This window comes from Nesoenas mayeri, assembly GCF_963082525.1.
Source record: "Nesoenas mayeri genome assembly, chromosome: 1".
NCBI classification, from domain to species: Eukaryota; Metazoa; Chordata; class Aves; order Columbiformes; family Columbidae; genus Nesoenas; species Nesoenas mayeri.
Window position 1 is genome coordinate 106,947,185 of NC_137541.1, and position 108,806 is coordinate 107,055,990.

At 39.9% G+C, this 108,806-nt stretch overlaps 2 protein-coding genes across 3 annotated transcripts; both read right to left on the reverse strand.

The window, feature by feature from the left end:
• Positions 1-2,115: 2,115 nt before the first annotated feature.
• Positions 2,116-48,716, reverse strand: PHKA2 (phosphorylase kinase regulatory subunit alpha 2; the record flags this gene model as incomplete). Of its 2 annotated transcripts, XM_080363334.1 has the most annotated exons (32): positions 48,631-48,716; positions 43,309-43,467; positions 41,903-41,950; positions 41,267-41,435; positions 40,352-40,434; positions 39,662-39,742; positions 36,486-36,584; positions 36,021-36,167; positions 35,735-35,788; positions 35,062-35,184; positions 32,958-33,053; positions 31,424-31,531; positions 30,672-30,750; positions 29,109-29,243; positions 27,652-27,761; positions 23,880-24,024; positions 23,309-23,387; positions 22,287-22,450; positions 21,462-21,635; positions 20,214-20,302; positions 18,958-19,091; positions 17,287-17,443; positions 15,764-15,843; positions 15,437-15,515; positions 15,182-15,311; positions 13,414-13,515; positions 12,660-12,778; positions 9,684-9,731; positions 7,640-7,807; positions 5,019-5,072; positions 2,811-3,011; positions 2,116-2,289 (listed from the first exon to the last, which is right to left on the reverse strand). In XM_080363334.1, the coding sequence occupies exons 1-32, from the start codon at positions 48,706-48,708 to the stop codon at positions 2,116-2,118; spliced, it is 3,666 nt and encodes a 1,221-aa protein (XP_080219460.1). In that variant the 5' UTR covers positions 48,709-48,716. The 2 variants fall into 2 exon arrangements, with proteins under 2 accessions (XP_080219460.1, XP_080219461.1); XM_080363335.1 differs by lacking the exon at positions 9,684-9,731.
• Positions 48,717-52,704: 3,988 nt separating this feature from the next.
• ADGRG2 (adhesion G protein-coupled receptor G2) lies at positions 52,705-107,448 on the reverse strand (the record flags this gene model as incomplete). Its single annotated transcript, XM_080354319.1, has 29 exons — positions 107,346-107,448; positions 94,099-94,217; positions 88,239-88,856; positions 78,291-78,332; positions 76,884-76,922; positions 75,122-75,166; positions 74,981-75,013; positions 74,004-74,045; positions 72,488-72,535; positions 71,266-71,333; positions 69,578-69,651; positions 68,473-68,512; positions 68,310-68,344; positions 66,826-66,908; positions 66,099-66,159; positions 64,849-65,576; positions 64,098-64,287; positions 63,613-63,769; positions 61,387-61,536; positions 61,039-61,161; positions 60,629-60,674; positions 60,422-60,525; positions 59,718-59,842; positions 58,616-58,884; positions 57,691-57,790; positions 57,120-57,394; positions 55,071-55,172; positions 54,186-54,338; positions 52,705-52,889 (listed from the first exon to the last, which is right to left on the reverse strand). The coding sequence occupies exons 1-29, from the start codon at positions 107,375-107,377 to the stop codon at positions 52,705-52,707; spliced, it is 4,086 nt and encodes a 1,361-aa protein (XP_080210445.1). The 5' UTR covers positions 107,378-107,448.
• Between the last annotated feature and the right edge of the window lie 1,358 nt (positions 107,449-108,806).

The following is a 108,806-nucleotide window of genomic DNA, read 5'->3' on the forward strand; positions in this document are numbered from 1 at the left end:
CTACTGCCTTTCTGTTCGATGCTGAGTAGAACCAGAAACTATTAACACAGGCTCTTGTATGCTCACACTCTGCACTGGAACATTTATCTGCTTATACTAGACAAAGGATTTTCCTTTTATTTGCTGGGAAACAAGTTAAGTGATCTTTCACAATACAGACAAAAAGAAAAAACGGAACAAAACATAATGACAGCAAAATCCTACAAAACAGGCACCATGCCGATCAAATTACTTCTACATCCAAGGGCTAACTGTACCTGAACCACACCTTTAGACAGGCCCCTCAGCAGGCCCACAGTTTTCACAGTGGTGAACACAGTACATGCCTCTCCCAGGCTCTGCAAAAACATGAAATCATCTCCTCAGGCTTCCCGCACCTTTGGTCTCTTCAGCCAGTGTCCAGACGCTGTTACAACAGCAGCAGCAGCTTCGTGGAGGGACAGCAGGAAGGGTGGCACTGCCATTGGGAGCTTTGCCTCCCCAGGACCATGGATGCTGGCCACTGGCAAGCGAGACAGGGGTTCACTTCCCTCCTTTCATCAAGGTATTTCAGATACCTGAATGAAACTGGAACCAAAAACCTTCTTCTCAAAAGCACCAGGTACTATTTTTCCAAAAAAAAAATAAAAAATAAAAAATAAAAAAAAATCTTCAAATCCTGTAAAAATGGCCCAGTTGTTTTGAAAGAGTAGAGAATGGTCTCACAGAAATATGCTTATCAGGCTTATTAGCACAGAATACACGTACTTTTTACAGGCCATATCTGCTAGTTTCCCCTCCACCTGGCAAGGCAGAATTGCTCTGACCCTCTTTGCTCAGCCGGCAGTGGTGCTGGCACATCCCAGTGCTGCTGAGCAGCCCGCGGCTAAAGCCACAGCCACTTCTCTGAGCCGTCAGCCAGGTGCCTGCTGGCTGGTGGCAAAACCAGCAGCGCTGGCAGCACAAGGAAAATCGCAGCCAAGGCCTGAGGGAAAGCAGGGGTTTCCCCTCCAGAGGCGAGCTACCTCTGCTTTCAGTTTACATAGCTACGGAGCGAATATCCCGCAGGACACAGCTGCTCTCCTTGCAGCAGCTCAGAGCAGCCACAGAAATTGGTTTGCAGTGGACAGGCTCGAGGTGCAGGCACTAACCTGGGAGCTGTCTGAAGGGAGATTTCCAGGCAGCTCATCCCTAACTGCATGTGGTAAGTGCAATTTTAAACTGAAAAAAAAGAAAAACAAAAAGGAGAAACATCAAAGCCTTCCATAAACTCATGCTGTGCTGGAAAGGCGGCAATTATGCCATTCTTAACTCTGAGGCTATTTGCAAGGGAAAGGATCAGGAGATTTGGAAAGGGTGTCCGAGTGGGAGAGGTTTATTTTGTTCCATTCAGAGGAATGGATTACAGGCATAGAACTGTCTGTCACCTTGGAGAAGCTGGAGTCTTGAAATTTTGCCTCAAAAGCCTTGGGGATGCAGGGAAGGAAGCGATTTTGTTCCGATTAAAGAGAGTTGCAGCTTCCCGAGAGAGGCCGTCTTCTCAAATTAGTGGGTACTGTATGACACTTGTCTCTACTGGTGTTAGCCCTGCACTGACTAGGTGCAAATGAGATGAGAATCAGGATAAACGTGTATTAGAAATATCACCTGGTTATTTCAAGTTATTCCTGCTCCTCTAATTTGCATTTCCCTGGACGGTTCACACTGTGCATTAGTGATTCACAATGATGTACATTTGCACAAAGCAGGAGAAAAATTAATGAATTCCATCACTTCCCTTATATGGGAGACTTTATAGCTGAGCTACAGCTCCCTTGTTTTATTATGCCTTTTGATCTCCACAGAGTAATCTCTTTTCCCCTTGGCAGAACTGTGTAATTCTTGCTAATTTAATATGAATTACATTTACGCACTTTGGGCAGAATAAGCCTCATTATTCGTTATTTCTTGTGCACGCTCTTAAAACCAGGCCAAATTCCTGGCCCCCCACAGGTAGGCGTGCACGTAACATAACAACTAGTGTAACAGGCTGAGGTAGTGTACGGCACAAACACATGCAGCAACTAAACAAGTGGTTCATGGCAGGGAAATGGGTAGAAAGGGCTTCTGAGCCTTCCCTCCCGCACAAGGCATCGCTTATTGCATCGCACAGCCTGTGCTAGGCAGGAAATCATGTAAATAAATAATTATGGCTTTTGTTAGGTATGTCATGGTGCCATAAGCCCCACTGGGAGCACTGTCATAAAAAAAGTGGCAAATTCCTGTAGCTACATCTTTCTCCAAGATGCTACCAGTAGCTCCAAATGATTTCTGAAAAGACACAAGCAAAGAAGTAGGGAAAGTCAGGCGTGAATGCTTATTTATTGGAAAAAACCCACCACATAATGATTTTGCATTTGTGCTGAATACTGAAAGCAATTCTCCCTTCCCTCATGAAAACCTTAATCAGGATTATTATAGGACCCAAACGACTTACTTGGATCAGTGTAAGTAAATGAGGAACATATAACTTCACAGATTTTTGTCCTTTGGGGGAGGTGGGTAGAATTACTCAAATACTGGTAATTGTAATTCCTTGGTAAAGCAAAACTTCACTTCAATCTACCCACTTAGTTCAGAGCTTGTTAGCTGCTACAATTTTATTCCTTTTAAATCTTGCACAATTCTTAAATTAGTTTTCCAAATATATTTCCAGAAGACACTTAAGCAATTTGGTCTGTCTTTGTAGCGGAAAGAACAAGGACAAGATCGAGCTCATTGCACGCACTAAAAAAGGAGCAGGGGACAATTTTCAAACACGGAGGCTTCCCACCGCTGCCCTTTGAACTCACCAGCTCCTGCAGAAACAGGTCGTTGGCCATGTGCACGATCCGATCCACGTGGATGATGCCCCCGATGCTGTTCACCTCGATGTCAGAGAGGAAGGTGAGAACGAGAATCGCTTCCACCAAGAGCTGCCTGTACTCGGGCTGGGGTACGTGGTTCAGCACTGACTCCACGTGCACAGCAAACTTGATTTCGCACGGGGTCATCTGGCAAGTCGGAGTGGAAATGGAAAGAAAAAAACTGACGAATCCAAAAGACTAGCTCCCCGCATTCTGCAAGTACTTAAGCATATGCTCCTCTCTGCACGTGGGGGGAGACTGACTGAAGCGAACAAAATGTTTGCGCGGCTTTAGCACTTCCAGAAACTTTTTGTGTTGCTAGGCCCTGATCCTGCAAACAGTTACGCAACTTGCAGAAGGCTGCTCCAGCCCTGCAACCCGTCACACACACGGTTTAGCTGCACACAGGACTGCTGGTGCCGGGCTGGCAAATTAACTCTTCGCTCCTCGTGCCGCAGTCTTGCGCGCTCTGCCTTGTGAGTATCTTTCTGGCATCGCAGGTTAGTTGCAAAGCCAAAATTGCTGTCGAGTCTTAAAAATAACCACATCCTTAGAGGGAATGCTGTTCCACACAGAGATATAGCCATATTGTTTGTAGAGCAGCCTAATTTGCACCGGCATAGCTCTGCGGGTGCTACATGAAAGAAAGGCTGCTGCCTTAGGAGGTTTGTGCTTATTTCATTTGATTCCTTTAAACAGCAAAATTAGATACTGTCTAGGTCTGACAGGCTAAAAATATAAGCCTATTTATCTACACAATAGGAATAAATAAAGCTCCTCATTCTGAAAAAAAGGTTTAAATTTGGCAGAAAATTCCAGCTCCTCTCTTCAGCTGTTACCACCGTCCCTCAAAAGAGAAGGAACCCAGAGACAAATCTGAGGGAATCAGACAGGAAAACAGCCTCAGGCACACAAGCACCTCTCTTGTGCTGATGGATTACTGTTCACAAGAGTTTGTTTTATAGATATGAATTCGAAACCTGACAGTGCACCTAAAGACAGAGCAGAAATCCAACTAAGGGGAAAAAAAAAAACAAAGGAAAGGTTATGGATTTAAAATCAAAGCTTTGGTTAGAAACAATCATCCTTAATTGGTATTTACTTTTGAGACTGAGATGCCAAAATACACTGGCTGCTGGTAGAATCATAGAATCGTTTTGGTTGGAAGAGACCATCAAGATCGAGTCCAACCATAACCTAAGTCTAGCACTAACCACGTCCCTAAGAACCTCGTCTAAACACCTTTTAAAAACCTCCAGGGATGGTGACTGCACCACTTCCCTGGGCAGCCTGTTATAATGCTTGACAACCCTTTCTGTGAAGAAATTTTTCCTCACATCCAATCTAAACCTCCCCTGGCACAACTTGAGGCCATTTCCTGTCACTTGTTACCTGAGAGAAGAGACCAACCCCCTCCATGCTACAACCTCCTTTCAGGTAGTTGCAGAGAGCGATCAGGTCTCCCCTCAGCCTCCTTTTCTCCAGGCTAAACAGCCCCAGTTCCCTCAGCTGCTCCTCATCAGACTTGTGCTCCAGACCCCTCACCAGCTTCGCTGCCCTTCTCTGAACTCTCTCCAGCACCTCAATGTCTTTCCTGTAGTGAGGGGCCCAAAACTGAACACAGGATTCAAGGTGCAGCCTCTCCAGGGCTGAGTACAGGGGCACAATCACTTCCCTACTCCTGCTGGCCACACTCTTCCTGACACAAGCCAGGATGCTGTTGGCTTTTTTGGCCACCAGGGCACACTGCTGGCTCATGTTCAGCACATTCAGCTCATATTCAGCAGCATATTAAAAAAAAAAAAAGCGGCAAGCAATGTGTCTGCTTCATTCCAATGTGGCTGCGCGGTCACCTCCCCCTGCCCCAGGGGCGGCCATCAGGCACCCTCTGCCAAACGCTGCCCATGGGGTCAGTGCAGGCGTGCGGAGGGCGGCCTCAGTAAAGGGAAAACCTGCAGAAAGCTGCTCCCAGGCCTGTCTGGCAGGCACTCATCCACACAGCCCTGGGGACACTGGCAGAAGTGCTGGAGGGAAGGTCCAGATCTTCTAACCTTCTTAAAACCGATGATCTGTAACAGCAGCCCCGCTACGTCTTACACTGTCAAACCAAACATTCAGTCATGGGGCTATGAAACCGTTGGCATTTTACTGTACCTCTCTGGTGGTTGAAGAAGGAAGGACATACCCGTCAATGGACAGACCATGGCACTGAAACAACAACATTTAGACAATGAACAGAAATTCAGTTCTTCCAAGCGAATCTGAGTGTTCTCTGTTACCAGTCAGTGCGTAGCAATCCTCAGTTAAAAACAAACAAACAAAACCACCAAATACAAAAATCCGTAAATAACCCAAACAATGACAGTAAAACCTATTAAAAATATCATGTCACCTTTGCTGAAGAAGTTATTACATAACCTGGCAAATGTTAGAATAGCCTGACACGACACTCGGAGAGTGTCCTGGGCTCCAGCTCACCTACTGATAGGAAGGAAAGTGCTTAGAAAGCCACTACAGCAAGAGGCACACAAAGGAGGAAAACAAATCAATGAGAACATTCTGTAGGAAAGGATGTAGAAATAAAAGAAAATGCAAAAGCGTGACAACAGACTACAAAAGTGAGAACATTCAGTTTTCATTTTCGCTAAAACAACATTGACTTAAGTGTTTCAGATCCAGGGCACCACAACTCAAGGATGTCAACATGTTGTGGTGCCTGGACATGGGCCACCAACAGTGGGGGAGAGGTGGTGTTAGAAATATCAAGTGGTATACAAGAAAAGAGTGACAAAACCTAAATGGTGAAAAGACAGGGAAGGAATGACACTTCTGGGTACCCAAGATACAAAAACACACAAAGAAGGAGAGTGACCTTTTTTATGAATAGTCCAAAGAGAGTTTAAGAATGAAATATTAAAGACAACTTAGATAAGCACAATTGATTTTAATAGCCAGAAAACCATTCTAATAGTCCCAGCTATGACGTTAGGTGAGGACAGAAGTGACGCTCACTCTATTGAAAGGTCCTGTTAGTAAATAGCCACGAGGTCGTATGTGACTCATCTTGGCCGACGTCAACACTAAGTGATTTTAGAAGGACAATCAACCTCAACCTGATGCACATTTTTCCCAACTGTGCAGGCATGAACAGCTCAGTGCTGCAAGGTGCTGTGTGCTGGCTTCCATCCAGCAAAGCAGAAGAACAGGTGCATAATCATTTTGAAATTAGTAAAAATTCATAATTCCCCTGTCCTCCTTCCTGGAGAGCTGCTTCAACACATTTCCAGACCCCTGATCCCCAAGGTGCCGCCACAGACTTAGTTTTCACTTTAAAAAAAAACAAAGCAAAACCGAACAACAAAATGTTCAGAATGCAATACAGCTCAGAAGAGCTAGCAACAGATCTCAAGACATTTTGGAAGAGTCAGTGCAGTTTCCTACTTAATTCCTCACAGCCTTTCTGACCTGGAGCACACGAACTGCACCACATCTCAGTGCTCCTCAGCAGCACTGACCACAACTTGCATTAGGCTGTGGGTGAGGCAAAATAGACAGTGATGGAACAGAACCATTCAGACAAAATTCAACACCGGCAGTTTCAGAGCAAAATACTCTTTCAAACAAATGCATGAACTTGTGTTAACCATAGAATCATGGGATTATTTTGGTTAGAAAAGACCTTTAAGATCATTCAGTCCAATCACTAACCTCGCACTGCCAAGTCCACTACTAAACCACGTCCTGAAGAGCCTCATTGATATGTCTTTCAAACACCTCCAAGGATGGTGACTCCACCACTTCCCTGGGCAGCCTGTTCCAATGCCTGACAACCCTTTCCATGAATAAATTTTTCCTAATATCCAATCTAAACCTCCCTTGGCGCAACCTGAGGCCATTTCCTCTTGTCCTATCACTGGCTACTTGGGAGAAGAGACCAACCCCCTCCATGCTACAATCTCCTTTCAGGTAGTTGCAGAGAGTGATCAGGTCTCCCCTCAGCCTCCTTTTCTCCAGGCTGAACAGCCCCAGTTTCCTCAGCTGCTCCTCATCAGACTTGTGCTCCAGGCCCCTCACCAGCTTCATTGCCCTTCTCTGAACTCTCTCCAGCACCTCAATGTGTTTCCTGTAGTGAGGGACCCAAAACTGAACAGAGGATTCAGATGCGGCATCACTAGAGCCAACTACGGGGGCACAATCACTTCTCTAGTCCTGCTGGCCATACTCTTCCTGATACAAGCCAGGATGCTGTTGGCCTTTCTGGCTACCTGGGCACACTGCTGCCTCATGTTCAGCCGGCTGTCAATCAACATCCCCAGGTCCTTTTCCTCCAGGCAGGTTTTGCAGCCACCTTCCCTCAACCCTGTAGCACTGCCTGGGTTTGTTGTGAGGACCCAAGCACAGGACCCGGCACTTGGCCTTGTTGAACCTCATACAATTGGCCTCAGTCCATTGATTCAACTGGTCCAGTTCCCTCTGTAGAGTCTTCCTATCCTCCAGCAGATCAACATTGCCACCCAACTTGGTGTTGTCTGCAGACTTACTGAGGGTGCACTCGATTCCCTTGTCCAAAACATTAATAAAAATATTAAGAAGAACTGGCCTTTTTTTTTTATTTTTTTCCCAAGAGACACACTGCTACTAATGACTCCAGTTTCTACCAGCCTTCCAACTGAAGAGCAACTTCACCTCCCAGCAACATGCCACCTCCGGACCTCCACGTCCCCAAGTTACCATACAGCTTGCTTGCTTCCTGCCCTCCGCAGCTGCCAACCTACCTTCTGAAGGATTTTCCACACTTTCTCATAAAAGCCAACAGGAACTCTGTTAATAGCACCATCAAGCCTCCTTCTGCGCAGCCACTGTCCCTTTCGGTCACCCCAGCTTGTGTTTCCACTGGAGCCAGCAGGAGAGGTACTAGTGGGAGATGACGGAGTACTGCCCCTCTGAAAGAAACATCAAAGCCTTGGTTAGTTGCTTTCTACCACCCTTAGTGCTACTCCTGGTGAATACATCATTCTGTTACAAAGCTACCTCAGAACCAGGGAAAAAATACAGGCCATGATGTCATACAAGATGACTGAGCAAGACTGATGCCTTTCTCTTCCATTCACAACAAGGTTCGCTTGACCAGTACTTCAACTACTTCTCAACAAAACAGACAAGCAGTTCAACAGGCCTAACCCAATAAACTTCCCTGCTTGGTTCAACACAGGGCATGACAATTTTAACAACTATGAGTTGGGTGACAGGTCAGTGCCACTGGTGTGCAAGATTTGCAGGATAGGTCTGACTCAAACTTCGGGCTCCATGTTGTAAGAGAACCCAACGGTCCACGAATCCAGTAAGACAAGACATCTAAATTAAGTAGATTAAAAATTGACTTCATGGGACCATGTAATCATCATGCTTGCCTCTCTGTAAGTATGAGTCTTGTTTCCTTTGTTGTCACAATTGCTCTATTTTTTTACTCTACCAGACTTGGAGACTAAATTAGACGGCAAATCATCTTCAAAGCTGTGGCACTACCACCAAATTCTTGTTCCCATTTCCACACATGCAGTCTGCCTACTCTTTGCATTCCCTGAGACAGTGCTGTTCCGTTTCCTCCTTCCTTTTTGCACACCTATTACTTTCATCCCAGAAAGGACTTCACTGACAGCTCCAACACAAATCCCACCATCTCTGAGTAAGGAACTGCCTGAGCAAAGTTCTGGGTAGGGTGAGAAATAAGAACGAAAGCTGTACATTTGCAAAAGATAGGCTCACTGACTCTACACAGCCAAGCTCTGCAAAAAGACTGACAAATGCAACCAAAGTCCATATTGACTCTTGTTGGTGTCAGTGAGGCATAGGTGGTGTTCCCTGGATGACGTGATGGATGCCGTTCCTGAGATAGACAGAAGCTTCTGCACCCTGTTGGGTAGAGGAAGGGGATGCAGGAGGTCAGGTCAGCGGGAGGGTGGGTGCCAAAGCAAAGAAATCCATCTGCACATGATAATTAATCTGGCTACTCAGGTGGTTCAGGAAAGCAAAGATCTCACTGAACAATTCTGTGCATTTGGATCGAACACCCAGTTGAACCCTGCCTTTCTGCACGGGTGTGTGGGAAGAGAGATGTAAAAGGAAGCTGGCAGCTGTCAAGCCAGGCCACAGGGTCAGTGGCACTCTGCAGTTGTGTATTTAGGACATGGGGGAGGTGTGCCATCGACAGCGAGTCTGTGACCACAAATCACAATCGCCATTTCAAAGTGCACGCATAGCTGCAAACCTTCCATCTCTTCATGACAGATTTGCAGCCTCAGACTTACTTTAAATTGTTCATGTTTCTGTTGGTAAAATATTTAAACAATTATCTTAACAGTGAGAGCTTAAAATAGCTACAGTTTTTGCCCTGAATGAAGATGACTGCGTGAGGAGACACCCTGTCCCATAAACCCGCTGTCTCAAGAACCTGAAGCTATTCTGGGTTCATTCCTGTCCAGAAACTGCCAGCATTTATCAACACTATATTACTTTTAAGTACTGATGACACCTGCAACATAATCCACCATCAAGTAGCTAAATCTGCTGTGGTGTTTTATCTGCTAGAAATGCTTAAGCTTCAGGAGAACTAAGTGGATCTAAAGGTGAGACTCCACTACTATTAAAAGATTACCAATGAGAATTGGTTCCCAATGAAGATGAACAAGACAAAGAGGTAGGGCTTGAAAACAAGTTTTTACACGGGAGAAGCCACAAGAGGCGTCTAGAGCTAAGACCTTGCACACACACACAGATACAGGGTGAAGGGCAGGTGCAGAGCTGCAGACGGTGTTTTACCATGGAAGCGAACATGCTGCTGGACATGGAGTGGCCCTCACGAAAGAACTACAAAACAAAAACAGACACCAACACATCAGACAGACAGCCATGACAGAACAGGACGCAAACAAGGTTAAGTAACCCATCCGTGCGAAGACAAGAAACATGGAATAAGCTCAGGTACCCCAGCAAAAAGCATGGCAGGCCCTGGCTTCCTGCAGTGCTGCACCTCAGCTGATGTTGGGGCAGCTGCTGCTGATGCCCAGTGTCACCAACAGGCATATCTCACCGTGCCAGAAGCCTGCTTGTGGAGCCACAAGCTGCCCACACCATTCACTGAGCTCCAAGCATGGCCAACACAAACTGCGACAGTTTTAAGTCGCATGCAAAACCTTCCCCGTGACTCAAGGGTGGGAAAAAAAACCCCAAGCTTCCCACTTCCATTCCCCATTCATTGCAATGTAAGCAGCTTCTCTTTGCAGGAGTAGGCCATCTTGCTGCAGAAGGTCTGAGGGCTGCCAACTGGGTAGGCAGCACTAAACAAAGAGCTGCAAGGCAAAATTTTAGCTGAAATGTGGATGCAGCACCTCAGGCTTGCAGTACTTTTCTGTAACTGTCTACCTTAAGCCATACCGCCTATTTAAGTATTAATGGTTCAGACCCAAGCAAAGGCTTGATGTTCAGACTCCAGAAACAATTGCAGAAAAGGAGAGAGCTACACCCACTCAACACCTGAGATCTGGTGCAAGGACATATTAGCACAAGTACTTGAAGTGTTCCTTGTAACACAAAACTGATTCGCCCCCACTAAAATGACATAAAATTAGTGAATTTTTTCAGAGAATGCAGTGAGACACGGCAGGAAGCAGCATGAGTGGAAAGATGGGGGGAACAAAAATAAAACCAGTCAAATCTTCCTCTGTGCTGAAACATCAGGTTTCCATCTAATGCAAAAACAATGCAGGAAACACCTTTCCCACCTCAATAAACCTCCAAGTGTTTCAGCTCAGGTCGACCTCTGTATTTAAAACAAAATCGTGCTGCCACCTAGTGTCTAGTCCCTATTCCTTCCTAGAAAGGTCCACAAGTCAGACACACACCAGATGACTGCAAGCCCTGCTCAGGCTGAACCCCCAAATCATAGAATCATTACAGTTGGAAGAGACCCTCAAGATCGAGTCCAACCATAATCTAACTCTAGCACTAAACCATGTTCCTAAGTACCTCATCTAAATACATTTTAAACACCTCCAGGGATGGTGACTCCACCACTTCCCTGGGCAGCCTGTTCCAATGCCTGACAAACCTTACTGTGAAGAAATGTTTCCTCATATCCAATCTAAACCTGCCCTGGTGCAACTCGAGGCCATTTCCTCCTGTCCTGTCACTTGTTACTTGGGAGAAGAGACCAACCCCCTCCATGCTACAACCTCCTTTCAGGTAGTTGCAGAGAGCGATCAGGTCTCCCCTCAGCCTCCTTTTCTCCAGGCTGAACAGCCCCAGTTCCCTCAGCTGCTCCTCATCAGACTTGTGCTCAAGGCCCCTCACCAGCTTCATTGCCCTTCTCTGAACTCTCTCCAGCACCTCAGTGTCTTTCCTGTAGTGAGGGGTCTAAACGCTTCAGAACTGTTGGGAAGCAGCTGGCAGCACCTTCACAGCAACTGCTGTCCCACAAGGCTTGGCCACAATCATGCTCAGACAGCGGCACAGCTCCAACGTGGTGACCAGGTCTCGTGAGACAAGACTCCACATTTCACTGGCGCCTTTGCTTCCTTGCCTTATTGTGTCCCATGAAGGATCATTAACTGATCTTTATTGTCACCATCGAACGATCCACATTAAGACCATGCAGAAATGCCACTCCTTTCTAAAGGCTTATTGAGCAAATATGTTTCAGTCAAAGGAAAACATCACATACTTCCTCAGAAACTTGTTAAGCTTGCTTGTTAAGAGGGTCTTTAATAAACAGGTTCTAATATAAAATCATAGAATGGTTTGCATTGGAAGGAACCTTTAAGGACCATGCCACGGGCAGGGACACCTTCCACTAGACCAGGTTGCTCATAGCCCCATCGAGCCTGGCCTTGAATGCTTCCAGGGATGAGGCATCTACCACCTCTCTGGGCAACCCGTGCCAGTGCCTCACTTCCCTCATGGTGAAGAATTTCTCCCTTATGTCTAACCTAAATCTATGCTCTTCCAGTTGAAAACAGTTGTCCCTTGTCCTCTCACTACAGGCCTTGGCAAAAAGCATGTCTTCATCTTTCTTTGTAAATCCCCTTTATATACTGAAAAGCTGCAATAAGGTCCCCCTGGAGCCTTCTCCAGGCTAAATAATCCAGGCTGAAAAATACAGAACCTTTCTTATACAGGTATTTAGTTGACCACTACCTTCCCATTTATCTAACCACTCATCACATGCATTCAGAATATTTCGGTTGTGTTTTCTGTAATATCTCTCCATATACTCAGTTGCTGTGTAATTTAAAGTATTGAACTTACACATATACACATATATATATACACATGTATATATACATACACACACATTCTAGCAGCAATCATTCTCCATTCCTGAAGAAACAAAACAAGGAGATTAGAAACCAAGATTTCTTTTCCAAGTGTATCTTTTCCAAAAGGCATGTGGAACACTTCAGCAACTTGGGCAGAGTACAAGAATGAAAACTGTTTGCATGAAAGCTTCACTTTGTACATCTGACTTTTCCTTAGCTAAAGACCATGTAAGAGCTGTTTTAAAGTTGATGCCATGAATGCATTAGTTTGTTCAAGTTCTTCTATAGTCAGCATGTGAAGCAAGAACAAAAAAGGAGGTATATTTTTGGATGAAACATCCCCTTAGTGCCTTCTATTTAGTGATCAGCTTTAAACCAAAGGATCTTTGGAAACTTCCATCATTTACCAAGAATAAAACCTCACATAACAGAGTTCCAGAAAAGCTGCACTTTCTGATGAGCATTGTCAGAAAACCCTTACCTGCTTCATCTCACTCTTCAGTTTAGTAATACCACTTCTTTCTGTTTTCGTTGCTCCAGAATGCCCCATTTCATGAATAGAAATCGCAGGGCTAGATGAAGAGGAATCTACAGGTCGCACTGAAGGAAGCAAATGGACATTTTTACAATTCTAGAGGTAGAAAAACAAATGAAATTGTACCCAGAAGTTAAACACATATCCCTTTGGAAGTGTAAAATGCTCTTGGTGACAGCATCCTTTCAAATCATATCAATAGTTCAAACCTGATTGCATCAAGTAAGGAGCCTAGATCCATGCTTGGATATCAGGGGCTGACTTTCCAAGGCACTGAGCAATTGTAGCTTTAAAAGATGTAAGAGTTGCAATGAGTCTGTGAGGACCTAAGAATGAACCCAGGAGACAGCCAATGTGCCAGTTGGGAATATCTGGGCATCACAGACCTGGTCCCTGAAGGCAGGTTAGGTGTGACCTTTTTATGGTTTACATTCTGATCACATAAAATGTCTTAATTTCAAAAGTTTTCCTTCATGTAATTGAAAACTTGATACAATCTTATTTCGGTGTAGGACAGCTTCCATTATATTTGTTTTGTTTATTCCACAGCAGACACACACATGTACTGGCTACCCATGATTAACAGATTACCTATACCTCTATTTTACATGCCAAGAGTCGATTCGTATTTATAAGACAATCTAACTTTACATTTGTAGTTCTTCCTTAACATATACAAGTATCCAAATGGACAACTTACAGCTTCTTTCCACTCCAAACTCTTTTCCACTGAGAATATGGTGTAGGAGATTTTTCATATCAAAGGGGCTTAGATTCATCAAACTCTCTGAAGCTTCTTCACCTAGTTAAAAAAAAATAAAAAAAAGACAAACTCATTATAGGCGGCTTTATAGCTAGTTTTCCTAAGTAAACTGTTGATGAATGAAGTTCAGACACATTGAAGTTTGTGGCTAACCCTTCCTTTAAAAAAAATTAACATGTAGAGTCACATTTCAAAGAAAAGACATTGCAGGACTAAACAACAAACGCTGCATGGAAATAACACCATATGCATTAGTGATTACTATGCTGCAACTTGTGCGAAATCTCACCGAAGCTGACGATGAGAAAGCAGTTGCTCCTTTGTAGAGCAAGATGACTAGGAAAGGCATTACAGCCATCTCTCAACAGCAGATGACATGTAGATCCAAATTACGGAGCCAGAGTTATTCCTTAAAGAAACGCATGCATATGGAAGGCTTGTGTTTTATTTGATTAAAGATCGTGCTAGTTAAGTGAGAGAGAGGAAAAGCACATACATACATGTGAGCACACGTGAGCACAGACAGCTCTCCCATCAGAGAACACGGACAAGGCAGCAGCAAAGCGGAGGACAGTGTATAAAGCAGCTGGCGTTTAAAGCTAAGGAATAGCAAGAGGGACCCCAGGAATGAACAGGCTTTGCACTGTGAACAAAGCTGCTTCTGCTACTCAGCTACAGGCTTGGGGGAAACTGGGCTTTCTGTACTCTGTTCATACAGAAACAGAATTATCCCACAAAATTACTTGGCTGCTTTTGTCACCTTCTCCGAAGGGAGAAACCTGCTACCCCCCAGTGGCAGTCGGCCACTCAAGTCAGCGAGCAGCAGCCTCCAAAGTGAGTTCCATCTGACCAGCTACCAGGGACCCCCTCTTCCCTCCACCAGGGTGTGCCAGGGCATTAGAAATGGTAACAAGAGCTGAGCCACAAAAATATGGCCCAGATCATGCTCCTAAGTGACAGCATTTAGCTATATATTTGTCACATTAACTTGATTACTTTTCATGATGACTCCTTCTTAGACTTCCGACTCCTTTCAAGGGGTAAAATTCTTCAGTGATTTTTCAGATCTCTCTTCAGTCATGATTTCTCTCTAGCTTCACTTTTCCAAAATGAGTTTTAAGATATTTTTGCCTTGCACCACTTGTTTTTTCCTTACTTCTTGGGTGTTTGTAGGGCTTATGCAACATCTTGGGGGCCTGTAAGGATTTGTTTTTACTGTTGTCCTGGCAAAATAACATATCACTAGCTGAAACCTAAACGACAAATATTTTTCAACTAAGCACATTCAAGGGGAGAAGGCTCACACATAAAAGGAAGAAGATCAGAAATTATTTGAATCAAAACTACCAGAACTATGAATTAAGGCTTAATTATTCCAAAGACATCTAGGGTCCTAATTCTCATTGGCATTAGTAGCATTGGGTCTTTAAATACACACATTTGCAATTTGATGACCTGGACCTCAACCATTTACTGAAAGTCAGGGACTTAAGTATTAAATATGCACTTCCATTTGAATAACAGGGGGATGAGGCGACAGGAATCTTTCATTAAGCCGAAAAGAGAAGTTATTTTCAAAGTTCGTAAGTGCCAATGCTGCATGAAGAAGTTAATAAAAGGATTTAACACATATAAACGAAAAATCAACCACTGAGGTAAAGCAGAAAAAATGCCATAAGTACCCTTATGATAAAATTGCTCTTACCTGAGCATTTCAGACTTCGAGCCAGTTCAGTGGCCATCACCTGAATTATCAGACCAATGCGGAGCCTGAGCATTTCCACAAAAAGACTGGGCTGTGACCGGACGTACATTGCCAAGTACATAATTATTTCCTGTAAGGACAAATCCATAAGGGCAGCCATTCAGAGAAGGTCCTCTTGGCCTTCCCAGTCACAGAGCAAACACTGGTGCTGCACCGGGCACAGCTGGAAGAACCCTTCTTACACATGCTGCTTACCTGTGTCAGGACTGCAATACTGATGTCTTGGCCACTGGCTTCATAAATCAGATCCGTCAGCTCCTCAGGTGGCAGTGGGCTGCAAGAAGGCAAAGCACAGTGAGCAGTGACTCAGGCAGCTGCTGTTAATCTCATGAACAAGCACTGGAACCGAGTCACCCAGAAACATCTTTGCACCACAAAGGTGCCTACAATTCTGACTGGGTGGCTGCAATTCCTTCTGAAGGCAAGGAATAAGTTTTAAAATGAGGTAACAACAGCAGAATGGTACTGGCAGGAAGAAGAAGAGCAGGCTGCTTCTGTAACTGAGGCAGAGCTCCAACTTACGCGGTGATTATTTTCTCACGGGGTTCTGGTGGCAGGCCCACTGTAAGTTGCTTGTGGTGCGACAGAAGGTCTGTGCATGCCTATCACAATGGGACGGAAAACAAGAGACCTTGCTTTGAGACATGTGGAAGTGATACGGCTCCTAATTCTCCAAAATGAAGCATTTATTTAGCAATTTTTAAGTGCATTTCTGTTAATTGTCAGACATGTAGATCCAGCAGAATACTGTTAACTAGTTGCCAAAGATGCCCTGAGGTCAACAGGGCTACAAGAGTCTGCCCAGGTTGAAAGCCTGCTTCCCTGCGCAGTGAAATCAGCAGCATCATGGTTAGGGACTCCCGTGGGGCTGGCACATCAATAAAGGACTTTATCCTTAATCATAAGATAAACATTTGTTGTTTATTTAAGACAGAAAAGAATGTTTTAATCAATGAAAAGCCTGGCAGTATTAGCTAAAAAAAGTCCTGTGTACTAATTTATCTCTTAAAGCAAACAAACACCACACCACATTCCTGAATTAGACACCCTGACACATTGTGAAATAGGTGCTCCCCCCAGTACCACAGTGTTTACTGTTCTCTGTCAACCTCCTTTAAAAGTGGGTGTTCAGTTTACCTGTTTTAGGAGCCTGAATCAAATTCCTCTGATTTTGAAGAGTCTATTTTCTCCCCCTCAATGTGGAACACATCAGTTCACCTCTACTCTTTTCCTCCCAAATTCTTTGTATCTTTTCAACTTAACATACATGGCTTTCTCTGAACACGTCCGTACTGCTGTCCATCATGTCTTGAGGATGGAAAATGTTATATGCTTAATGAAGTACCATGCAGGGCTATTATCACAAATTCCTCCCCACAGATACAACTGTGACTAAAATAGGGCACCATAGATGTGACAGTCAAAGCTTTGAAAATGGCCAGAAATTAAAGAAAGAGCTCTTCAGAAATATGCAGGAATAAGTACAAAATTAAACAAATATTTTATAGTACTTGAAACACTTTTGTAATGTCCAAAATCAAATCTGTGCCCTTACAGTGGATCTTTCTTGTTACCATTTAATAGCCCCAAATATTTTAAAGCTTCTGAACAACCACATCCATGCACAAGGCAGACTGTCTGCCCAGTGGGATAGAAATCAGCAGAACATGTTTTTGCATCATGGCTGGCACCTTGACATACTGGTGCTCCAAAAGCATTCACAATAGCAACAGACAATTATCAATGACAACTACAACTTTCAAAGCACATAATTAAGCTTCTCTGTTTAACAGAGATGAAATGAAGCCTTCACAATCACTTACAGTGTGACATTCTCAGTCCATGCCAACATTAACACAGTTTGCAGTACAGATGAAAGGTAAAGATACGATTTTAGATCAGAAAAGCAACCAGTGTTTACTGAAAGATGCTGCCCTATGTGTGTTGTGAAGACTAGAAGAAGGGCAAGCACAAGCCCCACTAAACTGGTAGTCTCACCTGTTTCCCCTCAGGAAACTGAGCCAGTTATTATTTCTATTTCATACCTCAGCCAGGACTTCCACTCTCTTTTTGAGTATACCAGAAATATAACGGATTAAGCCCCACTCCTGATTGAGGCCTGCCTCTCTGTAGAGCTCGTTGAGCAGGCAATGAACAGTGACGCCGCGCTGTCCATCCAGCTCTGTGTCCCAGTCAGCGCCTCTGCCGGAAAAGACACTGAAGGTTAGTTGTCATCAGATAAAATGCTACACTGCTTAACCTTACCACACAACATTTTGGTCGCATTGCTCATTTTGGCGACAGAATTAAGTAGTACACGGGACGCGTGGGCCTTCACCAGGTTATATGGGGACAAAACCCTCTTGGTACCAGGAACGTTTATATTTACTTGAGCGTTCACTTAGACATGAGACTGTGACTTCAAAGCAACTACCTAAATGATTTCCCACCAGACATTAAACTGAGCATGCATGCAGACAGTCTGCTGAAGGAACACTCCACATGGTGCTTTTTCAGAGCAGAATTCAGCAATGTCTCCAGAACTGCTGAAGACTGCACCCATTTTTCAGATGCCTCAGGGGACTCAAAAGTTTTTTTGCCATGCCTCTTTCTTAGCTATTAACTACACTTTCACGCTGCTTATGCCGCTACTGAAAAAGCAAAAGAGATTTCTGTTCCTCTCCTGGTTTTGAAATACACTGCATTGTGGCTCTTGTTAAAGTTTTGAAGGGTCACAGAATGACCTTGCAACTCCTGCTGGAGGCACAGAAGTCTACCTGCCTGCCCAACAGAGACTCCTACAGTGAAACAAGTCCAGAATGGAAAATTGTTACATGCAGTTAAACAACAAAATGATTTTTTTTTTTTCAGGATTTCCTTTGCTCTTTAAGAGAGGCTGCTAAATATTTTGCTTGGGAAATCAAGATGACCAAAGAAGAGGTCCTCATGGGAGAAAGACTTAACAAAGAGACAATCTTCGTAGCAGTACGGAAGACCATCTGTGATTAACACATGGTTGTCTTTGCACCCAAAGCTAACTTCCTGACAGGTTCCAGCAGTATTCTCCTGCACAGGAAGAAAAAAAAAGGACCAATAAATGCAATAAAGACGATGATTTTGTTGGTTTGTATTTGCGTTTTATTCCCATCAAACCTTTTTAAACAGCAGCTGTTTACTAATGCCAGCAGCTGGGGTTACACAGTTAAGACTGTTTCAAATAATGTTTTGAAGAGCACTGAGTTTCAGGTGGTAGTGCACTTAAACATGTAGAGGGATTAGAGGAAAAACAGCAACTATAGAGGAAAAATAGCAACTACTCATTAAAACCACATTTTGCTTCTAATCAGAAAATGACAAGATGAAGTTTCCCTCCACCTCCCTTCTGTGTATAAAATTCACACCAAATCTTTGTGAACTTAATATGGGTGCAGTGAGTTCTCATTCATGGAAAGAATTTGTGCATTTCATTTGTGAGCCTTAGAGCCTGTACGTAGTCATGACTGTGTGCCAATCAACTCTAAAATCTGCACAAGCATTTTTTTGCAGCCAAATTATTCATGTAATCAAGCTAACTGCAAAGATGGTTGCTAAAGCCTAAATATTTTAACCTCTCACCTCAAAACACAACCCTGAACAGCAGACAGCTTTTGTACAAGCATAATAAGATAGTTGCAACCATACTTAAAGATGCTGAAGTTTGTACTCAGACAACTCACTTCATTATATGCAAGATATATAAGATATCTGCTTGATCATGGAGCGTTGGACATTCCTTCAGCTGCTCAACAAGTTTCCTGCAGTCCAAATCACCATGAGCATCTTTAGGCAAGTGCAAAACATTTTCACGGTCCTGAAAACAAAGATGAATGAAAAATCAAATAAATGATCTTGAAAAAAGTAGCAGATCAAATTCAAACTGTAACCTCCCACTGCACAATACAACAGACTCGCACCGTAACTCTGAACTTGAAATGCAGACACATCATATAGTTCTTGGTAAACTACTACAGACATGACAAGGAGACTAATCCCAGGAAACATAATATCCAGCATAGAACCTTGTCTCTAGTTTTGGTTCAGTCAACAACAAAAGCTTTTTTTTGGACAAAACAAATATTTTGTAATGAAGGAAACTGAACTATTTGCATGCTTTTCCTGTCATTTGCTGCTACTTGTAAAGAGAAAAGCAGAAGGATACTACCTTTTTTTTTTTTGTTGTTGAAATAATGTAGAGCTTTTTGAGTTCCATCTCTAATCTACATATATGTGGTGCTTCATGAATTGCTTTATGTTGCCATCATACATCTTCCAAGTTTATGAAACTAACATGTTAACTAATCAGATGTTGCAATACTGTGGTGAGTTCTTGGATGAAGAGATTTGTTTAATTAGCTATTCAGCAATTTATATTGTCCTAAAATATCACTTCTGCAAACACAGCCTGTAGAGCAGAATCCTTCGGGAGGCTGGATACAACCTCCTGTAACCATTCTCAGCAGCTGGTCACAGGCAAGACAAAACAAGCGCCCAGTGCAAACCACCATTCATACCTTGTCGTGGGGTTTGGCTGGTGCCTTAACGACGCCTGTCCTTTCACACACTCCCCTCCTGCCCAGACATTACTGCATATCCCATTTCTTGGAGAACATCTCTAAAGACTGTGAACATCCTGTCCTTCCCTTTGTGTGTTCAGTTAGAACTGAAGATGATGACCTAACAACTATCATATTATTTTCCGGTTTGCATGCATTATTAAAAATTTTCCCCTTGATAATGTCTATTTAACCAAAAAAACGTCACCCAGCCAAAAAATAAGTTCCAAAACAAGCAAGTAGCTACCTGGTACCTTGGGCAGAATGGCTTGTCTGTGAAGGAAAATGAGAAATAACACAGGATTTGGCTGGGAAGCACAGGAAAGGTCACAATATTGTGCCCTAAAACCACAAACAGCATAGAACTTCCCACAGCTTACCTTTGTGTCGAAGAAATGAGGATTATCAACAAGATTCAGAGACTTCCGGTGCGTGTTCAGAACTTTAGTGGGAAGAGACATAGACACAGCTGGAAAGCAAAGCCACCAGAAAAAAAAAAGAGTCAATTTCAAGTAACATCAAAATTGAAAACACATAGGTGAAGAAATAATACTAGGTAAAAACACCAGAAATACCTCCAAGAGTTCAAATATAGAGGTGTTGCTCCTGAGGTGCTGTGGAACTTGGAGACAAGGTCACGTTCTAAACCTTACCTCCTTGAAGGCTTGCTCCAAGAGCTCCTGAGAGCAGCCTGTCAACACTCAGGTGCTACAGGCTCAACTGACACCTCCTATGAGGGTTCATGCCTCAGAAATCCTACAGCCCAATGACCCGATCACAGAATCACAGAATGTTAGGGATTGGAAGGATCCTGCTCAGTGTTTTAAACATTTTAGTGGGAAGTATGTGGAGAAAATGGTCTAACTGGTAAGATATTGTCATTAAATTGATAATGCTAAATGGAAGCTAATGCTTTGTTAATGTCATTTGTTGAATTCAATAGAGGATAGGATGATATGGCACATGAAAGATGAGAGAAAAGAATGACAAAAAAGGTTGAAAGTTATTTACATTGAAGTTAAGGGAAGCCTTCCCTTAACCAGGCTATTGAGTACTATATACCTACATATAAAAAAATGTTGGAATTTAATTACAAATTCAGTCAAAGCTTTTTGTTTTGGTATAAATCCTCAAATCAGTCTATTAGTAATGTAGCATAATTAGGAATACTGTCCCATCTCTCTACTCCATTTGTTCTTACAAATTTAGAAAGTACATGCACACAGTTGTGCTTTTCTGACATTGAAACATTTCATTTCACCATAACTTCATTAAAATAAGAAAGTACATTTTCTCTGCCTTTGTATAAACAAAGAAAAAAGAAGAATTAACTGACTCAGGTTCTAAAATTCTATCCAACTGAGAAGCTGCAGCAGTTTCCATAACATTAACTTGGATTACATGATACATTTCATAGCAGCTTATCCATGTGTACACCAAGACAGGAGATACTGTGGGAACATGGCAGTAACTGCTTCCAACTCATTCTTATTTCTTGATAACTACAAGATATTTGTACCACTAGTTATTTTAAAATGGCAGAATTTTGAAATACTTGAACTTATACCTTGTAGCACCCAAACCACATTTTCAATTATTATCAGTAAATAAATAATAGGCAGAAATACCTGGAACCTCTAAGCCCTTTGTCTTGGCCATTATCGACAGTATGTCTGTTGTGGAATGGTTTGCACTGAACACAGGTGGTTGATTCGCAGTCTTTGAGGTTGGAGGTAGGTACGACTTCAGTGCTGTACTCTGCAGGACATCATTTATATACTGATCCAGCTCATCCTGGCTTTCTAGTATGACATACATAAAAGGTTTATTAAATGTAAAATCATAATTTGTCAGTGCTTTCTTTTTCAAATACACCGCTTTATTCTTGCTTATATAGAAGAGCACACACAAAAAAAGCAATATCATAAGCATGAGATTTTTAAGCTGATCAAACTAGAAAGAAAAAAAATTAATCTGTTTTTGACACTTTGAAAACAGATACATTAAGAAATTACTTTTCTCTTCGAAAGGAAGCAAAGGAGTTTATATCTTGCTGGTAGTTCACAGGTCATGGTTGGGCTCAATGATCTTAAAGGGCTTTTCCAACCTAAATGATTCTATGATTCTAAAATCTCTTCCACACAAGCTCTTGTCTATAACTTCTCGCAATCTCTTCCACCCTCTAATCTCTTCCACACCTGCCCTCATCTGCTGACTCTCAGACCCAGCTTTACTGCAGCAATTACTGGTCAATGCCATACTATGAATGTAGGAAGAGTATGCACAAATTTCTTCTCCAAATTACATCATGCAGGTCCTGTCCCCACACTGACGCATGAGAAACCTGAATGACTATCAACTGCACACAAAATAGACTCTGCATTGTAGGTAAACCCAGGCTCTGCTTGATAGAACTTGACATAGAAAAAAAAACTGAAGTGAGAACACATTACCTTTTTCACAGAAATCTGATGGATAGCCTCCATATTCACTGTCAGGACTACTACAGCCTTCATTAGGGTTCTCAAACAGTTTTACGTCGCAGTCTGGATCCAGGAAGCTCAGATACGTATGAAAAGAGGTGGTAAGAAATTCTGAGAGCTTACCTATCTTCACCCTGCAAACAGGAACACAGGCCAAAGGGCATTGAATCCACCGTTCTGATACTCATTAATACTCCCTGAGCTTTCAAAAACTCCTCCAAAATTTATGAGACGTACTCTTAAATCCAGCCTTGGTAACTGCAAAGCAGGAGATACTGACACTGAGGAAAACAAATGCAAAACACTAATCGAACTTATAAATAACTTTGTTATGGTAACACCTACAGCCCTAACTCAAAGCCTAATTTTTCAGGGTGCTGTATGTTTATATGAAGAGAGACTCTGAACAAACACCTAAGCTCCAAGGATGATGCATGAGACACTGAGGCTGAGAAGTTCCCATGAACAGCAGCATCTTCTCACAGAACTGCAGTACTGCCAAAAACCAGAAAACACATCTGACTGTCAGAGGAAGACACTGATCGAATGAGGGCAAGCAGAAAGGGAACAGAGAGATACTGTGGCATCATATTAAATTGCTTTTACATGTAGATGAATGCAACACATAAGCTTACAAGTACTACATGAAATTCGTGTTTCGAAGACGTCCAATAACTGTGAAAGATAATTACTTTTTAAAAAGAAGAAACCCAGCCAAGGCCAAGCTTTTGTATCTCCAAAGGTCTGACATTCATTTTTCCTGATCCACTAATGGCAGCCAGAGATGGTACACCTTTTGGGAGACAGATCTTTTCCATTGCATCTGAGGTACAGCTACCATGTGGTTGCTACAAAATAACTAAAGCTGAAACTTCTCTCTCTGCAGAGTTCTGCTACAAGGTCTCTGCACCATCACAAATTGAAAACTGAGGCTTGTATAGAATTTAACTAAAAACATCATGGAGACAACCATTTGGGGTTTATAACATTACCTTGCACCTCCAAAATAACCATCCTCTAATTTTCTTATGGTGGCAAGAACTGCTGGATGAATGTCGGTACCATCATCAACTAAAAAAGAATAATGGAAGAGCTGAAGCTTACCAACACTTCTTAAATCATCATGTTCAAATAAAATGGATTACTGAGTGTTTTCTACGAAGTAAATCAGAGGTATTTAAAACAGAACTCATAACTGCTATCAATACTAGCTTATTAAAAAAAATCCAAACAAGCAAATAAAAAACAACCCTGAGACAAGTTCTAAACGGATTTCTCCAGACAAAAATGAACCCACGCAAGACAAGGTCCAAAGTGATTTTTATCAAATTTATTTGGATAGAAATAGTATGGAAATGATCGGGAGATGCAAGGATATAAAGAGGGAAATGAAATATTAACATGTCATCCAAATTCAGCGTACACTTGAGAAAGTAAAACTGTGCTTTTGATGTTAGAACTCAGATATTGAAACACTCATGCCACCTGCCTCTCTCAGACCAATTTCTATCCTACTCCCCTCCAGTAATCTACTCTGCTTGAAATAGAGAAAATTAAATTTACCAAGCATTGTGTGGGTGATGGGAAATGTCAGGGTTGGTCTCCCTGTCATCCTCCAACAAGAAGTGAGGTAAGCCAGCTCTATCTTGAGCATCTCCACAATCATCTGATTGTCTAGAGCCAGATAGAAGTGATGCTGGTCAGTAAACTAGAGAACAGAGAAATATGGCATATGAGTAGTTGTCAGTACTGCCCTTACTTTTTCCGTTTACTCCCCTAAATAATTCACAAGAGCCATATGTGCCATTCTAGACCACAACACAGACTGCAAAAAAAGAAAAAGAAATCCATGCTTGTGCAGAGTCCAGTTTCTTACACTTGTAGGCTGCCTGCGAAAGAAATATCACAGTATCACAGTATATTTGGGATTGGAAGGGACCTCAAAAGATCATCTAGCCCAATCCCCCTGCTGGAGCAGGAATGCCTAGGTGAGGTCGCACAGGAACATGTCCAGGTGGGTTTTGAATGTCTCCGAAGAGAGACACTTGAATGTCTCCAGAGAGACTCCACAACCTCCCTGGGCAGCCTGTTCCAGTGCTCTGTCACCCCCACTGAGAAGAAGTTTTTTCTCAAATTTAAGTGGAACCTCTTGTGTTCCAGCTTGATCGCATTACCCCTTGTCCTATCATTGTTTGCCAATGAGAAGAGCCTGGCTCCATCCTCATGGCACTCACCCTTTATATATTTATAAACATTAATAAGGTCACCCCTCAGTCTCCTCTTCTCCAAACTAAAGAGACACAGCTCCCTCAGCCTTTCTTCATAAGGGAGGTGCTCCACTCCCTTAATCATCTTTGTTGCCCTATGCTGGACCCTCTCCAGCAGTTCCCTGTCCTTCTGGAACTGAGAGGCCCAGAACTGGACACAATATTTCAGATGGGGTCTCACCAGGGCAGAGTAGAGGGGAAGGAGGACCTCTCTCGATCTACTAACCACCCCCTTCTAATACACCCCAGGATGCCATTGGCCTTCCTGGCCACAAGGGCACAGTGCTGGCTCATGGTCATCCTGTTGTCCACCAGGACCCTCAGGTCCCTTTCCCCTACACTGCTCTCTAATAGGTCATTCCCCATCCTATACTGGAACCTGGGGTTGTTCCTGCCCAGATGCAGGACTCTACACTTTCCCTTGTTAAATTTCATCAGGTTATTCCCCGCCCAACTCTCCAGCCTGTCCAGATCTCGCTGGATGGCAGCACAGCCTTCTGGCATGTCAGCCACTCCTCCCAGCTTGGTGTCATCAGCAAACTTGCTGATAGTGCACTCTATTCCCTCGTCTAAATCGTTAATGAATATACTGAATAATACTGGCCCCAGTGCTGACCCCTGAGGCACTCCACTAGATACTGGCCTCCAACTAGACTCCGCACCATTGACTACCACTCTCTGGCTTCCCTCCTTAAGCCAGTTTGCAACCCACCTCACTACTCTATTGTCTAGACCACACCTCCTCAACTTAGCTGTGAGGATGCTGTGGGAGACTGTGTCAAAGGCTTTACTGAAGTCAAGGTAGACCACATCCACCGCTCTGCCATCATCCATCCACCTTGTTACATTCTCACAAAAGGCTATGAGGTTGTAAGTAAGCCTTACAAATAAAAAGCAGACAATCACACCCATGAAGCAGCATCTTCCCAATTATGAATTTCAGTAACCTATGATCTGGAAGACGGAAGCACTCTAAATGTGGAAGAAAAAGCTAACAATAGCAACAAAACAAATAACAGGCTTAAGTGCACGCAAGGGACTGGGAACTAGTAACTGTATGTCTCTTGGGAACAATCTCAAAGTCAAGCAGAATACAGAAATGCCGGCAGTTACTGTGGAAAAAAGTTACATTAAATGTACAATGGTAAAGTGTCGTTTTCCCACTACAGAGGGAAGCCAAGAACCAAAACCAAGGACTATTACAGCTACTTCAGGAGCTGTAAACGAAAAAAGCGGGACAAACTATGGAAGAGCAGAGCAGAGCAGCCATAACAAAAGTTAAGGAAGCACATAACCCTTTGGGAGGGGTTAGCATGTATTGTAAATTCAAGCTGTCAAAGTCCCAATAAATTACTTCACAGAACTTAAGGAAATGGCCAAAGCAATCCCTGAGCCACTTGCAATTTAGTTTTGATAGCTCAGGAAAAACAGGTCCCAGAAATCCAGGGAGAAGCAAAGACACTGCCTGCTTTTAAAAAGGAAGAGCCAAGATAACATAGAGCAGTCAAGCCCATTTCAGTGCCTGAAAGCACAGGAAAACAAATCCAATTTGAGACTGCCAAGTTATTACAAAATGATCAAGCAAAAGGGCCAAACAGTCATATCGAAAAATCAATCTCAGCAAACGAGTCCAATTTCCTTCTTTGAGAGCAACTAGATGGTGGGTACAAGAAAGTGGCTGGCAACTTTTGCAAATTTTCACACTTGTGAGCTGAAATAAAAAACATCTGAGGAGGCAGAACTGCTTGAAAAATTGTTCTCAAAACGTAGTTATTAAACATTTTTTCAGAATGAGAGGGTATCTAAATGGGCTCAGTCTCTGCCCCACACCTAATCAATGTTTTCATTAGAGGACAGGACTAAATACAAACTGCAAAACAAAATTTGTGGACATTAGCCAAGATCAGCACAGATGAGTTAACTGCTAGCCTTAGGAAGGTGAAATTAAACATTAATTCCACCCCTCTCAAAAAAAGTCAGGGGCAGTGTCTGGCTACAAAGTATGATGGGAAATGTTATGGAGGTTTTAGTCAAACACTGAATAAGCAGAAACTGTCAGCATGTTGCTAATGCAAAGATAAGTGCCTTTTTGGAATATTTTAATAAGTATGTCCATACCGGATATGTGGCAATGTTTCAGCTGGAATATTGGGTCCTACTGACATAGTAAGATGTGGACAAAGAGATACTTTGAAAAAACCTCACAACTCTAAGGAATTTTTCCCTAATTAGCAAACATGAAAATTGGTGTGGGGGAGCACCACAACAAATAACCTGTCACAAAGCTGCTTGTGATCAACTGACATGGGGAAGAACAGGAAGGGCTCCACATTCTTAGCGGTAAATCTGGCATTGTTTGGACATCATGAAGCAACGCAGAAGCCACCTATGGAGTCCACTGAATGTCTGCCGTGGAATTTAAAGACTACATCAGTAAAACATCTATTTAGGAGGGTATGATCCCCATTTGCACATTTGGAGTGGGTAACTCCTTGGCCTTCTAGCACAAACTGCTAGAATAAGTCTACAGGAATAAGCATGTCGTATTTCATTAAACGTATAAACAAGAGCCATTAATTCTGGGAGGATACAAACTTCCACCTACATTGAAAAAGGCACTAAACAGAAAACAGAGAACATCCCTTTATCAGCACTATTGACCCTTTCAACAATATAATTAAAAGATTACATCTTAGTCTCTTGGGGGTAACAGTACTTGGCATGCTTATGTGAAACTAAATTGTGCATCAAAGCAACCACTAGAAAGATACATTAAGTGACCTATTTCTGGAGAAACTATTTTTCATTAGCTAGAATGTTGGTTTGGGCAAAGATCAGTAACAACTTTGTACTACTGATTTGCTGTGCTCTCCTAAGCCAAACTCTGTATGAGAGATGAGAGATTCATCAGCACTCCTACCATGTTAGTCACCCAATGTTCTGAAAAACCCCACAAAGCAAAGCACATCTGCTTTATCAGCCCTGCTCCACCTAAGTGACAGCACGTAAAAGCAACGTGATTAGCCATCAAGTAAGCAGTGATTTCCCTGCCAGCTTTACATGCTCACCTGAGGGGTAAAAGCAAATATTTGATTTCTTATCACATACAGCTTGGAGGTGCCTAACACTCCAATATGTCGGTGTGGCCGTCCGCTTAATTTCATGTTCTTGTTCCGGCCTGTAATGAAAAGCAAAAGAAGAAAAATGTCTCGCCTAACAGTCTCTGTGTGGTTGGTTTTCCACAACAACTATTTTAGACAAGGAGATCTACTTCATTGGTATCAGCAAGGCAGAAGACAGATAACAGAGCGAGATGCTACAAACTGGTCTGTTTTGTAGCAACCACCAGTATAATAGTTGGAGTTCTTCAAAGGCCTGATCAAAAGTTTCGGTTTCACTGACCATGGGATTGAGTCTTTTAATTACAGCCATTGCTCAGCACCCAAAGCTTCCCCACCAAGAAGGAGAGGAGGTATGTCTTTTCAAAAACAAGGTCCACACCATACAACAGAAACTGTAATGATTTCACTGAAGAACCTTAAAAATTCTTGACCACAGAAGGCTAAATCCAAAGTACATCCAAATACAAGACAGATTTTCATTCTTTTCATCAAATAAGCTCCAGTTTTCTCAGTAGAACTTATTAGCAAATGACCTGCACTGCACCCTTTGCTGCAGCAGCCAGGAGCTGACTTGAATCTGTCTGACAAGGAATATGAGCCAAATGACCATGTGCCTGAAAAAATACCACTGTGAGCATTCCCAAAAAAGTCACTGTTAAGAACAATACACCAACATATCAAATAATCCAAGTCATCCCCCCACTAGTGAAAGAAAGCTATTATGAATTATTATTAAATAAATGTATGCTTCAAAGCCCTGAAAATGTTTTCTTTGTTAAAAGTTCTTCGTGATAAAGACACAGATTCTTCCCAGAAAGCAGCACATGTAATTTCCCTACTCCATGAAAAGGCAAACTTCCTAAGGCATATTCGAAGGTCCTATTATGTTGGATGCTTTCAAAAAACTTCATTTTAAAACAACAACAAAAAACAACAAAAAACACATGACAACAAAAACCTCATTAGAATGGCAGCCACACTGCTCAGTTTCCTGACTTAAACTGGAAGCACTCTGACTTCTGAAAGAAAAAACACTTTATTTTTTTCTGTGTTTTCCCAGACATTTTTTCTAAAGCCAGTTTCTCTGTAGAAGTAGTTCCTGCAGGACAAAAAAGAGTCAGTTCTTGCCTAACTCCAAGGGTACAGGGAAACATGTATTTGGGCCACCCTTTCTAACAAGGCAATTTTTTTCTCCCCTGTTGGAGCCCGTTACTTAAGACAGAAGTTCTAACTATATTGAGCTTCTTTGCACAAATGCATTTTTTTTAATAAATAAAATGTATTTCAAGAAAATAAATTAAATCAAAGAAACGGAGACAGTGTGAAGGAAGAAAAACAAAACACCACCCTTAAAAAGTACCATGCACAGCAGCAGAGAGAGGCTTCCATGTTGAAATACCTACCCAGCATGGTGTAGAGGTTACTCAGGATGCGAGCTGGCTGCACTCTGAGCGGGTAGATATCAGCAATGCTCTGAACACTGATTCCATGGTCTTGCAAGAGATTCTTAATTTCGTTAGTTTCAGCCAAAACAGTTACTGCATAACAGAATAACAGAAAACAAAAGCACTAGTAAGAAACAACTTTCTACTCTTTTTAACTGACTGTCTCTACTGTCACCTCTCAGCTAATCCATTTAGTTGACTTAAAAAGGCACAGAGGCCTCACTTCTTTCTTAATTTGTGAGTCTGTGAGACCAAAACAGATTGCCAGAGGGCATCAGGCAGATTTTGGCTCTCTGCTTCTCAACATGTCTTGCCATTCCTGTCTTCTTTGGACTATAGGGTAATTCAAGTTGGCAGGGTACTTACAAGGTTTCTATTCCAACCTCCTGCTCAAAGCAGGGTCAGGTCTGAGGTTAGATCAGGTTCTTAGGGGCTTTATCTGTCTTTTCTCATTTATTTCAGTGCCTTTATTTTGGATCATGCCATCTCTTTTAGCAGACAGGGCTTTTGCCCCATGAAACAATGGGAAACAAGACTTGAAAAATCTTTGTTGTTCTAATACAGCACACTATAACAACACAGCCTTATCAATGGGGAACAGGTGCTGTTACATGTATAGCAATAACTGTTAAGAGAGTCCATAAAATGGAAGAGATAGGGGAAAAAAGTCCCAACATCTGAGGTATTTACAAACCAGGCCCTGATCCCACCTCTTGTCCTGCTTGAGGTTTTGTTCATGTTAGGTGGCTTCTTGGTTTGTGACTAATAATTCATTTCTCTTCTTTGCATTATAAATACTTGTCAAAGAATGCTAAAAATAAGCAAGCACTTCTATTTCTACTAGAAATTAAGTACTTCAAGAATAACAAAATGCCACCCCCACATCAACAGGGGGTAAACAAGAACCTGTCCAGGTCACAGTAAAATTGACAAAGGCAGCTCCTTATAACGAGCTGGTTGCTTTTCCAGAGCAGCACAGACCCTTGAAAAACCTTTAAGCCTCGATCAGCTGGTGTTTGCCTTCTACTTAATTTTCTGGTTTTGGCTGTTCCTGCACTGACTACAGAAGCCACCCCATGCAGCAGCTAAAAGGTGGCCCTAAGTCTGGCTGCCTCACCTCTGTGTGCAGAGATCCTCCCCACTCATTGCTCTCTGGTTCCTCCAAAAAGGGGCTGCACAGATACCAAACTAAACTGACCTCTCTCCTGTCACTCCTATCTTTCTCGCTAGAATCCACTAAGATTTTCCTTTTCCCTACAAGATTAAGTTTGCCACTCTCCTGTCCCTGACAAGTCTTAACATTTTAACAAATATAGTTTTTTAAAAAGTTTGTTAAACCTGGTCTTCCCTCCTGGAAAAAAAAAAAAGCTGCTGGGCAAACAACCACTTTCTCCTTCTCAAAGTATCACATCAAAGAAAAATCCACGTTTATTTTAAATATGTCTTTCTTCTCTCCTGTACACCGGGACTTTGCCATCACATGATCCAATTCACCCAGAATATTCAGAAAACCTTCCTCACCTTGTACCACAACATCAGGTTTAAATCCAGTGGAAAATCTCCTGTTTAAGGGATCAATTTCACCTGCAGCAAGAAATCCCTACAATAAATGCAAAAGAAAGAAAAAAGAAAGGAAATAAAAAAATAAGTAAAAGGCTTCTGATGACATCTAGAAGAAATCTTAACCAAATTTCATGTTTTGTCAGGAGAGCGGGACTTAAAGCCTGGTTTATCTACCCCATCCTCTGAGTAGTACATTCAGTAAAAACAGTATTCTTTCAGAACAAAAAGAAAATGTTTATGACTGACACAATCTGCATGTTCAGATTTCCTATTTTAGAGTTGCAGCAACTGTCACAATTTCACCAGACCAGTGATTTTTTTTGTAGCTCCACAAAGATATGCAGTGGTTCCTTTAACAAGCCCATGGCTAATATGGGACAACTCCGCAGGCATCCTAGTGGAGCCGAAACAGTGCAAAATCCCAGCACTGGGACAGACAAGTCAGACCAGGCATTTTCCTCTAGCCTAAGCATATATTCAGGCCATGTGACAACTTATTTGGCTCAATTAGAAACAGACAATTGCATATCAATATACAAAAACATAAAAAAGTGCTCCTGAAAGCTCAGAGTCAGCTCTCCATAGTTCATGTACATGTTTCTACTGGAAAACACATTATTCCCTACCTGTCAATCAAATTGTCCTTAAAGCCCAAGCCATCTCAAAACAAAATGAAATTCAAGGTCACCTACTATACAAGAAACAATTACCTCTGCTAATAGGCAGCTAAGGACATACAACGATTGGCCCCAAAGATGAGGCAACTTTCCCACTGGGACACGATCCACTGAGTGAGGATTTTCATACTCCTCATCCACCTGAAAACCAACACATAAGCAAGAAAAATTACTCTAAAGTTGTGAAGAACAATCTGTAACATGGAAGTATTTAAAAAAAAATATGGTTTATCATCTACCCTTTCTAACCTGGCATCATTACCGACATCAAGATCTCTTGGTTTTATTTTTATGGCTGCATGTTTTCTGGGATAAGAACTATGCTTCCCTTTCATACACCACCCCAACCTTCAAAGCTGGAGGTTAAATGGATACTCTGCATATAGTTATAGCTTTGGTGTTGGTGCTTCCCTTTCTTCTCGCCATGTCTTGCTGCCTTCCCTCTGGGCAGCTTGTAGGCAATTGTGTGTCTGCTTTCCAACTCCTGGCAACATGACACTTGAACTTCACTGATGTCTACCTAGTTCCCAAATTAAAGGTGCTTTCCAAAAATGAAGGCTTTTCCAACTTTCCCATGTTAGCAAGAATGACCAATGGGAGAATTAAGAGTAGACTCATTAATTTAGAAAAAATGTCTTGGTTTTGCAGTATGCAGAGATCTACTGAGCACAGGGGGAAAACCCTCCTAGAAAATATCTCTACCATAGCCATTCTAAAATTTATAAATGACAGCCAAAATCTACCCCATTTGTTTGGCATATTCATCAGATCATGGTATCAGAATTCACAAGAAGGCTCTGAACTCTCACACACTTGTTTCCCACTAGGTTCCCACCCCTGATCTGCGACCAACATATCAGCTGTCAACGCTCCCTGCCCATACTCAGACCAGCCCAGGAGGCTCCGCACCCCTAGTGAATGAGGGCTGGCAAGTCTGGAGTGGAAGAGGAAGTTGGCAGGGAAGGATGCAAAGGCAAAGAGCATGGAAGAACACATAAGCTCATCTGAATTTCTCTATCACAATGGAAGAATCAGGTAAGAAGTAACAGCAAAGATGAGGGAAACCAAACCGAACCAAAACAAAACAAAACACCCAAGCAAAAAACACACCACAACAAACAAAACAAACAAAAAACCCAGCCCAAACCTTAATCCATCTGAAACCTGATTCCCTCCTACATACAAACTCTAGAAAAGAGAGCACAACCAATCAATAGACTAGGCAGGCAGGACAGTCTATGCTTTATTTTGTCATCGAGTTTCAGTTCCTAAGTCAGCATTAGCACTTCTTAAATATATGTCTTACTATGAGCACTTAAAGCTTTAGACCTTCTCTCATATTTCTGTAGGCACTCAGATTCCTAAGTTAAAAATGTCACCATTTGGAAGCCTGAAGTTTACCATTTCTCAGTGGGAGCTGTGACATGTCTCTTAGTTTTTAAACAACGTGAATCAGTCTTTTTTACTGCTGCTTTAGATTTATCAGCTATAGGAAAACTATAAAACCAACATTCATCTTGATATCTGTACTTTGCATACTGAAGTGGATGCTACATTTTCACAATACCTTTTCTGGAGGGACTGCATATAGTTCAGGCATTAGCACTATTCCGTTCTTCTCTCTAATAAGTATTCCTTCCAGTGCCTCTCTGTATTCTTGTACCTGGAAATATTTTTAAAAGGAAGTGAGAATTCACATTTCAGTCAGCAAAACTGATGCAGTAAAGTTATAACACTTTCCCACAGTACGTTTTAGCTGAAAGTTCATAAAAAAAAAGGCGGGGGGGGGGGGGGGGGCTGAAATCGTGACTTGCTATTGCAAGATCAGGATCCAAATCCTCAGCATCTCTCTTTCAGCATCTCCATATTACCAGCCTCAGAAACATGAACATACATCTTTAATCTATACCACACCACTGCAGTACAAAGCTTCTAACATTTTCCTATCAAGAAGCCACAAGAACAAATCCTACATGAAATTTGCAACAGATGATAATGCAGTGACATGGATGTCAGGACTACCAATATCCATAAAAGTGTAAGGTGTGTAATAATTATTAGTTTTCTACTGTGCACATTTGTCTATGATTTTCTGAATTCTGCACTGCAGAATTGGGAAATCAGTTTCACTTAACAGATTAACTTTAAAAATTGCCCCCTGGAAAACTTTTAAACTGTTTAAAAGTATCTAAGTTAACCGAATAGAAAATAGACAACATATCATGAACAGAAATACTAGACCGATACAAAATGAAGAACATTTAACATTCTTTTTACCAGATCCCTTATTTTGTTCCATTTTTTAACTCTTCCATTCCAAGTTTTTACATACAAGAAAGCTGTTTTCAAGCTTCCCCAGTACCTGCCTCTGAAATCCTATTTCTGCAATCCCTGAGTGCAGTGGAAAATGCAAGGTAAGGTACTCACAGGTTCGTTTTACGGTGCACTGACATTTTCAGTATCCCATCCTTCCCTACTTATTTGAGTCCCTCATATGCTTATTTTTCTAACAATTGCTGCCATTGCAACCACTTGTTTGCAGCAGTTACTGGGGAAGACGAGACACTCACCTGAGTGTCCTAGTGTGTCACTCAGCTGTGCTTAAATGGTGGGAACTGGGAGCAATTGGCTGGTCTGACCATGCCCTAGCACAGCCTGTCTACACGCCATAAGGGCAACCAGGTACAAACGATCTCAGATAATCCAACGGAATTCTAGAGGCTGCTTTCTGAAGTGGTATTTTATTGACATGACTGAAGTTTCGGTAAACTTTCCGATTTTTTTCCCCTCATGAAATAACGCCTTTTCTCTCTCCACCAGACTATTTTTACTGTGTTCAGGAAAGCAACCTACATTTCTAGTGTCAGTATTTCACTTGATATACAGCATCTGGTACAAAAAGAGGTCTTTTTTGGTCTGAAATTCCCTGCTTTGTTTCTGATGTCATTTTACTTTTTAAGAGATTATGTTTAGTAATCTCCTGTCCCCCTACACACTAGGTAACTAAATCACATGTATTTTTTACTTCCTTCAAGCCATCAAGCTACAGAAGTCTTGGTATGAATACATTTAGTCCTGGATACTTGTCACTCTAATTCATCAGTACTCTCCAGGTGCCACAATAACCTTTGGAGGGCTACAATCGATTTAGCTCCCATGACCACTGAATACTTGACACAGTAAAGACATGAAGTAACTTAGGGAGTCATTAATTAACTTAGGAAATTAGTGAAAATTAAATAGTTCCTCATAGTCCAATGCCAAATCTCCCTGAATGTACATAAGGACTGAAGGTGCTGTGAATCCTGTTCTCAGAGCCAAGCCACAGAGATTGGATGGAAAAAGAAGCTGGTCTCATCCTGCAGTAATTGGGAAAGAGGCACAAAAGTTGGCAATCAGACACAATCAGGCAAATTAACCCCGTTCGGCTCAGTTTGACCACACCAGCTAACAGGCTGGCAGAGAGAGGGCAATGAGGCCTCAGTGTGCACAACACTGCAGCCTCTACCACGTCACAAACTCCCCAAAAGGAAGAGATTGCCTGAAGACTGCTCTCATCCTACTGATAGGGTGTTCAACTGATACCCAAAAAAAAACATGGAGCAAAGCTACAAAACACTGTGGGCAAATGGCTTCGAGTTTCCATTGAAAGAAATGTCTTCTTTCCTCACCTGAATTTTGTCCTCATTAAAGACTCCATCAATTAGGAAGTATGTCCAGAATACCGGCCACTCACATTCAATATTTTCAAAAAGCTTGAGCTCAGCAGGATCATAGTGCAGCCTGCTTGGATCCTGGAAATACAATCATACTTGTTCAGTCACAGTGCTCAATTAGTCATTCATATTCCAGTCATAATGGCAACCTATTTTATACAAGAATTAAAACCAAGAAACAAATAAAAACACCATAAATAGTTTCCACACAGTCTCTTCTTTTTCACACTCAGTCTCAAACTCATTTAATCATTCCACAGACAAATTGACCCTTCCCTGTCACAGAATCTAGGTGTCACCCGAACAATCTTGGCTCTACCTCAGTTCAGATATATTTTGGGAAGCCTCAGAGACAATGGTTCCACTTAGGCACCATAAGCATATCTAAGGGCTCATTTCCTACAGAATTATTAATTAAGTTCTGTCCTTAATAACTGGTTTTCAAACCCTTAGCCTCCTGCAGATATGTGTCGTTTCCAGGGCGGATACATAGACTACCTCCAAATCCACTCAGATGTCTTAACAGCGATACAGAACTTCACTCCTTCAAGTAAATGTAACAAAACATGTCTATAAACAAGAGATAAAATTCTTTCTAATGTCTACTGAAAATATACATCAGAAGTACCTCTCTGGGTGTCTTGTAACCATCTCGGAGAAAGCGACAACAGCCATAGCGGCCCTGTAAAAACAGACAGAATTACAGAAAACTTCACATACTGTTCTTCCTCACAGACTAACATCAGCATAAAAGTGTGTGCTGAGTTTTAAGTGCCACTTAGGGACTTTCCTCCCTCTCTTCCACAACAGATGAACCTAGTCTGGCAACCCATCTTTAATCAAGATTTTTTGTTCAGAAAGGGGGGTTCTGCTTCTCTTTCCTTCCAGAAAATAAAAATAAAAGAACTCCTTACCTGCAATTTGGATATGATTTCACTCTTGGTTACATTAACAAGGTTTAGATCCTCCACTGCAAAAGCCGGGTAAGAAATAATAGAGAGAAGGCCAGCATCTATCTCCTTTGAGGTGGATGCCCTTGGCAACATGGAGTACAGAATAGACTGAGCAAAACAGGAACAGAAGAGAGGGATGTAAAACAATTTACCTGCTTCAGAAGATTACATCAAGTGCAAAATGAATAGACTCTGTTATTTGCAAACTGACAGATAACTCAATGCATAATTATTTTTAACTGAGTTAGAACGAGAATGCTTTACATCACTCACTTTCACATGATCTACTAGAAATAGGGTGAGCAGCATAGTCTGAAGCCATCCTATTACATTAAGTTCTTAGCTCTGTTAATCAACATTTCATTTAAAAACAAAAGGGACAGGGTGTTGTTCCCCTAGGAAAGGAAACAGAAGACTCATTTTTACCTGACAATGTTCTACTTCATCAGGAAGAACATGAATCACTGATTTGTGTCCTCCATGAGCTCCAAAAAGATCTAGTTCATCAATTGCTTCCAAAGCAGCCTTCAAAAAAACCCAAACAACAACCCAAATCATTAAATACCTTTGAAGCCAAGTATAAACTCCAGCACCTGCACTTATCCGCTGAAGGAAATTACGTAAGACAGAAGTTTGCTTCACATTTTTTCATCTTTAAAGCTTGGCAATATTTTAGAAAAAGTGAATATTTCTCTCTTTCTGCTAGTAGAATACCGGACTGATGTGCTGATGATCCTTCTTATAATTTAAAGGCAATGCAAAACAATGAGGAGCTGGGCTTCCACCAAGACAGTATCTAAACATGAAAGTATTTAGTAATGAACACATCTTCCAAAATCACCCCTATTCAGTGGCTTTTCACTCCTCCTGCCTGAAGGGCTCTTCAAAGAAGGCTTGTTTCGGTCATCCCAGAATTGGCAGACGGTGGTGCCTCAAGAGCATCGCCATCTCTCTAATGCTATCACTTCCCAAGGGGAAGAGAAACGAGATGTCTGCTCTTTGCACAGCCAACCCAGGCACACCATGCTCATGTCAACAGATGAACCACCACATCCCACACCTCTTAGCCACAGCACGTTTCCCTAGTGAAGGCAGAAGTGAAGCTGCTCTGGGGAGCAGCTCCGCAGAGAGGGATCTGGGAGTTTTGGTTGACGGCAAGTTGAACATGAGTCAACAGTGAGCCCTGGCAGCCAAGAGTGCCAACCGTGTCCTGGGTGCATCCAGCACAGCATTGCCAGCCAGGTGAGGGAGGTGATTGTCCCACTCTGCTCTGCACTGGTGCGGCCTCACCTGGAGCACTGCGTGCAGTTCTGGGCAACACAGGATTAAAAAAAAAAGATATTAAGCTACTGGAGAGTATCCATAAGAGGGCTACTAAATTGGTGAAGAGTTTGGAGGGGAAGCTGTATGAGGAGTGGCTAAGGTCACTGGGTTTGTTCAGCCTGGAGGAGACTGAGGGGAGACCCCATGGCGGCTACAGCTTCCTCACAAGGGGAGGAGGAGGGGCAGGTGCTACCTCTTCTCTCTGGTGACCAATGACAGGATGCAAGGGAATGTCAGGAAGATGTGCCAGGGCAGGTTTAGGTTGGACATGAGGAAAAGGTTCTTCCCCCAGAGGGTGGTGGAGCACTGGAACAGGCTCCCCAGGGAGGTGTCACGGCCCCAAGCCTGGCAGTGTTCAAGAAGAGACTGGACAACGCCCCCAGACACATGGTGTGAACTGTGGGGTTGTCACATGCAGGGACAGGAGTTGGACTCAATGATCCTTGTGGGTCCCTTCCAACTCAGGACATTCTATGATTCTAAGACATCAGCCACCTGCTTTGTACTCCTGCTTTCACCTTTCAGGCTACAAAACCCAGCTTTGCAGACGCAGGGTGTGCAGCACCACACAGGCAATGCGGCAGGGAAGAGAGCAAGGACTGGACAGTCAGAGCCAGCCCAGCAGAGCTTTCCTCTGAAATGCATATTAACAGGGTGGTGGTAACACTCAATGTTGCTTCATGCCCATTTTTGTCCTGCAGGTTCATGGTAATGTCAACCTCTGACAAAGGAAGCAGCTTGCCTTATTCTCTCTGCAGAGAAGCAAGGGTATTTTTCTTCTTCCAACACAAACACGGGCTTACTGCCTCTGTAGAGCCTCTCCCTAGCCCAGCACTAGCGCAGCACATGTTCCTGGTGGCAGCAGAAAGCCTCACTGAGGAACCGATAGCCGGGACCATGGACAGTCTTAGTGGTGAACAAAAGGCACTGAGATTAACCCAGAGACATACGCTCCCTGCTGTACTGCTGCTTCAGGTGGCCACAGAAAGCAGACGGGGGGAGAGAAATTTTAAAAGGGAGAATTCCTGAGGCAGGTTACAAAAAACCAGCATCTACGGTGCCCTCTGCAGCACGGCCTCCAGCATGGCCCCTTGTCTCCACCTTGAAGAGCACTTTTATTGAACTCAGAGCCACCAGGATGGAAAGCTGTGCAGCAAGTCCCACAGGTCATCCTGACATCAATGTAGAAGTCATATAGAGGCCACAGCGACCTGAGTCAGGCGGATCAGTGAAAATAAAATCGTGCTGGACAGCTAAGGAATAACCTCCCCCACAAACACTGCCCCATCACTATTCAACTGAACTGTGGCCAAGACCAGCAGCTTCTCTCTCTTGCAGCCACACAAGATCTTGGTAACTAATAAATCCTGCTGAAGTACAACTACACCTTTGACCTTAACAATATTTGGCTTCTATCAGTCCACCAGACACCATGTAAAAAGGTAGCTGTCAGTTGCACATTTACATTTAGGGCCTTCTGAGCTTCATTTAGTATCTCTGTGACCTTGTGCTATGAGGGAAGCAGAAATAGCTTTCTTTTAGAATCATAGAATCATTTTGGTTGGAAGAGAACCTCAAGATCATCAAGTCCCTAAGAGCCTCATGTATGCATCTTTTAAACACCTCCAGTGACGGGGGCTCCATCACTTCCCTGGGCAACCTGTTCCAATGGCTGACAACCCTTTCTGTGAAGAAACTTTTCTTAATATAAAATCTAAACCTCCCCTGAGGTTCACAACTTGAGGCCATTTCATCCTGTCCAATCACTTGTTCCCTGGGAGAAGAGACCAACCCCCTCCATGCTACAGCCCCCTTTCAGGTAGTTGTAGAGAGCAATACAAGTACATCTTTACTCTTTTTTCTCGCTAAATTACTTGTGAATAATTTATTAGACTGATATTCTGTTGTTTTCCAGAATTTACATCTGACTTAATCTTACCATGAAAACATCACATATAATACTGGGGTTGGAGAATTAAGATAGAGGGACAGAAAACCAGAAGACACTTTATGAGACTGCACCTCAGTGAATCAGATTCATGCCACAATGAATCTGGTACCTTTCTTGCAATTCCTGGAACAACTGTGCTGAGGTCTTTCAATGAAAGCCATTATTACAAGAATTTTACACTGAAAAATAGCACTCAAACAAAAATTCTTATACAATCAGCTAATTATCGCTATGGCCAAGAAGACTATGCAAAGGAAGCCATCAGGTTTGTCAGAATCTTCAGCGTGACAGAACAGCCATGAAGGAAATGTTAGGAAGACATCCTCACTTTGGCCATTCCTACGGAGCTTGCGTTCAGTTCAGGGATGCCCTGGTTTGTCTTGTCACCACGTTCCCAAATTCCATAGTCCTGGAACAACATCATCAAGAAAACATCTGCATGATCATATACAAAAACAATGTTTTCCCCTTTTATCCCACAACAAAACCAGAGCCCTACATGAAATTAGTTTACTTGCCTTCGGGAAAAAACACAAAAAAGAAAGAAAAAAGGAAAAGTAAAGACTCCAAGTCTACAAAGAGCCATCCTCATGTTCAAAGGGCAGCACATAAAAATATACCCCAACAGGATCAGGTCTACACTCATGAATCACTGTCTTCACAGAACACACCAAGTTCTTTATCCTTCTCCCTGTGCCCATTCAACTCATCACTTTCCAGAAAGTCTTTTAACAGTTTACTCTTTTTAGAAATGTCCATAAGATTTTAGTGAGATATCAGAAAATAATTATTAATAAACTATCATTACCATAAAACAAGTATACTTCATCCAGGTAGCCATAAATCCTCCACAGCCCTCCTACCACCTTGAAAGATGCTCCTTACAATGTAAAGTACTGACGGGTTCTAATATATTCTTATGGAAGAAGAAGTCTGTATTTTCCTTCTCCATCAGTAAATAATTTTCCACCCACATCTGAGCAGTGTTCAGGTGTTTTACATATAAATAACTACTTACAGCAACTTTGTAGGCAGCTTCTATGTAAAAAACAAGATTCTGAATAAAGGTAACTTCATCAAGGGTAAAGATAATACGTAACCCTGATTGAAAGAAGGGAAGAGAGTAATTATACTGTATCAGAATTAAAGTATTTACTCCTCAGTGAGCTTCACAATTTTGTTTATTTGCTACTAACTCCTGCCCACTGAAATCAATGGAAAAATGCTGATTTTGAAAGATCAGGCAGCAAGCCTCAATACTTACTGCTGATAAAATACTTTGAATGTCACCAAGACATCCTGCTTTAAAGACCAACCAAAAACCACTCCTGGGAGGGTGGCACTGAGAGATGGTGGGTACAGAGCAGATCAATCTGAGTCACCTCTGGTTCCCAAGAGCAGTTCACCCCAGTTCCCGCAGCTTCCCAGCCCCCCGCCCACTCAGTGCTTTATCAAGGGACCACCAGGACAATCAGGCACCCGCGCTGCAGGAATAAGTTGTGAGGGGCTCTGAGGACAGAAAAACACGTAGGGAAACAAACCCTTATCCTCACAGGAGGAGTACAGTTGAGAATAGCACAAAATAAAACACCGCAAGCAAGAAAAGGAACACAGATGGTGCTAGTGGCACCTGTCTCAGTGTTGCCACTCCCTGAAGAAAACTGGTTGTCCATTAGGATGCCCTACAAAGTCTTCAAATGCTAAGCTTCTCTGACATGATTCTGAATATCTTGTGTATTTGTACATCAACAAACATTAAGGGAACTGCCAGTTACTATAAACATGAAATCCTAACTAAGCCACATCTCTTTTTCTGAGCAATAACTATGTACAGGTCTTTGAAGCTAGTTACAACTTTTTTTTCCTTTTTCAATGAAAACTAGAAGAAAAGAAGACTGCAACAATAGTCAAGGCTAAAATATGTTCTGCTTACCTGATGCAGTCATCTGTGCCAAGAAGAGCAGGTAAAGGGAGGTTGCATCCACTTGTAGATGCCCCCATTGGTCATCCCCAACCACAGTGGCACAAGTTGCAGAGTTATACTTGGCATGTAGGCAGTCTTTGGTACTCTGTGTGCGCTTGAACTTCTCTACCTTATCTACCTAAAAAACACCACAAATCTAAAACATGAAGCATTTCAGAAGAAAATTCCCAAACTGTTTCAAAATTAACAACTTTTCTTAGGTGAGGAGCAACTTGACGTCTTAATTTTTGTTACCTCACTTCAGTGTGTTTTGATTGGTCAGAGTGCTTAAATACAACTCTAACTTAAGGCTCCAGCTAAATCCACATCTCTTCAGGAAGGATTAAGAAGAAATTACTTTGTTGAGTTGAGACCTTGGTTATATATAAACATCTTGGTAAAAATCAGTTTATAAAGGCAAAACTGCAATTTGCTACAAATACAATCTCAAAAAGGTGCAAGTAAGATCAGAGTTTTGCTGCAGTTAAAAATACTCCCCACACCACCATCTACACACATGCAGAAAACTCACAAGGAATATATGCTGGAGACGAAATGCTTTGTAAATGCAACACGTACTAGTTCAGCTCATATTTATGACATTACCTGTCGCATCATGCACTGTAAGAGTCCCCGCATCAGCTTCACAACGTTCTGCAGGAACAAAACAGACCAGTGACACCCTCACAGGGCCAGAGCCATCAGCTGTTACAAACAACATTCAAAAGTGACAAAGTTCACATCCCCTACTAATATCCTGCCATAGGTAAAAAAATGTGTACTTGTCTGAAATGCTTTACCTGCCTTTTTAAACATATAGTGATTGATCTTTATTCCCACATCCTTATGTAGGAGAACAAATCTTTTCCCAACAGTGGAGCAAATCTCTGTGATCCTTTTATCCAGTTAAGGAAGTAAGCAGAATGTTATGTCTTGTAAAAATAATAATAACAATGATGACGATGATTTTTAGAGTGACAGATCCAGGGAACACTGGTAGATCACTGCAAGACATTGACACGATTGGAAAACCCGTGGAGCTTCTTTTCCTCTTTACACAGCACAACAGAAAGCAAATGACTAATGTAAAGAAAGGGTCTTTAGTGTGTACAAAGAGTACAAGATTTTGTCTTAAATGAAGAAATCAACCCCATATTTTTATCCACAAATTACTATAGCCTCAAAACATGATCATACAAACTAAGCCAAGGTTATTTAGTCACCACAGACCTCTCTGGTTTCAGCAGTACATGTCAGCATAAAATTTACCCAGTGCCTACAAAAGCAACAGCAGGACACTGACACCAATGTTCCCTCACTTCCCATGTAACCCATCTCTGCACTCTCACTTCTGATACCCACTTTCCCAGCTGCAGATTATAGAAATTAACTGTGTCAGTTACCTCCCCTTCTAATTCTCCAGCACACAACTCTTAACAGTTTGGAGATTGTTGCTTTGTCTGGTTTGATCAAACATGTCCATACACCATGTAGGACTTCCATGAGATGACAAGTGCCCACATCAAAGATTGCTACTTTAAATGGCACGCTTCTCCTTACAGGGAAGAGTGGCCTAGCAAATAAATTGCTACCCTAGGATCCAAGTGACCTTGGCTTGATCTTCTGTTCTGTAATGTAACTCAGGAGGGATATCAAGGTTTAATTAGAGTCTTGTAAATCTGGGCATAAAATCTCTCAGAAGCCTGATTTTCAACAATCAGCCAAATGATGGAGGTCTGATTCCTATATGTATTTGTTTTGTTTATATTTTAATCCAGATATAAGCCTCTCTGCCACAGTTCTCCAAATCTTGCTTGCTGGATGGCTGCCAGGAATACCATACACCATGTACTGCACAGATACTGATGTGATAGGAACACGACATGTACTACAAGCTGGGAAAACCCTGCCAGATCCTAGATAGAGCAGCAATGCAAACACATTGTTCAAAACCACTACGATATGAAAAAAAACCAAACAGTGTAAGTGGTTTACACTAAATTTTGACATACCTGCTCGAGCTCGTAGGCTTTGGCCTTATCCTCATCCCGGTCCGCGTTCTTCCGATAAGCCATCCCCAGCCCCCACACGGCCAGGATGCTGTAGATGTTGTCCCGTACCCAGGCATCCTTATGGTCCGCACCGGCCGAGAGCAGCCCCGTAACTGGATTCTAATCACAGAAGAAGGAATAAAGAACAAACATTACTAGCTGAAATCCTACCTTTCCATATCAAAGGGTTACAAAACAAGAGAGAGAGACAAAGATGATTGCATACTGCGGCTGCCCACAACTTTGCAAGAGAAGTGAGGTCCCACCTTTCTTTCCCCAACTCACATCAGTGAAATACAAAATTTCTTTGAACGCTTCAGGATATAAATCTTATGGTGTCCAGCTGGGCATCCTCATCCCCATAGGATTATTAGCTAAGTCACTAAGTGAAACTTGAAATATATTGAGGAAATAGGAATTTAAATGTTATATATTTGTAAGGAAAAGAGGGTACTGAGATAACATTAGCAAATGAGTCTGGAATCTATTCTTCTCTATGCAACTAGTCTGTGGCATAATCTTGAGGAAGTAAAAAAACCCACTACTTCCCTTTCAGGAAATTAAAGAAGTATTTCTATTCATTTATAATATCTGCTTGGTTTATGACAGCCAAAACATGAATACACGCAAAGCCTTTTTATATCCTCCTCTGAAAAATGTACAGAAGGGTAAATTCTGGTGGTGTTGAAAAGCAGGAGTGTCTGAAAAGCAGCACAGTGAGTAGTCTCCTGCATCCCAAATACTCCATTACATTTTTCATTGCATCATTAATTCCCATCATTTCATTATCATTAATTTTTAAGACCATCTTTCTCAGTTGCATGTTCTTCACTACCAAAAAAATGAGGTAGAGAAGCAAAAGCTCAACAGAGCTTTCGGTCAACTCAAGCCTTTATAGAAAATTTAACTAACCAAAGGCCAGTTGCCAGGGCTGGAGTGACAAAGGGGAAAGATTACAATAATAAAGGTAAGTAAAATTTTTAAAAATACAGACATCAATTGCTCATTTCTGGCACACACCGGTCCACTCAACTCCTTCCGTAGTTATTTTTAAGAAAGAAGTTTGAGGGTAGGGAGGACCTTCAATTACAATTTCCTGGGCTTTGTATGTGACAACTGAACAAGAGGCGGGTGACAGTCGGACACACTAGGCCAGTCACAGTCCATGCTATTGTTAGGGTTTATACAGAGAAATGTCTTGTGGCTCGCAGAGAGTACAAACGTGTAGTTCTGCTGCAAGAGTCCCTCAGCACGGCCTGAACAACAACATAACAACAGCAGGACACCCACTCGGCTGCTTGCTGGTGAAAATATGATCCCAAAGAGCTTAAAAAAACCCTCTTTCTGAACTTCAAAAGTCAAACCAAGGAGTAAGAGAAGAACAAGTGAGAGAGCAAAGAAGGGAGAACCCGCTTCCATTTCAGCACTGTACCTATGAGGCAAAAACCAGGGTCTTGAAAGGCAGATTGCATGTTCTCAGCTTTTTTAGAGAGAACTTGGTTTCCCTTCTCTCATGCAGCACAACAAATTTCTATATACCCACAACCCTGGCTTGACAGAGATCACCCTGCTGCCTGAGAAATGGTGATTTTGGTTTGGTTTTCCCCACCCTTCATGCAGCTGCAAATTAAAAAAGCCTCCAGGTACCAAGATGGAAATCCTTGAAAAATGGCCCATGCAAGACTTTAAATAAACCATTCAGTCCCCAGGAAGAGATGTACCTGCCTTCAAGAGGCCACATTAAACACATCCAACAGCAGCTATCACCATTTCAGTCTTTGGTTCCTCTACAAGAAGCTCCTGGGGAACACTGAGGCTGGCTCTCATGGACTGACAACACATTAATGTCTTTCCTCATGCACATTCATAATGTTAGCAGAACAACACAATATTTTTTAATAAAAAGCTTATTCTTAAAAGCTACAGTTATTTTCTTCTGTTACCTCTGACAGCAGATGAAAAGTACAATGCTTACAAGGCACTACAGAACCTGAAGAAACACCATGTGTTTAACTCCAAAAGTGTCAAAGGAATTTTAGCTCAGCAAGTGCTTCAAAGCATCACATGTATGCAGTGATGTCTAACTGGACTAGCAGGTTTCATCGTGCAAATCACACTGCGCATATAGACACATGGAGCAAAGAATCAGCATCAACATGGGCTCTGTGAGCTGAGAGCACCAGAACAGAAAGCTGATTGCTGGACTAAGACTTCAAACAGTTGTATCATGCCCATCCTATTTGTAAGTTTATCTGTTAGTCTGGAAACTAAAAACCCCAAAACACAACACCAGTTCCTACAGAGGACCAGATATTAATATGAACTTCAGTAATATAGGCACAAAAGTAGTGAGGTTCTAACCAGAATAGCAACACAAGTAAGCCCACTTTTAGCATCTTGTTGAAAATCTATTTAATTTGTTTCATTGATCTGTCAGGTGAAAACCAATGTAAGCTCTAGCAAAGTTTGCAGATAGATTATTTGTGTGAAATCAGACATAACACAATTCATGTTACCCAAAAATGTATGCCAAATGTGCTTTCCTTACCAGCTCCATATGCTTTCTCTTATAAGTACCCTAGCAACACTTAAAATGTATATAGACGTTACGTTTTGCTATTTTATGTACATATCTTAAGATTCACATTTTTTCTTAACCATTCAAATTAACAAGTGTAATAAGCAGCTGAGCATGGCCTGCTGGTGATGCTCTTCATTGCTTGCTTAGCTACAGTATGGAAGCATCCCTCTGGTCCCTGTCCCCACGGACATGTGCAATAGCTGGCAGACCCCACAACATGGCAGGTCAGTATAGCCAACACGAAGGCATGATACAGGAGCCAGCAGTTTGGTCTCATCCTCCATGTACAACCTTTAACATGATCGTACTTATCACTGTGCATGCTGCAGGGACTGATCAATGTTTGTAATGCTTGCAAAACAATAAAAAGTTGGCTTCAGATCCAGTACTGCAAGGTGCTGCATAAGGAAAACTGTCAGCCCTGGTGAAGAGTCTGGACTTGCAATGTGAATGCACATCTGCCTAGTAGCATTCAAATTAAAATTTACCTCTAAAATTACACTGACTTTGAGTGATTGGAATGAATGCAAGACCAATTGCTACTACCGAGAAACGTGACCCCTGATGTACTAAATGTCTTATCAAAACAAAATGTTTCTGAGCACGCTAAGTGTTCTCATTGCTGCACTCGTACAAGAGCAAGCTCGTCACTGCCCTCCATCAGAGAACACCAGCTGCCATGCCAAGTCTGAACAGCTGGTACACCTGTGGATGTGAGGTACAAGGTCACAGCCACGTGTCACCCCTGCACTGAGCAGCAGCACATCAGAGGCATTTCAAATGCCTCCCGGCTCTTCTGTCAGGCTGCTCCTAGGAAAAACAATGGCTTAAATTCTCCTCCCTGGCTCCACCCTGAAAGGCACCAGCAGTAGTGAAGCAGCTCAGCTCAGCTCACCACAGGCTATTCTGTTCTCAAGTAAGACAGGGCTGCACCTGGCCCAAGGACAACCGTCCTAAGTTGCCCAAGCAAGCACTGCATCTCTTCACCCAGTTGAGTGGGACATTTCCATCTAGTGCAGTGGAAAACCGTAAAGAGTATAGATAAAAAAACAAATCTAGAAACCTGCCTTGCAGCATTTCTCTGGGGCCACTTCTAATATTGCTGTCCGTTTGCATTGCTGCTACCCTGTGACTTGCTTTCCACACACAGAAGAAAACTTATTTATCTCCTTCCCTGATCTCTGAACTCTCCACAGCATTGAGCACCTAGTGGAAAAGGCAGCCCTGAGTCATGCACACACATTGAAGCACTGTAGATAGCAACTATAAAATTCAGAGACGCTGGTATAATCTCCCATATTTCCTTTAAGTTACCCTTTCTATTATTGTTAACCACTAATATCATTAAGGCACAGCTTTCACAGGGCATTTTTGATCTCTGGATCCCAGAGCCTCCATCTCTCCTCTAATGGAGGTGTTATTGGCATCCCCATCCTATAAACATGGAACTCAAGGCAGGCACTGAAAGTCAAAGTGACATGTCCAAGGTCATCCCACAGACAAAAGGCTGAGACAGGAGCACAACTCAGCATCTCCTGCAGCCCAGCACAGCCAGGGAGCAAAATTATCTTCTCACACCACCTATTCCTTGCATTTTTTTTCTAATGAGTTCACAATAATTCATACACAAATATTAACTATGGGTGTCTGGACTGTGTGCTCACAACAGTCAGTGACAAAAATCTTATGGACCTAAGAGGATTTCAGTCCTCACCTCTTCTTTCACTGCATTCCAGTTTCTTGTAACTCTCAGCAATATTTGGAGACCAATTAGTGAAAAAACCCCTGTTGCTCTCATCTTTATGTAGTGGACTGTTTTAACTGAAGCATGACACTACAGAGCACATTGTGAGTGCCCATCCTCGGAGCCCGCCTGGGTGAAGCGAGCACATGAAGCAGAGAACCCTACACTATACGCTTATGCAGATGCACTGGCCAAAAAACACATAGTGGATAAGTTTTTCCCCACCAGCCTTGACATCTTCATTCTTTCACAGCTCACACACACTGGCAGCACCGCCCAACAAGCTGGTGTAACCCTGGGACAAGTCGTGCCACTAAACCCATGGCTGCAGAAGCTGCCCCAGCAGCAGCTCGGGGTCGGGATCTCTGGGATGTGCCCCACTGCACATACGTACCGCACACAGCACAGCGGCCCCTGTGAGCCCTGTCCTGGATTCACATCGAGCTGATGCTGACAGACGTATTTCAAAGGCCCTGCTAGGGACCTCTGCCTTACTGGGACTTCATAGTGTTACGGGCATGTATATAAATATATGTATATATATATACACACACACATATAGTCTTACAGCACATAGCTTTGTATCATATGACCACGAACACGTTCTATACATAGTATTATTGTTTGCAAGCACAGGGTTGTGGTACTTCGCACGTATCTTCCAAGGTGCACTTAGAGAAGCAGCCGGCCAGCACCCCCGAGGCTTCTCAGCGCCTCGGCTTCCCCGCGCTGCTCCTCAGGCGGGGGCAGGCGGAGATCCGGGGAGGAGGCCAAGCGCCGGGGAGATAGGGTATCTTCTCCCCCCCCGGCCCCGTCACGCCCCTTGTGCAACCCAGCTGCGGTCAGCGGCCCCGGCCGCTCCAGCCGGCGGCCCCCGCCGCGGCCCTCCGCCCCTGGCCAACCCCATCGATCGGGCGCCCCCAGCCCCGGCCAGGCGTCCCGCGGCGGCGGCCCTCACCTGATGGCAAAGGATGGTACGCTGGACCAGGCGGGCGTAGCCGTCCAGGCGCACCCCTGAGTTGCTACGGCTCCTCATCGCCCCACAGCCGGCCCGCCCGCAACCTCCGAGCCTCCCGCCTCAGCCGGGGCGGCTGCCGGGCCCGCCCCCTCTCCCCCGGTAGCGATCGGCGCGGCGGCTGCCGGAGATGGCGGCGGCCTCCTCCCTCCCTGCCGGCCTGGGCAACGGGTGGAGCGCCAGCCTGCCCTCCCGCCGGCGGGGCGGGGCGGGGAGAACCGGCCTCCTCGCTCCGGGCAGGCAGGCGGACGGCAGGTCCCCGGAGGGGCGGAAGTGGGCGAAGGCGAGGTGGGCTGACTCGGAGGCGACGTGAGCGGGAGCTTGCAGACCCCCGCAGGAAAGGGGAGCGTGAGGGTGGGATGCTTGAAATCCCGAATTCAGCTTTTCCGAAGAACCAGCAGGCTTTTTCCTGCGGTGTTTGCAGCTACTTTCCCAAGCCTCACCACCTGGGAAGCGCCAGGAGAAGGGCGAGCGTGAGGGACGGGAGGCACCGCAACCCGCAGGGATACCGGGACGAGGAGGGGGTTGTCGGTGCCCAAGGGACTAGCTTGGACAACGGCAAGGGCGAGCAGTGTGAGCCGTCAGCCTAAATTGCCAAGAATCAAGGCGATTTTGCCTTGGCTTTTCAGCTTAATAAAGAAACAAGATTTATGATGGACATGAACCTGCCATTCCCACAGGCACTCACCAGGAGCATCACAGGATAGGACAGGAGCAAGCAGAAAGAAGGCAAGCCGGGGAAAGAGTGCCAAGATTTGGGTACTTGACAAAGACTTAACAGAACAGAAAAAAAAAAAAGAAAGAAAGACACGTGTTACAGTTGCAAAATCTTCAGCGGGTTCCTCCTGTGGTCCTCGCACCAGGAAGAAAAACAATGGTAAATGTGGACGTGGTGCTGAAGCACAAAAGCGATGTTGCAGGGTAGCTGGAGATGTGAGATTCACTCAGACTTCAGAAAGGATTTTTCTGGTTTTTGTTTGCTTTTCTCATGTGGAATAACACCACTAACGGAGTTAATTTTGTAACTTTTTTTTTTCTGTACTTGTTGACTGTGTAACTGACCGCCATTGTTGCGAAAACAGGCTTAAAAAGAGACCTGTTGGTTCAGCGGTGGCCATCAGACAGCTTTTCTGTAGGTCCTGCACAGCAGAAGGTGACAGGGCACTGCTCCAAGGTTTGGTAACACCATCAGCCAGAGCCCCGCAGCTGTGGTTCAGTGAAGGCTGCGCAGTCCCAGAACATGGACCAGTTCACTCCACTCTCCCCTAAACTCTGCAGGAGCTTCCTGCTTCAGGGCACCACTTTTTACAGAGAAGATGGCGTACGCTTCAGCAACGAGTTTGCTGAGCAAGGTGGTGCCAGCTGTACACAGCGTGTTGCTGTTTATCAATGACTAAGCTTAAAACCTCCTTACAGATGTCTTTGTGTTGGCTTTGCATCCCCCAAATGATGCACAGAGTTTTACTTTGCGCTCTGGGAAGGGGTTGTAGCTTTCATCAAGCCTTGGGCTCCCATGGCAAAACTGCAAGCAGCACACAAGAGGCCAAGTACCAAAAGGATAGCAGGACATCCAATACGCAAACACTTTTTCAGCTAGTTTAATGATGGTAATGATTTACTGAGCTAAAATAATATGCTGCTATGGGTGCAAAATTTTACAATATGTGCGTGCTTTTAAGTGGCAAAATCAGAAAAGACTTCCCACTCCCAGGAATATATAAAATAAAAATTATTAAAATATTCCTACCATAAGTTAGCATACAAAGATAAAAACAAAGGAAGACTCAAAGCAGGTCAGTGACAGTGGAGTATGTGTTTTCATAGTGAATTTAATTACTGAAGCCAAACCCAACTATGTGCTTTTGCTCACAGCTTTCTTGTGGAAGAGCTTCAGCAGACTTGACGGCACACATTGACTGGACAGATTTATGTCAGGGTTTTCTCTGCTAAAAACCACATCTGCTAGAACCATGAAAGGTAAAATATGTGGAAGACAATAAATGTAAGGACTAAGTCAGCAGTTTCTCCAAGATGTTACTTACTCCAGCTCATGTAATCTGAAGAATTGTAACACAGCCAAGTATAATGGCACATTTATCTAAAATACAAAGTTTATATATTTTACATGTTGTACTTCCTGTAAATTTATTACTTTTTTTTTTTTTACAGTTGAAAATATAAATACAAGAACATTAAATAAATTTACAAGAAACAGTGCAAAGGCAATTAGCCAAATAGTTAAAGCATTCACAGAAATGCATTCCAGCTACTAGCATTCCAGTACTGTCTTTTATTAACATGCAGTTAAAACCTTGTGGATAAAGACAAGAAATACTTCAAATTCTCACTTTAAAAGCATATTCAGAGTAGTCTTGGACACAGGTGACCAAAAGACCCCATGCATTGCACATAAAACCACAAGAGGGTTTAAGTACTGAACAGATTCATTGCTGAACTACAGCAGAGCCCCAGACAGCAGGCATTTTTCTGATGCCTTTTACTGAGAAGAGTGTTTCCAGAGCTCCCTACTGAGTCCCTCTGGGAAAGCAAAACTCTTGGTTCCCTCCTGCTTGCATCTGCCTGAAAAAATCCCCTTTACAGGGCCTGGCACTCTACAGTTTGATGCCAGTTTGTTCCAGCTCTTACTCCAGGAGCATCCAACCTTTGGCCAAGAGCACAAGGAAAAATGTAATCGCCACAGCTGCATGCCTGCATGAGGAAGAGGAAGCACAACCTAATTTCTGTTCAGGAAGAATCTTCACAATGTCATATGGGCTTTCAGTTGCTGTGCATGAAGGGCCAAAACTCAGCTTTTTCAGACAACTGTCATAAAGGGAATGAAATTTTGCTTCAGGAATTACTGAGCTAGGGCCTCAGGATTTGGCTTCCAACCAAGGGCCAAAGTACAAGCAGAAATACTCATCAGAATAGCTCAAAAGCTGCCCCTTAAAAAACAGCCACACGATGGAATAAACAATTTCTTGGCTACTAAATATAGCAGCTAGCAGTTATTCTCTGTATTTTTTCTTCAAAAAATAACACTTCTCTACTTTTATTTATCACTGCAAATGAGAAATGGCAGTGTGCTTAATCTCTGGAACCACCATGCAAGATAAAATATTGACCGTGCTGAAGTCAATGGCAAAAACACACATTGACTTACTCAAGCCACTAACAAAACTTAGTTGTATTTTATAACCTGCTGACTACTTTATTTATCAGTCCTTTATTCATGGCACTCTATTTTGATCATACCCAGTTTCATCTCTCTAAGGCATACTAAGAGGTCACTAAAGGTTCGAGACCGATAGCGTTTATATTTACAGTTCTGTGTCTAGTGAATATATTTAAACCACTGTAAGTGATTTCACTTACTGAACAAATAAACTTCTGCATCATTCTATATTAAAGTTAATTATTTCAATTAAAGAAAACTGCAAACTTATAATAAAAGTTAAAAGAAAATACCAATTATTTTTCTATACATAGGAATATTAAAATTTATATTACAAGAAATAAATATAAAAAGTATAATTAAGATGCTTAAAGGTTGATATTTTTGTGCTTATGTACATCACTATAGAGTTTGCTACTACAACATACAAAAAGTTGAAGACAGCGTAGCTAACATTTTTAAAGATAATATCATTTGTATGCACAAGTTGTAACTTCCTATATTTATACAATACTACTATGCATTATATCCAGATGAACTTAGTTGTAATGAAAAATGTCTTGACAAAACTTTCCTTCAAATGTAAAAAAAACCCTCAAAAATGCTCTAATGAAGAACCAAAATAGAAATGTGCCAGCTGTAATTTGATATCCAAGATACCTTGTCAAATTAGTAGCTTCTTTTTTTTTTGATAATTGTCCTCGTCAATCCATTGCATGGCTGCCTTGAAGATCCAGTACCATATATTAAATAAAATCAGTTCTTGGTCTGCTCACATTATGTAAAACTGTTAAAGTAAATCTCTACTTCACACTGTAAAAATTGTGCTATTTAAAAGGAAATCACATTTTCTCAATAAAACTTAGGCCTCCTCTCTTTGAAGTCCTTTTGAGCAAGATACGGCCTTTCTGGCTGCCTTTATCATCCTTTTCTTGAAATACAAGTTGTTTGCCTGAAAATTCATGGAGACACACATCATCATTCTTTACACTGAAAGAAACACCATTCTTCTCACTGGGAAGATGGCCTGTTGAAACAAAAAAGTGCATCTGCTATCAGAAAGGTTCAGAATCAAGTCTCCCATCCTTTTTCAGTCACTGTAGGGAGTCCACATACTCTAGTTTTATCCCTCTGACAATTTCAAAATGTGGATTTTTCTGTATATACTCTGTATATATTTATTTTTCTGTGTGAAATCAGTAAGAGATTTCAGAGATGTTAATCTATTTATGCACAATAGGATTCAGTATTTTCAGCAGCGAAAGTCACAGTTCTCGGAATATAGACTTTGACTCAAAATAAATATCTCTAGGTAAGATGCGAAATACATCTCATTCTAGTTTTGTTTCAACAAGTTAAATTTAAAGATTTCGTAGGTTTGCCATGCATCTGAAACAAAGTATTTGAGAAAACAAGGATATTTTTTTCCTTTCAAAGGCACTCAACTTGCAGCATTTATTTCTGGAGGACAATTAGAATATGTCCTATGTCCAATCATGGATCTGAGCCATATTTTGATGAGAATCTTGTGCATTTAGGTGAATCTACAATGAACATGTGTAATACCACTGCTGATTGCAGCCTATTAATGAGCCACAAATGCTCCATTCACTAGATAGAATCCCCTACCTCTATGCATCAGATTCTAGATGCAGAGCTATCATTTATCATTTATACCAGAAACAGAATAAAAACCATAAAACATCCCAGTTTGCTATTTATGTTAATGCTCATAACATGTCATATACAAACATCATCATGATTCAGTAGATTTCAGTAAATATACTGAAAAGACACAACAGTTTTACAGCCTCTATTTTCTCTTATTCGCATAAGCAGCTTATAGAAGCTCGCATAGGCAAGCATTCTATTAATGTTCTTCCTAGTATTACATTATTTCTTTCATACTTTCAAACTACATTATACTGTATTTCTTTCCTCTTCAGGCCATGTTTGTTTTAATGAGGTTTACAAGATGAACTGTTTTAAAACATTCTTGGAGTTTATTGTTATATATTCAGGTGACAAGAGAAGCGTTAGCAGCTTCTGCTAAGTAATTGCTCTAATAATGAATATTACCTACCATTTGATATATAAATAATGAGTTCCTTCTAAGTAGGAGAAATGGATATTTTAAAACTTTTCTATAGTCCCCTAAAACTGACATGTGGACATCCTGAAATAGACTTACATATATACCCTATACTTAAGAATAATATTTTGTCAGCACTTCACTTTATATTAGCATGAGAGAGCATAGCACTTCTGTTTTAAGACAAGAAAAAAAAATAGCTTCAGAAATACTATGTTGCATTACACATACCATTTCCATTTGTGTGCACTGAATAATCACTATTCATTAGCAGTATTGTAGAGTTAGTGGAGTTACTGTTTGATTGTAAGGAATTGGAAGAACTGGATACTCCTTGATTCGTAGTCTGCTTCTTTAAACCGTTAGTAGCAGTTCTACTCCAGTCTGCAATAGATACATGTGACAGAAAATAGCACAACTCATACAAGCAAAATATACAGTTAAGAATGTAACTGAATTAAAATGAAACAAGGCTTTACCCACTCTCTTCACAGTGTTCCAGACACAATGACGTTATCCTAGGAATTTAATGATTCTTGATGTTTAAAATCGTTTAAATCTACTTCCTTTTTCTCTTGGCCCTTTTTTTAATACAAGCAGCCAACTGTCATAGTTTTACAAATACAAACCAGATCAGAGAAATAACTGAAGTACAGTTGATCTTCTTAGTTAAAGTATCTAAAAAGTATACAGCTTCATGAGAAGTAAACTACAGAATAACTAAATAACCTAAACTCATTTACATTTTTTTTGGTTTAAACTATGCTTCACCTTGTTTTTGTGGAAGTCACTAGTAAAACTATAGCTGACTCAGAAGCTAGAACACATCTTACAGTTTTTCACATGATCAAAAGTCTTCTGCAAAGACATGCCTTTATACTTCAGTGGAAGAGATGAAATGGAGTTACAGCTTAATGTAACAGCATGTAACCATGTAAGAACAGAATCGATGAGCCCCTTAAAGAGTATAATTTTATAGGTTTATTACACCATGGATAATAAATTAGACCTGCAACTACAGCAACATGATTTATTGACTATTTTTTTAAGTATTGCAAAATACTATGAACTCAACACTAAGTATTCAGAAGAAAAAAAAAAAAAAATCATATTTACCAGAGTTTTCAGCCAGCCTGAATTTCCCACAACACAGATATCTTCTCCACTGTTTACGGACATTGTCCTTTGTTACACAATAGAAGATAAAAATGAAGAACCCTGCAAAGCAATAATATTAGAATTCATTGCAAAATTGACTTTCGCTACTTCTTAACGAACAACGTTTTGGTTTTCTTTCATTTCTTTTAAATTTCTAAACAAAAGTTATGGTGAAAAAGTTTACATCTCTGAACACTGAGGAGTACTTTTCCCTTACATAGATGAGAAGAATCATACACAAAAATGTAAGAACAACAAATATAACCAAATTCACAAAGTGCATAAAGTTTCCCTCTATCAAATAAGAGAAAAAAAATCTCTGGATCCTGAAATTTACTTAACACTTCTGGAGAAGAATTCAAAGCAATGCCAAACAGAGGGTATGATATGACACTGTCAGACTATGCAGATGTTAGCACATGGTGTGACACTGTCCCATCTTTTATTTGAAGCTAATCTGTTACCACCAACTGCAATAGAATCAGCTCACCATAAAATTCTGAGCATTCATATAAAGAAAATAACTCTCATCTAAAATAATAATGAATGTTCCCCCCTTTACAACAAACTCAAGACAAATATTTTCTAGAAGGGATGGGGCTCATCCCTGTCTCTTGTGAGTGCCACACTACAGATTGCCGGCTTCTCATTCAATTCTAACTGACACAAGGTGGGACCTAACTTTCCCTGCGTAAAAGTCCATCATTATCATCCCCCTCGCAATGTGTCCTTGAGAGCAGATATTAGGTTTTCAATGAATAGAAAATAACGAAGGAAAACTAAATGATCAGACTGGTGCAGACACACATGTGTATTATGTTTACCCTGCTTTTGAGGCCAGTTAAACGTAGAATCACACTAGAAAAGATTACTCACATCTTTCTTTGCTTAAGTATCTTTCTTAACTTTGGCTTTTAGGATGAATTTTTGAATGTAACTGTGTTGCTATACACAGATGATCCTATATGTTTTTCAAATACAGTGCTGAAACACCAGCATAAGCTTAATTAAAGTAAATACAATTTATGCACCTTTATTACTCTAATATCAAATTTACCCAGAACCTAACTAAAAACTGGGAAAAGAGGTACTTATTTTCACATAACAGATTACTCTGACTACACAGAATCTAGTCTTGTGGTAGTTCAACATAATCCCATGCAAGATCTGAAAAGATGTGGGTTTAACCCTTCAAGTTACCAAGGAGTACTGTACTCTAAAATCAACATAACAAATAGAGGAGGGATGTATACACTGAACTGCAATTTTCATAGTTTCAATCTGTCTGGGAAATCATCCAGAATCAACTGCAAATCCTCTCATGTGCTATTTAAGCAGAAGTTTGGATCCAAACTTGAGTAGGGCAATTTGGGTATACTTAGATAACTGTAGGCACCGATGGTACCTCACATTTATGTGGAAGTTTTTGCAGCCTCTGAAAATCTGCTTTTGGATATGTCCAGTAGCATCCTGGCCTTTGCAAAGCTGCATGCCTTCATATCTATTTCCTGTATGTTCTTAAGTACTAAAGGTCACAGTTGAGAATTAGACCACTAACTAGATGTTGCAGCCCTTCCTGTCTCAATGGCCCTTTGTCAAATGTCACAGCCCACCCTCAAGCTTTAGGGGTAAGTGGAGAAATGATACAGTCTTCACTATATTAATCACATTATTATGTGAACACTTACAGTAACTGAGTATTTACAGTTGATTTGTTGCCTAGAGAAATACAGTCACTTCCAGTGGTGTCTGGTTTGCATTCATTTTAAAAATTAAAATATTTATAAATATCCTATACATATAAATAGTAACTAGCTTTCCTGTACCTTACCGTAGCATAACTGTAACTTAAGATTACAGTAAGGCAGTATCATCTCTAATTTAATTAATATGTTAAAGCACATATCATAATTACGTCTTTATTGCTGAATCAAGAAAAAAGCCATTTCCAAATGTTTTGATCATTATATTGCATGCAACAGCCTGTCACATAAAGGATAAACTTACCTTGCAAGCTGTTGAAAATGGTGAAGAGGTAAGTAAATACATCAGTTACTGTGAAGAAAGCAAATCCCCAAGTAATCCCCAACAAGAATGTGAGGCCAGCAACACTCCTAAGATCTTGAATACTGTTTCTTCTTTGAGCACCAAGTTGTTTTCTCTTTTTGATACGACAGAGCTGGATCAGCACAACAATGAACATGCTGATATTGATGAGGAATATAACGCAGAAGTATCCCACAGCAGTAATATAGAAGACAGTTCTATTTTTAATCCAGCAGCTAGAAGACAAGAACAGTCTGTCAATCATTTTTAGAAACAGAAATTAAGTAACAACAGATAAAGGGGTAGTTTGTTGCACATGCAAGCTATTTTGACTCTTTAGTAAAAAGGGTTTTTTTGGCCAAAGAATAAGAGCTTTCATATAGGCCATAACCACAAAACACATGACATACTGTAAAGCTATACCATTTCAAAGCTCTCCCATTGCTTCCCTTGCCACCTTTACTTTAAAAAAACTTAATTTTGTAGGACCTCCTCTCACCCACCCCCAAAAAAGCACCTCCCTTTAACTCACAATTCATCAGGTCTGCTTATTGAAACCGTTCCAGTGGATATAAGTCCGTAATTATCTGGTGATACTACCAACACAATGGACACAACTACTGCTGGTAACCCTAAAAGATTATGAGCAAACATATAAGTGAAAATCAAAACAAAGACAGTATTACAACTTGAAATTATTATGTTTTTCTATGAAAACTACAACTTGTTTCTGAAATTTGTCTGTTGAATTCTGCTGACTACTAGCTGTCTGAAAGAATCTAAAAGCTGGAGCATTCAAACTGTTCAAGAACGTGCGAAGAAACGAGTTCTCCACAGCTAGCTCCAAACCTTTCTGAATATGGTAACAAATACCATCACTAATCAAACTGACTTCAAACATGTGAAATACAAGATACCTGATTTTCTTTCTAACATCTGTTTTAAACAAACAATTCTATTGATTTTAGCGCCTTCACATTCACTCATATTCACTGAAGTGGCCAGAGAGGATAATCAGGTCCAGAATCTCTTCATCCTTCATCCAGTTCTTTTTCTTTTAGCATCAGTGTTATCTCAGAAATGGAATATATATACACTTATTGGCATTTATTTTCAAAACTGAACTGACACCACCTGTCTGCTCAATGGAACTGGAAGTATGCACATTCCAAACTGGTTTTATTGTACTCGGCACAAGGGAAATTCATTATCAATTTGCATTGCAGCAGCCTCAGTTCTGCAGTTAGGGGGGCAGTTCCCTACCACAGAAAGGTAGAATATGGAGGCAGGTTTACTGATAATGAATACGTGGTCACTGAAAGGTTGTAACATTTAATGACTGCTTCATTTTCATTTCTGAACTATGTCACATTCACTGAAATACTTGATAAGGAGACTGATTTATTTAGAATCCAAAAGGAAAAACAAACAAACCAACCACAATTAAAAATACATACCCCAACCAACAACGCAAAATTTAATAATGTATCTCCGTACATAGGTATTAAAAACTTTCACAAGTGCCAGATACATGTGGAAAGCTTCTAGGCCCATCCAGGTGAAGGAAACCAAGAGGAAATAGTGAAGAAATACTGCAGCTGCAATGCATAGGCCTCGTGAATCATGCAGTGCAATCCATGAGTCAAGGAGGAAAACTAAGTTGAGCAGCAGTAATGCAGCACACAGCTGAATAAGGATTTTGGAGGGGTAGTCTCTCCGGATTTTCCTAAAAAAGCAAATTAGTGAGATTGTATCAGTTGTCCATGGATCCCTGGCTTACTCCCTCTCTTGTAGTCTTTAGTGCACAAATGCAAAAAATATATATTTTTTTTTCATTCATACATAATGCTTCATATACTGCATGGAGAGAGTAATTCACAAAAGATCGCCAAATTAATGTTCTGTATGAATAAAGTTTGTTATGATAAGGTTACATAAATACAAACAACAACTTTGATTCTTAAGAGTTTAGTACCATGATGGTGGGGTTTTTTTTTAACTGTATGTTGGACTCCTTGTACCGCCAAAAATCAAAATGTGACTGTTCTTACTGCTAGGCTACACTAGGCTTTTGACTGGGCTTCAAGAGCTGTGATAGAGACAAGTCAGTCCTTGATGATAGGATAATGAGAGAACAAACACACGCTTTGAGGAGGATTTTCAAAACATAGTATGGAGAATTCAATAGTTAAGGCTCACACATAAGAAAATGTTCCAACAAACAACAAAGAACACAAATGCATTTAAATTTGCTATCATTCTGCACTGCTCTATATATATCTTAAACACATTCCTTCACACTTCTATTATGATAATCTGTTATAAATTATTTAAGAGTGCTACTTCTTCACTTCTTACTGCATAGAGTTACATGATTAATTCACTTGTCCACAAGATTAACATTCCTGAAGATTGAATCAACACATTCCCAGTAAACTGGACAACTTTGTGCGCTATTGAAGGAGACAGAATCCATAATTATTGGAAAGGACTTTGCAGTGAAGAGTACAAGCTATCATCATTTAAGAATAATAGGAGTTCAGTTGAACAGGTACTTACTCAAAGGCTATGTAGGTCACAAGTGTAATAGAAAGAAAAATTGCAGAGATGCCACAGCCTATATAGGATATAAAAGTCAGCACCAATTGTTGTGTGAGATTCAAAGGAGTATCTCCATACAAGTTCTAAAACAGAAAGATAATTTAATTTCAGAGAATGTTTATTAAATGGAAAAAGATCAGAAGAACCCCAAAAGCACCTTTCTCTCTGTGAGTAAAAAAAAAAAAAAGGAAAACGTTATTTTCATCATGGATCTTATACAAGGTTAATTGAATAACAGAAAAGCTAATCTAGTCCTGCGAGAAGCAGGGAATTGAACCTGATGATCCTTTTGGGTGCCTTCCAAATTGAGATATTCTATGATTCTAATTGAGTAATCCCATTTGATTAAAAACCTGTTTAAAATCCGATTTATCCTAATTTTCATTTCTTATAATATAAACAACTGCCTAAATGTAAAGTCTGCAATTTAATAAGCACTTACAGAATTTTTTACTTCAATGGAACTCATGGGCCCCCACTCAACAAGCAGCTTAAGCATGCAACTAGTTTTATGGCTATATGTAGTAACACTAAAGTGACTAGAACCTGAGTAATATTTCATAGGTGGTATATGCTTACTGAATCCTCATTTGCTTAAGGTAACACATGCTTAAGTCTTTTCTTGCGTCAGAGTTAGATTGCATAATTTTTTAAATAATTACCATCAAAACTGCAAAGCCTGTGAGATGGTTGCATGAACAGACTGTTTCAGTTACTCTACTTTCTTTAACTATGCAGCCTTCATATGACCAGCCTCCTTCTCCACCTGTTAAAAGAAAACAGCTTTGTTATTCATAAGAGTCTTTATTTATATTAACATGTATTAACATAGCTAAAACAGTATATCTTGGGTGATATCAAGTACTTACCATTCTTATTGAAGTCCCAAAAAACACATCTAACTGTTGAATTATCCTGTTTGGGAGGTAAATAAAAAAAATTACTAAACTATGAGTTTATTATCAAGCAATTTATTAATTATCTACAAAATACAGGCAAGAATAAATACTGTATGCAGCAAATATACCTTTTTTTTATGAATTTAGGTGCATAGAATAGATTAATATTGTAACACACGTGTGAAAAAATGATGAACAAATTCAAAGTCACCATACAGAAGCTAGCTCTCATGCTTACACGAAGATTCTGTTCTTGGTAGAACATTATGAATGCTGTTTTTTTGCCTTCCCACATCATACATATTCTTGGAATTTCTCATTTTTCCTGATTTTGTAAGTATCAGAAAATGATCACAAGTCTGCCAAAATGTAAGCCATACCTGATTAGGTTTGATATTCTGTAAAGTGACAGTAACATTTGCCTTTAAGTTGCTTATTTTGAGGTTAGCAACACTTGATGATATAACATTGCTGATTAAAGATTCATTCTTCAAGGACAGATCCTGGAACAACAAAAAATAATCAGAGTTTAAATCTTAAAGGAAATAATAATAGAGTACAGCACCCACAAGCTCCGTTATTACATGGAGTGAGCACTGGACAAAAACAATTACTTTTTAAATCAGGAAGTTTTGAAATATCTTTTGTGGGAAAAAAAGTCCACTCGTGTTTTATTTTGCTCTAGGCTTGAATTTAAACCCCTTATGAACAGAGGATCAAAAAGATACCTGGAACACAGTAGTCTTTTTAAAGAAATTAAATATAATTCTAGAAGCCAGGTTCAACTCCTCAGGAGATAAATTTGTCAGCAATGATGAGGGAAGCGTAATTGATCCAAGATTATTTAAGCCATGGTTTGCATTAGAGCCTAGAGAGATCTGAAAAATAAATGCAATGATTATGCTTCATTTCAGTCACTAAAGAAAAATTAAATTATTACTTATTTTCTGTTTAGAATTTCAAATTACATATCTCTGTAATTACTGTCAGGAGCTCATTGCTGCTGTCTCATTCCCTTCCTGCTCTGATGAATAAATAGCACCTGCAGGCCTGAAAAGGATGCAACTCATTTCAGGTCTGCCTACCACTGCAAACGTTCAGTCTTTACCGATTTGCTTACAGGGACAGAACATATCACTGTGGTGGATACTATTGATTTGAAAAAGGTGAAGAGCAACAACCTATGCTGGTCTATTTAACTGTGTAGGGCGATAAATGTTTCACAGAATGCAAAGGCAAAGAATTTTTATACCCCATATGAAGTATGTCAGAATTCAGAAAAAAATGTAAATAGCCATTATTTGTCAATAGTAGGTTAAGCAGAACCTAAGAACAGAAACCCTAACTTTACGATCATCTGGCAAAAATGACAAAAATAAACTGCATAAGCTTCAATTCAGGTATCTCAAGAGCTTAGTGATTTAACATCATAAAAAAAAAATCTGAACTTTCAACTAGTTTTCTGTGCTGTAGTTACAGGTCGGAGAACTTTGCTCAGTACAAAATATCTAACATCTTCTCATTGCATAGTAGTTACTTAACACAAATATAATAATCTCTGAGTTCCTGAGAGATGTGAAACATTAGCAGAATTGAAGAAAGGAATTATCTGTGAATGCAAAGAATGGTTGTAATAGGACTAACACTATGAGGTTTCCACAGTGCCCTAACAGTATGGTTTAACTCTTCTGTTTAGACCAATGGTCTCCAAACTATTTTGATCATGCACCCCCTAAACATTTTTTAAGCAAACATCCCAAAATAAATCTATTTATAAATTATATACATGCACTACTGTAGTAATATATTATGCACCTTATAAAACATATACAAAAATAGAACTTTTTAAAGGATGAGATAAGGATTAATAATATTTTTAACTATATTTTCTATTTATTAATCGTATACAATTATTTTCTTCCTGTACCCTAATAGACTGTCATGTGCACGCCCTGGCATACTAACGCCCCACTTTAGAGATCACTGGTTTAGACAGCCACCAAAGAAATCCCGAATCAATTCCACAAAAGCACTCCTGTTGCTCTGGTTTGAACTAGATGATAACTTGTTGAAAATGCTCTGCATTTCATTGCCAGTGCTATGAGATTTCTGGAAAATCATTACTTAGCAAATATTTGCTTTTCAGTGCTACCACCTTCTAGACACCTCACATTCATGCACCACATATTGCTAAGAAAATAGGAAAGAACTCAAATGTTAACATTTTGTATCATTTTCAGTTTCACGGAACAGTTCCAATACTACTTATGGCTCATGCTACATTAAGATATTTCCTTCTCTGAAAGGATAGAATATGCCAAAATTTGTACAGAACTTTCCGTCTCTCCTTGTTTAAGCCACCAAGGCTGGTATTGTCCAAATTATTAGATCCTCAGCCAGGAGGGAGGCTTTGAGTGAGACAAAGTGGATCCAAACTTTCTAAGCACTTATTTCTTGGCGAGATCAACTAGTCAGTGAGACACAAATCCATGAATGTCTTTATCCAAGCAACATAGTAGTTCTTTCCTGGAACCCTCTGCAATTAATCTTCTTCTAACGGATGAAACCATCTGGCAACACTCCTTGACAAATTTCAGCACTGTCAGGATGGGTGATTAAGTGACTCATGATTCGAGGTTTTTGAGGCAAACTTATTCCTCCAAGCACTCTAGTCATTCCAGTGTTCTGGCTATACCCTCTCTAACAGCTTATTAGTCAAATGCCAGTTTCTGATAAGTCTGTTGCTTATTTACAACATAATAGAAAACGAAATGCAAAACAATGGAGGGTTTCAAAAACAAAGTATTTTTTCTTTGAAACAAACATGAGCAAAAGACTCCAAAATTGTGACATAAACACAGAAAAAACTCATGTTCCATATAAATATGAAAACATAAATACTTAAAAATAAATGTTTGAGACTTTGTAAATATTTAGAATTATCGATGTTTAACCTGGAGATTAGCTGAATTCTGGACAGCAAAAGACACTTGGTTGGAGCGGATGCTGTTGGTTTTGACAACTGCCAGAGCCAAGGAAGGGGAGGCAAAATCCGCAGACTCTGCTGAAAAGCTCAGTTTTAAGCCAATGTAATCCACCAGCTTTATAATTCTGTTAAAAAGAAGAGATACTTAGTATTACCAAGCACACACACCCAAAATTCCCAGGTAAATTGCGGTTATGGAGCAGCAATCCAAGTGTAGTGCAAAACACAGCTGACTCTGCTCACTTATTGTGGTGTCAACACAAAACATACACTGTTTTCCATGGCATTATATTACAGTAGAGCTGGTAACACTAGAATGATACTCTATTTTGTATAAGCACATTAAAGAATAAATATTTTGGATTGTGATTATGAAAAAAATAAACTCGCTGAAGCAAATTTATCAAGACATTCAATACAACACACCTTTAATCTATTGCTAGAATGACCTACCTGTTAGAAATTTCGGGTGATAATGGTTGAGAAGAAGTCAGGACTTCACTAATCTCACTGACCATCCTTTCTACATCTTTTGGTTCTACTTTTCCAGCTGCTAAATCATTTTCTATGTTGGACACGATTTGTTCAGGTGTGGTCTTATTAAAGATGATATTTGTAGAACTTACATCTTCCAGTACCTTTCCTGTCACAAAAGAAAAGTTGTGCATTCACTTAAACTCTGTATTCAACAAAGAAAGCAAGCTTTGACAAGCAGAAAAATTAAGCAGTTTTCTTGACCGATAAACCTCATCACAACTTGTAAAGACTCTCAACATGTTATGTGAGACAGAATCCCTTTTTCTCCCTATCAGCTACTTTGCAAATACTTTAAATCTTATTAAAACATAAAGCAAGGTTTCAAATGGGCAACAGTATTTTTATTGATTACAAAGTTTCTCATATCAGACCATTAGTGATGTTAAATAATCTATTATTTTGGATTTTTAGCCACTGGATGCCTGAAAGTAGAAAAAAAATCAAGATAAATGAATTTGTAGGGTGAGGTATCACTCATCATGGCCAAAGGCATCACAATGTATTTTAAAATAACTATACACTTCATGAGAGTTGTCTCAGGCTATTCACAGTAATTGCAAGGCCACAGCTCATATCTATGACCTTGTTCATGAAATTTAAAAGCAGATTCAGTATATGGCATTCAAATAAAAAAAGAATTTCACTTGTCATATTTTGTCATATTTACCTGTGTTCCCATTAGGCATGTTACTGTGGCCATCAGCAGTAGAATGTGGATGAGAAGCTGAGACAGAATGGTTGACAGGACTAACAGTAGGGTTCAAAGTTATTGTGAAAGGCGTAAGGGGACGAATAGGTGCTGTAGTGACACTTTTGTTACCAGAAATAGGTTGGGTGGAATCTGTAGCAGACTGAATTTGTGAAAGACATCTGGTGGTAGTCTCAAAAGGGGGAACTGCTATTGGAGGATTAGAGGGAAGTTTAGAAGGGGAAGGTTTAGTGAAATTTACAGAAGGAGAAATTATTGTAATAGGCTTGCTAAGATATGCAGTATCAGATTTACTTGAGAAAGCAGCATTAGTGACAGATTTTGTTTCAGGTGTGGAAGCAGTGACAGATTTATTAGAAGCTATGGAAGGAAAAGTTGGAATGGTAGGTTGGTCAAGAGACTCGGAAGAGGAAAGTGTAGTGGTAACACTGGTGGAAGACACAGAAGTTTCAGTAGAAGATGAGGTAGAAGTTTCAGAGGGAGGATTTGTAGTGGGAGATGTGGAGAGAGTTCCAGAAAAAGCAGTTTCTGTGAATGGTGGGATCAGTGGTCTAACTGTGGGGCTTTGTTTGCTAGAAAGCATAGTGGGGGAAATAAAAGTGTTCGATTTGGGAGGAATCTTTTTAGGGAGAGAAGGAGAACGAGGGAAAGGAACCCATATAGAATGAGGTGGTACTTGTATAATACTGGAAAAAGAAAAAAAAAGCACAGAAATACACGTCAAATTTAACACTGTTTATGTTTTAAAGAAAACACATTATAATAGAGGAATATATATTCATTTTATGGACTTACTACATTGAATGTTTCATGCTCTAGTAATAAATATGAATTCCATAATATTTTGAGGGTTCTTACTTTCTATTTTGCTGCAGTTGTTAACTATGTTAACTATGTCCATAAATACTACTGCTGCCTTTGCCGGCTATTCTGGAGGTGACTTGATGCTGAACACAAAAGCTATCTGCATCAGGGGAAAAAAAAGTGTGTGTCGGGGGGAAACAGGGAGGAGGAAAAAAAAAAAAAAAGGAAAAGAAGGGAAGGAAGGGGAAGATGGAGGAATGGGGAGGGAGCTATACAGGAAAATGCATGTCAAGTTGTTCTTGTAGACTCCTTCCTAGCTATTACACTGCAACATGGAACTTGACTCTATTAATGCATTATGAAATTTAGGAAATAAGCAAGTCAAATTTTGTATTTATACATACTACATCTGTAATTCTTCAGCAGTCAAGGAGCAATACTTCACTGATGAACAGCAGCACCGCTCTGAGATGAGAAAGAAGCATTAACCTAGTCCATCCTCAAGCATAAAAAATGCTAATAATGTTAAGCAGGATATTCAATTAAGCATGTAGTTTATGTTTTTTAAACAATACTGCATATTGCAGAATTTATTTTGAGTTTTTTTTCTGAAATGACATTTGCAAACCACATCTTGACTAGTCAGAATACTGCGATACCCTCAGATTTTTGCTCAATGCCTTGCAAGTATAGAGTTCTCTTCTTGTAAACAAACCAAAATGCAAAGCTACATCTTTTGAAACAAAGAGACAAATTGTATGTGTCACCACTTCATTCTATCACAATATCACTGAGGAAGCTTGGCTAGTTTATAAGCTTTTCAATTCAGATCACCATTTCATTAACATGTTTATGCTTTCAAGTAATTTTACACCTAATCCTTTCAAAGACTGTTTTATTAATGTAGTCAGAAATTTTATACCAAAGTTTTTTTAAGACATATTTCTATCTTCTGCTTCCCTACCCCAAAATCATAAGGCTGCATTTTTTATCTATTTATATTGTTTAACAAAAATTATCTATAAATAAGCATCATTCTTTTCTTTTAGGTACTTGATGCTGACCTGTAAATATATGAAATTTAATCTGAAGGGGTAACTGTTATGAGACTGTGTTTAAAGCATAACTTACCAAGTTGGCTTAATTTTACTTTGTCAGTTAAACTGCTTATATTCTCTCTCTCAGCCAGCTTCATTATGAAATCGCAGTGTATACTATAATGAGAAGAAAAAGCTTCAGACTCAAGAAACATATCTGTGTCATCTTTATGACACCTGAAATTAACATCAAATACTAAGTGAAAGCACATTCTCACAAATGCTAAGTTTGAAAGCACATTTTTCGTAGGGTCTTTCAGATTTGGGGATATTCTTAATGCACAAGAAACACTATGCCAGGCTAAATAGAAGAGTAATACATCAGTTTGTTGCAGCTTATTTTTTCTCTACAGACACTATTGATGCTTAACTGGAGTCCTCCCTAATCAATGCTATCCATTAATGAATTGTTAATTTTGTGAAGATAATAATGTAATCTTCACTGTCACTGTAAAAAAACTCCATAGAGGAACTAGCAAGTGTCCTAGGTGGCTATGTCAGTCTATACGAAATCTCCATCACCTGGAGAAAGCCAGTGTTCTCTCTCTTGACTTCAGAGAGAACTTAAAATGACCTACTTAATCAGGTACCTACACATTAACAATTATGGTTCGATGACATGAAACCCTGCCTAAACTAGCAAACCTGTAGTAAGAATTCTTTATGTTCAGCGCACTCAAACACACAAGAGAATGAAAAGGCAACACACATTAAAAATGAAGTGAAGCTTCTTTTCAGCTAACAAGAATGAAAAGAGTGCTCTAACTACTGCCAGTATATGACATGAAGGTGTGATCTGATTTTCTGTCTATTACTATTTGAGTGGTTTGAACTTTCACCCTAACCCAGGAAGATAAACACCAAATTCAGGTATTTGGGGAAAGGAAGTTATTATTTTCTTTTATAACATGGTGTTTCCAAGCTGATCAGTTTAAAGGACCAGCAATTTAGTGGTAAAGAAAAATTAAATTGACAGGCATTATCTACATTTCAGGATTTCCAGGATCACCTCTGTGGAGTAGCCTTGCTGTTCTGATACCTCATGGCTTCCAAACTCTGAACTAGTTACCTTCTCAGGCTTCCACTTTGCTGAGGATGCCTGGTTTACCAAGCCAAAGAACAGCAACGTGGGATGTCCAAAGCAATTTCCTCATAAAGACTGCTTCATGTGCACAAGCTCTTGAACCCTGGTGATTCCAAGTCACCATAGCCTTAGTGGTTAGGTTGCTATGTGACTCAGCTAACACAAAGATGCAGAAGGCATATGACAGGCAAGCCCGTGCTTCATCAGAAGATGAATGAAAAGCAATACAGTTTGGTTTAAAAAAATAAAAATAAAATCACTAATGCTAGGAGAAAACAGGGTCAGCCTACATATATTTCTCCAGTCTGTTTCTCAAACTTAACTTCCTAGAAAGTCTGTTTCTTCTTCTGTTACATAGCCATTCATACTTGATATATCACAAGATAATACATGAGCTTTTAAATATATGAGCATTTAAAAAATTAACAACAAACCTTTGGTTTTCTGCACTGCATTCCATAACGTAGGACTGTAATGACAAGTGAAAATAGAAAAAATTATTTTGTCAGGAGAAAACAGGAGTGATGCTTAGATAACAACATTATCAGAAATAAGTTGGAAAAGAGTATTCCAAACACTAACAATTAGTAATCTTACCTCACTTACTGCTTGCAAGGTTTTGTTGAATTCTGAAATTCTTTAAAATAAAAAGTTACCATTATGAAGGATTTCTATGTATGTTTCTAAAGGCAATTACAACAATATAACAAAAAGAACAAGCAATTACTGGGAAAAAAAAAAACAAACACAAAACAAAAACATTTTTCTATTTGTTCAGCGATTTTTTAAAAATCATGCCGGTTCTAATATTATAAAACCACTTTTCAAAAGATTAAACATTTTAAAAGTTGTCTTTTATTAGGCACTCTAGAAACTAAGTTTAAACATCTCTCTTCACATATCTTAACCTCAATACACTTCTTTAAAAGTTCTTTAAAAGAGCAAAAGATAAATCTTAATGTTGCCTTTTGGCAGGCAAGCATTTGGAACAGAATTCTAAATTCATACTCAAGCCATAAAAACAGAATGAGTAAGAAATATAGATTTCTTCTACAAACAAGACCTGCTGGCTTATGTACATATTTTTAATTTTCAGCATAAGTTTTGAGAACAGTAGTAAATATTCACTCATTTAAATCCATGTTCATAAACACTGTGAAAGAAGAAACTACGCTAAAATAAAACTATAGCTGTGACTCCAAAAATATGTATTAAAAAACATGCAACTATGGAAGTTCTCTTAGTCATTTCCTAATAGGAAGACCAAATACCTGAAATTATGTAAAGCATTTATTCATGAAGATCAGCAGCCAGATTGGTATTCTCTACAACCCACAACTCATGCCCTCAGATATTACTACTACTACTCCTATTACTTCTCCTATAACTATTGCCGATTATTAAGATCGGCACCATATAAAAACCAAGGTCTTTGGGCATTGTTGAACCCCAAGAAAACTGAAAGACCTAAAAGGAAATCAGCAAGTGTACCGTTTCTTAGAACAGAGCCCAGTGGCACAAAACAAAATGAAGAGTATTCTAACCAATATGAACTTCATGTTTAAGAACAATAACTTAGAACTCCTGAAATTTTTGGTTTATAAAGTGCAGGAATAATGCAAAGTGAAGCACCTGCTAAGCACATGCAAGGTCTCAATCTTTTTCAAATATAACAAAGATTTCAATCCTTATTCAAAATTACCTCAGTTGTTGTAGGGTAGGTGCTGGAATTGTAATTAATTTTGTAACTTGATTGTCAGTGGTCATGTTATTAATCTGTTAGAAACAAAGATTCCCATAGCTAAGTAAAACCAGTAATTTTTAGACTTAAAAGAAACTTATGTTCATTTCACACATTTTAACAGTCTGAAATTCCGAAGAAGCACATTTTCTCATTAATACACTTCAACAAGTATTTACCATGACACTGTTGTCACAACTTACGGAAGGAATTGGCTAATCTAGTATAGAGGGAATGACAGGATGTGATTTGTGAAAGATATGGGGCATAATGACTTTGCCGTATCTCATGTTGGAAAAAGAGGAATTTGGCTTAGTTTGCAACAAAGACAGCTTAGACCAGACACCGAACAAATGTTTTAACTCTAAGCATAGCAATGGGACAAGCTCCACAAGTGACCTAAATAACAGACAACACAGAATCCTGGGAGTAACAAGTCAAGAACTGAGGTAAAAGATGTGGCAGCAATGTTCTAGATACATATGATGTAGCCTTAGGGCTGGCATATACACCAAGGACATTTATTTAAATGTCCTTTCTAGATCTGGATTCTTATGTTCTGCTTGCCACCATTACTAGATATTTTTATATTTCAGGCAAGCAGCAATCACAACGATAAAAATGTCATCTAACATATATGGTATTGACATTACCTAAAATATTCTGTTAAAAAGTCAAAGAGTTTCAAGAGAGAGGAAACCTGCTTTTCTAATAGCTGTTACATGTAATGTTAATGCACTGGGATGGTTTCAGTAGGCATTATCCCCACTGAAATGCAACATAATGCAGAGGTGGCTTTTGCCAGGGGCCTACCCCTGCCCAGACTCAGTGCCCCACGTACACCTGTGCAGAAGCTCTCTACAGTGATTTTGCTGTCTACCGCCATGTATGCAGAGATTGGCACGTGAAATCTCAGACTGAGAGCAGACGGATGTGTAGGAGAAAGACACAAGGTCTTCTACACTATAATGTCTTTTTGTGTGTGTGTGTGTGTGTGTTTGTTTGTTTTCTGCCTTCAGTTTTATATCTACAACAACTGGACATACTCATGCTCATAGTATTATTTCAATACTGAATTATCTATATGGCCCTTGCTTTGCATGGTATCATTCTCTTCAACCTCTGTTGTGTTGCATAAGTAGACACACTCATATCACATATGCCTATTGCAAATTAATAACTGATTAATCACATGCCAAAAAGCATTGAACAATAGCCTATTTATAAAAGTCTCGACATGAATTATTCACAGGATGCAACTCAACAGAACTTATGCCCATGCTGTTGTCATGTAATGATGCTCGCTTTCTAAAGTAAAGTGCCTAAATTCATCTCCAAAGGAAGATCCTGTGTCTCTAAACGCAGATTCTTAATTGGGCAGTTACTCTCTCCTTTCAGTGGCTATGTAGAGAATATAGGCCCACAGTGCAGGAAGTTTACTTATCTGGAATTCTAAATTTAGCTGTAAATCAGCTGTTTAAGAGTAGATACCTCTACGGCAAACATTAATTTGTACTGCAAACTGTATTTGAAATAAAACCATAAAGGACATAATAAGAATCATATCAGGGTATCAGTATTTTAAGCGTAGACAAAGAAAATTATTTCAACCTTCCTTACAATAAAGTTTTAAAAGAGGGAACACTTACTATTTCTACATTTAGTGACGTGTTACTTTCTTCATTTGTGTGAAGTTTTACCTTGCCCACATAGAACACTAAAAACAAAAGGCAAAAAAGTTAAGAAAAATCAATGCTAAACCACATTATATATAATTGAGTATTTAAATACTCACAGTCTTGTTTTACAGTAGAAGGGAAATAAGAACACTAGCTTTTCTGATCATTCAGTATTTTTTGCAATTGTTCTTCCATCTTTTCACTTACTATTTGCACAAAGTAGTCCAATAACTTCGTTATTTTCTGGAAAGTTATTTAATTTATTTTTGCTGGCTGTCTCTTAAATTCCTTCTAGTTCTTTTTTTTTTTTTTTTTTTTTTTCCCCTCTATTAATACAACTTCAGCTCCCACAATGAGAATAAACTGTGTGGGAAAAGGTAAAATGATGCTCTGAAAATTATTCCCATGGAGATTAAAGAACTTTCAGGATACCATCATTCAGAGCATTGTTCAACAGTCCTTGACAGCTGGTAGGCCCATTTTGGAGACAAAATGGAACTTCCACCCAAATCACCTAGCAGTTTACCGTGTCAACCAGTAGGTAAACTTTATAAGTTGGGGCCAGGGGGGCAGATACTTATTCTGCCTCTTTCTAATTTATAAAGTACTCAGCATACGCCTACTTGGCAGAAGTGACTTCATTTTTAAAGCATTTCTCATGGAAGCTCTTTATCAAAGTGTTTGGAAGGCAGCAACACGTTTCAACAAAATCTTTGTTTACTACATCTTTGTTAACACACATAAAGGGAACTGCAGTGCCCCTTCAATTTTCCTTTGTTTACCTGTTCTGTCACATTACATTTTCAAAACACATGCAGACTTTTACAGTAATTTTCCTAAACACTATTCCAACTTCTATTCCTGATACAGAGTTAGGCTCAATATGGCAGATATTAGTGCCTACCATAGCACACTAATTTCTTGTTTTCTCAGGTTTGTAATTTGTGTCTGCAACTGTGTATCATTTGATAAGAAAGCAAAGATCAAAAATACAATACACTAAATATTACTTTTAAATAAAAACCCCCAATATTTTATAATAATGTTTTAGAAGTTACACAAAATCTCTCTAAATTCACAAGAAAATTTATTACAGAGCTAGCTTTTACACAGCAACTAAAAGTCGCCTCATTAATCAGAATGGAAGATATTTGAACATGGTTTTTATAAGAAAAAAAGGGAAACCACTAACCTGAAAAATTACAGGCAGGTGTTATGTTGCATAAAATGGTTTCTTCTGCTATAGTTTATTTGGGGGGAAAAAAATCTAGTGAGTAAAAAAGCTGAACTTAAAACCAGTACTGACAAACATATATATTTACAATCATTTCAATGTTTTAAATGTAAAGGTCCTTACTTTTTAGGAAGCTTTTGGCTACTCCCATATTTTTAATACTACCTACACTGCAAAGAAATTACGCTGATCCCAAATTAAAGGTAAACAGCTGGCTCTGTTGTATAAAATCAAAATAGAAGACTGGAAAGATATTTGCCTCCAAGACAAAACACCTACTCTTGTTCATAAAAACAATGTGGAAGCACAACTTTCCTTACATTACTTAAGTAGATTGCTCAGTTACGCTGAGGACGGCAAAATGGTTCAAAATAAACACCACATTTTGGTATAAGAATAGAGATTGGCATCCATTAACACAAAAACAAATGCTATTTTCTCTGCTGTTACCATTAGCTAGTGACAAATAAGATGGGAATTTTACTTTTTTTTTTCTGTGGTACAAACGTTTGCCTGTTATAGCTTGATGCTTCATTAATTTTACCACCATCGTCAAACAGCCATCAGAGGGTACAGATAGTGAGCTGGTGGCAATATTCAAATTATTAGAAAAAAAAAAAATCAGACAGCAAATCAGATTCAAATAAATTTGCCTTCCCTTCTGTGTTGGCAGTTGTCAGTGAAAGTTATGAAAATTGTATCAGCACTTTACTCTTTTTAAACAATCCTTAAAGAAATAAAATGTTCATAAATGAGTTTGACAAAACTATTAACTACATAAAGAACAAAACCACTTATAAAACCCCAAAGCAAAACCCAAGAGTGACACAGAAGTAAAAGGTAACATCAGCCTACATAGGTAGTGTGAAGGATAAAAAACTGATGAAAAATCACTAGTGCATCCAGCCCCCAAAGATCTTTAGGTAACAGCTGCAAACTTCCTGTAGGTCACATTCACACTTAGATTATACTAGCCAGTATACTAGCCAGGATGGTCTCATGCCAGTTCTTCCACCAGTTACATTAATTCAGAACAAATACATTCTAATTGGTCTATCCTACATGGATAATAATAAAATTAAATTCAGCCTACTCCTATAGACTGGACCTGTCATGAGAAAGAACGTCATGACTGGATTCAGTCTGCTTTCATCTACTGAAAAGCATAAGGATATTTTTTTAAAGTAAATGTGGTCCCTGAGGTTGTGTTTCTTACATCGTTGTGGTAACCCGCTGCTCTGAATTACAAAACAACCAAACTCTTCTATATGTGGCCATCTAGGCAAGCATTGCACAATTAGGCCTTCTACCAGACTGGGAATCAATGCAAAGTAAGACAGACTGCTAATACAACACACCATAATACCAAGAAAAAAAAATCTTATTAAAAATATTTGGGAGCAGACTTCCTGAATTCACACACTCAAATTTTGAGGAGTGTAAAAGAAGGTCAGTGGTGATATATGAATCCTACCTGGTGCTATGGTGGAGTAATAATCAGTGATGTTAAGAGGTTCTGTTAAAAAAAAATAAAAAAGTTTTAAAATTAATTTTTCACATTTTAACTTTAAAAGCCTATGAAATATATGTCACAAAAATAAGTTTCCTAATTTCTGCTTTAGACAGTGTCACCAGGAGAAGTGTAGACACCTGACCATTTGTAAGGGAATTAAGTTATTGTCAGCATGGGAAATGAAAAAGCAGCATTCGGAATGAGATCCATCCAATCAAATGTTTGTGTCCTCATGTGAGCCAGTTACTCCAGTCTCCCTGTTATTCAGTGGAGAAAGCGGTGCTTTTAAGGTGTGATTCCCATTTAACCCTTTCTACACGGGCACTTCAGCATAAGATTAATCATGTTGCATAAATGTGTCTTGCTCTCCATCAGCTATGAACAACAGCAGGATGTCTAGCTCATATACAGACATGTAGGAATCTGATAATGGGATGAACCTACTCCTTGTTTTCAAATGCAAACATCAGGAGAAAAAGGAGTAGCAAGTTCTTCTGACTGAGTCTTTACTGATCCTATTTGGCAACTTACTGCAAGAACATGCATCACTTAAGTGTCTTTAAGGAATGGTGTGTATATTTTACTTTTGTAAAATACTTTAAACAGTATCAGAAAGTATAGAAAACATTTTATTTATAAATATACCAAAAAACCCCCATATTTGCTAAAAATAAATATGCCCAGTTTGGGCTTTGGTAAGCAATGTAATATTTTGAATAAAAAAGAAAGGTTAACAGCTCAGAGTCAGTTTAATTTGCTTCAAAACCCTGCCCATGCAGACTTCAAATACAGATTGGAGATAATACAAATTTTAAGATCACGTAAGAAAAGAATTTGGACTAAACAAACCCCAGTTATTAAAAAAAAAAAAAAGCAAACTTTCATGAATGCAGCAAAGATCTCCCTTCACACTTTACTCTCTTCATGTTAATTCTCACCTGGAGTTTGTGTAGTCTCCTCTGAAGTCATATCTGAAGAAGAAAAATTAATAACAGTAAGAGCAATAAAAATAAAAATCTAAAGAAATCTAAAGTAGCTAACTCTAAATCTAAATAAGAGAAACATTAATAAAAGCTTGCCTGAAGGATTAATAGGATAGGTGATAAAAGTAATAATAGAGGATTCTGGAGAAGAAAAAAAAAGAGAGAAAATAAGTACAAAAGTAGAAATTATTAATATAATATTTTATTTCCATGAATTTTAGAGAAAAAATGTCAAGCATGCAAAGCCTCGAAGAGGAACTGAATTTAATTATCTAAGTTATGTTTTAAGAACAACTGCAGTACTTGTTAGGAATGTTCACATTGTTTCAGTAGAAATATTTGGAAAAATGTTCACATTTAAAAAAAAATCTGAGTATCTGAATATGAACAGCTGGTAATCAAGTTCCTTCAGATAAATTCCTTTTATTGTTTTAATTCTTTCAGAAAATGCAGTTGTATTTGGCATGTCCGACAGCAACAACTGCTTCACCCCAAGGACCTTTCCAAGCACCAACTCACAACACTCATGAGCAGAGATGACACACAGTGTGTGGCAAACTGTCATTCCAAAAAAGCTATTTTTGCCAGTAACCATACATAAATAAAACAGAGTGAAGATGCAAGGTTCTTTTAGCTATTTTTTTTTTTAAAAAAAAGAAAATTACATTAAGAGGATAGAAGAAAATGTAAGGATTGCTCAGGAGCAGTGTGCTTAGTAGGCATATTAGTGGTTAGACCACTTTATATCACTCCGATATGACAACTTAGTGCCTTTTAAAGAATGGGCCAGAGCACCTTTATAACAGAAGAACATTATACTTTCTAAGCTTCTTTACTAAAAGCACCACTGTCATTAGAAGCAATATCTTACATATAATAAAAAAAAAGTTGGTGGCTCTGCATAAAGATAATTGCATATCAAGGAAAAAAAGCAATCTATTTCAACGCATGGAAAGGGAAAGGGAGTTTTTCTTTTTGGTATATTTATTTCAAGTAGGCTAGCCATTTTGAGCCTTTTCAAGAATGACATCTTAATTCCACACACTGAGCAAAAGATAAGCATATTTGGTTCTTAAGTAACAATCCCAAAGACAACTAATTTTGAAAGGCAACTAGCAAGCAGCCAAAATATGAGGAATCAGAGTGAAAATTAAGTGCTGACTTCATCTGTATTATTTGGCTTGGTATAAACTACAAGAAATATTGAATTGGCTGCAGTTGTTAAAGATGAACAATTCCCAGAGAAAGACTGTATCTGTAAAAGAACATAAGCATGTGTTTGTGTCTGCTATTATTCCTTTTCTCCAGAGCACGATATGTCAGTATACATTAAGCAAGAAAGCAACTGGTTTTCAAACAGCTGTTGCTGCATGTCCACATCCTTCATTTTTCAAAAATGCTTTCATAGGTGATTTTCATCACCTCTGGTCTCAGAAATTAAGAGTCTCATGTATGTCTGTGTGTGTAGTATACCACACTGCATCAGCTGACACATGCATATCTGCTAGGATAGAAGGAGGGGGAAGGTAGCTCTTTTTACAATGTTCCTCCTCTGCCATCTCTGCAAACTGTTCACTGTTCAGGTTACTGGACAAAAGGTTCCTGATGAAGCAACTTGCACCTACTTCATCCCCAAGCAACACTGCCACAAACCATAAGTGGCACTTTTAAGGCTTGCTATTTCATTACAAAGTAGAAAAAATAAATTAATTTTCTCTTCAAAAAATAAACAATGAAAACACGAAATGCTGGAATTCGTTTACATTACAACTCTGCTGCTTTACCTCAGACAAAGGCAGATTTATCTAACAGGAAATAACAAACATTGCAATAATCAGTAAAGTCCTGATTTTCTTACCAGAACTGGTTGTTGCAGCTGAGTCATCTGAATTTGCATCTTTTGTTTCAGTTACCCAAAAAAAAAAAAAAGGGGGGAAGAGGTGGGGGAGAGGAGGGGGACGGAGGGAAGGAAAAAAAGGACTATAATGAAGTTTCGACACATACATCATCATCCTCAGCAGCCTTTCCTTATATTAACACAAGTTTACTGTGTTCACCAGAAGAGGGCAACACCTGCTTACGAGAAGAACACTTCCAGGTTGTCAAAAAAGGCATATGTAACAATCTCTGACCAAAAAAAATTTACTATTTTAATGAATTCAAATAGCATTTTACTGAAGACAATTTATTTTCAACAAATACTGGATAATTTACATTGTATAATGTTAAGAAAGCAAAGATCATCGACCCAATGTGCTATGCTAGCCTGAAAGCTGCATGCCTGTTCTGAGTGTTTTGCTAATTCTGGAAATGTGAATCAAGCATACATAACGAGGTGGCTATAGCTGGGTATGAAGAACTTTTCTCAGACTTCGTATAACAGCACTGAGACTTGTAATTTAAAATTTGTCCCACACATATCTGTTCTCTTTTCTATCCTGCAAAAAGTAGCATTACAAAAAGCTAATTCACTTCAAGTTTGAACCTCTGATCTTGATAGGAGCCAGCCAAATATTTATATAGCAAACACTACCCACTAAATCTCTGATGTTGTTACAGTCAGTATTTTGATCAAAAATAATTTAGGAAATTTGATATCTGGTTCACACAGCAACTTCAAAGTTATCCGTTTCAGTGAGTGGTTTTTGATATTGCCCTGGATAAGTCAAGTCACAGTTACGAAAGAAATATAATCTAAAAGCTGGCTGCAAATATGAAACAGTATTTAAAAATATACTTAAAGTATTTCAACATCTTCTCTCAAAAGTCATCCTATAATGTTACTTCCAATATAATAATTATACTGTAAAGCCTTTCCTATTGTTGTAGAGAGTTAAAAGTCAGAGAAACCAGAAGTCTCTGTGGAAAACCAAATTTTTTTTTTTTTTTGTTAAACATAGTAAACAAGGAGTTTCTGAAAGGCTAACCACTCACATGATTCCTTGCTCAGACTATTTTGCTTGCCTTACTGAAAACTAGTAACAGCTTCTTTCCAAAGGATAAATGTAAACATAATTTCTGCAATGAAAGGAGAATCAGAGTCATCTCAGTGACCCTATTATAATTTTCTCTGGAAAATCAGTGATGCTATTTGCACCATGAAATATGCTAATAAGCCATAAGAATTATATGGATAATTAATTTGCAAGGATTTACATATTTTTAACTATCTTAATGAATTAAAAAGTAACAGCAGTAAAAATTTTCCTACGCACTTTCTAAAATAAAAGAACAATGGGAAAAAAATTAAGAAGAACCTCATTACCTGTTATCTGTTTTCTGCCAGGCAGCGTAGCAGTAGTCTCAACTATAATGGAAAAAGATTTTTTAGGAGCAGAAGTTTTTATATATATTTAGACACACACACACACACATATATAACACACACACACTTTTTAAAACACAACTATTTTAGATGTGCTACTCACCTCAATTCAAGCTAGTTTGCAAAACTACTTTGCATCCATTGAGAAATGTGTGTTGAGTCTTTTTGAAAGCTGGAAGGTCAACTCTTTTGAGTTCAATGTCTTATTCAGTTTATCACTTTTATGCTTTTGGAAGACACAGATTAGGCTGTGAGCTCTTCCACTGCCCTTCCATTGGCAATGCCTTCAGAAACCCTTTCAGCACATTGGCTTGAGAGAAGTAGATTAAAAAGCAACAACTGAAAACATAACAGGTACATACAAGTATGCTTTCACACAGCTATTTTTTTAAAAAATGTGGAAAAGACATGCTGATGTATTATTCAAGAAGAGAAATTTTATTAATACAAAGAAAGCCAGATAAATTAAAGCAAAAAGAAGCAGGGGGCAGATGAGTTGGGTAAGACAGGGGTGCTTTATTCCATACATATTTACAAATAACACGAGATGTATTTTGAGAATATATCTATATCATTATGTGCATATACATCATGTAGATGCTCACAAGCTCAAGAGCTGTACCACCAAAGAACATCTAAACAATGAAATTATGTGGCAAGAAGCCCTAGGGAATAATTCCAACTGGAATTATTCTATGATTCTATAATTCTATGAGCAGATAGATCAAGCTGCCACAAATGAAGCTCAGGAGAACCTGCACTGGGAATGAAAAGGTGAACTATTTCTAGCTCAATGGGCCCATGAAACATGTCCCTAGGGACACCTAAGGAGAGATGCAACAAGGTGTGCATCTGACAACTGAAACTACTGCACAGACTACCCATGAATGTGAAATGTGTGCCGTAATCAAGTGAGTCAAGTGACTAAAACCTCCCAGGAATAGAAGATGGTGGCTGGGCCATCAATATGGGTAGGCCTAGCAGATTGATTACATCAGACCACCATTGCAAACATGCCACCAAGGCAAGTGTTACGTGCTTCCCGTGGTAGAGGCAACTAGCAGGTGGCTAGAAAGGTACCCTGCAATCTATGTCACCACTCAAAACATCATCCTGGGCCTTGAAAAACAAGTGGCAAAACACCATGACATATAGTTAAGGTAATGTCACCTACTTCAGCACCACTGATAGCTGAGACCCTGGCTGTTTGGGCAAGAAGGAAGAGACACTGTCTTTGAGCCACTGAACCTGTTGGGACACTCTAGCCACAGCCAAGACGCAGGTCTACAGGGATGATGGAGAGATTCTCTTTGAATTGCCAAAGCTGGTGTGACAATTTCTCCACAGTTAGTACCTTGATATCTGTCCAGTCCATCATCACCAACCAATGCGCTGGCATATTACACTGGTGTGTACTGTATTAACCTCTGCAACATAGCCCATGTGAAACGTCCATCATCCAGATCTTTTGCGACCTGGCTGTTGTTTAGGTTGCTGCAGACCATCCCCCCAACACTGCTAACTCTCTCAAGAAAGACACCTTCTTTCTTTCATCTGTGCTGGCCCACTTGCATCAGTAGTCTACAAGACCATCCTCAGACTCTGAATCCAGTGATCCAAGTTCAAATATCGCTGTGGAACCTGCAGCAAACAACCAGTTGGGGATGGCGCGCAAGACGTGTTCTGAGGCAGCAAATTCCTGGGTAGCAATTTGTGTGGGAAAATTAGGGCAGGTGCCTAGAGCAGTCTTCACCTCTGATGGCCTGGGAGTTTGCACTTGAACAGGCATGGAATCCTGTTGAAATGGCAGACCACTTGTAGGAAGGATGCCTTGCTTTTACACTGAAGACAGAGACTTATGGTGCTGTGTTGAGGCCTGGCCTATACCTATAAAGCCTTTGGCCAGGACCCTGAAAGGAGCAAGAGGGTCTCTGGATCTAAGGACATGTAAATGGATACTGCAGCTAAACCAGAGACAACCCTAACCGTAACAGTCACTCCTGCAGTCAAGAGGAAACAATGAAAGTGGAGGTTGAGCCAGTTAGCGAAAGAAGAAGAAGATTCTCTTGAGGGGATGCAGGAAGAAGACTTAGAAGAGGTAGCCTGTTCTGCACCAGGACAGCCACAAGAACAGGAGGGGGAAGTGACAGAAATCATAAACAAGACAGAAACCATCCAGTTCCTATTCCTAGGTGAGTTGTGAGATATGCACAAAGATTACAGCTGCTGTTAGTTTTAGTTGATTTGCATCCTGGGTAGAAATTTTATTATGTAAAAGAAAGAACACCAATATTCTAAGTAAAATGATACATATGAAGGTATAACTTTTTAGTTATACTTTTTGCTTAATGGATATGTATCAGTCTACTGAAGTTAAACTGTTTCAGTAAAGACATGTAAAAAGGAAAGTAAAATAACTCAAGGTGTGCTAGTTACAAACTAAGAGAAAATTTCTTTCCCTTAGGTTGTTTACTATCGATAAGAGCAAGAAAATCCTTATGTAGATGAAACCTCATTTTATTTGCTCAATGCATTTTTATTTGCAACACTGTTAACTTAGGATCACCAAATCAACACACCTAATATCCTATTCCAAAACAAAGCATTATATATTATAGTAATACTTTTCTCTAATAGAAAACATTCCTCAAAATCCTAACAGCAAATATAGGCAAGTAGCATTAATCAGTATTATTCTTTGCTTTTGCTTTTTCTGCAAGGGAGACAGAATAGGTCCCTACAAGAACTACTGGTTTTTTCTAAAGTAAAAGGCAACTCCATTAAATGAGATAAGCACCAGTTTCTGTTACTAACATGCATCATTAGAAACAAAAGCAGCAACTCCCTTACTGTCTTCTTATCACTTTGTACTGTTCCTAAGCCAAGACTTCAGAATTCCACCCCTGCAGTCAGAGGAAACTATTCCATTTGTATGAAACCTGTTGAGCAACTCTTGCCATCACTTCAAACCACAGCTGCAAAAAACTTACCTGAGAACCAGTACTTGCAGTGACAACCTTCATTTCCTATAATGACTTTGTATGACACTGGGGACCAGTGTAATCTAACAGCTCCAGACTGGTAGGAGACTAAATCCATTAATAACAGTACTTAAGGCTAGGTCCACAAACTGATGTAGCTCTGACAGAGATCAGTTCCTGGCCTTGTCTACAAAATAGCCTTATGTTTACAGCATTCCTTAGTATGACAGATCTTAACTACCAGTCTACTGGCTTTTTTAGGATGAGATGGTCTCCACATGTCCTGCTGAAGCTGTTCCATCAAGCAAAGCAGAATTCAAAAATCAAATCAGCCAAAAGGAAAGAAAGGCAGAATGGAGGCTTTGTAACACAGTTGTCAAGATTGGGATGGATAGTTTTGGTCCCTGCACCACAGGCAGTGACAGTGACTCTGCATGTCTTTTATTCATTAACTTAGACACTGGATACAGAAAAAGCCCTTAAAGCATCAACAGTGTACAATGTTCTGTCTCCAACTGGAGTAATTAAAAATATCCTTTTCTTCTCCCTACCTCAAATCTAACTTATGATCAGTATACACTTAAGATTTTTGGAAAGGCAACACCCTTTCTGATTCACCTGTCTTCACGCAACTCACTCTGCCAGAAGCAGTTCAGTTTTTCCAGGGTGGAGGAGTGAGAAGCAGCTAGAACCTGGCTGCAGATAACATCGTGCAAGAACTAAGTTACTGGCAGCTGCTTCTTGCTCCTCTGTCTCTGGGGAACAGTGTTGCTGCTGAGTAAATACTGTTTGACCTAACACTTCATGATCGCCTTTAAACTTTTGAAGAAAGCATCCTTTGAGCACGTCTGAGACAGCAACTAGAGTCCTTTCTTAGGAGAAGGAGAAAAAGAGTCTGAACTGTAGTGAACTAGAGCCTCCTGCCACATGGACACATCCTCTGCCCAGTCTGTGGGGTGTGGAGGGGCAGCGGATGGTACAGCAAGAGGGTTGTGCCTGCTGGCCTCTGCCTCTCACAAAATGCAGTGAGAGAATGCAAGGGGCAGTTGCTTTCTAGTCAGGTCCAGACATGAAATATGTACTGAACACTTCAGCAGTAGCAACAGCCCTAGCAATCTGTAGGAACACAAACAACATTAGTGACATAAAAACATACATTTATGGACTTAGATGCTCTGGGTCCTAGAAGACAGGTTTATGAAATGAAGTCCCTTAAATTTTACGGGTATTAATTGAAAAACAAGCCAAAAATGAAAACAGTTTGTATTATCACCCAGGACTATTCTATCAAACTAAAGGTAACCTCAACCATGTCAGGTCTCACAAATGGATCAATAGCAGAATCCAAGTGGAAGAATCCCAAGGGACACCTTGGTGGCTATGTAATTTCATCTCCCCATGCCTCAGTACTTGGTTGACATCACAGAATGGCATTGGATAACCACACCTGTGTATTGCTGATGAGATCAGTTTTGATTTGCAAATACACACAAAAATACTAGGAAATTAATAAAAATCAGATTTTCTAAACAAGGTGTGATAGAAAATGTAGTACTAAAAGTTTTCTGATTGAGGCGAGGGAATTAATTTGCATTAAAAATTCCCATCAGAAATTCCAAAGCGGAAATTTTATTCAAATAGATATACAATACACTTTCTGGCTTAAAAAAAATAATTAAAACCATTTTACATCAAAAAATTGATTCCATACTGCATTTTTAAGTCTATACAATGTCTCTTCTAAACATTCTCATAAGCAACAGTTATCAGTACATATTACATCAGTTACCAGTACTGTGCAGCAACTACCATCCATTTGTATTTAGTGTTACTAGGATACAATCATGTGAAAATGCCTGGCATTAATAAATTTCACAGGTCTTGTGAACAAAACTGAGTAGCCCAAACAGCAAAACTTCAAAATGGTGCTTTTCTAAAATCCATCTCTTTACAGAAATAGGCACCAAAAATATGACATTCAAGTATCATATTTAAATTAAATCCATATTTTCTATTAAGAAATTGGGGCCCTTTAACATTTGATAAACCTTGCAGCTGGATAAACGTTCTGCCAAAATGAACCATCCTGTCACACATGGCATTAATAACAGTAACAAATAAAAAACCTTCTCAATTGTTCTACTATATGTATTAGTCCATGTTGACTTTTTGCTTAAGTTAGGTTTTGAGACACATCGTACAAGTTTATAGGATAAAACTACATGCAATCTCAATTTCATGTTTTGGTGCCCCTCATGACACTTCAAGTCTGCTCTGACTCACTGGTTTTGGGCAGCAGCAAATATAAGAAACCAATATAAGTGCTTGTTCACATCAGGCTCTGTTACTTTGGCCAGTTCATTTTAGTATTCTTAACAGAAAATGTAGGTACAGTATTTTAACTTGGCTGTGATGTTACACAGGTATTTAGGAAACAAGGTTATAAATAAAGCTTTATCTGTTTGTATAAAGTTCTGTTTGTATAAAGCTGTACTTCAAATACTGAGGTGAATCAAATCACTTCTTCTCCGGCAGGCTGATTTCCAAAAAATTACTTCCTTTGATATCACAGTGGAGGGAGGCAACAAGAGCAAAGAAAAGGAAGGTCAAACATGCATTCTGTTAATAGGTACAAAATAGAGTGGTACATGAGTCATCAAATAGGCACTCCAGAGTTAGGTATTTTTTCCCCGTTGCATTTACTTCCTTTAAGAGCTTCTGGTGGTTTCTGTAGTATTCTGTCCTCACAAGTTTAGAAAGAAAATGGTATCAGGCCATATCATTTATTTTTTCATCTCCACCTTTCATGGTCCACTCGGTAAACATAACAATATAGCCCAAAGTTTGATACCAAACAGACTGGGATGCAGACTGGATGAATGGTAACTACTTCCTTAAGCAGAAGGTGGAGGTGTAAAGCACTGGAACTCCAGGAAAGCTGATCCTGTCATCAGAAGTGCACAAAGCCCAGGAAATCTTTAAAAGGGATTGCATGAGCCTAAATTGTACCTCCTATTGCCCACACCTGCAAACTAGAACAACAGCCCAAACTGCAGTTTTTCTCCTCCTTGAGCATACAAAGGCAAAGTAGTCACACAAGGCACCAGTCACTTCCCACTTCTCCCATCAGCATCAAACAGCTTTGTTCCCACAAGCTTGGAAACGTCCTCCAACAACACCAGTAGCAGGCTCAGCAATACTTGGAGTGAAAAGGATGTATGGAAAAGCAGGGGCAACACCTTAACCTTGACGTGCCTAAAATGTCACATTATAAATACTGAATCGTATTTATGCAAAAAAATGCAATCAAAAGCAAGAGGCACTGGACTCCTGCTAAAAGTTAGGGTACAAATGAGATGACAGTGCTCTACTGCCTGTGATACTGTTCACAGTTATGCCATAAATCATCTATTTTATTTATTCATTGAGATTTGTAAAATATAGCCCACCATCTCTGTGCTCTTTTCATAAATGCACAGTGTAAGAGTTTGTGTATTTATATATGGATTAAGAATGTTACTGTTTAATGTGTAACTGAAATAATTAATGTTTAAACAGTACATTTCTTTCAGTTGTCAAATTATTTTTAAAGGCAACTTGCAAATACCCCATGTAAAAATGACAACTAAAGAGCTGGTGCTCACAGCATTTAGCATTTTCAACTCACCTATTTTCTTGTGGTTTTGTATTCTGTTAAATCACCCAGGGCTTTATATTACTACGTGCACTTTTTTCTTGGATTATGATGAGACAATAGTGATATCATTCCTATTGTCCACATTAAAGTACACAGCTAAATAGGAATTATTCATCAAAGAACAAGATAAAAAAATTTTCCAAAGTTGGCATTTGGAAGGGTGAGCACATCTTTCGTCACTTCTATATTTTTAAATACCAGGAGATTATCTTTTAAGTGAGATACATTCAATCTGTGGCACTCTATCTCCATATCACAGCTGTTATGCTATTTCTCATTCTCAGCAAATGGGGAATTATCAAAGAAACCTGAGGAATGTAAGTGGAAGGTTAGTGACGCACAATGTGTGGGGCCTCGTTCCCTCTTTGGCCCTACCTGCAGTATTCACACCTGATCAGCATGCAATGGCTACACCAAGCAGAGGGGAACCAGAAGACTGTGTGACTGCAAGAAGCAATAGTTGCATCTTTAACTCAGATCAAAAGATTATTATTTCTAAGTTCTATTAGTCCAAGAAATGTCATCAGTCCTCAACACAAACTGGGAAGCAGTCAGGTATGTCCTTTCTTGCAAATCTTCAGCTGCATAAGATACATAGCTACTGCAAATGTAATCTCATCTGCTTCTGGGGAACAAACTACTTTATTAGAGTAGAGCATGCCTTTAAGTGCTAAGCATGTATGTAAATCTTACTAGAATCAGGATTCTGGTCCTTATTAGACCCCACATGGTTCAGAAAAAAACAAAATATATTTTTGGTAGCCTAAAAAATTATTAGAAAAATAATTAATAAAACCAAAAGAAAAATAATCTAAAGAGTCAACAGAAAGACAGGCAGGAAAGGAAGGTAAGGAAACATAAACTAATGTGATGTTAAGTAAATCTAGACTTATTAATGGAGTGCATCACAGTGTATGAGACACCAATTAGATAATGGCCTACACTGCACAATGATTTTGAGTGTTTAAGCAAAGGAGAAATCACAGAAATCACAGGAACCCTTGACTGAACATTTTAGAAATTGTTGGTTTATGTAGGCACAAAATGCCAAACAGATAAAAAAATTCTGAAAAACTCTGGCACAGTTATGACTGTAATGAACCACTTCCTTTTCACTTTTTGTGTCTAGACAGGAGGCATAGCCCTTTCTCAAGCTTTAGCCATTTACCTGTTATGTTCTTTATGGATGTAAAATCAGACCTTTATGAAGACTTACTAGTCAAAGTCCTTCTGTTTTAACAAAAACAGAGCAGCTTTCAAAATCGGGTAAGTTTTACCACAGGTGTATAGAGGAACTTATAGAAAGAAATCAGATTGTAAGACTAGTAGCACCATCAATTAAAATTGCCTGACACTGATTATTACAGGCTCCCACTGTCAATGCTTTGTTTTTGTTTATTTGTTGGATTGATATTTGTTTAATATATGCCTTTCACGGTCTGTCTTGGAGGGAGAGGGCAAACAGCTAAAATGCATCTATTCCTGAAAACAGGCAAATAAACTGTTAAAAAATTCCAGTGAAGTTTTATTAAAAAAGCTGCTATTCTGCCAAGTTATCTAGAGGAGATAACTTACATTTAGCCGTAGAGATGGTGTCTGTACTGAATCAAACTTCTGTCAACACAATTAAAGTTCAATTGGCTAAGTAACAGAGCTTTGGAAACCATGCTTCTTATACACTCACTAGAGAGCTCTTGCAGTTAGACAAAGGATTCCCCCAAAATTACTAATTCTAAAATAATTGATTGGTTGGGGGTGGAGTTGAGCATTGCCTAACCAAGCTGCCCTGTGATGCTCAAGGACTCTCTCTATTCAAGGCAGAAAGCGCTGGAACTGAAATCTAGAAGGTTATCCTTTTAATGCCTCAGTGAAAGATAATCAGATGCTCCACTGACCAGGCTTTATGCCACTATCCAGACAGATCTCTCTCAGTCTTTCTTTGTAAAAAACTTTTTTCTGGTAGCCACAATGTTTCTCCTTTCAGCCTTAGGACAATGTTCCTTCAAACACCGTCACACAAGAGCAAAAGAAAGACATCCTGTCTTCAACTCCTCTCCCAAATCACACAACCCAACAGAGAAGATGTGCTCCCAACCACAGCACCAGGCCAGCAGAGGAATTTCATTCATTATGACCCAGTGTTGGAGACATTCTCCTTGAGTACTGTTTTTTTGGACAGATTTCTTTCTCTCCCAGAAAAAGAAATCTGGCCACCTTATTTTAATGCCCCTACTAAGACACTTCTAATCTACCCAGTCAGGCAGTTATTATAATATTACATAGTTAAAAAGTATTTTTTAGCGTGCACAAAATAGATAGGTACAGTTTTTAAGGATAAAGGTGATGATTGGTGCGACAATTTAACTGAAGAACTTAGGCTATATAAGAATTTTAGGAATGAATTGAGCTAGTCACCTTAAAAATCTCTGAAGGTCTTAGGGGGTAATACCATTTACTACGGTTGATAAATTGGATGCCACCTGAACTTGATTCAACTTTGTCTTTCTTGTCAACAGACATGATAACAAAAACTAGAAAGATGGTTATTCTCTTGCTTTAACTCAATTTATCTGAAAATGAAATATTTGTTTTGGTTTAAAGCTTTTTATGGTTCTTTTTCAGGACAGAGTTGAATTTTGAGAAATGTGTGAGAAACCATTTGGCCATTTTAATAATGGAAGACATTACTGATATAGAAGCAAGAAGAAATCAGAGCCTCCAGTAATCTTTACAGATGTAGACCTTACCAGCTAAAGATGGTGTAATGTGCCAGTGAAACAGTGAAAAGTTGCACTCATTGAAGTTCTGACCCAACTAATACGCAGGAAGAGGACCAGCAATGCTTTCCTCTATATATATTCCCTGAACAGAAGGTATGTAAATTAATTATTTTAAGATGACATTGATAGAAAGCCCTAATATTCCAAGGAGTTTTGGTTGGATGCATCCTGCTCTCATTACCGTTACACGGACAGTAGACAGACACATAAGTTGAAGCAAGCTGACAGTCTTTAAAGGACTGCTGCTATACTTCCTATATTTGGATAAAAGCTGGCGAAAGCTGCACATCCTCATAGGATCTCATTAAGCATTTAGCTAGAAATTACTACTACACAAAGACTTCGTAAAACCTGGAAGAGAAATGTTAGACATTCATTTCAACTTTTGTCAAAAACAGAATTTTAAAAACAGGAGTACAATGGTACTTACCACATGGCAAAGAGTTATCCTCTTCTATTGTCTTATTATAGACCCAATCCTCCTTTCTCCAGCGTATAACACCACTATCTTCACAGTCCCAAGAATTCTTTATATTTGCTTTATCCCACATTCTGAACATGTACAGCTCCCCAGTCATACCTGGGTTAGGTGACATAGCTGTACCTGGCAGCTTTGAACAGCCAAGTAAGAACTGCCCTTTTCCAGGCAAATTAACTTTTCCAGTTAGTTTTTTGTTTACTTTTTTTGTTTCATTTATGAATATTTTCATCTCCTCATCTTCACTTTTCCACTGAATACATATACGGTTCCAAGTGTTTTCATGAAGTCTCACTGTTGTATTTATTTGATTTCCAAACAACCATATCCTCAATTTACCATGACCTCCTGTAAGTCCAAGATCATATCTATTTACAGAGAGATTGGTGTGAGGTGTTTCTTGATTGTATACATATGCTGTCCAGGGACTCTCTGAGGAATATAGCTTGAGGTGCACACAGACAATGAATTCTTTCAAGGGACGCAGAGAAATTCTTGGTGACATAATCCAAGGGTCTTCGCATGCAGTCTTAAAAACGGCTTTATATTTTCCTAGAAACTCCTCTTGATCTAAATAAAGAAAAGGTGACTTGTAAAATTATTTTGTTTTTAAAAGGATCTTCTATATGAATGTTATTCTTCCATATAGTACTGCTCCTAGGAGTTTTAAAAGTAACACATTAAGAAATCTTGTATCCTTCTCTTTTGCTTTTTTGTAGTGGGGAAGGGGCAAATTTGGAGGCAGTCAATAAATTCTAGTTGCTCATGAAAGTTTTGAAGTAAACTCATGCACAAGACAAAAGATGACCATGTAGTTCTCTAAGGCAGCACTCAAATCACCAGTGGGAGGCAAAAAGAGAATCACAGATCCTGGTTCCAGTTCCCAGGACTGCACAGGTATTTTTCATTTAATAGAAACTGGATAAAAAAACAGAAACAGAGCTAGAAGAAGGGACTATAGGCCTTACTGTCTCCTCATGTCCCAGCCTTGTATCCTCCTTCTCTGAAAAAGACAGTGCTTCTCCATGCCACTTTTTTCCAACCCTGATTTTCTTAAATCCCCTGCTGCATACTGGCAGAGTTTCAGCAACAAAGGTAGAACACAGCCATATTCTAGAAGAGAATGAGTTGAGGTAACTTTCAGGAAATGTGTTTCAGAGCCACTGGTTTATTTAAAATTTAATCCCATTCAGCCCGTGTTCTCTGTTCTCTACTGGGGCATTTACTTGCAGAGACATCTTATCTGTTAATCTCAAACCTGCTGAGGCACTGAGATGGTGGTAACCTGGAGTTCAAGTGTGACAGTAAATAGAATTTCAGGTACTGACAGCAAATTTACTGGAGAAAACAGGGTGTCAGAAAAAGAAACAAGAACAAGTAGTGCCAAGGAAGGCCTGTATTGTACCTTATTGAGCAAAACAGGATCCACTCAAGCAAAATAATGCCTTCAAGGCCAGCATGAAGCAGCCACAAGCTATCAACAGTGTCTGCAGCTAATCAGGATAAGGGCCTGTCAGAAGACAGTGAAAGAATTCAATGAGAAGCAAGAAGACCCCAGACTCAAATATTATTATTGGACTGAATCACTATGTGATGGGCAGGTCTGTAAGGGTAAAATTGCCCAGGGACTTCTTTGCTCAAGTGGGCAAGTTTGCAAAAGCATCCAGTTTTAGTCAACCCTGCTGCGGCACTACCTAGGACTCAGACTTTGGAGAGACCTGGCACCCCTAGAGGGGAGGTAAGCAGGTTGAGATGCAGCATGATGGAACTTTTGAAATCCTAGCCAAGTGGTATAAAGAATCGGGTGTGCACATATAATCCTTTTGCCATAAACAAATATAATCCCTTACCTGTTTTCCCTCGCTTTTTTGTGTCCCTTAGACATAAAATGTTGACCAAGTGTGGAACTAAGTTTGGATTTAGCCACACCTGGACTCCTCTTTGAGAAGGAGTTTAGAAAGCAAGGGGGTCCATTCTGAACCTCATGACTCAATGGCAGTGCCTCCCTCTAGCCCTTTGCAACTCCTGTCCCCCTACTAACCATTCTAAAATTACTTTCACCCTATTCTCGCCGGTATATTTCCTCCATGCAGCAAGTAACAGAGTGAACCTTGCCACTGCAATCTGTTAAGCTGTACTTTTCTTTAAGTGATCTAAAGCACTGTTCCATGACACTCAGCTAGAAACAGTTCAGGACAGTTTTTAAAACATGACTTAAAAGCTGAGGTGAGGAAGACTTGGCAGGACGGGAAAGTGTCAGAGATGTGGAGATTTTTAGAGACAGATTCAAATGTACTTACCCTTTTTAATAAAAGGGGTACAATATCTGACAGTCTCTCCTAAGAAAAATAATTGCTTAAGTCTTTCATTATTATGTAGGAAGTATACCGAAGGTTTAGAAAGATTTGATGCAGCTACTGTGCCTCGGAGAGTATATGTCAGAAGTACACGTGTGTGATTCATATACTCTCCAAAATTCCTGTAAGAAATCTTGAGCATGCAGAGGTGGCCAAAGTGACTGGTTAAAGAAGTCTCCTGACATAGCTTCAAAACTTGAAGTTACTGTTAACTATCCAGATTACAAGACTGGAAATTCATTCCTGAACAAAATTTTCATCAGAACTTGAGGTACCTTCAGCAGACTTGATTTTGCAAGTGAACAAATTCTGAGAGAGGCTTGATTTAATATTAAGCATTAAATCAGTGTTCATGTGCAAACAGTGAATTAATTAAAGAGCTGAAAAATCCTATTGCATTCTTTAGGAGAGAAGTTGTCAAGGGAACCAGAGTGGACATAAACTTGCAGGTGAAAACAGTCTTAAGGCAGGTAACCAAGACAAATTATGCAAAATGAGATGAATTCTGATGATGATTCTCCTAGTCTGCTTTGTGTCATTCAAAAAGACTGCTATTGATCCGTATGGAAGGCCTGACAAATTAACTTAAACTAACAAAAGAGTTTACTTAGAGAGGTCTACCCTTCTGGAAACTGGAAAATCTGGCCCACATTGATCTAAATAGTTAAAAAAAAAAAAAAAGTGCCCCAAACCAAAAACAGGCATCAAAGTTAAGATAATAGATATCAATACTATCTGAATTGTGAAAAGAAAGGCTTGGAAAATTTTCTATGGTTTGTCTACTCAAACAATGCTGAAAAAGAACAAAGGAAATCATAACCATAGTCAGAAAATGCACTTCACTGTTCCAAGTGGAACACATACAGTACAGTGTTAAATCAGTTAGAAATTAATTATCAACATGATCCTACCTAAGTCTGTTTGATATGTGGGTGGATGAAACGTAAGTAGGAGATGACATTACTTTAAAGCTTTTGGAAGTTCTGTTAATCATTGCTTATTTTCTCTAGTAATGATACTTGTGGGCTGTGGCCCACCCTTGACCAGGGAACCGAGGAGCTAGAACTGGTTGTGCTCTGACAATGGCATTCTGGGTTTACAAGTAGTTCCTTTGGGTCCAGACAGTACAAATCACGTTCAGAAACCTAGCAATGAAAATTACTTTGCCACCACAGTACAGAAAAGGTAGCATAGCAGAAAGAATGCTCAAAACATCTCCAGAATAAGAAAAATAAGCAAAACCCAAAATTTGGAGTCAAGTAAATTCCAGGCAATAGTAATGGTGAGTTGACTTTTCAATGTTAGTTGCTGTATTCAACCACTCAATCTCTTTCAGAAATGCAAATTGTTCCTTCTTAACATATTTTTCTCTTTTAGAAGCAAGAGCTGGGGTTGTTACCCTCACTAAAACTAAGAGCAGGCACTTCATAAGTGTGTTCTCTTAAGCCCTAAAACAAATCCCGAAATGCATGCGCATACTTCCAAACATTTAAAATAAACTTTCTAAGAATGACAAGGTAATGAAAACATAAACCAAAAAAGTCATCTCTCTTTTTTAAAACATTTTCAGATAGTAGTAATTGATGTCTTTACTATAAGTAGACATACAGAAGCAGATCCTCTCAGTATAGAAGCACCAGTGTTATTTTCCTTACATTACTAATAACTACTGTATCAGTATAGTTGAGCATTAATATAGTTGAGTATATTCTTGAATAAAAATAGCCACAAGTTTATATGTCTGCGCAAACTGGCTTTTAACCAGTAACAAGAGTTATTAATTTCTCTGCCAGTGCTTGCCACCTGTAACACAATTTGGCTTGTTATGGTCCATTAAGATGACATCATAAGAATCTTCTTTCTTTATGTATTCCACCTAGAGACCATAACTGTTCTTTAAAAAAAGTTTAAAACTCTAAACTTTCTACATGTTTTGGGAACGTGAAGCTAAGAGCTGTCTCCTCAAAATTAATTTCATCCCTCCTTCTCCTTCATAGTTGTATTTGGATATCTGGGTGTCCTAGACACTCGAAAAACACAGGCAGTTCTTCTCTTCTTATATTTACAGGAGATCACAAATGTACTTTGGCTCCTTAGACAAGGAGAGAACTGAGTAGGGATGTTGCTGACAGTGCTGACAGCCTAAAAATAAACAAATAAAAAAATAGGGTGGAACCATAAATAAAACCTTGCATCAGTTAAGCTTTTCTTGAAGGACTACTGACACTTGCAAATGATATGTAGTTGAAAAACAAAAATCCCTCTTTGCTTCCTGCATCAGAACTCCAGAGGTAGTTGAATTTTCCCTGGAAAAATTCTTGTAGAACATCTACCCGTCTTCAGAGCAGCACTGTCCTTTTTATTACTCAAAGTACATAAGGTTAAAACCTGACCATCTTAGTAACAATTTTATCAGCTGAATCTCAAATTCTGTCTCAATAAAAGCTTCATTTTATGAAAATTATTACGTCTGGAGAATTGGAATCAGAACTAGTCTAGTCTGTAAATCTGAGAAATTTAATTGCTAGTATAATGTCATTAAGCAGGCATACTTACTAGGTACATTTGAACTGCAATAAACTTTGACCTATTAGAGTAAAAAAACACACCATGACGTAAGAAGCAGTTTCTAAAAATAGCCATTCAGTATATGGCAAAAAACACTTCTAATTTTTTAATATTCCATGCACATTACTAACATGATAAATGTATTACACAATATGGATATAAAGAAGTTTTATGAAAGACAAGCACTGTTATCTGTATCTACTGAGGTCCAGAGTAGTGACAGATTTGTATCTGCCGCTTACAGAACAGCCATGAATAAATCACAAATTTCTGATTCTACTGTACCTCATGAAAAAAGCATCGCCATGTCAGTTACCCAATTTGTATAAGAACCCTATGAATTTATTCTTCATTTGGTTATACAAAGAGCACATAGACTGTCAAATTCAAATACATAACTTCTGTTACATGTTTTGGACCTTACTGCCTTCTTCCTAACCATATTTGGATCCACGACCAAGAGCAATGCAGATGTTCTACACTCATACGTGCACAAGGTAGGTTCAGGCTCAAAGGATCTTGTGGTGTTTGTGTAAGAGCAGTGTAAAAGACTTAAGGACATGTTCTGAAAATATTAACACTTCCAGCTCAAAAAATTAGCAAGAAAGTAACACATAACTGTGTTTACATCCTCTCCTCATCCATAGCCAAAAAAGAAGTTACTACTGATGACTTTCTCTGAAAACAAATCCTGTAAACAGAGCGTTTGTATATCCAAACTGCTAAGCACCAACTGTTCAATTTCTTGTTAATGGCAGGTTTTCCTCCTGATTTCAAGAGGGCAGAAACTTGCCCGTTCTGAGTATATTCGAAAGTTCTATTCATCAAGGCTAATGCTATTTATTTGGAATACCAACACTAGGTAAATCAGGAAAAAATTGTCTTACCTTTGCCTGCTGTAGCCAGGAACAAATGAAGTAAAAGGACTGCTAGAACAACCCTGAATCTCAAGAAAATATCCTGTATTCTGCCAACACAGCAGTGCTGTTTTCCCCAGGCAACCATTCTAGAATAAAAAATAAATAAATAAACCTCAGTGAGTAGAAAACATGCAGCTGTGCAGATAGCATGACAAATTATGTTTCCAACCCAAAAGCGTAAATCTTTTCAACCCTGTTATACTATTGGGTGTATATGGTACAGAAATGAACAAACACTCTGTGGAATCTTGCCAAGTCACTAAGAAAGAAAGAACTGTTTGCTGGGGGGGGAACAAACAAACACACTCAAGATCTAGTTCTCCAAAGATTCATATGTGCATCAGAGCATGGCCATGAGTCCTTGCACAAGTAAGGCTTTCAAAAAGCAAGCAAACCAACAAACAACATAAAACCTCCACACCAATAGAGCCCCCAAGCAAAACGGCTAGAAAGCAAGCTTGGAGAGCTTATCCAAAAGCTTTGTTAATCTCAGTAATTGTATAGGAAGCATCTCTTCAGTCTCCTACTCACAGGTTCCATCATCTGACATTTTAATAGCAACACTGAACTCCTAAGAAAGAAGCAAGAGTTTGATTCTGAATCCTCATCTCATTCTCAAGCCAGGAAGCTACTAAAAAAAAAAAAAAAAAAAAAGAAAAAAGAGCATGAAAAGTAGGGTCAAAACCTGGTTTGTCCACATTTATTCCTAGTGATGGTTGCCTAATGTGAGCAAAAAGACATGGCAGTAGACAAAAGAACATGCCTCCCACTGTAAGAGATAATGTTCTATGAAATTATACACTTTTTTAAAGAGGTCTTTTCAATAAAGGTACATCAGAATATTTTGCATGTCAAAGGAAACATTAAGTGAAATGTGCTTTTTGCATGCAGTATTTCCTAAATAAAAACTTTTAGGGACACGTAGTTACAAGTGGTTCTATAATTGATTCTTGAAACAAGCAGAAACTTTACATACTGTTTATGTTTAATGTATCAGCTTTATGGTAGACCAGAGCATTATGCATGACACCAGAAATTTAACTTTGCCATCACAAGTTTGACATATGTGTATGTTGGTTAGCACTCATACTGCTTGAAAACTTCACTATATTTTTGTACATGCTTATGTTCCCTTATTTCCAAGCACGGTAAATTGGTTAGCACTCATACTGCTTGAAAACTTCACTATATTTTTGTACATGCTTATGTTCCCTTATTTCCAAGCACGGTAAATTGTGAATTCTTTCAGGAGCTGTAAATTCCTTTTAAGGTTAGGACTAAAATGTATTTTTTGCAAGCACTCACATTAATGTAAATATTTATCAGCATAAAATCATTACTATGGGCTGAACTCTCCAAGAGAAGTGGTAGAGAATAAACTGCCAAAGAGTGAAGTTGCTAGATACTTGACATTTTGGAAATGGATTAAATGCACATAAATTACACACATATGATAACATAACATAGATTACATAAAGCAAAGGCTTTTTAAAACTTAGAGCACTGCAACATTGTTGCCAGCCAGTGGGCATGTGGGCAATTACACAATATATGATATTTCTAGTCCAAAAATAAGATCATACTTCTTGCATTGAAGCAAACCAATCTGGATGATGACACATACTGCTTCCACTTTGCAGATTTTGGATGCTGTGCTTAAAATTCAAATACACTAAGGAAATAACAGTCAAATTGAGGCAACATCATGACTGGCATCTGCATGGGTGCTGCAAATGTTAATGAGCAGAAAGAAAAGCTATTGATGAAAGGAATACAAAAATCAAGCATACTTGATATAGTATGAGAGGAAAATAAATAGTATGCTAAAACAATGGACATAGCTAATACGCAGAATCGTATGCAGGAACAGACCAATAAAAGCAAGTAAAAATAGCAAAAAATGTCAAAGGTAGACTAGCTTTCTAGAGATTTACAGGAAACATGTCCAAACCTGTCTTCAGCTTACATTAGTGCCCTATCCACCAGAAGCAACAATTGCATTCTAAGAGTTCAAATTTCTGGGCAGAAGCCAAGAAATTCCTGGTTGTGACTCCAGCTCTGCCTGAGTGCTATGTAGCCCTGAAGAGCATGAACAGACATTCCTCTAACTCAAGCCTGACAGAATGAGCTTTGCTAATATTTGCCCAGTGATTAAACGAAAGACTACAATAAATACTTTCAATACTTTTTTATCCCCTCCAGTTTTTTTTACATGATTCTCACTTCCTGAGATAGGCCTGGCAAAAACAAATGGGGACAGAGACACAGCTTCATGTTGACAGAATATAGTCACATCAAGAACTCCAAATCTATTCAAAGCTATGAATGCAGGTTAATGGTCCGACGGAAAGCAATAAAATCCAGAGAGCAGGAAAGGGAGTGGATGTATCAAGCAAAATCCTGATGTGGCCACAGCTCAGTTGACTTTTTGTAAGACTTAGGACATTTATGCTAGCTGAAGATTAGTTCCAATGTATGGATAAAAGGTACAATTAAAAGAGTTAGGAAAATAACATTAGTATTTCTTTCTTTTTCCAACAATGCTGTTTAGACACTAGAAAAAATGCTGCTAGCTTTGATAGATTTAGATTAAAAAAAAAAAAAAGACGTACAACATTATTTCACCATATCTATCTAAAAAAGATCATATGATACATTCCAAAACACTTTCTTAAACTTATTTAAACCCTTCTTTGTATTGGAATTCTAAAACTCTACTCTTAATTATGATCGTGAAAAGTAATATAATTGTAAATATATAGTTGTGGACATCACAGAATTAGGCATAAGTGATTTTTTTTCATTTGTTATTAATTTTGTTCATTTGTTCAAATAAACACTTGTATTGTTCATTATAATAGGTGGATACGGCATGACTTAGAGAGCTGAGCATGAATCTGCACAGTTTTTGCAGTAGGATAAAAAATTTTCACTTGTAAATCAGGCAAATCTAATCACGTAAACTGCTACTGGGCACAACTACTGAGTCACCCAAGCGTGGGTGAGAATTCTATGCAGAGACCACAGGTAAAGATGTAACTAGCTATCTTTCTCACTTACTATTCTCAAATAAGAATTACGTCACTTTTATGCACAAAGAGCTAACTGTCTGAAGTAGAAGAGAATGTAATCAATTACTTTATGGTCGGTAGATATAATGGAAATTCAGAAAACAGAAAGTAAGGGCTTAGGCACAAATCTGTTCTCTCTTGTTTGCTCTCCATGAAGAGTGCTCTATTTTGACCAGTGACAATCTTGTAGCATTGGTACCAAGGTTTCACAACCAATCATACCATACATTAACTTGAAAGTGAAACTAGAATTGATAGAACTTTTCTTAAAACAAATTAAACATACTTCAAAAAATTAAACGTTTGTTTTGCATGTTGTGTTACGCGCCTTGCAGTTCTGCATTAATACAACATTCTCTGGAAATTAAAGAGGTTACTGGAAATGAAGAGAGGAAGACGGTATAAAGGGGAGTCTGTATTCTTATCATTAGTATTAACTAGGTTATGTCATGCTACTTTACTAGTTTTCTGATGGAATTGTCCTTCAACACAATGTGAGTTTTACTTGCCTAAAGAGTTGCCAAAGTTGAGTTTCTGCAGGAGAAGTTGCTGAAACCTAATAGGTTTACCAAGACAAATACTGGAGAGGGAGCCTGCTGCAGAAGGACCAGCAGAAGAAAGGGTGAAGGTCAGTAAGTCAACAGCAACAAAAAGAGTAGGCAAAGAAAACTGTTAAAACCAAGGCTTGTAAGGCTTTTACCATGTTTATATGTTTACTCCGCTGTACTCAGCTTTGTACCTCTGAAAGATGAGAAACATTGTTTGAAGTTGACTTTTAAATGTCCTTTAGGTAGATACTCAGAAGTATCCACAGTGATTTTGAGGTGCCCCAGGAAACTGGGCTTGTGTTACAAACACAACTGGAAGGCAGATGACATGGTGTCCATGCCACTGCAACGAGCTTCACAGAGGACCACATGATGCAGCTCCATTCAAAGTGCAGTGTGAGAAACCTGGACTGCTTTCCAAGTGTGCACCCACAGGTGACATATCAAGAGATACAGGGGCTTACCTTAAGCCACTACTTGCCTTGTATTATAGCAGATAAATTTTCAGTAGGCTTAAAGCCAAAGAAAAGTGTAAAAATGAAAAGAGAGCTGGTTTGTGCTGTATTGTACTTCATTAAATCACCTTTTGAAAAATACATTCAAATTTTACAGATCCTGTTGAATATATCTATTTATTGACAGTCTCTAAAATGTAATAAACTATTCATTTTTTTTAAGCCAAGTTTTAGCCAGAGCAGGTTCTCACTGCCAATGCATAAACTGTTCGTAATAGAAACTTCGGTTGGAAATCATGACCCAAGGCAATCACTCATTTATTTCTAACCATGCTGTCTACTGCTGCACTTCAATGTGTTCTGTTCAAGTCACACTTATTCCACTCACAGTCTTTGGGGCCCACTCTGCCTACTTTTGTAGATAGCCCCTATTAAAATCTTGGATTTCAATAAAAATATTTCCAAAATTTATGGAGTTTACTCTTAAGGAAGATGGTAATCATGAATGGTAAGCTTCTGGCCATTGTTTTGTGACAGTCTGCAGTATTCAAATCTACACCAGCTGATAAAAGGCAGAAGTGAGCAAGAGAAACATCTTAGAGCTCATGTATGTGAACTTCTTGATGTTGCAGACTTCTTCCATCAACCCCTTATATTTTCCAGACTGGAACCAAAATGTAGTAAAGTTTTTGTGTTATTTTTAAATTTTGGCTGAAGCAAGTTAGATGTAATAGGGAGGACGCTTACACTGGAAAGTCTTATGTCACTGTGAATTTTGGCACATAGAGCATCCACTGACTTAACAGCAGAAGTTAGCACCATTGATTTTAAAATGTTGTTCCATGGGATTTTTAATGCATTTTTCCAGAAGACAGTAACAGGATTATTACTGTCTGATAATAGCTTGGTTTTCAATATTTTCTCCACTTTTTATTGAAGTCTGTAAAAACAGGCATACTGTGTTCTATACATAGTCACTTTATGTAGAACACCAGCATTTTCTAAGACTGCAGTGGTAATGTGTGGAGCCAGTTCCAGGACCTCTCAAACTTATCCTCATGACACAAATCTTTACTGTTTTCAAAGACATTAAATATTTCACTTTTTAATAAGCTGGCTTACAGAGAGTAACAAACCACTGTTAAACACCAGTCTTCTGGAAAAACTCGCAGCTCATTGGTTCAGTTCTTAACAGAAATAAACAGGAGAAAGTACTCTCCAAGAAATGCATTCTTTTGTCTAGGCTTTCAACTTCTGAGGATAGTGGTATAAGAAAAGTTTTTTTAATTTTCTTATAAGTCAATGTCTACCCTCAGTTCAACTCCTAGATCTCTCCTTAGATTCATGTAAAAATGTAAGCTCAATCATTAAGGTTCGTATAAGTGAATTAATGAGTGTAATATGCTATTGGATGGCTCTCCATTACAGATCTCAGAGCCAAAAAGTACTTTTGGTACTGAATTCTCTCTTACAGTAACTTGTGTCATTGTATATAGTGCAAAAATGGAACAGGCAACAATTTCAAAAAAGTTTTTCTTCCCTCTTATCCAGTTTGGCAATGTTTTCTCATATCCAACAATCATCTAGGAGAGGAGCAAGAGACCTCTTTCTAGCTCTTATAAAAGTTCTACACTATCTAGAAAATCCTCTTCTGCATTGTGTATTTCTTTGAGAGAACAATGTTATCCAGGTGGTTTGTTAAATCTTCCAGAGCAAACACAAAAGCCCTTCAGTGACAATACCTGAGCAGGATTCCACTTCAAAGAGTTTACAAAGTACTGATGAGACATAAGAAGCAGAGATGTAATAAAGTAGTTACGTTTGTCACAAATCTGGTTACTTCAACTTCAGGCAGGTTTTTATATTTCCATTTTTAACAAGTGCAAGATCCCAGAGACTTGTATACTTCAGAGTACAGAGGTAAATAAGTTCATGGGGTGAAATAACAAAAAAGTGTTCTGCAAAGTAGAAGACCGAAAGTACAACAAAGACTACATTTCAGTTGGCACATAGAAAAAGATCAAAGGAATGCTTCACATGCACCTTGAGCCATGCAAAAAGGATGAGGAAGTGTGTACAAAGATACAAGCATAGCAAAGAAGACAAAGTTTTGCAAAATCTTTATATTCGGTAACAGGACTTGAATTTGATGCAGAGAGAAAGAGGGAAGGACAAAGACTTTTCTAAAGCTGAAATATTCAAGCCAGGGAATAATGTAAGCAGGCTGTAAGGAATCAAGTGAGAGCCAGAAAGAAGACTGTTCAGCTCATGCTTTAAATTTTGCTACTTTTCAAAAATGAGACCTGAAAGTTTATTTCATCTTACTGTAAGGGGGGGGGGAGGGAAACCAGTTGGCTTTGCTCAGTTTACAGTCTCCTTCCCCACTCTCCTTTCCATGCTCTCTTGGCTTGAAAAGCAGCACCCTAAAAAAAGAAATTATATTATGATTTCATCCTAAGCTTCGCTTTATGGACTTAAGAGATCTCTTGGATCTTGCACTTGGAGCTGTTAAAATTTCTCTGGAAGCTAAGAAGCACAATACTTGGTGGAGACATTTTGTTTATTATTTTTTTTGGTTGTTCTTGTTGTTTTGGTTTGTGGTTTTTTTTTTTTCTTTTAAACAGTCTCTCAGACTGTTTTAATCAACAGCCCAATGACCAAAATTAATAGTTTGTAGCAAAGAAATAAAGCTCAACAGTTTTGAAAGATGTATGCACTGAAGCAAACATCTTCCTGATCTCCACTACAACTCTGATTAGGAATATGGTATCGCTATACAGCCTAAGGAAATAGTCACTTTGGCACCTCAGTCTTCCCATGGGGTAAATATTTAGGGGTCCTCTATTAATACATTCTACGAAACGGGACTATGTCAGAACCGCATTCTGAGTCTCTTTTAGCACTGCTCCTCTGGTACAATATAAGTCTATGGAGGGCAGGGGAAAAGAGACGGTACCACTGCCGGGACAAGCCCCATAATCAGTTGTTAGGGAAAGAAGGGGAGGCAGAGTTCCAACTAGAACCTACATTAGACTAATACAACTGAAACAAATCAGTCAACAGCAATCATTCTTAAATATTTGAAAGTTACCACACAAGAAAGCAGATGATTTCCAAGCAACTTCAGAATAATTTATTTAAACCAGCACAACTTCTGTGTGCAGCCCACATAAATGCATCAGCTCAGAAAACATACATTGTACAGCTACACTTGACATGGCTTCTTTCACCACCAACACCTCTATTAAAAAAAAAAAAAAGTGATTAGCCCGCTTACAAGTAAACCACCCTAACCACAGTGCCAACTTGCTGAAACATAGATAAGGGTGGAAAAAAGGAAGGTATTTTTTAATTAAAGTCACATGAATACTTGGACTCTGTTATGAATAAGTAAAGACAGGACAAAGTCCCCCAGACTTCAAAACATGAAGTGACAAGTATTATCAGAAACCCATTCAGTCAGCTCATGTCCATAATTAATTGGGTGCAAAGGAAAAAAAGATATTCAAAGTCTGGATGGGAACTCAGAAATTCAATGTGGAATTTGGCAGCATTCACTATCAGGCATGCCCAGATGTCTAATAAATCCAGGCAGAGAGCCAAAGTAATTTTTGGTCTAAGGAATATAAAATGGATTTTTAAGAGAATATTTAAACCACTAAAAACGTCAGTAAAAAGATGCTGTTTTTTGTTACGTGAGCACAATAATGTTTCCATAATCAGCATACTCACATTATTCATTCTCTTGCTAGTTCTACCACTTCTAAATGTGTTATATCTTGTCAAACACCACAGCTTCTGGCAAACCTACTACCGGATCTCTTAGGTCTTAATTCTTTGACAATTCCTTTAAGGAGCACCATAAATGAGAACATGCAGAGTGCTTAATTAGTGAGTAGTTGTTCTTTTTTTTGGTAAGTAAGGCATCACCTGATGTACTCATGCAAATTTCAGAAAACAGAAATAATGTGATAGATCCTAGTAATTCCCTCTAAATACTATGGAGTGAAAAAGTATTTTTAGTAGACTGGAGAACTTCACAGGCTATTTCTTTTCTATACATTGTCTCATCTAGCGTAACTGACATTCTACAGTTTTCACAGAATCACAGAACGACAGAATCAGAGAATGTTAGGGATTGGAAGGGACCTCAAAAGATCATCTAGTCCAATCCCCCTGCCAGAGCAGGAACACCTAGATGAGGCTACACAGGAATGTGTCCAGGTGGGTTTTGAATGTCTCCAGAGAAGGAGACTCCACAACCTCCCTGGGCAGCCTGTTCCAGTGCCCCGTCAACCTCACCATAAAGAAGTTTCCTCTCATTTAAGTGGAACTTCTTGTGTTCCAGTTTGTGCCTGCTGCCCCTGGTCCTATCATTGGTTGTCACCAGGAAGAGCCTGGCTCCATCCTCATGCCGCTCACCCTTTACATATTTATAGACATTAATGAGATCACCCCTCAGTCTCCTCCAAGCTAAAGAGACCCAGCTCCCTCAGCCTTTCCTCATAAGGGAGGTGCTCCACTCCCTTAATCACCTTTTTTTGCCCTGCGCTGGACTCTCTCCAGCAGTTCCCTGTCCTTCTAGAACTGAGGGGCCCAGAGAGGAGAACCTCTCTCGACCTACTCACCACACCCCTTCTAATCCATGCCAGGATGCCATTGGCCTTCTTGGCCACAAGGGCACAGTGCTGGCTTATGGTCATCCTGCTGTCCACTAGGACCCCCAGGTCCCTTTCGCCTACACTGCTCTCTATTAGGTTGTTCCCAAACTTATACTGGGACCTGGGGTTCTTCCTGCCCAGATGCAAGACTCTACACTTGCTCTTGTTACATTTAATTAAATTTTTCCCCACCCAACTCTCCAGCCTGTCCAGGTCTCGCTGGATGGCAGCACAGCAGTCTGGTGTGTCAGCCACTCCTCCCAGCTTGGTGTCATCAGCAAACTTGCTGACAGGGCACTCTATTCCCTCATCCAAGTAGTTGATGAATATATTGAATAATACTGGTCCCAGTACTGACCCTTGAGGCACTCCACTAGATACAGGCCTCCAACTAGACTCTGCCCCATTGACCACGACTCCCTGGCTTCTTTCCTTCTGCCAGTTCGCAGTTCACCTCACTACCTGATTGTTCAGACCACACTTCCTCAAGTTTAGCAGCAAGGATGCTGTGGGAGACTGTCAAATGCTTTACTGAAATTAAGGTAGACCATATCCACTGCTTTGCCATCATCTATACAGCTGGTTATGTCCTCATAAAAGGCTATGAGGTTGGTTAAGCATGACTTCCCCTTGGTGAAGCCATGTTGACTGCCCCTAATGACCCTCTTATCCTTGATATACCTTGAGATAGCACCAAGGATAAGTTGTTCCATCACCTTTCCAGAGATAGAAGTAAGGCTGACCGGTCTACAGTTACCCAGGTCCTCCTTCTTGCCCTTTTTGAAAACTGGAGTGACATTTGTTTTCCTCCAGTCCTCAGGCACCTCTCCCATTCCCCATGAGTTAGCAAAGATGATGGAGAGTGGCCTAGCAATGACTTCAGCCAGCTCCCTCAGCACCCACGGGTGCATCTTATCAGGACCCATGGATTTATGGATGTCCAGATTGCTTAATTGCTCCCTAACCCAGTCCTCATCAACCAAGGCAAACTCCTCCATTGCCCTGACTTCCTCTTGGGCCTCAGGGGTACAGGGTTCCTCAGAACAGCCTCTGGCAGAGTAGACAAAGAAGGCATTCAGTAACTCTGCAGTCTCTGTATCTTCTGTCACCAGGGCACCCATCTCATTCATCAGCGGGCCTACATTGCCTCTAGTGTTAGTTTTATCTGCCATGTATTTGAAGAAGCTCTTTTCTTCTAAAGCAAATAAGTCAATCATGCTACAAACTACAGTTTTTCTCTGAAATGTTAAAAATACTATTTCAGTAGCCAGCAGAAGAGGACCTAAAACAGAAGAACAAAATCAATGTTTTAATAAGGTACTAGCTGAAAAGCAGATGTTTTGTCAAACAATAATTATATTTCAGAGCTACACCGCTCATCAATAAAACAAAACCAGAAAATACTGAGGTTGGGACTTTAGCTGCCAAATACACTACTAAAATCTTGTGTCAGTTCAACTACATATTACCTAAAATAAAACTGTCTGAAGCTGATGGAAGTAATACTCGTAGGTTGAGCACCTGTGGTATACAGCTCACAGCTGGAGACAAATGCATCTGACTCATGCAGGGAGGAGTGTGAGATTCATTTTTTTTTGTCTTTGACTTAATGGATCCTACAAAGGATCCTTTGTCCACCCTGAACAGCCATAAATTTCAAAGGCACAAAAGGAGTGCAAGATTCGCAAATAATTGAGTCCTATTAAGTACCATATAGTTACACAAGACTATCTTTTCATAGAGCAAATATAGATCCTTTCCATATTATAATTACACTGACTGGAAGACCAAGACCCTTGTAATCATGATTATCTATCTAAGAAAAATGAAATTATTCACTCTGCTCCTTTCTTCTTCACAAGCTGAGTAGCACCTACCAGTGTCCTGCAACAAATTAATATTCTCTAAATTTGTGCATCTGAAAAAAGAGTGAAGTTTTTACTTGAACCTAGATATAACAATACTACTAAACTTATTTATCAGAAAGCTAATGTTTCAGGCCAAAGAGCATGCTTTATTCATGCCAATAATTCTGTTGAAGGCAACAAGACTAATTGTATGAGCTACCCTGATTTTGGCCTTCCAATAATCCACTATTCCACTATTCCACTGAAAACATAAAATTCCAAAGTCAAGTGTAGTGATCAGCTTTAAAGGTATACTGTGTTTGACAAGGTCACTGATCATTTTACAGAGCAAGAACTTAAAATTGTCCAAATTTAACAAGTTATTCTCTCATGAAATCCAAAACTTTCTCCGTCTGCCAACATTCTACAGCTATTGATGAAAGACCTGACTAAAGCATTTACAGCACAAAAACCATATAAATTGAGCAATGAACTTGAGACTGAGAATGTAGTCCTTTATCTCTCTCCAGCTGGCTCTAATTTGAGCCAAGTTCTGTTGATGTATAAGAAATAGAGGTTTAACATTAAATTTGGAAGTATGTACTCACAAACTCTATCTGATCTATAGAATTACCTTAAGATACTAAAGTAATACTAATAAAGATACTAATAACATTAGTTTACTTGGTTTCTGACTGCCACAGCAGAAATAAGATGATACTAGCTTGCAGTGTAAGCAGAAAATTTTGTGGTCCCAATTCATACCTGAGCAAACTTTGTTTACGCACAATTTCTTCCCTAAATCTTCTTTCAAAGCATTTCACTTTCGAGACTGTCTTTATCAATAAATTATAAGTGTGCTTACTCAGTCAAGACAAGTACTTGGAGACCCTTCTAAGCAAAGGACATGTTTTCTGTTCTTTAGTTTAATTCAACAAACACAGTTCTGGTCAGCTGGTAGAAGACCAAGTCCTGCTTGTTTCCCCCATGCACACAGTCATAGAAGTGTACTTTCCGTCCTAGGAAGAAAGGGGTATAGCCATAAGCTTAAAGCTTAAGAACATGAATCTCAACTTGCGCATGAGGATGCATGCTGTTAGCCTATGCAACCAAAAGGAGGAAACGTATTTTGAGCAGAGGCGCACACTATACCAGCTTTAGCTTTTCAGCACAAGTGACAGAGCTAAATAGCCAAATAGTTTGCTTTGGGACCAAATAACACTTAGATCTGCAAGCCTGAGGTTGTAAACTTTATTTTGGCTCACACTTGAAGCTCATTTTACCATGCATTCAGCACTACTATAACTGATTTCATGTAAGCCAAAACCAGCCCGGGCTTGTACAACCACACGTTTAATTTGCTGGATAGGCACGCCTTTAGAAAGATAGTGAATTAGTTTACAAACGTTGCTTCAGCATTTCTGCATAAATCAATGCAAGACAATCACACAGTTGCTTTTGCAACAGAGTTCAGAACTGTTATAAATTCTACCTGTGAATGATGAAACCTATATATTTACAAAGCAAAAATAAATGCAGCCAGAAAAGAAAGCTTCCAGTGCACTGATATTTCTTCACTTAGCCAGTGTAAAGGGAAAAGTAAAAAATAATAATAATAAAAAAAAATTAAAAACCAACCAAACAAAAAAACACAGACCAAAAAAACCCTCCAAACAATTATTGTGCACAACAGGTGACTCTGAAGACATTTTACTTTCAGTGACACCGGTTACCTTGCACAATGTACAAGAAACAAGCATCAAAAACTTTTGGTGTTAATATATTCTCAGCACCCGTTCCCACAGAAAACGTGTGTGAGAGTAAAACCTGGCCCAGTCTAGAAATGCAGACCCAACGGGACGCTTCCCTTGCTCTTCATCGTAGAAAACATTCAGACCCTACTGATGCATCAAACAAAACCATTCATTTTTAAACCGACTTAAATGTTACTGTTTTCTCATCCTCACTGATTAAGCGCTTAAAATAAGGCTGGAAACCAGAAGGAAACCTTTCTACTAGCACTACTGCGGAATGTACCTGATAAGAAGAGCAGTCCCCCTTCAAGACGAACTCTGAAACGCGTCCTCCGCAGCCTCTGATCGTGGCCTCACAGCCCGCACCGGCCCGCGCGCGAGTACCAACGGTCACCAACGGCCACCAACGGCCCCGGCAGCGCGCAGCCCCCGCCCCGGCCCCACGGCACGCCTTGTGCCCGCAGGCGGGATCTCCCCTCAGGCCACTCGGACTGTGCTTCCCTCGACCAGGCGAAACCCGTAAGTGCCACTCAAGGGAGGGATCGCCGAGGGGAACGTGACGAAGGGGGAGCCGCAGGACTTGGCTGCAGGGAGCGAAGCTCCACGACTTGCCCTCCTCCGCCCGCCACCGCCAGCTTCGCAGGCAGCTTCCCGCTGGACCCTTCTGCCCTCACCCAGCCGTCCCCCCAAGGACGGTGAGCGGGAAAGCCCACCCGCAGAGAGCCGCACACCTCTGCCGCCTAGCCCCGGAGCGTCGCTCACCTCAGCCCGTCAGGGCGACTCCAACCTTCGCAGCCCGCCGTGTTGCCGGTCCCCCACGCCCTGGAGAGCCCGCCGCCCCCGGCCGCCCACGCCCCGCGAGCCCCGCAGCCGCTCACCTGGCCCCGGGAGACCGCCCGTCCCGTCCCATCCTGCGCCGCCTCCCCGCCGCGCTGCCCGCTCGGCACTGGGCTCAGAGACGAAGCGGTCGGCCCCCGCAGCTGGGGCAGCCGCTGGACACGCTCGGGGGGCGGAGGCAGGCGAGGGAGGTGCTGCGAGAAGCTGAGAGGGAACCCAGCGCTGCGACGGCGGCCGGCGGGGCCGCCTGGGAGGTGCCCCTGCTCCCCTTTGCAAGGCGGGCCCGGCGGCGGCTGCGGGCGCCTCCCCAGCCGGCGGCCCCACGGGTGCGGGCGTTGTCCCCGGCTGCTGAGGGGAGCGGGAGCCTGGCGGGGCAGCTCCTGAGGCGTTCGGCTGGCCGGGAGCAGGTCTAAGGGTTTAAAGGCAGCAAGCATGCTGCCTCATTAATGCTTACTAATCCTCGTTAATGTTTATAAATACATAAAGGATGAGTGTCACGAGGATGGAGCCAGGCTCTTCTTGGTGACAACCAATGATAAAACAAGGGGGAATGGGTTCAAACTGGAACACAAGAGGTTCCACTTAAATTTGAAAAGAAACTTCTTCTCAGTGAGGGTAACAGAGCACTGGAACAGGCTGCCCAGGGAGTTTGTGGAGTCTCCTCTGGAGACATTCAAAAGCTGCCTGGACACATTCCTGTGTAGCCTCATCTAGGTGTTCCTGCTCTGGCAGGGGAATTGGACTAGGTGATCTTTTGAGGTCCCTTCCAATCCCTAACATTCTGTGATTTTGTGATTCTGTGAAGCAATAGCTGGATACAGCAAACTCTGGGGGACTAATTACCACTCCGATTAAACTGTTTTAAAGTCCTTGGTGGAAAACACATTCAGTGCTAAAACAACTTTTTTTTTTCTTGTATAGCTTATTTCACTTTTAGAACAGACTTAACTACATTAAGCCCTAATGTGAATGTAGTTTTTCAGAATTAGCAGCCTTCATTCGATTTCGTTTGAGATTCATTCCTTCAGTCAGTTCACATTATTGACAGTGTAAATGAACTTTGCTTAGCCATCAGAAGGACAGCAGTAAGCTGCAGCTGTGGCACTCCTCTCTTTTTAATTGCTTGGGATAAAGTGAATTCTGAAAATGCAGCATTTTCAATGACCTTTCATTTGTTTGTTTGTTAATTGCTTAGTGTACTGAAATGTTTAGGAACTGCTCTCTGGGTGTTGGCTGGAGCTTCAGTCAGTAGACACAGCTGAATGTGGCTCCAGGGCACAGCTGGGCAAAGCAGTTCACACCACATCCTGAGGGAAAGGTTGGAACCTTAGGCAACAGCTCTTCTCAGTGTTACTGAAGATGAGACAGGGATAAATTCTACAAATTCCACAGACAGCAGGTGTTCCTGGGGATGCAGAGTGTGATGAGTCCACATGATGAGCAGGATTTCATAGAAAAGTACTTGTGAAGAAGAACCGGGGTTAGTTGAAGAGCTTTGTTTC